This window comes from Zootoca vivipara, chromosome Z, assembly GCF_963506605.1.
Source record: "Zootoca vivipara chromosome Z, rZooViv1.1, whole genome shotgun sequence".
In the NCBI taxonomy this organism is placed as follows: Eukaryota; Metazoa; Chordata; class Lepidosauria; order Squamata; family Lacertidae; genus Zootoca; species Zootoca vivipara.
Genome location: NC_083294.1, coordinates 17,826,337 through 17,946,059, shown reverse-complemented (window position 1 = coordinate 17,946,059; position 119,723 = coordinate 17,826,337). Strand labels below are relative to the sequence as shown.

Sequence of the window (119,723 nt, the reverse complement as noted above, 5' to 3'; positions counted from 1 at the left end):
CTGCTGACCATAGTTTTGGAGGGTTTTTTGGGGGGGTGCAAAAGTTGCTTTGGGGGGATGCCCCAAAGCTGCTGCGCTTTTGGGGGGGGGAAGAGAACAGAAATAAATGATGAATAATACATTCGCTGGAACTAACACGCAGCACCGACATAGTCTGCCAAAGCGCCAAAAACACAGCACAGAAAGGGTTAAAAAAACAAATCTCTGGCTACCAGCAGCAACAACAAAAGATCTGGGTTTTAACAGCGGAGTCAAGCTGTAGCCTGAGGAGGAGCGGGAGAACCAATGGGGGGGGAAACAACAACAGCGTGAATGGGCCAATGGGGCGCGTGCCAGTAGTGAGGGCTCTGCGTGTCACGTCTGACACGCATGCCATAGGTTCGCCATCACTGGCATAAAATTAAGCGTGGTAGGGAGAAAAGGTTTTAAATCTGTTTTCAGTCTATTGTTATTTTAACTTTTCAATAGTATGAAATTATTGTTCCTTTTTCTGTGATGATTTTATTGCTTTTGGAAACTGCTTTGGAGTGTGTATGTGTGTTATTTACGATCAAGTGGTGCATAGATTTTGTGAAATCAAATAAATAAACAATAAAGGAAAAGTCTTACTTCTAGAGGCAGTAATGTTTCTGAATACCAGTTCATAGAAACCACGGGGGAGGGGGAGTTCTCTTGTGCTTCATTCCTGCTTGTGTTTTTCCCTTTGGGGCATCCAGTTGGCCACTGTGAGACCAGGATGCTGGGCTAGATGCGTTATTGGCCTGATCCAGCAGGGCTCTTCTTAGGTACGTTACTCTTTTGCTTACCACTGTCTTTTCTGGTAAAATGAATGAAATGAAACTGCTGAAGGGGCAATTGTGCAAAAGTCAAAGCTTTAGATCAAGCAGTGACATATAATGGGAAGGGACCACAGGGGCACTTGCCCCAGGTGCAAAATTGTTAGGGGCACAAAATTTCAACACCTGGTGCTGCGTCAATACAGCTGCATGATTTCCATTGCTGGTCTCCGCTGAAAATGTCTTCTCCATGCAAATCAAGAAGTGATCTCTTCAGACCACGGAATGACTTCGTATCTCTGCAGCTACAACCTCCTGGGTAACATGGATGCCATTAGCAGTGCCGTCTTAAGCGCCCCTGGCGCCGTGGTGCGCCGGATCCTTCCGGCGCCCTCCCGCCCCGTTTCCCAGCGCGGTGGGTGGGTGGGCAGGCACAGTGCGGGTGCGTGGGCGCAGCTGCGCGGCTGACCGGCCGGCCAGCGGGTGGGCGCAGCTCGCGGCGCCCTCCTGGCGGGCCGGCGCCGTGGTGCCCTGCGCCACCCAGCCTGCACGTTGAATGTGTGTGCGTACTCCACCTGTTTCCCTCCCTCCCACCTACCCCATCCCTCCATGCAGCCCTGGACACTGGCAACCCACACTACACCACTGGAATCAAGTCTGATGGTTACCTACAGCTGACTGTGGCCCTTGCTTGCTGGCCAGCCCCACAGATCCCCTAGGAAGAGTATGGTTGTAAGGGAACAAGACAAAAGGCCAGTGGTTCTGAGGGGTCATTTTTCTTCCCAGCCAGTAAAGGAAATCATCCAAGCATTGAAGAAGCCAAAGACCTTTGGCACCTGGGTGTTTTATGGTGACCCATTTAATAAAGACACAAAAGCACAGCTCTGAAAGAGTGGTGAGGAGGCTGCCAACGTGTGCAATAACAGCAGCTTTGCACTGGCAGGAGTGCCGGGAGAGGGTTAGAATTTATATTGCAGGGGGGATTCAGGAAGCCATGTTCATAGCGAAGTGTGGTTCCACTGTTGTAATCTCTTTACAGCCAACTCCGGCTCTCTCACAGAGATGCAAAATCCTGCATTTTCTTTTGCCTGTGGTGGGGCCTGGCAAGGCCTCTGACATGCTGAGGGAGACCTCTGACTCACTGAGCATTGCCCCCTCCCACCACAAAAGAGCTGCATCAGCGCGGAGCTCATCTTCCTCCTGCCCATACGTGCATGCGCACGCGCGTGCAAACACACACAGCTGTAATTGCTTTTTGCTTCTGAATCGGGGGATGCGCTCATCGTCAAAGGCAGCTGCTGCCAAGGGCTTCATTAGCCAGTCTCCATAGTAACCAATCTACAGCTCAACTCAAGGAGACCCCCAGCTCTCCTTGCCTGGCTAGAAGTCAGATACCCAGCTCAATGTCCCCATTCAGAGGAGCAGATATTCCACAACTCGCAAGCACTGTGCTTAGTCAAAAGATCACACACTCTCCAGCTCCAGATTAACAGGACTGCAGGGACAGGAGCAGCACACCCTGATTTCACGATCTCCTCCTCATCAGCATGCTGTGGAAAGGTGGGGGTTTCCCCCTCCCTGCAGCTTTACACTTATGGGGTTTGACCAATTCCATCTCTCCACTACTATTTTCCCAAACGAAGTTCAACATTTCACTGGTTTGTGATTAGCAATGCCATGGGGGTAGGGATCGGTGATTAAAGCAGCATGGTTCATGGTATTTTATTTCCAGCCATTGAGACATTCTGGTGGGAAAGGGAACTGGCTCTGGACTAGAATACCCCTCCTAGCTAAGCTTTCCTTTCTGCCAGAGGGTCCCACCCAGGGCCTCACCCCAGCCCAATGTAAGGATCCAGTGACATCAATGGTAATGGACTGGTTGAAATCCATGGGTGTACCCAGTGCGGGGCAGGGGGGCAGCTGCCCCCCCGAAGCAGGGCCGGCGAAGCAGTCGTTGAGAGCCTGCAGCACCTCCAACTCCTTCTCGTTGCGCCTGCTCAGGTCATCGTTCAGCGACGACTCCAGGCTCTCAGTTGACGAGCCAAGCTGGCCCCATGACCAGACTGTGGGTGGAAGCCACTCGATACCAGTGAGCCGCTGCCACCTGTGGAGCGCGCAGCTGCCGTCGAGTAGCGCCCGCCGGCGAAGCCGGGCTCCTTGCAGTACGAGGGGCCGCTATAAAGTGTGCCCATGCCATAGCTCATCATGGTGGTGAAGGGGAGGACGCCGCTGCCGTCGGAGCAACACACCAGAGAGGCCGCTGTGGCAGAAGGGAGCGCCGTGGTTTTTATATACCGCACGCGGGCGGCCGCCGAGTATCCCAGGGCCGCCCCTTCTGCAAGCAGGGAAGGAGGGATGGAGAGAGGGAGGGAGGAAAAAAGAGATGGGGTGGTAGAGAAGGAGATGAAATGGCTTCTTCCCCCCTCCCCCCTTTCACACAAAAACCTATGCCCACATCCCACCCCCTCCTGCCAAAGGGAAACTCTGCAGAGCTTTTCAGTACGTACCGGGGCTCAAAGTCGTGCCCCACCTTACTAACCTGAGACACTTATAGAGAAGGGTTCCTCGTTTGAAAAGAGGTTCCGGGGCTCAAATTATGTGTCTTACACCTAACGTGAGATATATTGTTTTGGGGGGTGGGGCGGTATTGTTTAAGAGGTTCCGGAGCTTACGTCTTTCCTCACCTCGGCTCCATAGCCCCCCCCCCACGTTCCCACTTTATGGCCCCTCCCCTCCCATCTTGGCCCCGCCCTTGCCCCCCCCCCAGTTTTGATCCTGGGTACGCCCCTGTTGAAATCCATTTTAAATCTGTCAAATAGGAGACAGAGCAAGCTTGTTTTCGCCTGATCTGGAGGGTAGGACCAAACCAATGGCTTCGCATTTCAAGAAAGGAGATTCTGAATAAACATCAGGATGAACTTTGTAATGGTAAGAACTGTTCAACAGTGGTATGGACTCCCTTGGAACGTTGTGGATTCTTGCTCCTTATAAGTTTTCAAGTAGAGTTTTTAAGCTGTTGATTATCATCTGAGGCCCTTTATCATGTGCCTCCTCTGTTATGGTACATATTTTTGTGTTTTTATATTGTAAGCCATCCTGTGGTCCTCAGATAGAATCATAGAGTTGGAAGAGACCACAAGGGCCATCCAGTCCAACTCCCTGCCAAGCAGGAAACTTAGGTAAAGGTAAACATAAAGGCCCCCTGACCATCAGGTCCAGTCATGTCCAACTCTGGGGTTGCGGCGCTCATCTCGCTCTATAGGCCGAGGGAGCCGGCGTTTGTCCGCAGACAGCTTCCGGGTCATGTGGCCAGCATGACAAAGCTGCTTCTGGCGAACCAGAGCAGCGCACGGAAACGCCGTTTACCTTCCCGCCGGAGCGGTCCCTATTTATCTACTTGCACTTTGATGTGCTTTCGAACTGCTAGGTTGGCAGGAGCTGGGACCGAGCAACGGGAGCTCACCCCGTTGCAGGGATTCGAACCGCCGACCTTCTGATCAGCAAGCCCTAGACTCTGTGGTTTAACCCACAGTGCCACCTGGGTCCTGCAGGAAACTTAGATCAACTTAAAGGATCACATGATTATCAGGCTTGAGGGCCAATGCTCAGCAGTGGTGGTAGCAGTGACCACAGCAGAATTCCCAGGCACACCTCCTGACTTGGCCTATCCTGGAGCAATGTTCCACTTTTGTATGTTTAGAGCTCATCCAGGCAATGTCAAAGAAAGCCCAAAGCATTATAACCCCTGCATTCGGTCCAGGGGAAGGAAGCAGTTGGCAGACATGAGCACCTTCATGATCACTAGCAATTCCCAAAAGCACACTAAGCAAAGCCTGTTACCCCATCAGCACTTTCAAGGAAGAGCTGCACACATGCACCAGGTGCAGTTTAGTTGGGGAAAGGCTCCTTTCAAGAAGGGATGGAGGGGGGAAATGAAAAAATGTTAATTTCACTTGAGTGGGCAGAAATTATTCCCCCCCCCACAGTAGAGGTGCAGCTGCAGACTCTTGTAACTCTTGTCTTTACTGTGTTGCTGTGCAGATAAGCACATAGAGCTGGGTATGTAAAGGGCTCAAGTTATAGCATTTCCCTATAGGAGAATTTGTTGGAAACATTTAGAAAACTTTGCGGAGAGAAGCGTTCACCTGAAAGAAGTTGGACAACTTAAAAGATGTCTGGACTCAGAGAACTCTGAAAGTTGCAGGACTTTGAAAGCAGCTAGACTTAGCACATACCTTGTGGACTTTGGCACAACAAGGACTTTGAAAGCAAAGAACTCTCTCTGGGCTCAGAGAGTGGACAACTTTTAACTAATGTAATTACTGTGAGTGCATAGTGTGTTGTAGCATTTACTTGACAATCTCTGCTACACAGTTGTTTCTTGCCACCGCCAGAAGAGAAGCAAGGAGAAGTGGATGCTGCAGCTCCAGAATCCAGCGAGATCATGCAAGAGCCCCTCAAGATTGTAGTGATGCATCTTGACAATCTCCCACAGTTCTCACAATCTCATAGGGCTCTTGCAAGTTCTCTCCAGAACCTGGACGCCGCAGCTGTATGACCCCAGTAAGTGAGGATTTTGCAAAGGGGTAGGGATGCAGTGTGTGCATAGGGCAGGGCAGCACATTCTCATTTCACCTCAGGGGGTGAAATGGTAAGGGCAACCCCTGGAGAAACCCCTTCCACAGCATCCAGGGTCCTGCTGTGCCTAGAGGCAGTTGTGAGTAGTGATGTGAGGTGAGAATATTCTCTGCTAGAAAATTCTCCGGAGAATATTATCCACAAATTGTAAATTCTGTGTCGGCTACACTGCTGCTTTAAATGTACACACCTCATTAATCAAAAATATTCTAGAGAATATTCTCAATTAATGAGGTGTGTACATTGATATAAAGGAAAGTGAGTTAAGAGGAAAGGGTGGAGGAAGCAATATTAAAACAATCGGAAGTATTTTTAAAATTTCTTTTTAATATCTAAAGTTCTCTTTTTACTTTTGGATGTATGTTTTTCCCCCATATATATATGTTATGTATTAATTTGAGTATAAATTTGGAGATAATTATTTTTTCTTTATTGTTTCTTTGGAATGAATGCTGGTTTTGTCTTTTTCTTTTTCTTTTTTGCCCTCTTCTTTTGTTTCCTTTTCTCATTTATATTCTGTTACTTTATTTGTATTCGTTCTATTTTAAAGAATTGAAATAAAAAAATATTTTAAAATAATGAGGTGTGTACATTTAAAGACTATTCTCAAGAACTAAACATCACTAGTTGTGGGTCTCAATCTGGGCTCTCTCTGTCTTGGCACTTAAGAGACTGTTCCCCACGGAGGGATAAACTAAAGAAGGAACTACCTAATGCACAGTTGTGCCCAGCCTGGCTCCACAGTGGTTTCAGTAGGCACTGCTCTTCCTTTGCTGTCTCTGCTGTCTCCACACACTCTCCACCTTCCCTGGACTTGCACCTGAGCAAATGGCTGTGTTTGGTAAGACTCGAATCACACCAGTTTCCTTACCCCAGCAGTCAGAATCCCACCTTACTCCACAGCTGGAAGCAAAGGGAACTAGATTTTGTTCTCAAGGCTCTGGTACCCCCTCGTGGCCAAAGTGGAATATGAAATATCCCCATTTTAAAAAAAGCAAGAGAGTTGCGACGTTTTAACATTGATATTGCAGTGCTTCAAGAATGAGTTTCAAGAGCAGAAGAGTGACAACTGAAGGAACAAAAAGGAGGCTACACATTTTTCTGGAAAGGTCTACCTGAACAAGAATGTTAAATACATGGAGTAGGCCATCAGATATATGAAAAATTTATATCTGATAAACAAAAAGGTTTTGCAATAGAAACCTCTCGATTTGAATCAGAGTTAGTAAACTCTAAAAGAAAAACCCTTACAAATGTATACCAACTCCTCCTTGACTGGAGATCACTGCGGCCATGGTCAAGTGGTCACAAGACTTTGGGCATTCAATAACTATGTCCCAATGGGAAAATTTATGGGGAAATAATTGGAAATTTACATATTGTTCTGCCTTAAGAGAGAATTTTCTGAAAATGCAGCACCAATAGTACTTAACACCTTGGAAACTCTCGAAGATGTACAAAGGTGTCCCAAGCAATTGTTGGAGATGCAGAGACAAATCAGGTACTCTCTATCACATGTGGTGGCTAAGTAAGAAAATCCAGGTATTTTGGGAGAGCATCCATTCAAAATTACAAAAAAGAAGAAGATCTCTTATAACAGAAAACCAGAAGCTTATCTGCTGGGAATTACAGATTTGGATATCCCGCAAAAAACAAAGGTTATATTCTACAGTTCTTATTGCTGCAAAATGGAAGAGTGATGATATCCCCTCTATTCATGAATGGATTCAAAAATTGACAGAATATGCAGAGACCAACTAAGTTTGTCCTTGGTATGAGCTTTCATGTGCATGCACACTTCTTCTTCACACTTAGTTCGTCTCTAAGGTGCTACTGGAAGGAATTTTTTTAAAATTTTGTTTAAACTACGGCAGACCAACATAGCTACCTACCTGTAACTAGAATATGCAGTTAGATAGTTTATCAGAAAAAATAAAGAATAAACCAAAACAGGAATTTTTCTCAAAATGGGAGTTCTTCAAAGTATATTTGAAAAATACAGTAGTTTAAATTCTGTTGCAGCATTCAAGTAATTTCAGTAATAGCTTTAAGAAAGACATTAGATTTAAGATAAGGATTAGTCAAATTAGGATAAAAGTGTGTGTTGGCAACAAGCAATATATAATTAAAGTAAGGAACAGATGGAAGGTCGGGTCTATAGTTCAAAGACCAATTTTTGCTTTATTGTTTTGTAAATAATATTGTGTTCATTTTCATTTGTATTTCTGTTTTTCTTCTTCTTTTCTTTCTTCTTGGTGTATCAACAACAAAAAAATCAAATAATAATAAAAAATACATGGAGTAGGCTTTGCTATCAAAAACGATATTGTGAAGCTCTTGTCAGAAGTCCCTACCAGCATTAATGAGTGACTTTCAACCCTTTGAATAAAACTCGCCAAAAACCAACAGGCTACTATTCGAAGTGCTTATGCACTAAGAAAGAATGCCAATGAAGACATTAAAGAATTTTTTTTTTACTCTCAGCTGGATACCATCCTATCAGAGATGCCTGAGGATAAAATTATCCACCTGGGTGATTTTAATGCGAGAGTTGGGCGATATTTCAATCTGTGGCCTCGGACCATTGGGAAAGAAGGAACTGGCAACAGCAACCAGAACGGAATCTTACCTTTGACTAAATATGCAGCACACAATGTTGTTATTACCAACACACTCTTTCAGCAACAAAAATAAATGTAAATAAATGTAAAGTATCATGGAGGCACTCTCGGTCGAACCACTAGCACCTCTTAGACTATGTAATTGTCCAAACTGAAGATCACTGTGATGTGCTCCTTACCAGAGCTATGACGAGTGCCAACGACTTCTGGACAGATCACCAATTAATATGCTCCATGATGGCTATCAAGATTATACCTCAACGCAGGCTTCAAGGAATGAAACTAAGGGGCAAAATGAACACTCAAGCCCTTCAAGATCCTACTAAGTGGGATTGCTTCCAAATGACTCTTAAGGACCATCTGCTTTTGGAGTTCCCTGATAACATCAAGAAATACTAGACCAAGCTTAAAACATCCATTATTGCAGCCTGTGAACAAACTATTGGATACCAAACCAAGAAACACCAGGACTGGTTTGATAAGAATGACAATGAGATTGAACACATTATTGACAAGAAAAGGGAGGCCTTTCATATCTGGCAAAGAGATAGAAACCGTGCCACTGAGAAAAAAATCCTATGGCAATGCTAAGGCTGAGGTTCAAAGAAGAAGCAGAGAACTAAAGAACAGCTGGTGGATAAGAAAAGCTCAAGAGATCCAGCACTTAGCCAACACTCATGATCACAGAGTTTCTTTAAAGCCACAAATACCATCTATGAGCCAATAAATCATGGCATATGCCCCTATGCTCAGCAGACAGCACCACACTTCTAAAAGATAAAGAACCTATTGCATTGCACTGGAAAAGAACATTACCAGAATCTCCTTAACTGCAGCTCCCCCGTAGTTGCTGAGGTGCACTTACAAATTCCACAAAAACAAATTAGAGATCAGCTTGGCATCTCCAAATCTGGGAGAGTTGTGTACAGCTATTAACCAAATGAGAAAACAACAAAGCCAGAGGACCTGATGGGATACCTGCTGAAGTCTTCAAAGTGGGAAGAACTGAACTTACACAACTTCGCACTTCGCAAGCTCATCGAAAAAATGTGGGAGAGAGGAGATCCCAGCAGATTTTAGGGAAACGAAAATTAGCAATCTCTTTTTAAAAAGGTGATAGAACGGATTGCGGAAACTACTGAGGCATCTCTTTATTAGCTGCGGCCAGCAAAATTATTGCAAGGATCTTAGCAAACCGTCGCCTAACAATATCTGAGGCTACCCTTCCTGAATCCCAAAATGGTTTTCGGCCTTCTAGGGGGACAGTGGACATTATTTTCACTGCTCAACAACTTCAAGAAAAATGCAGAGAGCAAAACCAACCCCTATATATGGTGTTTGTTGACCAAAGGCCTTCGACACTGTAAATCGTAATGCTTTGTGGACTGTCCTTCTGAAAATTGGCTGTCCAGATAAATGTGTAAACATCATTTGGCTCCTCCATGATAATATGGCAGCAACAACCACAGATAACAATGGCTCTCAAAGTGAATCATTCACAGTGGAATCAGGTGTTAAACAAGAGTTGTGCTATTGCCCCAACTCTATTATTTTCATTGCCATGATCCTACACTTTGACGAAGGGAAACTGCCCACCGGAGTAGAAATCATACGGTATATTGAACAGATGGAAAGCTCTTTAATCTGATTGGCTGAAAGCAAAGAGTAAAGTTACTGTAACATCTGTTATAGAGCTTCAGTATGCTTGTGGCAACGTAGTGTGTGCACACTCAGAGGATGACCTCCAAACCATCTTAAATATCTTCACAGCTTATGAAAAGCTTGGCTCATCACTTAACATTCAAAAAACCAAAGTGCTACACCAACAAGCACAACACGACCCCTCTGCAGTGCCACAAATCCAACTCAATGATGTAATGTTGGAAAGTGTCGATCACTTCTCCTACCTGGGCACTTATCTTTCCACAAGGGCCAACATTGATGCCCAAATCCAGCACTGTCAGAGCTCTACAAGTGCAGCTTTCTCCCTATTGAAGTGCAGTGTTTAAGGACCAGGACATTCACAGGGAAAACAAAACGCTTGTTTACAAAGCTATTGTACTACCAACCTTACTGTATCCTTGTGAAATTTGGACCATTTATAAACGCCATCTCAAACTCCTTGAAAGATTCCATCAATGGTGTCTGTGAAAATTTTTACACATTAGTGGTACCTCGAGTTACAAACGCCTCAGGTTACAAATGCTTCAGGTTACAAACTCCACTAACCTGGAAGAGTTGAGAATGGAAATCGTGTGCTGGTGGCGCGGCAGCAGCAAGAGGTCCCATTAACAAAAGCATGCCACTTGTTAAAAAGTTTCAGGTTAAGAACGGACATCTGGAACGAATTAAGTTCATAACTAGAGGCACCACGGTAGTTGGGAAGACATGTGAACTAATGACAGTGTACTGGAAGAAGCAGAGATTACCAGTGTTGAAGCAATGATTCTTCAGTATCAACTTCATTGGACTTGTTAGGTTGTTTGGATGCCTGATGACCGTCTTCCAAAGCAACTACTCTATTCTTAAATATGAAAAGTGTAATGCTGGTGGTCAACAAAGACTCCCAAGGCAAATCTTTAAAAAATGTAGTATAAAGACCAGGGGTCCCCAAACTAAGGCCCAGGGGCTGGATGCGGCCCAATCACCTTCTAAATCCGGCCCATGGGTGGTCCTGAAATCCGAATTTTTTACATGAGTAGAATGTGTCCTTTTATTTAAAATGCATCTCTGGGTTATTTGTGGGGCATAGGAATTTGTTCATATTTTTCTTCAAAATATAGTCCGGCCCCCCACAAGGTCTGAGGGACAGTGGACCGGCCCCCTGCTGAAAAAGTTTGCTGACCCCTGATAAAGACCCTCAAGGCAAATCTAAAAAAAATGTAGTATAAACAGACAACTGGGAAACACTGGCCTGCGAGCGCTCCAATTGGAGAACAGCCTTTACCAAAGGTATCATGGACTGTGAAGATGCTCAAACTCAGGATGAAAGGGAGAAACTTGCTAAGAGGAAGGCACATTTGGCAAACCCTCACTATGATCAACTCCCACCCAGAAACCGATGTCCCCAATGTGGAAGGACGCGTCAATCCAGAAGTGGCCTAGTCACTTACGGACTCACTCTTAAGACAGTGTTCATGGAATCTTACTTGGTTATGAGTGATCACCAAAGAAGATGGCAACTAGCAACAAAATTTACACATGCTAACCTTTATGCAAGGTCAGGATGTTTCCTGGACCTTCGAGACACATTTGGAGATCAGACTTGTACCAAGATCAGTAGAGTTCATTGTGGAAGGTATCCGGTTGTACCTATGCAATAGTCTACACAGCAAGGACGTCCAACTCCCAATAGACTGTGATCTACTCACGGTATAGGTAAACTGGCAGTGATCAACCCAGTGTCGTTGGATGGTCCAAAGTTGTTCAGCTTTTTTTAGAGTTGTTGAGCTTTTTTGGGAAATGTGAAGTTGTTGAGCCTATTTTTCAGGAAGCCACAGTGGGTTTTTCTTTCCCCTTTTGGGGAGGGGGGGGGAGGAGATCACTGAGGGGCCAAATCTACCAGGATCTACCAGGAACACCCCGTCATCTATCAGTATATCACAATATACCAGTTGGACATGCTTGGTCTACAGCAATGAGCCACAGGACAAGTAGAGATTGAAACACACATCTATTAATACCTGCAGATAGCCAATTTCATCCCACCTCTCCACTTTCTTCCTGGGGCACCAGCGAGGCTAGGGTTGGGAGTTCTCCAGGGAAATGCTTAGAACTCCCCCTTATTCTCCCCCGAGCCTACATATCGGTAGTCAAACCTCTTTTTCACTTTAGGTTGAATGTCATAGTCCAACCTGCCCTCTTTCCTGTGTATGCAAGTTTTAATCTGTAGTATTATTTCTGGTCAACTGTTCCAACTCCCTGTTCTGTTATTTGGGACCTATCTATTTACAAAAAAGCCCATGATGCAGCCTTCATGGAATTATATGACTTCAGGACACAAGGGCAGGATGGCCAGGATGAATCATTTGCCTAGTCAGGAACCTCATACTAAGAAAGCTAGTGTGTAAGGAGAAGGGTTCGAGCCTCCTCCCTAAAAATGACTGCTACTTTTCAGTGTGCAAGGATTCTTCCTTCCTCTATGCTATTTTCTGAGTGTATAAAGTTCCTTTCAAGCAATTGACAAAAGAAAAGCTTCCACCTCTAAACAAGGGTAGTACTGTGTATAAGACACCCCAATGTATAAGATGGCCTCTATTTTTTTGAACCCCAAATTAAGAAATCACTATTTTAAACATCCATGCCAAAACCCAACCCGAGCCTGGACTTCCCGCACCAGAACTAGAACCTGAGCCGCCCGCGCCAGAGCCCGGACCCCTGTACATTCACCATCCATGTATAAGGACGACCCCCAATTTCTGACAAACATTTTTTAGGAAGAAACATTGTCTTATACTCTGAAAAATACAGTAATCTTGTTTTGCTGAGCTTAATTTTTCCAACATTGTCCAAGTCTGCTTGGAAAGGCTCCTGTGAAATCCAAGCTCAGAGATTTCACAGAACACATGCAGCAACTGCCTTATACTGAATCATGTTGGTCACATCCATCTCAGTATTGCCTACACTGACTGGCAGCAGCTCTCCAGAGTTTCAAGCAGGGAGTCTTTTCTAGCTGTATCTGGGCATTGAACCAGGATTCCTCTGCATGCATAGGTGCATTCACACTGGTTTTGTTTTGCTTCCTCCATATCCAATCCGTAGGTTTATTTGGCCTAGGGTGTTCAGTTGCATCTTAGGGAGAGTGCAAAGCTAAGTATTTCTCTGCTAGTTGAAAATGAGGCAACATTAACACAAAGACACACTTCTCCCTTCTCCCACAGGGCCAAAGGTACGTGATATCAGCCACTTAATGCCAGGATTTATCCTTCTTCACTACCCTTCCTGAACACTTGCGTTTACATGCTCCTGAAGATATATGTAATGGCCTTGATTCAGTTACCCTTAGCCACTTTTTTCATTCTGTTCCTAACCACCAAATCAGCTTCTATTGGTTACACCAAATCTGCCCTTAGGGCAGGCACAAACCAACCCTGTCCGCAGAGGTGTAACAGCACTTGGGTCTCACCCCCCACCCGGTCATGCTGCCCTCAAGAAACAACTAGCACAGACAGCCACATGCAAGATGTGTTTTATTCTCTGCGAAGGAACCCTGACCAAAACCAGACCCAGCCTCAGAAGGGCTTCAGACAGAAAGAAAAAGCTGGGGGTGACCAATTCTTATGTTCTTAATGCCAGGTGATAAGCTCCTTCAGATGGGACGAGGAAGGTTACTTTCAGGGTCTCTCTATTCCACAACGACAAAAAACAGAATGCCAGAATGGCCAGCTCATTCGTTATCTCAGTGTAGAGGTAACTGTATGAGGAGAAACAAACGTTCTGGGGCTGACACTGTGGGGCCAGTCAGGAAGAGGCCTCTGCACTCAATCCGAACATCAAAAACACGAATTATCTTTTCATTTCTTCAATAAACACATTCTGATATAACTGTGAACACCTTTTCATGTATTTAGATGTATAATTTCCTGTTTCTATAGAAACACTTGAAAGAACACAAACACCTAAGTCTTCAAACCCTCTTCCACTAACATGGGGTGTGTGCGTGTGTGTGTGGAATAATAATAATAATAATAATCACACAGTATGTAAGCCAGAACTGCAAACAAAAAAGTGGGTGACACAAACACCCCAAAATGCAAAGAGTGAACACCCAACACACTACTTCTGCTCTCTCCTGGTAAACAATTTGCCCTTTTTGTTCTTCTGGAGACTCAGGGCCAAAAAGAGTCCAAAATGACCATACAAGCAAGGAGGTTTACTCCCTCCCCCTTCTTCTTCTTCTTCCTCCTCCTCATCCTATGTGCGATTCAGCGTCTGGAAGATTCGGGAAATTTGTAACATGACTGGCCCAGTTTCTGGATCATTCATCCACTGAGTGCTGTTTAAAGGGTTTTCAAGCATGTCTTCAAAGGCTGCCAGAGAAAGGTAGAGATGTTCAATTTATAAGATACATTATAAACTTCATTTTATGCATTTCCCCATCTCAGTTACCAACCTGGACTGAGTCCAGTTAAGCAGCCCAAAACAAGCATCAACTGGAGAGACTGAAAATTCCTTTACAAAAAGTAACTGGCCCAGTAGGCCGAACTACTTCTGCAGTTTAATTGCTGCAGATTCCATTTTATTGCCGTCTTTAGATCCTTATCTGAAACGCAATACCATTTTTTGTAAGCCTCCTGAGATACTGCAGGATTTGGGGTTGCTTAACACAAAGATTCATACTAATCCAGCCCACACAGATTTCCCATGGCACAAGAGCACTCACCAAGTAGCGTTTTAGGATTTGTGAGTCCCAACTGTACCACTGGGTTTTCTAGGATGGCTTGGAAGAGGGGGCTGGCAGGATCTATCCCCTTGTCTAAGTCTTCTGGGGTAGGCTTCCGGTCTCCCAACAGCCACTCACACTACAGAGGAAGTCAGAAGGAAATACGTTAAGGCAGCAAATCCTTTTACTTCCCTTTCCCTGTAAACATGATTCACGCATGGCTCTGCTTTTTAATGCTTAGTTTGGAAATCTTAGTACAGTTTCTGTACAAAAACAAGGGTTACAATTCAGACACAGACAACATTTCTTAAGAGATTAACTGAAAGCAGCAGGAGAAGTTCACCCAGGAAGGAGACAATTTCTCCTGCTACACAGACCTGCATTTCAAGCATTTTCTAGAGAATCTGGTGCCAGATGAAGCAGAAGACCCACCCAGCCCAGCTTTCTGTCCTCACAGTGGCCAACCAGATGTCCTAAGGAAAAGCCCCCAGTGCAACAGCCTCACTCCTCGCTTGTAATACCTAGCAACTGCCGTTATTCAGAGGCTGAATGCCTCCACCAGTAGAGGCAGAACACTCTCCACCATTAACTTGTCTAATCCTCTTTTAAAATCAACCAAGTTCCAGGACAGCCACCCCTCCCACTCTGGATCTCACCTGCACTTTTATAGAGCATCCATCTTCTAACAACAGCCCTCCCCCTCCCAAGTGACCATTCATATATGATCAAGTTACATTTGTTTTCTGATGAAGGAAACAAGAGCACAGCAGACAAACACAAGCTCCAAGGAAGCCAATGGAGACTTCACACAGAAGCAGGCTACCTGCTCTAGCCCCTCTCCTCCACTCCCACTCCAGCCCAGCCCAGTATAAAGCTTGGCATTTGCCACCCACTGCAAAGTACAACTTCCAGGTGCTATCCCGCTTAACACTAGCTCCTCACATATGGCTTCCAACTCTCAAGCCCAAAGGAGTCCTAACAGGATGAGCTGAAATAAGCTGCAGCTTTATAAAAATCTCCACTAAGCAGGAATTACTGTATCTGATGGCAAGGATCAAGCCTTCAGGCATTGTGCCAATTCAATTGCACTGGGGTGGCCCAGGGTTTTTAAAGAGGGAGATTTACATGCATCTCCACCACATTCTCAAATGCAAGGATCCATTCTTGGTGCATGTAGGAAAAAGCTATGCCATCCGCTAAACGTTTCCCTCCAGAAGGGACCTTGAAAGAATTCACCCACATCATGAGGCTCATCACCCAAAGGCATCCACAAGGTGCATGTGATAGTTTGGGAGGCAAAAGAGAATAGGCAGAGCCCCCAGGCATGATGGGAGAGGTACTCACTGCTGCATTCTGCTGGTTGTTGTTCACTCGGAGGGCATCCACCACCTCTCTCTCATCAAAGCCCATCTCCATCAAGGCAATGACAGCCTGAAAGCAGAACCACATTGCTTATGTCAGGGACAAGGGCAAAGCCTCTCCAAACATACAAGGGCCAGGAGGTGATGGCCAGGTGATGGCAGAACAGGAGGAGAGAGGCCAAGTTTCTAGGAGCAAGGAGATTGTAAAACACAAGCCTGTCTGTAAAAGGGTATGCATTGATTTTGCTGAGCCCCACCTGTCACCACTTTCTGTGAAAGCAAAGAGATGCAAAAAATATATCACGGGCCAGATTGGGCCCTTTTGGTGTCAGTGCTGGAAAATTTGAAGTGGGTGTTTTGACAGCAGCAGCAGCAGTAGAGATGCCTGCAACAGCCCAGGGGACAAGGTGGGAAGCTGAACTATTTCTAAATGGTTACCATCCTACCCGAAGCATTTTTATCATATTTGCTTTTGGGGGAAAACAGATGGCAACAGTTTTTAGATTAAAAAAGCAGTTACCACAAAAATCCAATTCCCCCATTGTATAGAATCAAACGTCCCTTTTGGGAATTTGACACAATGTGGACTGAGAATTTATGGACCATTTCCAGTGGCATCAGCAGACTCTCAGGCCCAAATGCAAAAGAACACATGTGCACATACAGAAAGCATACCCGCGGATCAGGCCGGAACTCTCTTTTCCTGCGGATCTTCTTGAATATTTCTGTCAGCTCATCTTTTGGCTCTTCTCTCCCCACTTCTTGGTTGGGCCCCTCGAGCATCTGGGCAGGGGGGGCTGCCACTCCTTCCACTGAGGCATTTTCCAGAGAGAACTGACCTGGCAGGGGGGCATCAACGGTGGGGTCATCCGAGTGTTCAATCAGCCACTCCATGGCCTGAGTCACAGACATGCTGGGTGAAAAAGTTGACATGTAAGGAAGCAGCACCAACATTGAGGCAGAAACAAACTGGGGTGGGGGGTGGGGTTTGCCCTTTGCCGCTTCTCAGTGTACTTTGGCTCCTGCCACTTTTGCCAGCGGCCCTGCAAACCACAGTGACTACCAGCCACACTTTTGTACTTCAGTGGAACGGACTCCCTTGCAAAGTGGCGAGCTCTCCTTCACTGGAGGTTTTTAATCAGAGGTTGGGTGGCCACCTGTCAGGGATGCTTTTAGCTGAGCTTCCTGCGCTACAGGGGGTTGGGCTGAATGACCCACAGGGTCCCTTCCAACTCTACAGTTCTATTATTCTATGAGACAAGAAAGCCTGGGAGAGAAAGAGCATTATGCGTGTGCACCAGAAGCAAGCTGGAGGAAATGAAGGATAGCTGAAAGTCTGTGGAACTGCCTGGAACCTGGGTGTTTGCTGGGGACCTTTAGCAAGCCGTAGAGGGGCAGGAACTATGGCAAGTGCTCACAGAACTCAACGCCAACGCCAACTGGATAATTCAACCTGGAAACTCCAGCATTCACTATTCACCACCAGTTCCCTCAAGACCAGGAGAAAGCTACAACTTCTGTATATTCTGTGTATTCACAAAACTGAAGAGACTTGCTCCTGTCACTTGAAAACAGGCAGCCAACCATCTCTTCACGCTCACTTGCAGTTCTGTCTTCCAGCAGCAACCCTCCGCCATTCCCCTGGCTCATGAAAATGCCAATGAAACTGTTCTCTGGAGCAGCAACCTATAATATGCTTGGGGAATATGTTGGAAAGGGAACAGGGAGAGAAATCACATAGTGGCTCTCCCTGGAATTTTTTTTTTAAAATAAGCATACCTATACATAGCATTCCCAACTAGCAATGCAATCATGGGAGAAGGAGCCTCTCTAATTCAGATTCATTTATTGGTATCAAGTCATCAGACCACCACAAAGCAAACGCTTAATAAAGTGAACAGGTCATCCTCAGAAGCGAAGCACAAGTTCAATATAAAGGGTTATAGCTCCTGTTGTCATGTTGATTAATTTCAATGAGTCTGCTGTGGATATGGACAAGCTGGAAGGTGTGCAGAGGAGGGCAACCAAAATAATCAAAGGTCTGGAAACCAAGTCTTGAGGGAATTGAGTATGTTTAGCCTGGAGAAGAGGACAATGAGAGGAGATATGATAGCTATCTTCAAATATCTCAAAGGCTGTCCCATGGAAGATGGGGCAAGCTTGCTTTCTCCTGCTTTGGAGAGTAGGTTCCGAACAAATGGATTCAAGTTACAGGTAGGTAGCAGTGTTGGTCTGTCCTAGTCAAAACAAAATAAAAAATATCCTTCCAGTAGCACATTAGAGACCAACTAAGTTTGTTCTTGGTATGAGCTTTCGTGTGCATGCACACTTCTTCAGATACCTGAAGTGTATCTTAGTTGGTCTCTAAGGTGCTACTGGAAGGATTTTTTAAATAATGGATTCAAGTTACAAGAAAGGGTATTCCAACTAAACACCGGGATGAACTTTTCTGATAGTAAGAACTGTTCAACAGTGGAATTGACTCCTTTGGAAGGTGGTGGACTCTCCTTCCTTGGAGGTTTTTAAGCAGAGGTTGGATGGTCATCTACCATCAGTGCTTTAGTTGAGATTCCTGCATTGCAGGGGGTTGGACTAGATGGCCCTCAGGGTTGCTTCCAGCTCTACGATTCTATGAGTCTACAGTCTTCTGGGGGGGGGGGAGAACCCCATCCCAAGGGGAGGCTCAATTGCCAGGGACACCTACTGGTTCAAGCGAAGGGCTTTGACCGCTCTGCTTTCTGGGAAGCCCATTTCTGTCAGTTGGCGCAAGGCAATCTCATCCACTCGGTCGTCCTCATCTTCATCCAACATGGCTAGGGACAAGAATGACAAGGTCAGTTCACACCTCAGGTCTACCAGTGCTGGGGAAAAGCAGATCTATGTGTCCTTGGGGCATCTTTCTCTATGAACGAAAGCAGGGGGGCACCTGCTCCCCACCACGCTTAAACATCCCCAGACCTTCCCAATCTCCAAAATAGTGCTTGCAGTCCATGGCAGGAGCCATGTCAGCCCCGCTGTATGACCAGTGAACCAAACACACCTCAGGATATAAATCCTAGGAAGAAGGTCAGAAAACTCCCCCTCGTACCATTTGCTTTCTTAAAGAGCTCAACTGCATCTGGGTTCAAAGCTAGCAGCTTCTGGGCAACTTCTATGAGAGAGACCAAGATCTTCCGAAGCTCCGTCTGGAACTGAAAGAGGGAAGGCAGTCAAGGCATTTTGTAGGTCACTTGTCAGGCATGCACCTTCTGCCCTTGTTCCTGTGCCAGGAGCGAGGGAGGGCTAAGAGCACTGAGGAGAACGAAGGGGGTGGGGAAGGTTTGGGGGATTTCTTAAACACCATTTTTCACCATAAGGTTTATAGGTGGGTTGCAATAAAATAACAATACAATGTTCAAATCAGAGGAACACTGTAGGGCTCAAGTGTCAAAGGCCCGGGGAAAGAGATGCATCTTAAGAACAGAATCATATTACGCTAATACTAGAAAAGCACCATCCATTAAATCCTGCAAAAAGTCAATCAGATCACAACATCTTATTAACCTGATTGCTTTCCAACACACACAAGTTATTAGCTCCATCAAGAAAAGAAGATTGACAAATCACTGGCCTGGTTTGCTAGTGACATTCAACCATAGTTAAAAATAAATGATGGCTTAACATAGGGGTAGAGAATACCTTTTGGTCTGAGATTCAAAAGCAGCCAACCTTCCACGCATGACACTGACAGACATAGCTAGAATCCAGTGCTGTCTGGACTGAGTACCTTTTCTGCTGCCCTGACTCCGGCAAGATGGGAACCAGACTCAGCTTTGTTTATGCCCTGATGTGTCAATAGCAGGAGCAGTATAGGGGCCCAGTGAGGATTCATTAGTACAGAAGCATGCAACTAATTTGCAGTGAACCATCACTTATTTTTAATTATGGCTAAACATAACCATAATTTGTAAACTGGGCCCCTGAAGGGCAGGAGGGAACCGCTGTCCCTAGGTGTTCATAGTCAACAGAGTAAAGGTAAAGGACCCCTGGACAGTTAAGTACAGTCTAAATCGACTATGGTGTGTGGTGCTCATCTCTTTTTTAAAATAAATTTTTAAATTAGTTTTTCCATAACAAACATCATATAAAATAAACATAGATACAATATCACAATGTGGGATTTTTCCCATCCTGTGACTTCCCTCTACCCTCTCCATGGTTTCATTATTTGTGGTTATTTCAAGCATGTCCAAGTCATATTTTCCATCTTTATATATCTAATTCTTATCTATCATCATAATACTGCAAATGTTTTTCGAATTCTGATATATCAACTTGTACACAATGCATATATGCAATAAAAATTTCCCATTCATTGTTAAATTTGGTATTATCCTGATTTCTGAGTCTTCCTGTTAATTTTGCCATCTCTGTATATTCCATCAACTTAATTTGCAAATCTTTTTTCGTGAGAATTTTTTTCTCTTTCCAGCATTTGGCTATCAATATTCGGGCAGCCTTTATTGCATACATAAATAGAATTTTATACTTTTTGGGTATTTCCCTTGCTGTTATTCTTAATAAAAAGGCTTCTGGCTTTTTAACAAAAGTTATTTTAAGCATTTTTTCAATTCATTATATACCATTTCCCAAAAATTCTTCATAACTTTGCATTGCTACCACACATGATAAAATGTACCATCTACCTCTTTACATTTCCAACATTTCTTTTCTTCTGATTTGTACATTTGCGATAATTTTACTGGCATTAAATACAACCTATACATCATTTTCATATAATTTTCTTTTAACAATGTACAAGCCGTAAATTTCAAATAATTTCCCCACAATTTTTCCCAATCTGACATTTGGATATTATGTCTCATGTCTTTGGCCCACTTTATCATTACACATTTGACGTCTTTATCCTTAGTTTCCCATTCCAACAAGCAATATATTATTGACAATTCTCTATTATCACATTCATTTTTATCACTGATATTCTTCCTATCAATGACATATTTATTCTTCTCCAAATATCTAAATTCCTCTTTATCTCCTTCCATGTTTTTTCATAGTTATCTTTATTTATATTTATATTTATAGTTGTTAGCCAAATTCCTAAATAATTCACTCTTTTATGAATATTTATACCTGTCTTCCCTTCTATCTTCATTTTATCTTGTCCTGAGAGACATTTTTAACTATAAGTTTCGTTTTTGCTTTATTTAATTTAAAACCTCATACCAGGCCTCCCCCCCTCCAATACAGTAGTACCTCTGGTTACAAACTTAATTCGTTCCGGAGGTCCGCTCTTAACCTGAGGTACCACTTTAGCTAAAGCGGCCTCCCGCTGCCACGCAATTTCTGTTCTCATCCTGAGGTATACCTTTCATTCTATTAGCTAAAATATTTGCAAACAATTTAGTCAGAATTTAATAATGAAATTGGTCTATAATTTTTCATTTCTTGAAGATCTGTCCCTTGCTTTGGAATTAAGGTAATAAGGGCCTCTTTCAGTGTCTTTGATTTTCCCCCGTCCCTTAAAATTCCATTCATTACTTTTTGTAATGGTTAAATTAAATAATTTCGTAGCTTTTTATAATATTTTGCCGTTAGCCCATCTGGGCCCGGTGATTTACCTATCTTTGCTTGTTTAATAACATCCAAAATCTCTGTTGTGGTAATTGGTGCATTTAATATATTTAATTTTACATTTGGAATTATTGGCAATTTCTTTTGCCTAATATATTTCTCAAGTTCCACTTTCTTTTCCAGTCCAGTTTGGTATAGATCTGTAAAATATTTAACAAAAGCTTTCCTAATCTCTTTCAGGTTACTGTTTTCCCTTCTATTTTAATTTTATTAATTAAATTGTTGGCTTTCCTTTTATTTATTTGCCATGCTAGAAGCTTTCCTGGTTCATTTGCATATTCAAAAAAATTCTGCCTCATTGTTTTGATCTTCCACTCTATTTCTTGGTTAATCGCCATTGAATACTGAATTTGTAATATTTTAATTGCTTGTTTTCTAATTTATTTCCCTGGTTTTTCAGTAGCATTTTTCTTCTGTTCTCTAATTTTCTTTAGATATGCATTTTGACTTTAAAAAACCCTCTAACGACTGCTTTAGTGGCTTCCCAAACTATTGTTGTTTTTGTACCTTCATCAGAATTTAACTCAAAATAATCTTTTACAACTTTTTCAGCCTTTACAATTATTTCTGGGTTATCTAGGCGATCTTCATTTAATCTCCATCTAAATGATGTATTTTATGCCCCTTTATCTCTATGATTATAGAGGGAGCCGGTGTTCATCCACAGACAGCTTTCCGGGTCATGTGACAAGACTAAACCTCTCCCGGCATACGAAACACTGTGACGAGTGCCAGAGTGCACGGAAATGGCGTATACCTTCCCACCACAGTGGTACCTACTGATCTAATTGTGCTGGTATGCCTTCAAACTGCTAAGTTGGCAGGAGCTGGGACAGAGCAACAGGATCTCACCCCATCATGCTGCCAACCTTACGATCAGCAAGCCCAAGTGGCTCAGTGGTATAGACCAGGGACGGCCAACAGGTTGATCGTGATCGACTGGGCGCTCCTGGGGAGGCTGCAGTCGATCACTGGCTCCTTTTCCATTGCTTTGGAATGCTGCTCCGTGGAACGAAGAGCAGAGTTTCTGCCTTGAGATGTTTCTTTTTTTAAAAATGCTTTAAAAGTTAGACCCTAACCCCTTTAAAATGTGGCATTTTCCCTCCCTAAAAAAAGCTCAACAACTTTGACCTGAACCCCTAAAAAACGGCAGATTTTAAACTTAAAAGTAGATCACAGTGTCTCGGGAGTTGGCCACCCCTGGTATAGACCACAGCACCACCTGCATCCCTAGCCAGCAGAATAGTGACTACTAGAGATCGCTGAGCAGAGCTGATGGGCCCCAGACTGTAGCAGCCCAGAAGAGAAGCAGAGTACTCACATCCCTCATACTGTGGTGAGCCACACTGCGGTCCACACTGTGGGACGGGAGGCTGGTGGTTGCCTTCAGAATTGCCTCCTTGTCAGGTGCCTTCTGTTCCTGTTTCCGCTAAAAGAAAAGTGAAATATGCTGTCTGCATAGTGCAACAATCTCCTTCAAAGAAGCAGGCATCAATGAAACAAGAACCAGCTCCTCCAGAAAGAAAATGCCCATTCCTCTTATAATGAGGGTTTCATTTCTTGAGGAGCCTTTCTAGTTCCTTTAGGGAACCACCCTCCCACTCTCTGCCAATGGTGTCCACCAGGTTGGGGGGGGGGGGACGCAACAGCCTCCCTTTTCCAACCACTCTACATTCTGCGCATTTTCTTGGCCAGCTAGTCATGCCTCTTGCCTTGCAGTTCTTTCCATCTCCTCTACAAAAATGTTGGAGAAAAAATATCCCCTGGCCCTTTAAAAAAAATGCCTTATGAGATGTGTGCAGTGATAACTGCTCTCTTGGGGACATGCAGACACCCTGCTTATCAATTGAGGATAGGAAGGCTGCCAGCAAGCAGCTAAAAATAGAACCTAGGAGATCTTGAATGATCAGCACACACCGCCCAAAATAGGCTACAGGGACACAGAGCTCAAAGGCAGCTGGGGTGGGCGGGGGGGGGGGAGAGCAGCTGCTTCCCACCTGCTGCCCAGATCTGCCTTTGCCTCCCAACATGCACACACTCAGACAGACACACAGCCCTAATACCTAAACCTCACCCTGGGAGATCTGCTCCACACTGGCTTTGGATAGCTCCCATGCTGGCTGTTTTTTCACAGAGAGACTCACAGGGTAAACACAGGCAGACTGTGCCTTAAAGGATGTAAAGAAAGAAGCAGAAATACTCCTCCTCCGAGTTATACTAAAGCTAACAAGATGCACTCTCTCCTGAAATCCAAGCCAGATGAGCCACAGGTATCTTTCTACAACTTGTCAAGCCAAAGACCAGAAGCAGCTACCCCACAAGGCCCCTGGACTCACTTTTTCCTCTGCAGAAATGTCCACCATTTTTGGAGGGGCAGGTGGAGCTCTTTTCTTGACCAGCACTAAAACATCTGGAGAGAGAGAGAAGAATTGTCTGGAGTCAGAGGACAAGCCTTCCTTGCACATTTCCTGCAAAGGGGGTATGGGAAGATAAAGTCTTCTGTGTTATGTCCTCACCAGTAGAAGATGAGTCCACAGGGAGAAATAAAATACAGGCAGCCCCTATTTACATGGGTGTTTTGAGGCATAGCACACGTCAGTGAAATCATGTATAATTGAAACCCATTGAAAAAGCCTGAAAACACCCTGTTCCCCCTTTTAGTGATGTTTCAGTGATTTCTTCATGATGTTTCCAGGTCACTTCTGGCTTCGGCATGATATGACTTTAATACTATTTCTAAGGACAGCACATGGCAGTACATAATATAGTCACATTCCCCTCAGCGTCCTGAGTGCTTAAGAAGCTGAAAGTTGTCCTCCAGACAGCAATTCAGGTGGGCACAACCAGTTAAATACTTCTGCCCATTGCTTAAGACTAATTGCAGTCTGGGTATCTGGATACTTCCTGGGGTGTTATCACTTACCTTGGTCTTGAATATTTTCCTCCAGGACCGTTTTTGTGTCGGTCAGCACCTTTTCTGAAGCTGCATGTATCAATTTATGGTGTGTTATACATTTTGGATCCTCCAGGCTGCCGGGTGCACACTGAGGCGGGAAAGTAAAAAGAAGCAGAAGCTGAATCAAACTACTAAACTGGCGGTGGGGGTGGGGTGTATGCCCACGCAAGCCTTTTCCACCCAGGCCAAACGCTTCCAAGGTACATCGCAGCAGCAAAAAAACAAAATGAAACAAAACCCAGACCCTATGTTCTGCAAACTGCAAAATCACAAACTGTCAGAAAAACCCTGGGAGAGAAGGAAGTGAACGCAAGGTATGGAAGGCTGGAACTCCGCAGCTGAGCACCAGCTTCGCCTGCAGAAGGCCTTGCGGAGGCGGGGACACAGCAGCACCCCTAACTCCCAGCCCCAGAGGGCCAAGGGTCGGATCCGGCAGCTTCTCGAGGAAACAACTACGACTGCAAGCGGGGAGGAAGGCTTTTCTACCAGCCGCCACTTCAACGCTGGCCCTGCAAGGCCTCACCCAACCCCACGCTCCCCGCTGATGAACCCAGCAGGCTCCGGGCAGCTCCGAGCACATGAGGGCCCCTGGCCAGGCCCATCATTCAGCGCCCCCTCCTCTCCCATGTCTGCTCCCCTCCGCTCACGCGCTTGAGGCAGCGCTCTTTGAGTCGCTCCACGGCCGCGTCCTCGGGCACCTCCTCCAGCCACTCGGTGCCATCCAGGGCGCAGACGCGGACCCGCAGCACCTTCGCCGCGAAGATCTTGTCCTCCTGCACGAACATCGCCGCATCGCCGCCGGGAAGCCGCCCAGGGAGAACGCAAGGATGCGAGCGAACGGCCGGCCAGGAAAGGAGACCGGAAGTGGGCGGGGAGAAGGGAGAGGAGGGGGCAGGAAGCCCGTCGCCTGTGGGATACCGGGAGCTGCAGTCGCAGCAGCCGCTGCCGCGGAACTTCTAGACGCTCTTCCATAGAGATAGGAACGTGGTAGAGTGGATCATTGCCTGGTTGACAGGGGCAACCTCAGGGGCCGTTTCCAACCCGCCCACCCCGGTAGCTTCGCCCCGAGTGGACTCCCGCGGAACTCCATGGGGAAAGAGCAAACTTTCCGGCTCTTGGCTCCTTTCAGGCGCAGTTTTCAAACATGAGATAACAGCTCTCATATTATGCAGATGACCAAAAAATAGCTTTAGCATATGTAATGAGACAGGAATCCAATATCTCTATTCAGTTACTAAACTGAAAACTATGGAGAGACCTGGTCTGAATAGAGATATTGGATTCTTGTCTCATTACATATGCTAAAGCTATTTTTTGGTCATCTGCATGCTATCCCTTGCTTTTTCCTGTAGGACTAATTGCAGTCGTTAACAGTCACCAACAGGTTTATCATACCCATTGAGTCAATCACCTATAACCTACCTATAGCCATTCATGTACACATGTATGAACAATTACATATATGTGTGTGTGTGTGTGTGTAAAACCTTAAAATTTACAACACACCCTTCTGAGTAACACCCCTCCCCACCCTCTGACTATACATAAGGGTCTGGTGACTTCTGTTTCAGTGTATCTGAAGAAGTGTGCATGCACACGAAAGCTTACCCAGAACAAACTTGTTGTTGTTGTTTAGTCGTTTAGTCGTGTCCGACTCTTCGTGACCCCATGGACCATAGCACGCCAGGCACTCCTGTCTTGCACTGCCTCTCGCAGTTTGGTCAAACTCATGTTCGTAGCTTCGAGAACACTGTCCAACCATCTTGTCCTCTGACGTCCCCTTCTCCTAGTGCCCTCAATCTTTCCCAACATCAAGGTCTTTTCCAAGGATTCTTCTCTTCTCATGAGGTGGCCAAAGTATTGGAGCCTCAGCTTCACGATCTGTCCTTCCAGGGAGCACTCAGGGCTGATTTCCTTAAGAATGGATAGGTTTGAACAAACTTAGTTGGTCTCTAAGGTGCTACTGGACGATTTTTTAATTTTACATGGTGGGACTCAGAGGTTGAAAAGTTGCTTGCAGCTTAAAGTGGAGGGAAGAGACCTACAACCTCGCAGTGTAGGCCAAGGTTTCTGTTCCCACATTGCAGGTGTGGGATCGGACGGTGAAAACAGCTTACACAGCATTGCAGTGTAGTTCAGAGAGAAAGAAGGGGGCTGTACCTAGACAAACCCATACAGTTCCCTGAGAAAGGCTTTGCTGGTTTTACATTACAGCAGATAATTCAAGTCTTAGTAGTTTGTTAAGGGTTTCCGCTGCCTGCAATAGCATCCCTGCATCAGAGACATCTGAGAAAGTGGCATGGAATGGGTGCTGTCTCCCCCACTTTTACTATTACATTATATTCAGTGGTATTTTTCTAGAAAAAGAGGTGCCAGAAGTCACTATGTATGCTTCCCTTGTTTTCTTATAATGGCAATAGCATCCAACTGAGAGGTGGCAGAACTGAGTTCCAGGGAGTTCTGGTTGAAAAAAAGCCCCGATTATATTATGTATTTTATGTTTTATATGTAAAATGCCCAGTGGTCTCTTGATTTTATTATTAGTAGTAGCAGCAGTAGTAATAAATTGTACAGGGTAGAGATGGGGGCATAGCTGTCAAGTTCTCCCTTTTTTAAAGGGAAATTCCCTTATGCTGAATATGCTTCCTCGCGAGAAAAGGGAAAACTTGACAGCTATGGGTGGGAGCTGGGTGAAGTTGGTTTTGCAACCACATCCCCTAAAGCTCAAGGTATTTTTCTGCCTCTGGTGTGTGTGTGTGTGTATGACACAGAACACCAGCCACTCCCCAAAATACAGAATTCCCATTTTCTGCTCCAGAGTTTTGCATGTGCCCTGCACATATCTACCCAGCTTCATTCCAGAGTAAGCCCAGTGAGGTTGACTCCCAGGCAGTGTTCGAAATTAGCCAGGCTCCAGTCGCATTTTGCACCTGTATTTTGACCACTTGCGACCAAGTGAAGATGCCTGGGTGCCAGGATGACTCTCAATATCTCCACCATCAGGGATCATTGGACCTGGATTATTTTCACACACTAATATCCCATCCTGTAGAATTCTTTCAGTTATATTTCATCTGTGTAATTGGAATGATTTTCTGGAACCAAATTGCTTTTTCTTTGCTGCCTGAGCAGAAGCAGTCACCATTAAGAAAAAGAGGTTGGAATAGGCCAATATATAAAGGAACTGTCCCTGAATGAAGTGAATTTTCATCTTTAAGTTCTCAAAGCTTTTAACCTAGCTCAAGGTTGTCATTGAAACTAGCCAGATGTTTAACTGAGAATCAATCAAAGTCAGTCCACCATTTGAAAAATAAGACTTTAGTCTGAGCCATCTTGCCCAAAAATGGCAACTAGACATTCCGTTTTGGTGACTACAACCTTGGTTTAAGCAGTCATTTGACACCTAGCTGTGAGTTTCTAATACTGCTCCCTGGTGTGTCCAAGGTTGGGTCCCACTTGTGTCATAGTCTCAATTCTTGCCCAGAAACAGAAAACATTTCAAAGACGTTTTTTCACAATAGGTTTTGACAATTTGATTTAAAAGGCACAGCAAGGCAAAGGCAAATCCATCCTTTGTGATGGATTAGTGATGCTCTAGAAATGACAAAGCCCCACAAGAGGGCAGAGGAGGGCTGGAAGCACCTGGCAGAGAAGATTGAATCATCTCCACCACATAGAATCACAGAACTTTATAGTGTTGGAAGGGACCCCAAGGGTCATGTAGTCCAACTCCTTGCAATGAGGGGGTCTTGGGGGTAGCAGCTGCTTAGAACATCTGCTGTGATTGATGGATTCCCATTAGCAACGATACTTAACTAAAAAGTGCAACACACACGTATTTTATTGCATTTTACCTATTTACTTCAAATTTAAAAAAATGAATTTCATTCAAACTTTACTTCCCTTGCAATGCAAGGTACAGGGTGGGCACAAACAAAGAGACACACAACTCCAAGGCAGAAAGAAAATAAGAAGCCAGGTGAATACACTTTGGACTCCCCTGACATCAATTCTGACTACCAGCCCCTGACCAGGACCTCCCCTCTTCCCCAGCCAAATAAAACTCCTTTCCCAGACTGATGAAAGCAAAGGGAAATTAGCAGCCGTGGGAGAAACCCAGACACTTCTACTTTGATTCCTGGCACCCTGCTTTGGAGGTCTGAATTGAAATCTTTGTTTCCAGATTGAGAAGCGCCAGCTCAAGGCAGCACCTGGGGCCTGACTCCCAAGGGGGCCTCATCTTGGGATTCTTACGGCCTCCCCTTTCCCCACAGGAAGTTTCCGGGCAGCAGGAGGGGGTAACAAATTATGCTGCAGATGGTTTGAAAAGGGGCTCCAGTTCTACCACTTTCCTTCATTGGAAACTGTTGGATGGGTCATGCATGTGGTGTTGCTGTTTTCACCTGAGCTGCAATGTGGCTGCTAAACAGTGTTGTGTGACCTCAACATTGCAACACTTCTTTCCCCATACTGTTTCTAGGGTGAGGGTTTTTTTCCTCAATTCTTGCCCAGAAACAGTCTAGCCACCCTTGCACTGAGCTCTGAATGATCTTGAGGATTGTGATAATTGACTCTTTTTTGTCCTTTCCAAAGATTCATTATATCCTATTGCTATGCCGCTTATTCCCTGATGGTTTCCTTAATAGGGTGGCTAGCGTCACTTGATTTCCAGTCTTTTACAGACCTGCTCACTTTGCTTAACTGTGTGCCCTAACTGGGTAAAGTTGGGTTTAAATGCTTACAGTCTATGTATGCAAAATACCTGAAGAAAGCATTACTGTCCTAGTACAGAAGTTGTATAAACAGATGGTTTGCCTCTGGAAGGAACATAGAATAATAGAATCACAGACCTGTAGGGCTAGAAGAGATCCTGATGGCTATTTAGTCCAGTGTTCCCCAATCTTTTTCTGACCGTGGGCCCCTTCTGACCTGGTTTCCTTCCTGTGGCTTGGCTAAAGGGGGCAGGGGGGAGCGGCTGCCCCCCCAATAAATAAAAAATCAATACAAATCTGAGGTTCTGCCCCCCCCTAACAAAAACCTGTCCCCCTAACAAAAATCCTGGCTACGCCCATGCCTCCTTCCATCGTACTGGTGGAATGTTAGCTATTTAAATGTTTTGTTTGTAAATAGAACATGTTATATTTATATTTTTTATAATTTATACAAAATACAATTACATAAAATGATAGAAACAAAATGAAACATTGTTGAAGGAGAAAAACGTAGAATCATCTTTCTAGTGCAACCCCTTGCAATGTAGGAAACTCTGCTATAGTATCCATGACAGATGGCCATCCAAGCTCTGCTTAGAAACCACCAAGGAAGTTGAGTCCAGAACCTCCTGAGGGAGATCCATCTTCCATGTATTAAAATAGTAAACAACACTTACAGTAAATGACCCTAGTAATTTGACACAGTGGAAACTACAGATACAGTCCAAAAGGCACACAGGCAGTTCTTTATATATGTGAGAATTTTAAAAAGAAAGTGGTCCTCACTGACCTGGTCACCCAGAGAAGCCCTGACTGCCTAGATAAAACACTGTAGCCCCACACACCCTTACCTGGGAGTAAGGCCTATTGAACTCAGTCCGGCTTTCTTTTGAGTAGACTTATTTACTAGATGTAAGTCAGAAGCACCAGACAACCCCACTCAGCTAGGCACTGGGGTGGATTTCACCGGGTGCCTTGCAGAGCCAGGCCATAGCTGCCAAGTTTTCCCTTTTCTCGCGAGGAAGCCTATTCAGCATAAGGGAAAATCCCTTTTAAAAAGGGATAACTTGGCAGCTATGTGCCAGGCCGATGGGCCCTGCATCCCATGGCAACATCTGAAGGCCCTGATCCACTAGGTGCTGGGGTGGATTGCACCCTGCACCTTGCAGAGTCAGGCCCAAGCTGTCACCAGGTCCAGCACTGGAGGCACCAACAAGCAGCTCCGGCTTGCCCAGCCCTATCAATTGCTATCAAAAGCACAACTTCAGGCAATACCAATGAGACGGAAACATGGAAGGTGCCTAAAGAAGCCAGGGTGGCTATCTAAAGAACTTTTAACTGAGTTAAGATTTAAAAGGGATATGTGCAAAAAATGGAAAAGGGGGGAAATCACCAGAGAGGAATTCAAACATATAGCCAGCACGTATAGAGACAAAGTCAGAAAAGCTAAAGCACAGAATGAACTCAGGCTCGCCAGAGAGGTTAAAAGCAACAAAAAGAGCTTTTATGGGTATGTCCGTAGCAAAAGGAAGAACAAGGAAACAGTGGGGTCACTTAGAGGAGAAGATGGTGAAATGCGAACAGGGGACATAGAAAGGGCAGAACTCCTCAATGCCTTCTTTGCCTCAGTCTTCTCCAAAAAAGAAAACAATGCCCGACCTGAAGAATATGGAGCAGATGATTCAGCAGGGGAAACACAGCCCAGAATAAGTAAGGAGGTAGTACAAGAATACTTGGCTAGTTTAGATGTATTCAAGTCTCCAGGGCCAGATGAACTACATCCAAGAGTATTAAAAGAACTGGCAGAGGTGATTTCAGAACCACTGGCAATAATCTTTGAAAATTCCTGGAGAACAGGCAAAGTTCCAGCAGACTGGAGGAGGGCAAATGTTGTCCCTATTTTCAAAAAGAGGAAAAGAGAGGACCCAAACAATTACCGCCCAGTCAGCCTGACATCAATACCAGGAAAGATTCTAGAGCAGATCATTAAGCAAATGGTCTGTCAGCATGGGTTTCTGAAAAATAATTCATGTCAGACTAATCTGATCTCATTTTTTGACAGAATTACAAGCCTGGTAAGGGAACGCTGTGGATGTAGGCTATCTTGATTTCAGCAAGGCCTTTGACATGGTGCCCCATGATATTCTTGTAAAGAAGCTGGTAAAATGCGGGCTAGACAATGCTACCATTCAGTGGATTTGTAACTGGCTGACTGACCGAACCCAAAGGGTGCTCATCAATGGTTCCTCCTCATCCTGGAGAGTACTGACTAGTGGGGTGCCACAGGGTTCTGTCTTGGGCCCAGTCTTATTCAACATCTTTATCAATGACTTGGATGATGGGCTTGAGGGCATCCTGAGCAAGTTTGCAAATGACAACAAATTGGCAGGGGTGGCTAATACCCCAGAGGACAGGATCACTCTTCAAAATGACCTTAACAGATTAGACAACTGGGCCAAACCAAACAAGATGAATTTTAACAAGGAGAAATGTAAAGTACTTGTTGTTGTTTAGTCGTGTCTGACTCTTTGTGACCCTCCTAGATCCTTTTCACATGTACTGCTCTCAAGCCAGGTGTCTCCCATCCTGTATTTGTGCCTTTCATTTTTTTGCCCAAGTGTAAAGTACTACACTTGGGCAAAAAAATGAAAGGCACAAATACAGGATGGGAGACACCTGGCTTGAGAGCAGTACATGTGAAAAGAATCTAGGAGTCTTGGTAGACCACAAACTTGACATGAGTCAGCAGTGTGATGCAGCAGCTCAAAAAGCCAATGCAAATCTGGGCTGCATCCATAGGAGTATAGCATCTAGATCAAGGGAAGTAATAGTACCACTGTATTCTGCTCTGGTCAGACCTCACCTGGAGTACTGTGTCCAGTTCTGGGCACCACAGTTCAAGAAGGATACTGACAAGCTGGAACGTGTCCAGAAGAGGGCAACCAAAATGGTCAAAGGCCTGGAAACGATGCCTTATGAAGAACGGCTTAGGGAGCTGGGTATGTTTAGCCTGGAGAAGAGAAGGTTAAGGGGTGATATGATAGCCATGTTCAAATATATAAAAGGATGTCATATAGAGGAGGATGAAAGATTGTTTTCTGCTGCTCCAGAGAAGCGGACACGGAGCAATGGGTTCAAACTACAAGAAACAAGATTCCACCTAAACATTAGGAAGAACTTCCTGACAGTAAGAGCTGTTCGGCAGTGGAATTTGATACCAAGGAGTGTGGTGGAGTCTCCTTCTTTGGAGGTCTTTAAGCAGAGGCTTGACAGGCATATGTCAAGAATGCTTTGATGGCGTTTCCTGCTTGGCAGGGGGTTGGACTGGATGGCCCTTGTGGTCTCTTCCAACTCTATGATTCTATGATTGCTGCCTCACCACCGCACTCACCTGACCTGGGGACTCTGGTTCGCAGGCTCTACTGGTCAAAATGGGAGGCTCAGCCAGAAACAAACCAGGACTGCTCCAAGAAAACCATGTGGCAAAAAGGAGCATTAGGACCTGGTTGGCCACCCCCTTACCCACTTGTGATTAGCCAAGCAGATAGCCAGTCAATCAGGATTGTTTTAAAAAATGATTTCCCTTTACTTCTCACTTCCCTCTGTGGCCCCCTAGCCTCATGCTGTGCCCCACCCCCCATATTCGCGATTTTCACCTATAGCCCCCTTGGAATATCCTGGGGGCTCCAAGTATGGTCCCAAGTTGGGAAACACTGATTTAGTCTAACCCCCTGCAATGCAGGAATCGTGGCTAAAGCATCCTTGACAGGTAGCCACCCAATCTCTGATTAAAAACTTCCAGTGAACGAGAGACCACCACCTTCCTAGAGAGTCTGTTTCCACTGGGATAACTTAGTTTGTAGAGCAGGCATCCCCAAACTGCGGCCCTCCAGATGTTTTGGCCTACAACTCCCATGATCCCTAGCTAACAGGACCAGTGGTCAGGGATGATGGGGATTGTAGTCCAAAACATCTGGAGGGCCGAAGTTTGGGGATGCCTGTTGTAGAGCATGAGACTCTTAGAATCTGAGGGTGATGGGTTTGAGCCCCACATCGGGCAAAAGATCCTTGCATTGCAGGGTGTTGTACTAGACGACCCTCGTGGTTCCCACCCCTGAACAGAATTCCATACCCAGTCTGCATTTGTAAGAATCATTCATTTAGTATGGAAGCACCTGTACTTTGGAACTCCCTGTCTCTTAATTTCAAACAGGTGCCTTCACAGTATTCCTTTTGGTGACTGCTAAAAGCATTCCTATTTTGATAAGCCTGTCCAAATGCTTAGAAAGCTGATGTGAATTTTAATCTGCTTTTCTATTTTAACTTTTGTATATTTTAAAGTATTGTTGTATTTTTTCCTGGATTTTAATGTTTTATCTTTTTGGTAACTGCTTTTTGTTTTGTTTAAAGCAATCAAGTGGCATAAAATTAAATAAATAGATAAATGCTGTGGGCTCAGTCCCTCTGAGCTGGACTGGGAAGGGACCTGCAACAAAAAGGGTGCAGTGTATCCTCATCCCCTGAGAAGCGCTCAGCTCTTGCACAGCACCCCAGGCTCTTATGGCCTTCCCCCATGTTGCTAGCACATTGTGTAAGGATCTCAAACAGGAATTTCAGCCCATCCTCAATGCCTCCTTTTTTCCATTGCATGTCTTGCGGCTCACTTCGGCATGTGGATACTTTCCTCTTCAACCTGGTGCTCTATTCCTCTTGGCCTTCAACCACCTGAGCTGGCTATTAGAGGGGAATGTATTTTGCACTGCCTCTTCTCCCTCTTTATGGAACAGAATCTCAGAGTCCCTGCATGGATGGACTAACTCTCAAAGTATTTTAAAACAGCTTAATAGACTGTGCTGATCCTGCCCAGATCCCATTTTCAGCAACCGAACCCCACAAAGGACAGATCTTGCTTTCCCCAATGCCACGAGGAGGCAGGGAGCTTTCTGAGGTGGCTTGCATTTCACTTAAGAACCTAGAAAGAGACTGTGCATTATGGCATGTTTTATTGGGGGGGGGGCTCTTCCCCATTTTGCTGTAGCACAAAGCCATAAAGATGAAGGCCGACAGAACCCGTCTGAACTGGCATCGCAGGCTCGTAAATGAGTCTCATATTTATAGCGCTACGGCAGAGAGGAAATGACTATTGAGCAACTGATTTAGCCATTCAAATTCTTTGTAGTGCTTTAGATTAATAAAATGAATTTAATAACGAATCAAGATGCTTTATATGACATGGGAATCACAGCTCCTGTACTTCCATTGCTGAAAAATGGGAAGTGGGAAGAGAAAGAGGTGATATAAGCTATGGTCAAAATGACAAAAAAAAAAAAAAGCCCTACCAGTTCCAGTTATATATAGTGCTCTATGGGCTTTCTTTCTTTTTTTTAACCCAATAAACATAATTAAGTCTTCTGCCCATTTGAGATGATTTGGTGGGAACCTATGTAATTTTTTGGTTAAAAACCACCTCATCCTTAGCAGCTTAAACAAGCAATTAAATGCAAAATAAATTCTACTGTCAGTGCACTTAAAATCAGATCAAGGATCATTTGCTACTACCAATGAATCAGTTATTCATTTCCAGCCTGCAAACAGTCTACTCCGTTCCTCTCCTCTCCACCACTATATTTCTAAATGCTGCAGCAAACAGTTAACCCTTGCATAGCAGCAAGTAGCTTAAAATGTTCTCAGTGCAGTTAGGAGTCATAGAATCAGAACTACATGGGTATAGTGTTGAAAGTGATTCAAAGAGCCATCTAGTCCAACCCCCTGCAATGCAGGAATCACAGCTAAATCAGCCGGACTGCTGGGGTTCCTCTAGCTGAGCATGTGCCCTTGCTACTCTGTGACTGTGGCTTCTAGTCTGAGAAGCTAGCCTGGTCTTATGGTGTAAAAGGTAAAGGTACCCCTGACTGTAAGGTCCAGCCGTGGATGCGCTCATCTCACTCTATAGGCCGAGGGAGCCGGCGTTTGTCCACAGACAGCTTCCGGGTCATGTGGCCAGCATGACTAAGCCGCTTCTGGCGAACCAGAGCAGTGCACGGAAATGCCGTTTACCTTCCCGCCAGAGCAGTACCTATTTATCTACTTGCACTTGGACATGCTTTCGAACTGCTAGGTTGGCAGAAGCTGGGACCGAGCAACGGGAGCTCACCCCGTCGCGGGGATTCGAACCGCTGACCTTCTGATTGGCGAGCCCTAGGCTCTGTGGTTTAACCCACAGCGACACCCGCGTCCCTGGTCTTATGGTGTAGGTGTCCCTAAAAACAAAGGGAGAAAGGAAGGGAGAACTGAGTGAGGTGCAATGGGTGATTCTTGCAGAGAAGACCTTTTCATTGGTGAACCCCTCCCTCCAGTTATGGAAAGTTCTTCCCCAGGGAGAAACCTGAGAACTCCAAGGAAGAAATATGCCTAACAATTGCTACAGTTTGATACAATTTCCTTCATAAGTCATCTGCCTATGCTTAATTTATTCATGGGCATCATTTTAATGCAGCATCATACATATTCATGCCATTATTGATGGCTGTGCTAGAAAATGCTTGCACCATTTCAGAGAATTGTAAGGCCAGCTCCCAAGAAATAGTATTCTGGGCCTTCCCGGGGCTTTACTGACACTACAGACAATATTATTATTAACAATATTATTAACCCATCACATGAGCAGAGATGCTAGCTAAAGCCACAGTGGCTTAGCATTAGCATGCATTTGCTGCAAGCTCAGGGATGAAATAGGATGCTTCATGAAGTTGACAGGGAGATCTGTTTTGGAGTCAGTCCCTCTAGGTCTCACATGTAGCCACAACTTGATTTGTATTCTCAACTGCTGCAAATGGGTCTAACCGTGGCTTGTTCAACATACAGCCACCACCCGCCAAGGAGGGTGCCCAGGCAGCAGCAGAAGCAGCAAAGAATACATGAAATGACATGGCACTGGTAGCATTTCCCTCTTTTTACATGGTGAAATGAATGCTGTTGGGATAGAGCACACAGCTTCTATTAAATCAGAAAAACTCTCCAACACAGGGCACACTTTCTTCCAGACATCACAGCTGAGCACAATTTATGAAGCTACTTTGCCTCCACAGGATAGGCCCTGCCTGCCACTTCACTATGAAACACAGTCATCAGTCTAAAATCTCTTATACCTTTTATGTAAAGATGAAAATCTCTTATACAGTACCTTATATGTAGAGGAAAAGGTGCTGGTACTTACCATTTTGTTACAGTAAGTGCCAGACTTTTAACCAATGCTTTTCTTCTAGGAAAAAAGGTCCTGGTACTGCATACCCTTGAGTACCCCCAGAAAAAAGCACTGTCTATTCCTACAAAGGTCTTCCATCTGAGTTTACCGGTACAGTGTAACATAAAAGATGTCTCTTGCTTCCCTGTCAACTACCACACATAGAAAGGTGGCCAATACAGGGTCAGTCCATTGACCCGTCTTGCCCACCTGCATGGACTGGCAGTTCTCCAGGGCTTCAGGCAGGATTTCAGCCCTACCTGGAGGAGATGCTACCTTCCGCAGACCACACTCTATTACTAACCAAAGCAGAGATACTTCCTGTCACCCTCCGCAGGGCCTTCCTTAAGCCCCCACATTCACAGGGGCGAACAAGGCAAAGGAGGGAAACTCAGCAACAGCAGGAGCATGGCTGGTGCTCTGATGACCCCCCATGGAAGCTGGGAAGCTGCTTCACAGAGCAGCGCAGTCATCAGCAGTCGCCAGGCAGGGGCATGTTTTGCAGTGCAAAAGGCAGGCGGCCTCAACTCTTCCAGGCTGCCCAAAGGGCCGGTCATCCATTCACCCGTTTGTTTGGCTGCGTGGGGGTGAGAGGGGCGGTGAATGGGGTGGGGCAGGCAGAAGCCGGGCCAGCCCCAACGAATCCGCCCAGCCTACTTCGCAGGGGCTGTTGTGGGGATTATAACTACGGGGAGGAGGGCAGCGAGTCCACGTGCAGCGCCCTGAACTCCCTCAAGGGGCTGAAGCACCATCGCCGTCGGGGCCTCCCCGCCTCCAGGCATTACAGTATCGGGATCCTCCCGCCTCACACTCTCAGGAGAGGGAGGGAGGGACGGGCGTCGGCGGCACCACGACTAAGCTGACTCTCGTCCGCTCTGTCTTCTTGCCTTCCTTCCTTAGAACCAGCGGCTAGGAAAGGGCCGCGCGGGCCGATGGCATCATCGCAGGGCGCCAATCCGCCGCGGCCTCCGAGGCGGAAGTGCGAGCCGAGAAGCGGTTACCTAGCAACGGAGAGGAAAGTCCGAGGCCTGCTGGGCCTTTGGAGTACATTTATGACATGCGTTACACTGGCTTTCATATTGCTTTAAAGTTTAAACCAATCGTGGTTCTTCTCCCCCCCCCCCCGATAAAGAAAGGAATACTTAGGAACTTTGATTTGTTTAAGATGCTGAGGATGGTTAGGAGGTTCTACAGCTACAATTCACGGTTCCTTGCGAAAAGGGATTGATTGCTTAAACCACTCTGCAATTTTCAGCTCTGGGAGGGAGGAATTGGGGGCGATATCATAACTCCCGAACTACAGTCCCCAGGAATCTTTGTTTGGGAGGGAGCCATGGCTCTTTAAAGTGGTCTCATAACGCTTTCAGTGTATAGTGTGAATGTGGCCTTGATTTGTTTTTTCCTGCCTGGTAAGGAAAAGTTGGAAGAGTGGAAGGCAGGATGGGGTCTCTGGGCCTCCAGTGGTTGTGGGAGACTGACCACTCCCCTCGCCCCTTCCCCCTAGCCACACTAGCCAGTGCTCATGGCGGCTACAAAGGTCAGCCACATCTGGAGGCTCGCAGGTGCTCCTCACTCTTGTCATAAAGTCCACCTCCCTTTTTTTCAGGGGGCCCCAACTGAGTCCATCAACAACAATTCCCACACTGGGCAAATTCATTAACTGTAGTAAAAGAAGGAATTTTCTTTAGGATTGGGAAGTCAACCATTTGGTTATGCTGTTCACTGTTGCACTGTGTTTTTATTTCAATTCCCTGCATAAATTTTACCCAACACCTTCAGCCCTTCATTAGTACGGTTCATTAGTACCACCTCTAGAGAGCTGCTTCCCAAACGACGACTTTTTTTATTACTTCCTGCATTCTACCAAATATGTCAGCAAACTTTAAATACCTCTCCTTCTCTCCCCTAGGATCTAGTTTATGGACTTTTCCATGAAGAAGAGGACCAGAAGTGAAGCAGAAGCCCTGCCTCTATTCCAGAACAGTTTTTACAATTAACAGAATATATGTATAGCCCAAGCTTACAGCACACAACTGATTCTGATTAAACATTAAGGAAGAACTTTCTGATGGTAAGAGCTCTTTGACAATGGAAAGGATTTCCTAGGAAGGGGGTAGACTCCCCTTCATTGGCAGTTTCTAAACAGAGGTTGGATGGCCATTTGTCAGGGGTGCTTTAGCTGTGATTCCTGCATTGCAGGGGGTTGCATTAGGCCAGGCATCCCCAAACTTGGCCCTCCTGATGTTTTGGGGCTACAACTCCCATCACCCCTAGCTAACAGGACCAGTGGTCAGGGATGATGGGAATTGTAGTCCCAAAACATCTGGAGGACTGAGTTTTGTGGTGCCTGCATTGGGTGATCCTTGAGGTCCCTTCCAACTCCACAGCTATGATTCTGTGAAAATGATGTGGGGAAGCATTAAGTCGTCACACTTGAGTGCCACCATTCTGTACACTGCTGTTGCAATTGCTGCAGATGAGATGGCAGGGTGAGAAGATGTGACCCCCAGTGTTAGGAAACCAAGAGGTTGAGTTTCCCTGTGACCCAGGGCTGGGGAATATCTATGGCAGCTCTACAAATGTTGATAGGCTCTTAGCTCCCCTCAGACCCTGCAGCCAGTATGCCGTTGGCAAGGGGTAATTTCTATCTGGAAATTTAACACTCTGTAAAAAGTATTATGTCAGATTTTCAGGAATATGATTTAAGGGACCCACACATTTTATATTTCACAGTTCTCCCAGGCAAATCCAGCAGTAAAGGAAATAAGATAAAGCTCCATGGCTTTGAGGAAGAGCTGCACTAGGCAGTGTTTCTAAGGTAGGAGCACTTATTTATTTAAGATAGTTCTCTCCGCTTCAACAGCAGCGAAAGGTACATCGAAAAATGCAGGTGAGTTAATTAAATAATAATAATAATAATAATAATAACCAAGATTGAGATTTCCCAGTCTACACATTTGGCATTAAACAGGATGAGTAACCAGCTCTATGATTCTACCAAACCAGCAGTTGTAGCTGCAATTGTTCAGCACCAATTGGGGGACAGTTCCACAGTCCCAAAAGAAAAAAAACGCAACCAAATATTAACACAGTTGGTTTTTTTAAAAAAATGCAAAAGTTGCCAATTGGGGTGTGGCGGCCAAAACAGCACCCACTTTCTCACGCTTGTTCTCATGCAGTTTTTCCAGCTTTGCATTTGCTCTGGTGCTGCCTCCTTCTGGAAAGGCTCCTCCACTCTAGGAACTGTGTCATGAAGCAGCAAATAATTCATTCCCATTTCTTATTCCTGCAACCGACCACCATCCATCCCCTACTGACAATACTGCAAGCCAAAGGCCTCATTTGGGAAATGGTATTGATAAGTAATCAGTGTGAAGTATGGGAGCATCTGGGCTTTGGCTTGCCTAAAACACTGATGCCTGCAAGAAAAGGGAAAGTCTGATTATAACAACTCATTTAGAATAAATCAGTTTGGAAATGGCTTCTATAACACAGTAGGAAGTTTTATGATTCTACATTACAATGGTTTAGGGGGCCCCTCCTATCCATAGGAAAGAAATTAAATGGCTGTGGTTTGGGAGCAATTGCTTTATATATATTTTAGATAACTAGCGGAAAATGCAACTTTGCAGCATTTTAATGGTCAATTTGCCTAGGTAAACAGGCAGTAAACTGACAGTTACTGCAGCTATCATGCTTGATGGTGAACACTGGCCTCAGAAACGGGCTGCAAAAGAAAAGCTCAAACCAGCCATGGATTCTTTAGGTGGCACTTTTACGTGGCTATAGTCTCTTGCACTAACACCTGTGATGAAAACATCCTTTCTTACTATGTTTTGATACAAAAGGGTACCTTAGCTCCAATTTAGGTCCTTAGTTGATGTAAGAGCTAACTGCTGCCCCCCCCCCCATACAGCTCATCTTTGCCCTGCTCTGTGATAATCATAGCTGGCATACATCAAATTGATAAGACTCCATATCAGTGATATCATCAGGACTGGATGCATGGGGCAGAACTCCAGGATTCAGAATATGAGCCACACACACACACACACCCCATCCCCAAATGCAGCAGGGATAGCATGCCATGTTTTGAAATAAGTATAGCAACACACACTGGGCTCCAGAGACCAAAGTTCTCAAATGGCCTGCACTAATATCCAGGGGCTCTCTCTAAGTTTCAGAAGGGGGCCTGGTCCAGGCCTTACTTGGAGAATCCAGGAACCGAATGCAGGGCCTTTTGCAAACAAAACAGATGCTCTACCTCTAAGCTTTTCCGGGGGTTGAGAACTGGCTGGCTGGCAGAGTTGTCACTCTTTGACTTATTACTTTACCATTTTTAAGTGGCAATGACAGAGACTAAACTCTGGGCCTTTTATAGGAAAAGCAGCTGCTCAAGTTAGGTCTGTCAGGGCCCCTTACTTGGCCCACAAAACCATGTTCCCCTGCCAGTAGTGCCCACCTGTCCTACCCCTAACATGTGTGGGCCAAGGGAAGATGTGGATTCCTGTCAAAAGTGGGGTTTGCTGGCATAAGCACTCAACTTTTCTTCAAGAAGCTTGATTTCAAGCCAGTTCCCCAGGTTGGAGATGGGACTGGCACACAGCACAGCCACCATCTGCCTGTGCCATGTGCCCCTTACCTGGCCTGCCCCACCTCCCACACCATACCGCCCCCTACCCTGAACCACTGTGATTGGGACCTCTCCTGCTCTCTCCAGCTCCTCTTTTCTGAGGCACATCCCATAAAAAGTTCAGATTTAGAAACATACAAGTTAAAAAGAGTTAATAACAATTTAAAACATTTTTGACAAATGGGGCAATAACAGAACCGAAACCAGCTAAATAATACCCCAACCTAAAGGTCTGTTCAGCCACCTCAGCTTTCAAAGCTGCAGTCAGTCAGCCCGGCCCTCCTAGGCAAGGTGGAAAAGACCTGCAAGGCAGGGAGCAGGTCCCCCAAGACTCACAACAGAGATGGTGTCTGAAAAGCTCAGCAGTCTCAGCTACACCAACACAACTGCTCTGTAGAATGGATCCCCCTTTATCCGAGCAAAATACTATTTCTTCATCCACTTGCCTTGCACTTTCACCGGTCTTAAAAGCAAAGAGCTCCAAAACAGGAATGTCATGGCCACCCCCAGAAGTGGTGAGGAATAACCCTTTTTTGAAGATTTAATTGTGCCCCAATTCTTACATATGAACACAACTCATTTCTCTGTCAATAAACAGCACATAACACAATTCAGAGGGCTTATACTCACAGGCACCGTACTGCAGTAAAATGTAGGGGACAGCGCCAGATTTATAGGAAACAAGGATCATTCTACGCCCCACCCTACCTCAGCCCCTTCTTACCCCCATTGCACTCCAGAAATTGTGGATAAGAGAGCAGGGCAGCAGAAACAAGAGGCAGATGGTTTTATTTACTTTATTATTTTGTAAATGTGAATTTTACAAAGCATTTCATCATTAATGATCACATTTTTCCATGGATTTTTCATTATATGAAAAGCGCTACAACCATACTTTGAACTCTTGGAAGGGGGCTTGTGAAGAAGAGACATATTGAAGCCCCTCCCCCACGTTACCCCCCCACCCCCGCCCAGCCACCTGACACTGTTCTGAATCTATAGTGTTAGCCATGGCTGTAACAGTCTCAAGCTGAGGGATGGCACATAAATAACAAAGAGAATAAACGAAACTTTGCGTGGCTGAAACAACTCCAAAGCACTTCAAAATCTCCCCTATTAGCGCTGGGATTTTAAACTTTTCATTTATTTTTAACAGTCATGAGTTACAGTACTACTGGGTACTCTTGATAAAGACTCCAAGAGCAACCCTTTTGCTCTCTCTTAAGACTTTTCTCTCAGGCAGCTGAAAAGGATCTGCACTCAATCTGAATCAAGTGCAATCCAAAGGTTCAAGTTAAAACATATTTATACATTTTCTTGCTTAGCCTATGACTTTATCATTTTTGAGTCTTAAAAATAGTATTGCAAGGTTGGGCTCCCTCCCCTCCACCTCAGACGTAAAAGTGCAAAAAGGACATTTGGAAGAAACAGAAGATTGTAAGTTCTTCAGCAAGGACAACACATGGGATCCCTCTTTCCCTCCTCTCATGCCAGCTTTGGCAGAGGCGCAGATTGCCTTGCTCCAAGGTGGGCACCCAGTGAATTGACCACAACCCTCTATGGGCAGCCACAGCAACATTGTAACAGTGACACTGAAAGTGCTTTGCACCCCTGGCCCTTTAAGACTGGTTAGGGATCCCTTAATGGCCACAGGAGAGAAGGTCAAAATGCACAGCACATATCACAGGCTGCATCATTTGGACAGCTGTGGAAACTCTGCGGCTCAGGGAAGCCAACATCACATCTTCTCAGGCAAAGATGATTACATGTAAAGCAGCCCGTCTCCCCATGGCACCTTTTCCATGGAGAGAGCCATGCCCAAATGTCTGTGCCCTTTTTAGAATTCCCCCTTCTCCTGCCCTGTTGGAGGAGGGTGGCACCAATTTGCTTTTCCTCTTTGCATTTAATGCTGCAAGGAAGAAGATGCAGGAAAGAGAAGTCACCAAGAGGTCCCAATTCCTCAGTGATGAGAAGTACCAGGAAAGGTTGCCACACCAGGTGAGAAAACTGTCACAACCTTTTATCCACCCTGGCAAATCAGCATCCTACAAAAAAAGCTAAACTTTCTGGCCAGGATGCTTTCCAGCCCTTAATTAAAATGAGAAAGAAGAATTTCTTCAATTAAGCAAAACAAATTTCCAAACTGGATTCCCAGGACAGGTAAGAAAAATGGGGAACAGCCAAACATCTCTGGCAACTTGAGGGTTGAATTAGTGGCCATTTCAGTTGGAGCAAGAAGAGAATAACTGTCAGGGAAGTCTCAAAGCAGACAAAAGGACAGGACTTATGGCTTAACATGGTCTCACCTTTGCAATGAGATCAGATTTCTGGAATCTTTTTTTTTTCCAAGTCTTGTTTTTGGCTCCAAATTTTGGTTTAGAGTAAAAATAAACCCTGGAATTGCACAATTCTGAGCAAGGGTTAGGTAAAGAAACCTTGGAGAAGCCAGGCTAATCTACAAAGCAACTGCAATCTGGGGGTGTTTCCATTGCAGAAAAGGAGGGGGTGGGAATGTTGGTTCGATTCCTATACTATGATGTGGCAACCATTAAGTTCACTCGGTTTTCTCTCTCTTTAAAAAGGTGCTTGATATAACTTTTAATATATATTTATATATATATATAATATACACATGTAATATTGCTAACAGTCAAGCATTAAGAATAGAGGTGCAGACATACCATAAATACTTCTGCTTCCTTTTTTTTTAAAGATCTAGAGGGATGCCGTTTCCATTTCACATTATGCATCATCACAGTCAGAAAGCAACTCCCAGACACTCTCGTGACATTTCTAGCATTATTGTAAACAAAGAGGGGGAAATCGGGGCAGGGGGCATTCCTTCTGATCTGGCATTTCCCCCCCTCTCTGTCCCCTCCGCATGGAAAACAAGTGATCCAAAAAGGGCTAAGGCACTCAGGAAATCCCGATCATTCTGGGCTTCATTCTCACTTTACATTCTTTTATTTTGCGACATTCTTCCTTCCCACCAGGGAGGAGACAATCACGATCCACAGATACATCTTGGAAATCTGCCCTTAAGCCTCCACATGCGGATCTAGTTTAGTGCAAATGCTCATCCTCATCAAGAAGACAAGGAAGGCCCCCCTCCCCAAAAACAAACCATTCACATTTTTTCAAGTTTACCTAAAGCGCTCTCTCTCTCTCTCTTTTACTAGAAAGTAAAAATAAACAAAGAAACCCCAAATAAAAATGTACATGAAATTGTGCTCGGTATAAAAATATATCTTAACTGTGCAATGCGACACTCTCTTCGGATTCTTTTCTAAGCCATTCAAGTATTTCCTTTATGTTCTGGTCATTTCATCATGGGGCCAGGGGCGGGTGGAAGAGCTCCTGGATGCACTTTGTACCACCATTATTTTGGGTAGGGTATCCAATTGGAAAAGGAAATGACCCAAGATAAGAAAGGCAGTAATCCTTTCAGTTTGATGCCATCATTTTTCATGGACCCAATCCCCTTTACCATTGACTCAGGGGAAGATACAGAAGGGGGGCACTGCCTAGAGAGCTGCCCCTACTCACTGGACCTTCTAGGGCAGAGCATTACTCGACTGCTCACTCTGATAACAAAGTTCTCATTCACCCGCAAATGCAGAATTAGGCCCTTGAAGGCGTAGAGTCAACTGCCAGGGCTTCATGCCAGATCCCAGATGAAGCCTTGCATTGCCTTCCCTTCCCTATGGCACACAGGGCAAGGGTACCAAGGACCTGTGGGAGTACCAGGCCAACTACTAGTTGCTTGAAACTGCATGAGGGGAGAGGACTGCTCCTGTACTCAGGCAGTGCTTGTGAGTTTCTTGTAAAAGGCATCTGGTTGAGCACTGTGAGGTTAGGATGGACTATATAGGCCACTGGCCTGATTGAGCAGCAGCTATAGAGGCATCCCAGACCAGAAAAAGCCTGAAGACAGTTGGCTCAGCCTCCTGGTGCTTCTCCTTCCCCTCCTCAAGGCCTCATCCATCCACTTCATCAGTGCTCAGCTGGTTTTAATCCTTTTGTGGGGTGGCACTGGTACAGATCAGGGACCACAGTTTTTTATTCAGGGACCAAAATGAAGTTTCAAATATTGGCCAAAGGCAAGGACTCCCTCCAAAGCCTCCATGGTCACATGGCAAAGGGAGGAACCACCAGGAATAGAGCAAACCCTGCAACACCTCATGCCATTGGCTCCAGCACAGAGCCGCACCTGGAGCTCAGAAAGTACCCATTGCAGAGCTCTCAGAAGCTCCCACTCTCCTGAGCTTTCTGCACCTGAAAAGCCCCCCAAACTCAGTCTGTCTCCCCTCCCCCCTCAAGAGCCTGCTCTTTGTGGTCCCTTCCCAGAAACCCACAGAGGGATCCTGCCTAGAAAAGCAGAGACAAACCCTTACAACAAGGAGGGGTTTGGGCTAACAAAAGAGGAGAGATCCCTAAGAAGCACACCCTTCATGGTGAAGCATCTCCTCTCACATACCAGGTGGGGGCCTTCCAGTAACTCTTGTGTTTCGATCAAGGTGACTGAATCTTGGGATAAACCATTCTAGAACAGCTAAGGGAAGGGCAGCCAAGGACCCATTTTGGAGTTGGAAAAGGGGCAGATCCCAGAGCAAAAGCACCTTTCCATTATAGAACTGTGGAGAGGAAAGGTACCTCCAAGGGTAATCTAGGCAACCCCCTGCAATGGCCATCCAACCAGAGACTAGAGAAGGGGCCTCTTTGCCCTTCCATTTATGAAATAGCCCAGTCGGGCCACAGTAGCTTCCCCCTACTCTCTCCTCTGCCACGCCTGTCCGACATATATTAGGGGGAGGTGCGGGGAGGTGCTGAGTGCAGCAAAAATGAGACTGCTCTCCCCCTGCCACACATACCCAAAAAGCAAGCTAGGCTGCCTGCCTGATTCCCCAGCCCAGATCCCACCCCAACTTACTCTGTCTCTTGCACACATGCTGGTTCTCCTTTGGCCAAAGTTTGCTCTGCACCCAACACCTTTCAGATGTGAAAGTTGAGCTGCACCTCTCTAAGAAGCACCCTACCAGACAAAGCAGCTCAAGCCATCAGAACTGAAAAACTTGTTCTGCCTATATTACGTGAGCTTTCTCAAAAAAAGAAGAGTGGTATCAAATAGGAAAACACAGATCCTAAAAAGGAACAACGGAGTTTGGGGTGGGGTGGGGTAGGGTTGGACAGCCAGCATAGACAATCATTCTGGCCAACTGTGCCATAAAGCTCTCAAGTCAGTGTCCCCCTTCTCACCTCTCCCTCTGATCTCTTTTCTCTTCCCTGTCTGCTCCTTCAGAAATGCCTTCAGAAATGCCATGAACAGCAATTGCAGCCGCACTCTGCTCCAGTAGAGCCTTACCATATTCCACCTCCATCAATGCACCACTCAATGCTAACAATAACTCCCCTTCCCGGTCTCATGAGATGCATCAGGTTAGAGTGAGGCCTGAGTATTAGCCCCTTGGGAGGCACCTCTGCCCACCCCAAGCACTTTTTGCCTTTCGCTGTCTCTGCCAGCAAAATTTCAGTATTAAACAAAATGCAGCAGCTCAAAGATGCCCCTGTATCTAAGAGCAGGCCAAATAGTATCATGGGAGTCATTCTGGAATGTTTTGTGTAGCCACACACCCACACAAACATGATACTTCTCAGGATGAAATCTATGACACCCACAAATGGTGTCATGTACCCAACCTGATGCAAATCATTTCAGAAGCAGAAGGGTGTTGCTGTGCCAGAAGGAGCCCTGCGCTCACCTTCCAAAACAGAACAAAGAAACTCTGGGGGAAGCCCTTGCCTGAGGGGGACACAAAGGAAAGGGTGGTATCCTGGAACCACGACCAGGCAGGGGGCCACCATCAAGGGAAGAAAAGGGGCAATTAAGGCTTTCCATCTGGCAAATATCCTGAGCACTGGCCACCGGTGGAGTTTCCAGGCAAAAATGTCCCTTCGTCCCAACAGTGCCTGCACAGGATATATTCTTAGTGGATTGTGCCTGAAAAAAATCCTCCCTGTCCATAAGTCAAACAAAAGGTCCAAGCAATGGAACTGTGCAGCAACCAAACCAAAACCTCACCCTACAGAAGCCAACCCCAGCAAGGCCTCCTCCTCGTCATCCATCAGCTCCTTGCCCCCTCCCCTCATACTTCCCCACTCTGCACATGCCCCACCCCAAGGAGGAGGAAGAGGAAGAGGAGGGCTAAGGATGGTGGTGGAGGAGGAGGAGGATGAATGGGGGAGAGGAATATCGCTTAGCTCTTTTGAAATAAAATCCTACTGCCTTCTAGACAAACCTCGGGATTTTTGATTTTAAAGGAACCTGGGGTTTGTTTCATTTCCAATTTCCGTAAGTAGTTTGCCTTAGGCCTAGAGTTGCTTACAGTATAACGAATGTGATATTTCCTTCATCCATCTTAAAACACAAGCAGAATAAAAATCACATTTTTCTCAGGCAACAGTAGCAGTTCAGTAGGTAAATGGTTTGATCACATTTCTCTTTTTTCTGTATTAATAATGCATGCAAGCAGCTTTAGTATTAGAGATCCCTCGTTGGTCAAGCCCAGCATGATCCTGACTCTTTCACAAAGTCCCTCCTCCTCCTCCGTAGGGGCCTTCCGGTCGTCTTGCCGGAGTCTCCGGCCGGCTAGTGGACCCAGGTGGGCCCTGTTCGAAAGGCGGTGTGGTGCTGTGGCTCTCCAAAGCCATTGCTTCCGGGCCAGCAGACTCCTGGATGACAGAACTGGCCCCTTCCCCCTGCTCATTCGGCTCAAACAGCTGGCTGGATCTGTTGCTCTGATCCACAGTGACCGTGTTAGTTCTCAGTGCCACAATGGTTCCAGAATCCCCCCTCCGCTCCGCATAGATCCGCTGTTCAAACATCTGAGCAGCGGAAGGCTGGAATTCAGGGTCCAGGGAGATACTGCTGGTAGTGGAGCCCATGACAGAGCGATACATCTCCATACCCTCCGGCAACATGGATTTGATCTTTGGCAGCCACCGCTTCCGCACCCGGCGGGCATTAGTGCACATGTCGGCTGCAATGACGTTCATCTCACTCTCCTTGAAACTTGGGGCAAAATTCTGGCAATACACTGCAAAGACAAGGGAGTGTTTTAGCTGCAACAGAGGCAGAGTTTTAACATTTTTTTCCCGGCATCAGGAACAATGGCCATAAAATTACAGATAGCATAAAGGCGCCTTTACAAGATTTGTAACATCCAGCACAGATAAGGAAACAGTGCCGGAAGGTCCCATAGAAGTAGACTGTGAATTATTCACTATTTTAAGAAAGGAAGATTGAATGCTTCCAGATTTGCATTCAACAGCTTGAATCGCACCTCACCCAGCTGGTAAGAAACTGGCAAGCAAGCACAGAGAAGACCAAACCCAGCCTTTGCAGATGACAAACAACTTGTACTTATTGAGATACTGTCTGGCATTGCTCAGTTCAAGGCCTCCCTCTCCTCATCCCCCTCTCAGAGCAGATTCTCCCAGTCATGCAGCTGCCGGAGTCACCAACCCTAACCATACCCTGCTTTTTAGGCCTTGATTTCCCAAGTCCAGACCTTGAGAGAGCTTCCGAGGCCTTCAAGAGCTGCACAGAAGGACATAATCCCGTAGTGGTAGAAGTTTCATTTGGCAGAATTTCCCCTTCTTTTTAAAGAAGCCCAGGCAGGCTCCTCACCTTCCGAAGCAAAACTGCACACACTCTTTAGAGCAGTCCCTCTGCTTTGGCTCTGCATGCATCTGGTCTCATTTGTCCTTATCAGATTTATACTGCTGCATTTTAATTTGCTATTTAATTCTTGCAAGTTGCCTTGAGAATACAGTTGAAGTGCAAATTTCTCCCTCCCAGCACAACCCCCAAGTGATTTTCCGATTGGCCCCTTCTGGCTCATGACCTCTCAGCAGTTTTTTTTCAGCCAACATGGCTTGGCCTGGTTCTTCCAGTGTCCAAATTCCCTCACACTCCTCTCTGCCTGCCCTTTCAACCAGGGACATCATTCTAAGGAGGGTCCCCTTTTTGGGGCTTCTTTCCACATTGCTGTCATGAGACAATAAGCATTTCATGAAACAGGAGAAGCTCAACCAATTGGGGCTGCCACAAAATAGATTAGTAGAGAGAAAATCTGCTGTGGCCACAGATCAGTGATACAGGAAAGGATAATCCTGTCATGAAAACATGGGGAGGATGTGTGTGGCTGAGTTGTCATGATTGCTTTCCAGGGAAGAAAGGGGCACAGATGCCTAAGTCCCCCAACTGAACCCTCAGCCAGTTTCGAGATTCTAAAACCCATGGCACATATAAGCCCACCCACCACTGCACAGTGTTGCTCCTGTTCATTTACATTCAGTGGTTAACCCATGGCTGGTACCCAGCAATTGTCTGGCTGTGGGGTTCAAGATGGAAAAAAGAGGCACTCTGCCCAATAGAAGGAAGAAACCTAGTTTCATAAATCTACCAGCAAACCATGACTCAAAGATCTTCCCTCTCATGCACTGACTTAAAAACAAACTTTGTCAGCACTCACAAAAGGCAGTAAACATTCCCCCCTCTCTTCTCCCGCAACCGTATACTGTCTACAACATTACTGACTCACATTGAATAGAACTTCCCTGTAGAAAGGACTTTATGATCTGAAAACAGAGATAATGTATGTACCTTTGTAACCCAATAAAATATTTAATAAAAACAGTTTTTCAAAAGGCAGTAAACAGGGTTCTCATGCCAAAACACAGGATTTTAAAGCTTTGGTGTCTTTTTAGAAGGAGCATTTGAATCCAGACGCCTTGGAATAAGAGAGTAGCTCAGTCGGTAGAGCAAGAGTCTCTTAATCTATAATTGTAGATTATAGTATTGTAAAGGACCCATAGGTCTTCTAGTCCAACCTCCTGCAATGCAGGTGTCACAACTAAAGGAAGATGTAAAATAAGCCGAATAGCTCCCCATCTACCCTCAGAGGCTCCTTCTCCTCTTCCTCTCCACACTTACGTTTCACAGCATTAAGGACCCGGCTGTCCAGTGGCTTCCTGCTAGGATCACTTGTGGAAGACCGGATCCCAGTTCCGCAGCTGTTGGCCAGTGTGTTCCTGTCCCGGGAAGGAGTGGGAAGCAGAATTTCAAGAGCACATTCAAAGAAAACCCACAGCTGGGATCCAAAGCATGGGAAAGAGCCCATTTCAGGCAGCAGGCCTTGAGGGAGCTTCCATGGAGAAAGGGGGGGGGAGAAGAGAGGAAGAAACAGAAGCCCAAAGAGCTACCCCACCCCCCGCCAACCCCACCCCAAAAAAAACCCATACAGGAGATAATACAAATCAATCAGTTGTGGCTTGTTGAGGCTCACTCTGCAAATCAGCAGAAATTAAGGAATCTTCACCATAGCCAGAGAACAAATTTTTTAAAAAGGTATTTCATGGTATTATAAATACTGAACACAATTCCAAATTACTTACCCCAAAAGTTTCAGCTTTTCATGAAAAAAAAAGCACAACAGAGACGTCAACCTACATGTCTGTTTCTTTGACTAACCAAATCTACAGACCTACAGAGACATGCAGTTTCAAGAACTTCTGAAAAGCTATTTCTTTGTAGATGGTGCAAATACTAGTTGCTAAAAAGAGGCAAGAGAATTTTCACTTGCCAGTAGACACTTCAGCCCATTTAAAGGAATTCTTAAACATACATATTTATGCTCACACCAATTATTTGAAGAATCGTCTGCATCTCATTCTGCAATTCTAGGACAAGGGACAAAATCTGTTACCATGTGTCCAAATGTATTGACATGCATTGTCCAATTTAGGCTCTGTGATGTCTTATTACACCTACGAGCATTTGTGTACACTCCACCTCCTTCAAAGAACAGCAAAATGAAAATGGTCTGTCTGCCCTCGACCTGCGGATCCATATGCTGATGCTCTCAGATCTCCCCGCTCCCAGATCTCCCAGCATGGTTGTTAATCTTAATCTGGTTTCCGTTTGTGTTGCAGTGTAGTGTCCCCAGGGCAGGGTTTAGCCATTTGTGCTAATTGGTAAAGACAGACATGAAGGGTTCTAACCAGAGTAGGCCTACTGAAATGAACAAACTTAAGTTAGTCATGTCTGCTAACTTCAGTGGGTCTACTTTAAACAGGACTAGCACTGGACACAATCCCACGTCCTCACATTTTTGTTTTCTACTAGGAAACACCTGACCTCCATTGACAGACAAATTAAAAACACTTTTAATTCCCATTAAGCAAAATGCAATGGGTAATTTCCCTTCCTTCCATCACTTAAAGCTCCTGCTCCCTGCAAACTTGGCTCCATGGCAGCAGCTCAGAAGCCAGCTGGGTCAGGAGGAGCTAGGAGGACGGGTCCTTCCTTTGTGTCCTACCTGTCAAAGAACGTGGCCAGCAGGCGCCGCAGGAGAACTTTGTGCTTCACACCTGCACACAGGTGGCAATTCATCAGCTGCCCCCGAGTGATGTAAACACCAGAGCCTGGGTGGAGAGAGAGAGAATCATAAAATTGTAGAGTTGAAAGGGACCCCAAGGGTCATCATGTCCAACCTTCAGCAATGCAGGAGAGAGCAAGTAAGAGGTCCCGAAGTCACACCCCAGCTCTGCTCTGCAAGGTGTACAACAGGACACAAACACGCATGCAGTTAATATTGACTCAGATCATCTTGAAGCAGCAAAGATTTTGACATACCCCAGAGAAATGACCTGTGCAGCAGGAAAAGGAGTTCTCTGTGACCTGACCGTGGCAACCCAAGGGAGGGTCCTGAGATCCCTCAGGATCACTACCCCCAGCAAAAGATCCAGCCTTTTCACTCTTTACTGGAACAGCCAGCAATAAAGGCGCATTCTCTTCCTGCCAGGTGAGGGCGAACTGGCCTTCCCACCTCTACCCCCTGCCCACCTCTACCCCCTGCTCTCTCAGGGAGGCAACCTTCCTTCTTCCCCCACTGAAGGCCTGACAAGGGGAAAATGCTCTGGATTAGCTCTTTGGGGTCTCTTATCTAAAACTCCCTTCACAACACCTAAATACTAAGAAGTTGCTCAGGGAAGGTAGACACCAAGGTGGCTAGTCCATTTCATAAACAAAGCTTAGAAAAATGTAAGACCACATCACAGCTTTCACAGATACAATGAAAGGTAAATTAAATAAGAATCCAAGGAAGTTATATTAGTTCCCGGAAGTAAGGAGGAGGAAAATGAAGAGTGAAAGACAAGAAAGGTGAGGGAGGGACTCTACTTAAATAGTTATCACATTTACAATATTACTATAAATAACAATTTTATAAACAAAATAAATTTAGGTTAGATTAATTTTATAAGCAAAATTTTCTACATTTTGGTTTACTGCAATTTATCTTTTCTAAATTTATTTTATTTTCATTTTTTTATTTAAAAAAAAACCACCAAATCATGCAGAAATTAAAAGATCCCTTGTTAATGAAACAAAGAATTGCAAGAGTTCTACATTTTTTAAGTCATGTTACTGCAACAAGTCCATAAACACAAAGGAAAACCTGCCCCTGTGGTCCTTACCTGCCACGAGTTCAAGTTTTTCTCCAGGATCTCCTTCTGAGTAGAGTTTTGGGTGGCAGCGATACCCAATCTGGCTGATAAGGCTGGCAGGGAGGGCGACCAAGTCCCGCCTGATGAGGACACAAGAGCGGCTCTCCAGGGGCACCGGCTCTGGCTTCTCTTGAGGCCCTTGGGGAGAAGGAGGGAGCAAAGAAAGAGCTGTTCAGGATTGCAAGGGAAAACCCCTTTTGGGGGTGTCCTGAGTGGTTGGGGATGCAGGAACCCCGCTTTCTCTTGGGCCGAGAAGCCTAGCAGAAGCAGCCACTGCAAATGACCCCTGCTCTGCAGAGGCAGCAGTAGGAAATGTGACTAGATCATGACAAGAGGGTTGGGAAGCATGCCCAATGGTTACAGCCAGGCCACTCTCAAAGGCAGAATTTATTGTTCATTTATAAGTAAAAATATTTATAACACCATTTTCTAAGGGACCGATAGGGTGGTGCATGGCACGCAACGGAACACAAAACACTAGCAAAACTTTATGAAACCCGCTTTGAGGATTTTTCTGACATCAAGCGGTATATAAAAGTTATGAAATGAACAAATAAGTAACACTGCACAAAATAAACTTTAAGATGGCTGGCTGATGAATGTTTTAAAGAAGTGCGTAATATGTAGGCCTCTGAATGCCAGTGGCTGGGAACTGCTAGTGGGGAGAGCTGTTGCTGCTGGCAGCAGGTCTTGCCCACAGGTTCCTTCCCACTAAGCTACCTGTTGGGGGGCTGGTCTAGGTGCTCCAGGTGGGCTGTTGTTTCCCTGGCATACGACTCACATCAAGGAATCAGTCTCTGAGTGAACCAGATTGGCTGCACTCTCTCAGGGTTTTAGGTTTTGAGTGAGCTTTGAAGGATGGATTTCAGTTTCTCCCTGGGAAAGGAGTCCTCCTTTGGACAAGATGACCCTGGAGAGTCACCTGCTCCTCAGCACCAAAAGTATCTATACAGACAGGGAAAGTTTTAGCCCTCCAGAAATGACTGGTCAAATCAGCACATTGACATTTTGGACACTCCCAGCCTTTTCAAACACCTGCAAAGTGAGGTCCCCCTACCCCCGAGCTAACATACTTTGGGCACATGAGATGCTGCCAGCCAAGCACCCTGTCAGCTACCCACAAAATTTAGCTGATCAATGGATATAGAACCTAGTTGTGCTCCGACTACAAAATCCTGCTGGCTTGCCTAGAAATGTGTCTCTCCAGTGGCGAGGGGCATCCAGTGTCTCTTGCCCTACAAGCTCTTTCATGACCCCAAGAGTACCACACTGACCGATAGTGGCCTGAACTGAAGAGTCACACTGTCACCCCTTCTTTGCTTTTGGAGCACAGCACCTCAACACAGCTCCAAAGCCAGCACCTCATTCCCAATCCTGCCTGAAGGCATCTTGCCTCCTTCTCCTGGGAAGGAGAGGAGACATCTGCCTGGGCTGGGCTTCCAGGCTACTTAAGCTACAGAAAATGAACCAAGAGAAAGAGCTCAACAATCTTGCTATGCTCAATATGCAACCCTTAAAAACTGTTGGCATCAAGGAAACTGATCCATAGCGTCATGCTGCATTGCCAGTTTCATTAAATGAGGAGGAAACTCTGAACATACAGACACACACACACCCCAAATAAGGCAACAGACACCATCAATAAGCCTGCAGAAATTAAGAGCTTGTTACTTTCCCCAAGGAACCTAAAGGACAACAATGGCACCTTAGGCAGATTCACACAAAGAGATCCAGTCCCTTCCCCCCAGAAAACATCTTCTTGAAAAATGAACTACTCCTTACTAGAAATGCCTTCCCTTTCAGCAAATTCACAGAGCCTGGAAACCTATATCTGGCAGGGGGGAAGGAAAGAAGACACCTCACTCCGAAATGGAAATAAGCTGCATTCAGCACGGTTCCCATTCAAGTTTTAAAAGTCTTAAATCAGTGCGAAGCTTCCTTATTCCAAGTGAGGCCATCAGTCTGCCCAGGTCGGTATTACCAACACAGACAGGCAGTGATGGCTGTGCGGGGTTTCCAGCAGGGGATTTACTCCCAGCCCTATCTGGAGATGCCAAAAGGGGATCAAACGTTGGATCTTCTGCTTGCAAATCAGGCACTCCACCTTCTGAGCTACTTTTCTAAAATGCAGGGAAACAAACACCTGCCTGACTGCAGATGCCTCTCATTTTACGGTAGCATGAGACTGAAAGTGGCGGAGGCTAAAGGGGGCTTTTACCTGCATAGCCGCCTGTGGACTTGATGTGCATCTGCCCATACTGCTCCTCTGCCATGGTGTCATAGGCTTCATCGTCGTCTTCATCCTCCTCGTTGTGGTAAGAGGTTGGGCTGTCGGTGGTGGGGAGGCTGTTGGCCCCAGGGCTCGTCCGTTCTCCCTGGCAGTACTGAGCCAGAGGGATGGTGGGGAGGAGGGTGGCAAGGCTGGGCACCCCGTAGTAGGAGACGCGTGACAATTTGAGCGGGGCGCTGGCAGAGGAGCTGCCCCCGGCCGCCTCCCGCAGGCTGCACTCCAAGGACCGCTTCCCAGGCTCCAAGGTCTCATGCTTGACGCGGGTGAGCAGTGGAAGGGGCACGGAAGGGGACACGGCGTAGGGCAGGGAAGGCGGCTGCAGGGGGTGGCAGGGGCTCTGGGGCCCTGAGCAGGGCTCCTCCGTCATGGCCGTCTGGGAGTCGCAGTGTGGGGAGCTTACTTTGAACATCAGGTCTGTCCCCTTCTCCACAATGTGCTGGATCTGGAGGAAGCCTGCTGTGTACATCACCACCAGCTGCTCGCTGGCGGCCATGGTCAGCTTGCCGGTGTAGCAGAAGGAGAGGATCTGCTGGAAGCAGGCGGGCGGCACGGAGCCCGGCAGCTCGAAGGCGCTCTTGCTGTTGCCACTGAAGAGGTCTCGGAAGTAGAGGCTGCTGGCTGCCAAGACAGCCCGGTGAGCCTTGAAGGCCTGGCCCTTGACCAGGATGGAGACATCGCAGTAGAGACCCAGGAGGCGCTGCTCATTCAGGGAGCCCAGGACGGTGCTCCCAAAGTTGGGGATTTCTATGTGCAGCATCTGCGACATGGCTCAGCAGCTGCCTCACGCTCTCAAGGCCAGGGCATCTGAGGGAGGGCACATCTGTAGGCGGGGCAAGGGGGTGGGTGGGAGGAGAGGAAACAGGCATGTGAAAAAGAGAAAGGGAGAGAGAGGATATCTGGCAGAAACACAAGAATCAGGAAGTACCAGGGAGAGGGATTCTGCCATTGTTTGGAAAACCCCCCTCCTGTGAAGAGCATCCCTAACAAGAGGAGGAAAAAACTCAATATAACAGGGTTCAAAAAACTACACCCCACCCACAGAGCCCTCAGTGTACCACCAGTGAAACACATGCAGTCCAGGGCAAGAGAAACACAGGCAAAGATGGCCACCCATTCCAGCTGGGGTGGGGGTGGGCGTTGAGAACTGCCTCCATTGACTCCACCAACCTGAATCCAGGCTAATGCTGCTGAAAGATTCTTCCCTTTTTCGGGGGTGGGGGTACACATGCCACAAAAGGTATGACCCTCCAAAACAAGGTATTGTGATGGGATTTCTAACACAGGCACTATCAGTGCAGGCAGCGCACGCTCCTGAAAAAGCTGACACAGCTGGAAACTTGGGAGAAAGGAGGGGGAAGAGAGAGAGATGGGTGGACGCTTCAGAAATGCAGCAACTTCTGCGCATAATTATTCCAAGTTTCCCTGCACATTGGAACTGCTGAGGAGCCAAGGAAGGGCTGGGCAGCTGTCTGTCCCCTCCGCCCCCACCATCATTCAAAGTGCTGGGTGCAGGGAATGGAGAAGGACTGGGGGCTGCCATCTACTGCAGCAGCCCAGGATACGGACAGGTCCCCCAGTTCCTGAAACTCTTCTCAACTGTTGGACTCCCAGAGGCATTCCTCTATGGCACCCCCTTTCTATATTTCGGGGGGGGGGGAGAGGAGATGTTGACCTCCATGCAAAGGAGACACCTGCCTGGGCTCTCGCCTTTGCATCAAGAATGCAGCAAATCCCATGGATCTATTTTAGGATCCTCCGGGAACCATCATGTCATGGCAGTGATGCCTCCTCTCTCCCCCCACCCACATGCACCAAAACACAGGCAGCATGCGGAGAAACGCCAACAAATCCTCTTAAACCAGCAAAATCTATGTCTCTCTATAGCTGGTTGAGGGCAGGGAGAGAGAAACTCCCCATGACTTCAATGGCGACTCCCTTCATCTCCTTGGCAAAAAGGAACAATTAAGACCTCTCCTCCCCCCCACACACACAAACACACACACACACAGAGTCCACCCACTCCACACAGGAGGTCCCGATTCTGAGTTACTTCAACAGCACCTAGTTGAACTAGACTCCAAAAGATCTCTCCTCCCTGCAAACTGAGTGCTCCTAAAAAAGTGACCACACAATGGGTTGCTCTGTGTTCTCTCTCTCTCTCTCTCTCTCTCTCTCTCTCTCTCACACACACACACACACACACACACACACTACCTCCAACACCCCCTGCAAAGCTGCCAGCTAGGAGAGCTCCATTCTGCATCTGCATCATATTGCCAAAGCATCCAGCGCAGGGATGTGCCCCCCTCATGTGAACATACCTTAAGTGGTGTGAAATCCACAGCACCTGCTTCTGGAAGGGTCTCCTCAACCCCTCTCTTCAGCATCCAACTCTCCAGTGCAGCAGCAAAGGCTGCTTGGAAGGGGGGGGGACACACAACGAGGAGGCGCCCCCTCCTGCCTCAGTCCTTCCCACCTCAGCCCCTCCCGCCTGTCCTCCTTCCTCCTTGCCTCTGCTGTGAGGAGTTTCAGCTTCAGACTAAGTCAAACCTCCTCAGCAGGAGCAGCAGGAGCAGCGCAAAGCAGCATCTCAATGAACAGGGCCGGATATGCAGCTTAACATTCAGGCCATTCTCTGCAATGAATAGAGCCCTTTGACGAGAGACCTGAAGCAAAGGCCAGTTTCAAACTGAAGCTCGGAAGAAAAGGAGGGGAGAGAGAGAGAGAAAGAAAAAGGGAGGAGAAGAAGGAGAAGGGGGGGGGAGAAGGATCAGTGCCAGAGGAATGCTCAGGGTGTTGGTACAAGACAGACTTTTGATGAGTCACTGCAATGCAAACAAAGATGGCAGAAATACTGTATGGGGTGCTGATGAAATGCTTAGTGGTGCCACAGCAACTGAGACAGGGCTCGGGATTTATGGCACAGTTTTGCATATGAATTAAGCTGCAAACCGCCTCCTCTCCCATCCAGCACATCCAGAGTGTCAAAGCATTTAAAGTATTCCAAACAGTCTGCAGAGCTGGCGCAGCAGAGGCTCTCCATTAACTCCTCAGGGTGGGAAGGAACAAAGGACAGGAGGAACCAGGGCAAAGGCAAAATACTCACCTTTTATTATCCTCCTTCTGCCTGATAAAGTCAATGGCCAGGGTGTCACAAAAGATAAGTTGGGGGGGGTGTACACACATACACACACACCCTTCACAAAACAGGCCTGCCCTGGAGCCTGCCTCAAAACCCTGAGCCTGACCCAGGGGCAATACCAGTGCTGGAGCTAGCTCTGAGCCCACCTTGCAGCATGGTCCCCACCCCATGCCCCTGTGTCATTTTCATTATGTGCTCTGGAATCTGCTTGCAATTGCCCAGCAGCTGCTGGAGGCAGCCTGGTCTATTACCATTGGAATCTCCTTGGGACAGAGACCCGTTTTCCTTCTACAGTGCAAGTTATTAAGACAAAGTGTTTCAGGCCAGTTGCCTTCCACTTTCTACCCCCGGGAGCTTTTATTCCCCACTCCACACACCGCACTCCTCTCTTTGCCTTTCAAGGGAGGGGCACCATTACTTGGACCTGAGCCCCTTCTTATAAGACACTCCCAACCAGAAAGACACATTCTCTGAAAGACTGCAAGTCCTCTAGAGGACTGGACGGTTTAGGTGGAAAAGAAATTCCAGGGAGGGGAGAGGGAAGCATCCTATCATATTCCCTCCCCCCTTCAAAGCCTCTCACAACACTTTTCCAGTGAAACAATTAGAAATTGGTGAGGGGGGCCCTCTGGGAGTCTACATTAAGGTTTCTCTTGGCCTCACTAGTCCAGCTACCACTGATGTCCCCTCCCCCCCGCAACACACACACACACACACACACACACACACACATTTGCGGCAACCTGACCTGACCCTTGAGAACACCTTGGCTAGCAAGGGGCTAAAAGGGAACCTCCTGGCCTGGCTGGCTGAACTTGCAATGATGCATAAACTCCCAAATACAAACACGGCTTCTAATTCCTACAATATAATCTAAATCTGCTGTTTGTTGAAGGTTTTGGCGAAGGGCTGCTTAAAAATTGGTGGGAAGTATTAGCAAACCCTATATTTTATTTACCAACACGTATAAAAGGGACCCAGGTGGCGCTAAGGGACCCAGGTGGCGATGTGGGTTAATCCACAGAGTCTAGGGCTTGCTAATCAGAAGGTCGGCGGTTCGAATCCCTGCAGCGGGGTGAGCTCCCGTTGCTTGGTCCCAGCTCCTGCCAACCTAGCAGTTGGAAAGCACATCAAAGTGCAAGTAGATAAATAGGGACCGCTCCGGCGGGAAGGTAAACGGCGTTTCCGTGCGCTGCTCTGGTTCGTCAGAAGCAGCTTTGTCATGCTGGCCACATGACCCGGAAGCTGTCTGCGGACAAACGCCGGCTCCCTCGGCCTATAGAGCGAGATGAGCGCCGCAACCCGAGTCGGACACGACTGGACCTGATGGTCAGGGGCCCCTTTACCTTTTGCCTTTTATAAAAGGATTTACAGTATATACTGCCCGCTCAGAAATTATAAGGATCATCTTGAGAGTCTCTAGATCAGTGGTTCCCAATTACCAGTAGCTAAGCATTCAGGACCTTGTTTTTCAAAAGCCAATCTATGGATCCCCTACTTTTGAAAATGTTATCTGTGGTAGTTTTTGTTATGTGAATGGTGCTATCGTACCCTCCAACATGCCCCAGCACAAAACAAGTCTTCCAGGCCGCACTCCTGCACAAGTCACATGACCCATACAAGAACATGGCACATAAAAACACATATTTTGGGGCACCGCAATTTTGCATGCTTTTGGACACCATGCTCTCATGCAAGCACGGGCCCCCCAAATATCTCTCTCTCTCTCTCTCTCTCTCTCTCTCTCTCTCACACACACACACACACACACACACATATATTCTTAAGGTGAGCCTCCCCACATAAATACCACTTTTTAAAAATGTAACCCACCTTGCCACAAAGGGTAGGTAACAAATAGAAGAAAAACAAATCAATCATGAATTTGGGACTTGCTTCTTTCAAAGGTCTGTGTTTGCTTATATTACTCAGCAACCACAGAAGCAGGAAATTACTCCTTTTTCCTTTCCTTGAAAGAAAGGGATGCTAAAAATCTTCACAAAAAATGCCATTTCTCTCTCCAGTTAATTCATCAGCGCACAGAAATGCCATTTACCTTCCCGCTGGAGCGGTATCTACTTGCAATTTGACGTGCTTTCGAACTGCTAGGTTGGCAGAAGCTGGGGCCGAGCAACGGGAGCTCACCCAGCGTGGGGATTCGAACTGCCGACCTTCTGGTCGGCAAGCCCTAGGCTCTGTGGTTTAGACCACAACCCCATCTGAATTCTAGTTATTCCTTAAAAAGAGACCTAAAGGGCTCAGAAGGGGGAGAGACCTGGAGCCTGATCTGTCTCCTTATCACAAGTGGAGCAATAGGCACCAGACAGATCCAGCCTCAGTGGTCGTGGCACTAGGAAATTTCAGACTTAGAACTTAATGGCCTTGAGATGGGTGGCTCTTGAGATGGCTTCAGTTGAGAAGCCTCCAGTTCATGTTGCCCTCTCCCACAACTGCCACCTCAGACTTCCGGACAGCTTCTGCACAAAATACAGAGTTGCATCCAACATTACACAGGCTCAGGGCACACCAAGCAAAATTAATTTCCATTATTTTTTGAATAAAAACTTGGTTAGATAGAACACACAGATATACCAACCCTAATTTTTTTAAAAAACCAAACACTCTTTGTGTATTGCAGTTTCACATTTTAAACTCACTTAAATTATAACACTAACATGACTACAGGAATGTGGGGTTTGCTTCAGCTGCCCTGATGCTAAAGCACATTTATCATTTTGCTGGAGAGAAGGATAAAGTTTTTTTTAACTAAAAAACAATTCCTGAGTAAAAAAACAGTTCTGTAGCCATGTACATATCTGGCCAGTTGGCTTCTAACTATATACCTCTGTCAGGCAACTCCTGCGGCCAAGTTGGTGCCAAACATATTGCTCTGCTTTCCTTTGCACCATATCAGTAAGGCCAAGAGAAGGGTCTTGTCTTCTGAGCAGCCCAGGACCTCCATACACACTGCCCAGGCTTGTGCCCTGATCACTTCGATGCTGCAAAACGCAGCAAAAACACAGGAAGCACCAGTTATGAGATATAAGCTCAATCTGATTGATGTAAGGTACGAGTACAATGGGTAGCTTTCGTCAGTGGGAGAGGTCATCATGTGTCACTTGTCAACTACTGCCCACCTAAAGCCAGGCAGTCCTCGGTCAATAAAGTGATGACCTGCCACTGTCCATCTGCTTCAGTGGGTGCTTGGAACTCAGACTATCAATCAAGAAACAGACCAAACTACTATACCAAGTAAAAAAAAAAAAGAATCAAATCCTTTTGCACCTAGCAAGCTGGTATGTCAAGACCATGTGTCCTCGCTTGTCCACTGAACCGCTGCAGGTCAATGACTCATGGAAGACTGTAATCTGAAAAAAATTCAAACACTGACTTGCCACTCTACAGGAGACCAGACTCGCTTCAAATGGCAGACTCCGAGAGAAGAACTACACCATTTTCTGGCAAGGAGGTCATCTGGAAGAACCATGTATTCATGGCGTAGGCTTCACAGTGGGGAACTCCCTTCTGTCTGCGACAGAACCAAATGAGGGCTCAGAACACTTACTTTCCCTCCACCTCTCAACCACTTTCGGTCCAGTTAACATATTGAGTGTCTATGTTCCCACTATGTGCCCTTACATACAAACCAAGGACCAGTTCTACAAGGAACTAGACCAGGCTGTCAAGAGGGTCCAAGACTGTGAAGACCTATTTCTGCTGGGAGGTTTCAATGCAAGAGTAGGGGGCGATCATCACACATGGGACAATGCATAGGCCTCTTTCAGGGGTCAGCAAACCTTTTCAGCAGGGGGCCAGTCCACTGTCCCTCAGAACTTGTGGGGGGTGGGCTATTTTTTTAAGGGGGGGTGAACGAATTCCTATGCTCCACAAATAAACAGAGATGCATTTTAAATGAAAACACACATTCTACTAATGTAAAAACATGCTGATTTCTGGACTGCCCCCAGGCCAGATTTAGAAGGCGATTGGGCCGGATCCGGTCCCCGGGCTTTAGTTTGCCTACCCATGGTCTCATTGGTACTGGCAGCATGAATGAGAACAAAGGCTGCTTGAACTGTGCTTGTATCAAAGCCTCTGTATCACAAACTTGTTCTTCTCTACCAAAATAAAATAGCAAATGTCCTGGAGGTATCACCAGATGAGCGGCACTGAACTGTGTTTGTGTCACACAAAGTTACCACAGTGCTGACTATGACACAGATCACTCCCTGGTGGCAGGCAAGATCCATCTCCAGCCAAAGAGGACCCATAGCACAAAGTGTGGTTTTGAATCAACAGTGCCAGAAAAATCATACTTTGTGAATGCTTCTCTGATTCTGCCGAACAAGTGTTGAAGTAAGGTGGAACCACATCAAAGAGGCAACCTACAACACAGCTATATCCTCCTTTGGCAAAAGAAAGCAACAGTTCCCAGATTGGTTTGAGGTTGGCATAAAGGACATGGAGCCTGTTATCACTGTAAAGCGCAAGGCTCTTCTGAACTACAAGCCCTGCAAAAAGACACCTGTTACACTGAGAAAGGCAAGGATTGATGCCCAGCACACTGCCAGATAATGTGCCAATAACTACTGGCTAAAGCTGTGTCACAGCATTCAACTCATTGCTGATCCTGGCAACACTTGCAAAATGCATGATGGCATGAAGAAAGCCTTTGGACCAACAATCAGGAAAACTGCACCACTAAAAACTTTGTCCAGGAGAGATCATCAGAGACTGCAGCAACCGGATGAAGTGGACAGAGCACTACCAAGAACTGTACTCATGGGAAAACATGCTTGAGGGCATCCTGATCAAGATTGCAGATGACACCAAATTGGGAGGGGTGGCTAATACCCCAGAGGACAGGATCACACTTCAAAATGACCTTAACAAATTAGAGAACTGGGCCAAAGCAAACAAGATGAATTTTAACAGAGAGAAATGTAAAGTACTACACGTGGGCAAAAAAAAAATGAAAGGCACACATACAGGATGGGTGACACCTGGCTTGAGAGCAGTACATGTGAAAAGGATCTAGGAGTCTTGGTAGACCACAAACTTGACATGAGTCAACAGTGCGATGCAGCAGCTAAAAAAGCCAATGCAATTCTGGGCTGCATCAATAGGAGTATAGCATCTAGATCAAGGGAAGTAATAGTACCACTGTATTCTGCTCTGGTCAGACCTCACCTGGAATACTATGTCCAGTTCTGGGCACCACATTTCAAGAAGGATACTGACAAGCTGGAACGTGCCCAGAGGAGGGCAACCAAAATGGTCAAAGGCCTGGAAACGATGCCTTATGAGGAATGGATTCAAACTACAAGAAAGAAGATTCCACCTAAACTTCCTGACAATAAGAGCTGTTCGACAGTGGAATTTGCTGCCAAGGAGTGTGGTGGAGTCTCCTTCTTTGGAGGTCTTTAAGCAGAGGCTTGACAGGCATATGTCAAGAATACTTTGATGGTGTTTCCTGCTTGGCAGGGGGTTGGACTGGATGGCCCTTGTGGTCTCTTCCAACTCTATGATTCTATGTTGCTCCCTCCCTTGACAAGCTGAAGAATACCACCAACTCTCAAGCATGTGGTAAGGCCCCAAGACAGGATGGAATCCTAACAGAAATGCTGAAAGCTGGCTTCAATTCCTCCCTCATGATGCACCTCCATGGCTTCATCTTGCAGTGCTGGGAACAAGGATCTATGCCACAAGACATGCATGACTTCAGCATTGTGACCCTCTACAAAAACAAAGGTGACCACTATGACTGTAACAACATGGAATCTCCCTACTGAGTACTGTGGGGAAAGCCTTCACCTCTGTAGTTCTCAACAGATTACAGTCACTCACCAACATGGTTTGTCTCAAGTCACAACATGGCTTTAGAGCTCATAACTCAACAGTCAACATGATTTTCTCAATGCATCAGCTGCAGGAGAAATGCTGGGAACAGAGACGCCTCTTGTACATCACCTTCATAGACCTGACAAAGGTCTTTGATCTCATCCGCCAAAACAGGCTCTTCACACTGCTCAACAAGATACGGTGCCCACCAAAACTTCACAAAATGATCATGTCTCCGCACCAAGACAAAAGTGCAGCAGGTGCTTATCAGAGAGATGTTTGCAGATGAAGCGACCTTTACAGCAGACTCCAAGGAAGCTCTACAGAGGCTAATCAACCATTTTGCCCAAGCCTGCAGGGAGGTCGGCCTTACCATCAGCCTGACAAAAAACAAAATCCTAGGTCAGGGCATTGCCAGCACCCCATGCATCAGCATTGGTGACCCAACGCTTAAGGTGATAGACAATTTTGTGCTTCTGGGCTCCACCATAACCAGCAACCTCTCCACTGATGCTCAGCTGGACAAGTCTATTGGCAAGGTAGCTCTGGCAATGGCTCACCTCTCCAAAAGGGTATCGGAAAATGTGAAGCTAATGACCAGTACCTGAATGAAGGTCTACCAGGCTTGTGTCTAGAGCATGCTGCTATATGGAAGTGAGTGGAGGGCAACAGCTGTCAGGAGTGATTCTTCAAAGCCTTCCACATGTACTGCATCAGGAAGATTTTGGGTATCACATGGCAGAACAGAGTCTCAAACAATGATATGCTCTCCTAAACTCACATTCCCAGCATGTTCACACTCCTGTCTCAGTGATGTCTACACTGGCTTGGTCATGTCCACAGAGTGGAAGATGGAAGGATCCCCAAGGACATGCTCTACAGGGAGCTGGCTACAGGGGCCAGGCCTGTTGCCAGACCAACTATGTGTTATATAGTAAAGGTAAAGGGACCCCTGACCATTAGCTCCAGTCGTGACCGACTCTGGGGTTGCGCGCTCATCTCGCATTATTGGCCGAGGGAGCCAGCGTATAGCTTCCCGGTTCCTATTTATCTACTTGCATTTTGATGTGCTTTCGAACTGCTAGGTTGGCAGGAGCTGAGACCAAGCAACGGGAGCTTACCCCGTCACAGGGATTCGAACCGCCAACCTTCTGATCAGCAAGCCCTAGGCTCAGTGGTTTAGCCCACAGCGCCACCTGGGTCCCATGTGTTATATAGATGTCTGCAAACAAGACATGATGGCTGGCGACATCAACCCTGCTGTGTGGTAATCCCTTGCAGATGACCACAGTGCCTGTAGACAGTTCGTGTATCCATAGCAGTGACCAGAGGAGGAATGATTGCTGGGAGTGGGCAAAGAGAAGAAACACCATGATACATCTCTAACAGTGATCTCTTAATACCTTCATCTCCCCTAGCTACAATAACACATGTATCTCCTGCATCGATCTCTACAGCCACAGCAGACACTGTAACTCTCCAATGGTTTCACTTTACCCCAAAGGCACATTCCTCCATTGTCTCCTGAGAAAACATAGATTTTAACAAAGACAGGCAGGCAGGCAGTGGAACCTCTACTCACATACAGAATCCATTCCGGAGATCCGTTCGTGAGTCGATCCAGGTTGCTGGTAGAAGCGCTGTTCTGCACATGCGCATTTGGCGGCATCACTGTTCTGTGCATGTGCAGACGGCGGAAGCCGCTTCTGCACGTGAGCAAATCGAGGCAAACCCGGTATTTACTTCTGGGTTTGCCACAGTCACGAGTTGAATTGTTCGCGAGTGGGGTGGAGGTAAGTCAAGGTTCTACTGTAGTATGAACTGAAGGATGCTGTGGTGATTGCAGCTCAGGGACTTTTAAACTGCAAGGAGCAGCAGGAGCAGCCCACCACATTGTGTATATGCCCTACCTTTAATTTTCAGGTAGGAGGGGAAATCCACAGAACCCCGCAGGTGGCACCTGTGTGCAAAAAGCCATTTTTTTCAGACCATCTTTCAGCACTTTTGAGCTGAAAGGGGGAAAGCCACACTGCTGGCTGTGAAGATGCACCACTTAGCACAGTGATGGCGAACCTATGACACGCGTGTCAGACATGACACGCAGAGCCCTCACTGCTGGCACGACAGCTTGTCTCCGCTAGAGCTTGTCTCCGCTGTTAAAACCCGGATCCTTTCTTGTTGTTGCTGCTGGTAGCCAGAGAGATTGGTTTTTAACCCTTTCTGTGCTGTTTTTTCTGCCGTTTTGGAAGACTATGATTGGGTGTAACAGAGTTCATTTTTTAACCCGTCTGTGCTGTGTTTTTGGCGCTTTGGCAGACTATGTTGGTGCTGCGTGTTAGTTCCATCGAAGGTATTATTCGTCATTTATTTCTGTTCTCTTTCCTCCCCAAAAAGCGCAGCAGCTTTGGGGCATCCCCCCCAAAAGCAAAGCAACTTTTGCACACACACCCCCCAAAAAACCCTCCAAAACTTTGGTCAGCAGCTCCCCCCAAAAAGCTCAACAACTCTGGGCACTTTGTAATAAATAAGGGGTTTTTGGTTTGGTTTGGTTAAATAATTAGTTTTTGGTTTATTAAATACAGTTATATATTACAATTATACATTTTTGTTATTTAAACTATAAATATCACAAAATTATGGTTTTTTTCTCGAAGTGCCACACCACCTGAGTTATGCTCGGTTTTTTGACAAATTTTGACACACCAAGCTCAAAAGGTTGCCCATCACTGACTTAGCACAATGCAGGATCCAGACCTGGGAGCCTGGCTTCCAACCACCTCCTGGGGAAACTATTGTGGCTGCGCCTAAAAGGTACATAACATTCTCTGGATGGGGTCCTATGCACTGCAATCCTGCACTCTGTTAAGAAGTTCTAGTTCTATTGAAATCAATGAGGTTTACAGGCACTGAAGGGCTGCTCTCCAAAAAGCTGACAAGTGGCCACTTTTCATCCACGGCAAGGAGTCACAGCTGAGTGGCACAGCAGCAGCTCTGTAGGCAGAAGACCTTGGTTTAAATCCCCCAAGGCAGGCACCTCCAGTTAAAAGGACCAGAGGGAGGAGTTGCTGGATGAGACCTTGAAAAGTTACTGACAGCCAGAGTAGACAACACTGGCTCCAACAGAGGACAAGGCTTTCAAAGGCTACTAGCTATTGTGCAAAGCGTCAAGTGGGCAATTTTATTGTTATTTATTAATTAAATTTGCATACTGCCCTTCATCTGAACATCAAAGGGTGGTTCAGCTAGGGTGCTGTTGCACACAGGTCCTACTTGTGGGCTTCCCACTATTCATCTGGTTCCCTCTGTAAGAACAGAATGCCTCTGGGAAGGTCTAGCTACAGGGCTCTTATGACTCTACATATAGAGAACTCTACAGAGACTCTATAGTCTCTCCCCACCCCACCGTCACTGCCATTAGCCCCAGACAGGTTTCGGAAAGATGTTATCAAGGAAAACATTAGAGGAAGAAGCCAGATCCAGATAGCTCAGTGACAGAGCACCTGCTTTGTATGCAGAAGGTCCCAGGTTGAAGCCCTACTGGCAGCATCTCCAGGTAAGGGCTGGGACTGCCTCATGTCTGAAACTGTGGAGAGCCACTGGTGCCAGTCAGTGCAGACAACACTGTGCTAGAGGGACTAACATTCCAACCTGGTATAAGGTGGCTTCCTAAGTAACCTGCTACCAACAGAGCAAGTTGCCAAAACATACAACAGCTCCTTCTCAAAAAGCAGCACACTGATTACAGCTTCCACAAGGAGAAAAGCAACGAAGGGCAGTGTTGCCTTCTAACCACCTTTCCCAACTAATATGCCTCCCAAACCAATATGCATTCAGAAGAAGGGATGGGGGTGGTCACAGTGCTGATACTGCCTAGGCAAGCCTTGGCATTTCAAGATTTCGGGTGAAGATGAAAAGAATGGGAAGTGGCATGCCGTACCAAAGGTCCCAGTTCAAAAAAAGGAACCCTGAAGAAGGAAGAGGCTGGATGCCCAAAGTCTACAGGCAACTACAACAAGGACAAGAGCAGCAGATGTGGAGCAGAACCAACGAGGCAGCATTTGCTGAGAAGCCCCCAGGCTCGCCAGCTGGCCTCAAACCTCCTCCCCAATGCACCAGGCCAGCAAAGCAGAAAGCAGAAGAGGAATATACCAATACCTCTTTGCATTTGCACCCTCTCTTTCCTCTAGCAGGCGGTTTCTTGCTTCAGCTCATTGCCTAGTATGGTGGGATGGGATGGACAGCCCTGAACTTTAGGTGGTTGTTTTCTCTCTCCCTTCAGCAAGTTACACTGTGAGTCAGCAGAAACCGACATGAGAGCACCAGGAATGCTGCCTAGTTCTGATGCAATGGGGACCGGGTTCCCCCCCTTTTTTACTGCAAGGGAAAGGGAAAAGGAAAAGGCAGAAGGCAGCTCACTTCTCCATCTGGCTGGCTGGCTGGCTGGCTGGCAGGCAGGCAAGTAGCTGGGGGACTCACTTTTGCAGGGGCTGCAGATGTGCTTCTCCGTCCTTCCCTCCTTGCCTCCCATGACACTGGACAGGAACCTGAGCATAGTGTCCCCTATTTCGAGTAGCAGCCAAAGGCTACAAGGCAGCCTTGGGCCAGATTCAGGTGGGATTCCCCCAGTCTCCCCCCTCCTGACCTTCACAGCACCACCCCCTTCAAAATTAAGGGTGGAGGCTAATTGGATGCCCCCCCCAGCCTCTGGACTCCCTCAGCAGCTCCTGGGCCTGCATGCAGCTGCCCCATGCAGTGAGCCACAGAACTGCAAAGACTGAGCCACTCACTCTGCCCCCCACACAATCTGGCTACTGGACCTTCATAGGCAGGAAGGGGTTGAAAAGGCTTGCTGTTTCAGCTGGACCTTGCTTCAGCCTTTGGTCCTACTGCAGCTGCTGCCCTCTGTTTGCTGCCCATGACCTCAACCCTGAAACTCTTTTCCTAGGCTGGTTTTCTGTGAGTCTAGGTTTTTGAAACAAGACATCGCTAGTCCCTATTGAAATATGCAAAAAGATTAATGACTGTGGGCTTCTCGTTCCCCAGTGTATGGGGTGTTAGGAGAGGGGTAATACCTCTGGTGGGGGACACATCGTGCTCCTTTTGGGGTAGTCTGTCCACCTTGGGGTCCCCACCCTACATTCAGCTCTCACCTGTGGCTCCTAGAAGCTGTCAGCATGCAACAGCAGCCACACCCCAGGAAACAGCTTCAACTGGCTAGCTAAACCAGGTGAGGGTAGCCAATGGTTCTCAAAACCTAAGTGAGTTAGGTACGTCGCCTGCATGTGAAGACAGGCTCCAGCAAATTGAGCAGAAGAAACTATTAGTGGGTCCAATGGTCAAGAAGGCGGTTTCTGCACATGCTGTAGAAGGAAGTAAGGGGCAGATGGAGCTCATCAACCTGTGAAGGAAACCAACTAGGAAAACTCTGATCCTAAACCTCTGCTGCCTTATTTGGGAGAAGAAAAGGCTAAGGAGTAAACCCTACACAAATCCAGAGTGGAGTCCCTAAGACGCTTGGAAGATGCCTTGAGTGTCTCCTGACAACTCCTGCAGGCAAGCTGATGCCAAACATATTGCTCTGCTTTTCTTTGAACCACATTAGCAAGGCTGGGGGGGGGGGGGTCTTGCCATATGGACAGCCTGGACCTCCATATACACTGATTACTCCCCTGCAAAGTCACTTCGGTGCTGCTAATGCAATGGTTTAACTTCACCCCTGAAGGCGCACTCTACTGTCTCTGGAGACAGATGGGTGCCAACAATAAGCTCGCTCACATACACACCCCACCAAAAATAAATAAATCAGTGGTCCTTCAGGTGCTTTGAGGTGGAGGCAGCCTGATGACTCCCTTCTTTGTTTGGTTCTGAAATTTCACATCAGCATGAAAAAAGACTCGGGGTAGTATGTTGCTGTAAGAGCTGAAACACATTCCCCATTCAGACCTTCCCAATCTGCCAGCCATGAAGCTGAAGAATAAGTGAAACTGTATTCAGATGCTCATCAAAGTCAGGAAAATGATATGCAAATAGTATTTATCACATGCAACTACAATGCTGAGATTGGCATATTTTCCATTTGCATTCATGAGCCATGTCTGTTCTTCAGGGAGACTGTGACACACGCACACATACATACACACCCACACACCAAACCCGCAGCCATCAAAGTACTCTGCCTGCTTCTGTAGCCAGCGAGGCCAGGCTCTACCCAGGAACAAGCCCTGCCTTCTGGGGGTGGGGGGCACATGTGTGCTGCTGTTCCACAGGGAAGAATCTGGGATTTCCCTTCACAATGCCACCTGTGGGACAAATATCAACAGGAGGAGGAGGAGGGCCCTACTTGGGAAGACGGTGCAACAAAAGCTGGACAGAGATGGCCCAAGCCAGTTTGAGGCCCTGGAACACAAAACAAAGCATGAAACAACACCGCCAAAATGGGGAAAATGTAACAATTAACAATTTGCCCCAAAGACATGGTAGCCCCAAAGAATAACCAGCCTTGGCTGAGGGGCTCCGACAAAAGCACATTTGAGAATCAAACAGAAACAGGCAAAGGAGAGACTAGACTTCAAAGAGCAAGATTTGAGCAACACAGTCAAAAAGCAGTGTAGGTCTCACTACCTCCAAGGCAAGCAGTGGGTCTCACTGCCTTGGGTCTCACTGGGGGCCACCATTCTGCATGCTGATGGGAAGGCACAAAGCAGGGATGCTACAATGGGCATTTCACTTGCACCAACAGAAAGCAAATTGGGTGCTTATCTCAACACAAATCTGGGGAAGAGCAACCATATGCCCACAAGGCTACCTCCCTTGCCATGAATCTTTACCTCTCTCAAAGGGAGCTAGAGCAAGAACCTCCACACAGGATCTTGTCCGGGGAAGAGGAGGTTGGATAGCAGATTTCTCCATACAGTACTCCCTCCTACACAGCAGGGCAGGGTGGGGGTCTCTAGTGCATGGGTAGGGAAACTAAGGCCCAAGGGCTGGATCCGGCCCAATCGCCTTCTAAATCTGGCCCGCGGACGGTCCAGGAATCAGCATGTTTTTACATGAGTAGAATGTGTCCTTTTATTTAAAATGCATCTCTGGGTTATTTATGGGGCCTGCCTGGTGTTTTTACATGAGTAGAATGTGTGCTTTTATTTAAAATGCATCTCTGGGTTATTTGTGGGGCATAAGAATTCGTTCAGTTTCCCCAAAAAATATAGTCCAGCCCCCACAAGGTCTGAGGGACAGCGGACTGGCCCCCTGCTGAAAAAGTTTGCTGACCCCTGCTCTAGTGCTTCCACATTTTCTAAAGAAAACTTTCATAAATAACTACTTTGTAAATCAATAAATGCAAGTGCCTGGCTCTGCCCCTTATCTGGGGGTGGGAGGAGCAGTAGGAGCAGCCCAACAGCAGAAGCATCTTATCGGTGCTCAACATAGGAGTATGGGACAGGAAAGTGCAGAAGGCCTCAAAAAGCATTTACTGTCACTTCCTCTGCTTGCTTCAGCAAGTACTTATTAGTGGGATGTGATAATCAAATATGGATTTGGACAACACCATAATTTAATGAGTATATAAAAATACAGGTATTTACTTTGGCATGAATTGATTTGAAAGGGCCAACTTGAAAGATTTGGGGAGGGGGGTGGAGAGCGAAAGAAACTCAGCTGTTTTTCCTTAAAATTCAGCTGGGTCCTCCCTGGAGGAAACAGCAAGGTGGGATCCTGTCACTGCCAGTGTGCTGGCTCTGTAGAGTTCATCCTATCCAAGCTCTCCACCATCTCCAGTCCTACAAAGCCTCTTGGAAGGGCAGCACGGGTGGCGTTGTGGTCTAAACCACTGAGCCTCTTGGGCTTGCCAATCAGAAGGTCGGTGGTTCGAATCCCCACGACAGGGTGAGTTCCCGTTGCTCTGTCCCAGCTCCTGCCAACCTAGCAGTTCAAAAGCACACCAGTGCAAGTAGATAACTAGGTACTGCTGCAGTGAGAAGATAAACAGTGTTTCCATGCGCTCTGGTTTCCGTCACGGTGTTCCATTGCACCAGAAGCGGTTTAGTCATGCTGGCCACATGACCCGGAAAGCCGACTGTGGACAAACGCCGGCTCCCTCGGCCTGAAAGCGAGATGAATGTCGCAACCCCATAATCGCCTTTGACTGGACTTAACTGTCCAGGGGTCCTTTACCTTTACTCTTGCCTCTGATTCATCAACTGACTCACAATGGCCACCTGTCAGGGATGCTTTAGCTGAGATTCCTGCATTGCAAGGGGTTGGACTAGATGACCCTTGAGTTCCTTCCATTCCTACAATCCTGTTATTCTGTGATCTCCCAAGGGCTGAATCCATTTCATCTAGGTAGTTTCTAGCCATCCCTTCCTCTTGCCACAAAGGAAGCCCTGGGGTGGACAGGGCCCCCTTGAGCCATCAGAGGCAGTGGTTAAGGCCCCCCTGGCTGCACCCTTCAAAGAGGCAGAGAAAGAGTTTACAAGTTTAATATTCATAGCTTGGTTTATTTGCATATCGTGCCATAAATAGTAGACGATGAGGTGAAATACAAAGTGTTCCACTTGCATTTCTAATTGTGCTTAAAATCAGATGTAATCCTTTCTCTCTTGGAGATTTACATTTGCTGTATTGCCATTCAGGTCTGGTATTGCAAAAACTGTCCGGGAAACAACAATAAGGTTGGAACCCACCCTACACCCAGGAGAGGAACTGAGGTTCAGGACAGGTGGAAGGGAGAAGGGCCCCTCCCCAGAGGTTGCTCTGTTCTATGGGTTGGAATAGATGACTAGATGAGTGGGACTAGATGGCCCTTTGGGTCCCTTCCAACCCTACAATTCTATGCTGTCCTTGGGGTCCCACCTCCCTGTGCAATTTGGGTCCCGAAGGCAGCTAGCAAGCACAACATTTCAGATAAAATCACATTAAAATAATAAACTACACAGAAGGCAGCAGGAAAAACCAAATGTGTGTTATTTAAAGCTGGGTCCCCACCCACACACTCAATGTGGTACCTGTGGGCAGCCCCACAGCACCCACCCACCTCCCCTGGCCTTCCAATTTGTTATTTTACTTTTAAAATTGAGATATTTTGACTTTCTCTCTGCCTGTGTTTTTTTCCAGGGGGTTCTAAGCATTGCTACTTTCCCACTCTTTGCTGAAGGCCAAGGGAGAGAACAAGTCACAGATGACAGCCACCCCTGGGGAGGCCAAGGAAGACACAGCTGGTGGTTGAGAAGGACTCAGCAGGCTGGATGAGGGAAGGGAGGGGGCAGAAGTTCCCAGGTTCAGCCCCAAATACCACCTCTAGGTGGGGCTGGGAAGGCCCTTGTTTCTACTTCAAGTCTTAGAGAGCTGCCACTACAGTGTGGGAACTCCCAACTCTCACAGGGCTGATGGGAGTGACCAAAGGCTTGACTCAGCCTCCTCCTCCTCTTGCAACCTCTTTCAGAAGTCTCCTTAAGACTTGGATGCTCATTGCAATATCTATCCCCCTGCCCCAAGAATCATTAGCCTTCTGGCTAAGCTGGTTAAGACTCTCCCTGGGAGTAATTAGTTCCCTTTCACATGTAAGGATGGTTAAGTATTATAGGGCTGGCTGGAGGAGACCTCCCAGTGCAGCGTGGAACAGCAGCTGCTCACATTTTTGCCTGTTCACAGAGTTCTGGTTTGAAAAGGGGGACATTTTGCAGGAGACCACCACCTCTGTCCATCACCGGCCCCCACATGGCAGCCACTTCTTCCTTAGGAAATTCCCCACCCCCAGCAAGTGAACTCCATCTTCCTCTTTTCCCTCTTATTTCCCTTGGGGAAATGGAGCGACTGTAGGTTTATAAAACATCTTCACAACAAAAATGTTAATGAAGCTGTGTGCAATTAAGACAAAATATAAAAGATTACAAACTCAGCAAAATAAAGGCAATAGATTGACTTATACAATTATACCATAACTATTCCATCAAATGACTGGGTCCTATTTCAAGGAATACTTCCTTAAGCAAAAGTGACTAAATATCAAGACACTTGCATGATTCCAGAAGGCTGGAGCCACAACACTAAAAGCCCAGTTTCTAGTGCAAACTAAACATACTCCTCACACATGGCACCCTCAGCAGGGCCACAACCTAAGGAGCCCAGTAGCCAGGCAGAGGTGTAGGGGACCAGCCTGATTAATGCCTTTTAATGTGCCCCTTTAACTCACGTGCTCCTTTAACTGATGTGCATTGATTAAGCCCATTCACACATCCAAAGAAGGAACAGGTGGGGTAGGATGATGGGCAATGCCTCTCCGCAGCTATGGTAGCTTAGAGAAAAATATAACACCCCCCCATACACACACACTTTCTTCCGTTAATCCTGCCAGCACCCAGAGAGAAATGAAAGCAAACTGTTCAGAATTCGCCATTTGTTGCCTTGCAGTTTTGCACCATTCAGATGTTCTTTGGCTTTGTGCCCAGACCTAATTTTAAACCCATTTACTAGAAATCCCACAAATTAAAGGAAATGTGGATAATGTTGTAAGAATCCTCTGGGCCAAATAAAAGCTAAACGTTGCCTGCCTTCCTGGTGCATCGGAGTAAGACCCTGAACCACAAAAGCCAGATTTCCCCAAAGCTCTTTTGCAACAGTGAGAGGATCTTGTTTTGTTAAATGTTGCTCTGATTCATGACAGAAGTACAAGGAAGGAGGGCAGGCGAGACAAGGCAGCAGCCACCCAGGCTGGGAGAGCCTGTAAGCCAAAGGCTGGAAGGAGCAACTAGGAAGAGGCTGAACCAGGGAGGCAAGCAGGTGGAAGAAAGCAAGAGGATGCAGCAGAGGGTGGGGAGAGAGAGGGAGAGGGGCAACACACACACACACACACACACACACACACACAGGACCACCCTCCACCCACCACAAAAGAAGCTGTAATGCCCATGTTCCATTTTCCTTCCAATGGAAGGGGCACTTAGAACTCCCAGCTGGTGAGGGCCAGCTCTGCCCCACACCATGGCATACAGACAAGTCCCCAGCCCTGCGTTCGCAGAACACATAGTGCTTTACACCTTAAGCTGCTTCCACCCTTGCACCTCCACCCCAGTGCCACATTTCTTCATAGAATCATAGAACTGGAAGAGCCCCCAAGGGTCATCTGGTTCAACCCCCAGCAACAAAAGTATCATAAAGAAAGCATCCCTGACAGCTGGCCATCCAACCTCTTATCAGAGCAAAACCTGAAGTTCCCCAAGGAGGGAACTCTGGAGGAGGTTGCTTTGGACAAGGCAAGGTGGGAAAGGGACAGTCCAAACTCAAGACCTGGGACTATGGCACCGAGGACTGCACCTGCTGCCCTTCCCCAGAAGCGGGTGGCTAAGGGTATACCTCCCATAATGATGGAAACTTGATTGGCAGTTATCAACCCAGACACAAAGAGACCTTTCTAAAAAGTAGGGGGAGCTCTTCTCTACTCCCACAACCACGAGGTGCTGCTGCTCCTGCTGCACACCAGACACCTCAACGTACAACCTTCTTGTGTCCACACAGCCCAAGGATTCCACATCCACACTGCCTTCCTGAACCCTTTGAAATCTTGCAGGAGGAAGAAGTGCAAGACCCCACCCCCACCCCCCTTAGATGATCACCCCACGACAAAGAACTCATTAGGGGTTGATTCACTCCTCAAGTATGTCAACAAATTCAGAGGTTTTCTGGAACAAGAAGCCTTGGGGAGCAGCCCTCTGTGTGACCCTGTCCACCTTGCCTTATAGGGGGTCCCATATGTGGAGTGGAAGAATGGAGAGGAAACGGAGGCAGCCTCGGCTCTTCTGTAAACTATAAGCAAAGCAACGGAGCTGCAGCCCAGCAAGCAAACTAACTTGTGGCTTCACTCCAGGTCCACAAGCAGACATAGGGCAAAAACCTCCTAAAAGCTTGCTACACACAAAGGTGTCTACAGTGCAGATATTTTCCTAGCCTCCCTGGTGCAAAATACCACCATCCTCGGATCTGGGCACTCATTCATTTTGCAGCACCTACGACTCCACCTACGACTTACGATCAACTATCGTCCTGACATTATACTGTATTTCATGTATGCTTCCTTTAAAAAAGAAAGAAAGAAAGAAAGAAAATAAATATGCAGAAGCTGGAAGCGTTTCCAAGGTTTGCAAATAAGCCCAGCATTTTGGGAAGCTTCCCTGGATCAATATGCTTTTCTCTGCTTGCCTGTGAAAATATTCAAATGCTCAGCCTATGAAGCCAAGTCCTTTTCCTATACTTTGCCTTCCTTCTCAGGCAGAAGAGGAGCGGCTGCATAAACCACCAGGTGACCTGAACCTGGACCTGACTCAGAGACCAATTCTGCAGCTGTTTTGTCCATCTGCTGAGGGATAGGAAACAGCTTCCTCAGCCATTCTCCCCTTTCTCAACTACTGCCCCCCACCAGTGCCTATGGGGGGGGAAACTCCTATGTGTGGAGCAGCTGGGGATGAAGACCCAGAGAAGAGGACAGAACAAAACTGAGTGGGCCCATTAGTCCTCTGCAGCACTCCAGGAACCAGTAAAATGCTCCCCACTTGTGCAAGTGTCAAAGCAAGGGCAAAAGGGCCCAGGCACATTCATCAGCAAACATCCCCTTCCTTAGCTCAGTTTCCTGGACAAAGAGCATTAGGCAAGCTCTTGGAGCAGTGGTGTCCAAACTTTTTTCAAAGAGGGCCAGATTTGATGAAGGGTCGTGGGGGCCTACCAAAGGGCTGACCAAAGTTGTTGTTGACCTTTCTTAGGATTGAAGTTTTTGACCTTTTGGGGTTTTTGGTTTTTTTTTAGGACTGAAGTTGTTGAGATTTTTTAAGGGTTGGAGTTGTTGAGCTTCTTTTAGGATTGAGATTGTTAAGGTTTTTTTAAGGATTGTTACCCCAGGGAATAAACTGCCACAGGGGCCAGATTAAACCAACCAGCGGGCCGGATTAGGCCCCCGAAATGGACTTTGGACATGCCTGAGGATCAGCATACCAGTAACCACTAGCCCCGCTCCCGGCAATTGGTATTCAGAGGCATCCTGCCATGATGGTCCAGTTGCTGGAAATCACAAGTATGGAGAGTTGCTTCTGTGGAGCTCAGGTCCTGTTCATGAATTGGGATTTCCTCCTGCCTTTCCATTTGCAGCTACCAGATTAGGATGGATTGCTGGGCAATGGGGAGGAGGCATCTAGCTCATCAGGGAAAATAGCAAAACAGTGCTTTACACAAGTCCAGGGTTGCATCAATGGAGTAAATGCACTGACCCCACAGAGCCCTTCCCAGCTGAAAGAATGAGAATCACAAGAGAGAATTTCAGCCAGGTCTTGTCAGTGAGAGCGCTCTGAAAAATGCACATTCTGCACAGCTGAAGTTACAACCTTCAAAATTGGGAAATACAGGGAATTTTGCAGTCAAGCTCAAATAAGACTGTGCTCTCCCTTGCTGTTTTCTCCTCCTCCTCTTTTTATTTTATTTTTAACCACAAAGTTCTTCTCTCAGTGTTTGCTCACTTCTTAAAAAACAAACAGTTGTCGAAACAGCTTTCAAGCTCACTCGCCACATTAGTTAAATAGCAAGCATGGCACTGCTCAGCATCATGTCCCTCTTGGCATGGGTGATTCCCCACAAAGAACACCATCCAAAGAGAGCCAGGAGATGCCTAAGAACCAGAGTCCCTTGCGCCAAGTGGCATCCTTGGGCAGCAGTTGAGTTCCCTGCCCCTATTAATCCCCAAACCTCCCTGCATGCCCCTCAGAATGACTAAGCAGCAGAACAGCAAACTGTCCAAAAGGGCAAGTTGAACCACTCTTGCTGGCTCTAACTTGATGATTTATGGCCCCTATTAATGTTCTAGCTTCTTAATTGGGTCTCCGAGAACCATTATATTCTCTGCAGAAACAGACTTAACTGAGAAACCCTTAACAAAACATTTTGCCATCAGCTGCATTACATAAATGGCTGCTACACCAAAAAACAAGATAATATTAAATTAAAACTAAAACAGCACCAATCCACCCCTCCCACTACAATGGACCAAAGGGCCTGTGCTATCATGCAACTAAGGCGGGACACACTTGCCTCTTTCACAACTAAGGAAAAATGAAAGACTGCTCACCTATAACCAGTAATATTCAAGGGGTCATCTGCACATCCCCCACCTGCAAAGCTACATTCAAACATCCAGGGTTTTCATGGGGGAAACTGGTGCCCTGTAATATTTAATTACTTTCATGTCAGCATAGATGTCTAATGGCTCAGAAGTTACTGCATCCATAAAATATACAGTCTCATTTTTTCTTGCTCCAAAAACCTGATAGGATTAATATAGTTAGCATGAGATATTAGTCATAAAGTCAGATGTAAGTGGTGGTAAAATTAGCTGCCGAAATGGTCTGCTTATGGAAATCATTTCTTCTGTGCATTGTGCCCTGCTCCTTTTACATTTTAGAAAGGGGGAAGAATAAAGGGAATGGACTGGAAATTAGAATAGTTGGTTTCTGCATTTGAGGCTTTTCTACAAATGGGTTTGTTTCATCTTTTTCCGGCAAGAGGGAGAAAGGCAATAAGTGCTTTTAAGCTCTGCTATATATTGAATAGCCTGGAGTACAATTGGGGTGTGTTTTTATAGCAGTTAGGATTTGTGTAGATTTATTTGCTCCAAAGAATAGCGGGTGCAGCAGGGGGTGGGGGTAGCAATCTTCAGGTGGCATGTCCACACTACAACCTGAAGTAACTCTCTGCAGCATCCATCCCAGTGGAACCCCCTGACCCCAAAGCAAACAGAGGTGGAAACTGTGACCAAAGCACCAAGATGAAGAGGAGGAGGTAAGGAGGTAACTTTGGTACTTAGCACCAGCAGTGGCAGGACCCAGAGCCTCACGCCCTTTAGAACAATCTGTTCCACAGCAAGACATCAGACTCTGGGCTAGATGGTCTTTGGTTTGATCCAGCTGCAGGGCTCTTCTTCATTTAGGAGCATTGGAAGCTGCCTTCTTCCGAGTCAGATTCATTGGTCCATCTAGCTCAGTAGTGTTAACAATGACTGGCAGGAACAACTTTCCAGGTTTTCAGGCAGAGAACATTCCCACCTAGATATATTGGCTGTTGAACCTAGGGCTTTTGCATGCCAATCTATTAATTCACAATTTGATTTATTTATTTTGAAGGGGAGACAGCAAGAGCAAACGAGGGGGGGTACCCCACAGATCCATCCTGCAGCTAGGCAGAAGTCGGACACTTATTTTATGCAAGAATAGCCTGAGCCAAGCGTCATTATAATTCATTTTCAGAACACCTTTTATTATATTCACTCACAAATTAAACGAAGTTGGAATAATCATGCCTCTGCTTTGAATTTACATAACCAATTGAGATTCTTGGCTGTTACTCTCATGCTGAGAGAGGAAGAAAAAAATATTTAAATTGTATCACTGTAGATGTGAAAAGGATTAACTCTTCCCTAGTTTAGGGATCAAAGATGCATTTATTGCAAGGGCAGTAAACTAACTCTGCCAATTCTGCAGGGCTGCCTCCCCCATTGAATCACAGACCGAAAGTTGGAAGGGACCAGTAAGGCCATCTATCTGGAAAGAGGCAAGAATGACCTGGGCCACTGAGGGGGAGGCAGATTGCAGCCCCTTCAGGAAGCCCCACAGTCCAAGTAGAGTATTACCTGGAGGGAGCAGGGCAGGGGGGTCAGAGAGACAAGTGACCACAGCCCTGGGAGCAGGAGGGAGAAGCAAAGGGCTTGTCAAGAACCCTGACAAAGCCTGAACAATCAGTTGTCATTTCTCCAGAGTGCCAGGAAAAGTCTGGAAAGTTTAGTCAAAACATTCTCCACAGTAATTTGCACTATAAAAGAAAACATTTATGTAAGGAGAAAACTGAGCGAGAAAAATATCCCTTCTTGTGACTGTGTTTGAATTAAAACCTCTCGCTACTCTAATTCACGATGCCACACAAACATCTTATAAGGAATAGGATATCTTCAGAGCCATTTGTTTAGCAGATTCCATTCTATGGGCACATGGGGGAAAGGAGAGGGAGAAGGGGGAGCACTAATTAGTGCATTAATAAGAACAAGTATTGTGGGAGGAAAAAGGATCGTGTTGGTGATGGCCCAGGCTTTCATTCAAGTTCAGAAATATCAGAGGAAGTCATGGGGAGACAAGTCTGCCATTTATGACAGTTTCCATCTTTCTCTCACAAAACAGAGACCTATTTTGGACACCATTCCCAGGAGGCCCCTTGAGCCCCCTACATCTGACACACATAGTCCACTGCCCCCGTTTTGTCTGAAATGGCCCTCAGCCAGCCTTGGCATTTCTCTGAGCTGTGCTATTGTAGGATCTGGGAAAACAAAGCTTGAAGCAAAAGAAGCGTCAGCATCGGCCTTGGGCCTCCTACACTGGGGAAGCTGTCATGCTGACTTGATGCATGTGCCACTGTTTTAAATGCACAATATATATGCACAATATATACACACAGAAGCAAAAAAAAAGGTTTAGACTGTTTTTATATATGCAACTTTTCAACTGTTTCCTAAAAGCTTTTGCTATGTTGCACATCTCTTCATGATGCATTTTCCACCTGGCCTGGGAGGGTGGGGTCCCAACTGACTCCTGCTGCTAAAGCTGAGGCTGCTGAACAGACTCTTGGGCCGTGGTGTTGTTGTTGTTGTTTTGGGGGGCTTGTTGTAGGGTGTATGTGCATTATTCCAGCTCACATGGAATGCCAAACTCAGAAAAGACAATTTCCTGCAGGGTCATTGTGCCATTCTGTTGGAGAAAACAGCAAAAAGTCTTGTTGCATCATCTGCTGGCATGTCAGACAAACGAGGCTTGCTGATTCCACCACAGATTTTGGAGTCCCCTGTGTCTACGGTAGTGGCCCCTTCCCCAAATTATGTATGGGACTTTGTGAGATAGTAATATCTGCTTCAAGAGATGTTTGAGCAATAACCACTAAATGGCTGCACAGTTGTCATGGGATCTTCACCAATGCAAAGAACAGATGGATCAGTTTGTTTCCTTCACTATTTGAGAAAGAGGGGATTTATAAAATCAGGAGAAGCAAAGGCTGTGGCCAAATTCACTGGCATTCTTGGATTGCTGTTTCAGATGTTGTCATTCTACATCCATAAAACAGTTTTGGGAATGTCTCCCTGCACGTGGCTGGCAGTTGGAGACACAAATTTTGGGGGTAAGTGGGATAACAATTTAAATGCTGTTCATAAAAATAAAGGAACTCAAACATCCAAGCAAGTTATTCAAAGGCAATCCCAAGAGTCCAAGATGTCAATCAGCTCTGGAAGGCAATACATTTCAGGCAAAAATGCAACTTCCAAAGACAAACCAGCAGTGTGTGGAGGGGGGAATCTTCTTTCTTGCTGGCAGCTTATGCCTCCCCCTTGCAGCTCCCAATTGCTCACTCTGGGAGTTGTTGGACCTGTTGCTTAGACAGAGGCACTTGGTGTGTCTTCCCACTGGCCCTGCAGAAGGGAGAGCTGCTAATGAGATTGGGGCAAAGTGTAAGGCAGAGAGGAAAGGAGCAGGCCTGAGAGCCAGTACTGCCACCTGTAAGAGCAGGACTGAGTGGGAGGTGGCAGGCAGGTGTCCCTTGAGGACCAACAGGACTCAGGGCTTGTTGCCTTGAAGTCCCCCACTCCCCAAATGTGTGTGTCTGTGTTCCCATTTCAGGATAACTGGCTCAGCAGGGAGTTGGTGCAGAATAAAAATTGTGCAGTTAAGATGAGAAGGGGAGTAAGAGAAGATTGTCCAAGATGCTTGAGCAGCTTCAGAAGACAGAAATGCAGGCAGCATTAACATTTTAATTGTTATGCATCTTTTTAATCTTCCTTCACACTAATGATTTTACAGCCTTCAAAAAAAAACAACAACAGGAAAACTGCTGAGAACAAAAGAACTCCTCCAACATTTAACAGAATTTAAGTCCATAATGAGAACTGAAACAAGCCTAGTAATCTATGGTGCAATAAAAACAGAAAACATTTCTGCAAGCATCAGGAAATTCAAATTTAGGGTTGCAACCTTAACTCTGCCCTCTTGCAGAGATGCATTAAAACCGGGCATCAAAGTGCTTCCAGATATGAAGATTCTGTAAAAGGCAACACTTCAGAAGATCAAGTATGCTGTAAGTGGAGGACTATGTCCAAGTGGGGGTGGGGTAGGGCCCAGGATCAATTCCCATTCAACTATGGAGCTCACTGGGTGATTTCAAGGCCAGTCATTGCCTCTCAGGCTGGCCTACCCCTACAAGCTTGCTGGGAAGGAAAATATGGGGAGAAACCCTGCACTCTTTGTAGACATGCAAACATGGCAGGTAGGCAGAGGAATTCACTGATAACAAGGGGTTGAAGCAGCTGCCAGGCAGATGACTCCTCTGTCCGCCTAGGGATATTTGGGAAGGCATCATATTGGGGGCACTGCTGGTGAACAGGTGGGCAGGAGGATAAAAATATCCTCCAATCCCCAGCTTTTCCCCCCTTGCTTTTCTTTCTTTCTTTCTTTCTTTCGTAACCAGGTACAGGGCTACCGTTAAAGCATGTCATGATCCTGGGTGTCAACCAGGCAGACCGTGAAGCAAAACAGTGGCTGAATCTTTGCAAAGCTCACAAAGCAGATTCCCCGCTATGATCCCTGGAAGAGTTTCATGTTATTTTGGTGCGGCAGGTTTTGAGAACACAAAACCAGGCCCAAAGAGCCTTGAGTGATTTCACTGGCTACTGTGAGTCCCAGAAACCACACCACTCTCTCCTATCCCCGCCAACACAAAAGGGTTTGTGTTCTTTTTCAGTCCTTTTCACAGGCACCAAGCAAGAAGTAATCCAGCCTTCTTTCTTAAGAAAGCATAAAGAGGGGATCCCAGTATCTCTGTGCCCAGAGCAAATAGACTATGCCTGTGAGTATGTGCAGAGTGCTAAATGCAGCCACTGCAAAGCTTCCATTCTGCAGGTTGCAGCTCCCATCCCTTGCCCTGAAAAAGTCCATTTAGACTTTCCTTGGAGCAAACTGTCCCTGAAATCCCTGGAGATCTGGCCTCTGCCCCAGTGTTAGAAACTCAGATATATAAACTAGGCGCCAAACAACTCCTTAAACCAGGGTTAAAGGTAAAGGACCCCTGACCATTAGGTCCAGTCGTGACCGACTCTGGGGTTGCGCGCTCATCTCGCATTACTGGCCGAGGGAGCCGGCGTATAGTTTCCAGATCATGTGGCCAGCATGACAAAGCCGTTTCTGGCAAACCAGAGCAGCACATGGAAACGCCGTTTACCTTCCCGCTATAGCAGTTCCTATTTATCTACTTGCATTTTGATGTGCTTTCGAACTGCTAGGTTGGCAGGAGCTGGGACCAAGCAACAGGAGCTCACCCCACCACAGGGATTCGAACCGCTGACCTTCTGATCAGCAAGCCCTAGGCTCAGTGGTTTAACCCACAGAGCCACCTGGGTCCCTTAAACCAGGGTTACAGACACCAAAACAGAATGTCTAGTTGCCATGTTGGGGCCAGACGGCTTGAAACTTGTATTTTCAATACGACTTTTGTTCCTGAAATACATTCTGATTGTGCAGATAAAATATCACTGATAGAATTCTACAGGATTAGTTGTTAATGTGTGAAAACAGGCAAGATTGAAGGATCCCCAGCCATGCACCTCCAGATGGTGGGGATGTAAGCCACCTGGAGCCTGGGCATCTTCACTTGGTCACCTGGCACCTGGTGAATTTTGAACACTGCTCTGCCCTCCTCGATGACTCTCTTCAGGAGGCAGAGGAGGAGGAGGAAGATGAAGAGGAGGAGGAGGAGCCTGCCTCTCTTCTCAATTCATGGGGCTCTTGACAGGTGGGACAGGATGAAATTTTTAGAAGATTTCATTCTGTGACCCAAGAGCAGAGTAAATTAATTATTACCGGTATTATTATTATTAAATAAATAAATAAATAAATAATAGCAAGACTAATAATACTGGAAGAGTATTATTTATGCATTATATTGAAAAGCTTCAAACCCTTTGGATGAAGCAGAAAATATGCATGAATAAATAAAGGCAGGCTGACCTAGAAAAGGCACTGCTCAGATTTCTCCCTCCTTCAGAAATTTCTCTTCCATGGCAGACTTAAATGGCTGAAGCAAATGTGTGCATTGAAAAAGTGGGGGGGGGGCTTGATAAGGATCTGTGAGCTTCCAGGACTTATGGGTTGAGACCAGGGAGATAAGAAACACAAGAGTAATTGCTTCACTGTTTGGAGATGGACCTTTCAGGCTCCCCCTGAATGCCAAAGGCAGCTGCTCCTAGCCCTGTAGCAACTTGGATCACAGCTGTACTAAGCCTCAGGATCATGTTTTATATGGGCAGCTCTTACTTCCATCCCACTTTGCAGGTAGTGAGCCATGTTCAAGAGGTGAAAGGTCACTTGTTTGTGGCCTTGGCAAGGAAGGCCTGGTCCCAACTTTGGGCCAAATCACAGGTCCAAACAAACATCAGGGAACAACAGTTCCAAGAGTGGAGGCAGTTTCCTCCCTGACAAGCAAGCTGGGTCATGGAACAAAACATTACACATGATTTACCGTATTTACTCAAATGTAGTGCACACTTTTTTTGGCCAAACTATATCTTGAAAATTAGGGTCCACATTAGGTTTGATGGCGCATTTACATTCACCACAAATACTTTTTTGGTTTTAAGGTTTTGAAAATGGAAGTACATTGTGCATTAGATTTGCATAAATACAGTACAGTAATCACTATGAAGAATCTTCCCAAGATATGTATTTTTGTGACTTCCCTTTGAAAAATTAAACAAGAAGAAGAAGAAGAAGAAGAAGAAGAAGAAGAAGAAGAAGAAGAAGAAGAAGAAGAAGAAGAAGAAGAAGAAGAAGAAGAAGAAGAAGAAGAAGAAGAAGAAGAAGAAGATAGCCTTGGCTAATGAATCACAGTACCCAGCAAATGAGCACTGGCAAGTGACACAGTGAAATATGCCTGCAGCAAGGGAGAAACATATTTTGCAAATGATCTCACTGGAAAGAAAAACCTGGGCTGGCCTTGGATTTGCTACAAAAAAATTGGCACAGAGATTATCAAAAGCCTTGTCACTGGGATGTAATGGCAGGTCAGATGGGGAAGGAAAGGACCCTGGGAGGTTTGTGCTCTCTTGTTAGCTGGCTGAACAATCACTCTCCTGATTACTAATCATGTTTTAATTTTCACATTTGAAATTGCTACATTCAAGTCCTGTTAGCCAAGCCCCACTAAAACAGGAGATAAACCGGGCTGTCAAGATCGAACCCCACAGAAAGAAGAGTCAACTCACAACAAGGAAAATGTTAAGCCAGCAATTTGCACAAGACGCTCTTAGCTGGCCTCAGAGTTTAAGAGAGGAATTAGCAAAAATGTACAATTCTCTCTGCAGCCATCTGCTGTTGCATAGAACTTAAACAAGGCAAGGGAGGAAGTAATAACAAGAGGTACAAGCCACTGGTTGGAGGGAAGAGCACAGCTCTTCATTTCCTTCACTGCCTCCCATCGCTGCCTCCTTTTACTCCCCATATTTGGTGGTGTCTGTCAGCACCAAGTGCTGCTTAGGGCTGCCCTTGATGACTGCAGTCACAACAGGAGCAGACCTGAGCCACTAGATCTTGACTGAGTGTAGCACCAGAACGTGAATGATGCTCCTTCTAGCACCTCCACATTTCTACCACTAGATAAGTCGGGTGAATCATACAGTGGTACCTCGGGTTACAAACGCTTCAGGTTACAGACTCTGGTAACCCGGAAGTAGTACATTGGGTAAGAACTTTGCTTCAGGATGAGAAGACAAATCGTGCAGTGGCGGCGCGGCAGCAGCAGGAGGCTCCATTAGCTAAAGTGGTACCTCAGGTTAAGAACAGTTTCAGGTTAAGAGCAGACCTCCAGAACGAATTAAGGATCACGTCTGCTACTGGGCCCCATTAAGGCCTCCAAAATCAACCTGGAGAGGACTGCTATTTAAGGTTAGGGTAGGAGAGTCAGGGCACACAGCAGGGGTTCTGAAGCTACACCCAACCATTGTGGAGGCTGAGCACCTGCTAAAAATGGTGCAGGTCTTTGCTCTTTAACTTCATCTGGATTCTGATGACTGTGGGTTAAGGAACAAATGAGTGAACAAATGCACCAGGGTGGGATCTCTTCCAGTAGCACCACCAGCACCACCCTTGCCCTGTTGCACAAGTATCATTTTCATTACATCTGAAACTGTGAGCAATACCCCAAAGCTACCCCGCCAACCTTTTTTTTAAAAGAAAAAACAATTTTATTGGTTTCTAAACAAATACAAAAACCATTAAATGCTTTTCCAGCAGTACAACTTCATTTTCCCCAGAGACTACACAACAGCTGGAGCCTAACCCTTTAGAAGCAAAGCCCACAGAATGAAGAAGCATATTTGGATGGCAAGCTTGGACACAAATCTAAAGCCAAAAGCCCAGGAAAACATCACATCCAAACAGCCCCCAGTGAAGAAATAACTACCTTCTCTTTCCTTCAGAGCTAGGAGCAAATATTTCTATATGACTATGTTGAAAGTAATAAAAGTGAGAGTTGTCATGCTTAGGAAAACTCTCCTCACTCTACACTTTACAAACATTACTACAATTTGGCACAATTTCTGCTTTAAAAGCCTTTAAAGTGAAATTTGAAGTGTACCTTTATTTGAAGCTTTGCGTAACACTTCATGACCCTAATGGAGACCTAAGTCCATAAAAACTATAAACTTGTGCCAGAAAACTCCACGTTGTTCCTGAAACCAACAATTCAGGGCTCAGGAGTGTCTCCTCTGTACAGGTTGAGGCCAGGTATGTTTGTTAAGGACTTTTGGAAATTGGTAAAATCACCCTATAAACACAAACTGTGAATGCTGCGGAAATCACAAGAGTCAGGGCCCAGAAACTGCATGACAGGAAAATATTTCGCTCAGGCAGCAGAATACTAATTCATAGGAGCAGCTTTGACAGGAAGAGAACAGCCATAAATTCCACTCTGTTTACCAAATTCAACTTCAACTGCTCTTTAATATTTCAGTTAGCAAAAGGTAAGAGCGTGTACCAGCTCATCAATTCCTCATGTCACAAGACCAACCCTGGGCATGCAGCCAGGGCATCAATCCGCACAGCCCTGCAAAATGCCTCCCAAAGAAGAGGAAACACACAAGTCAGTCTCCCAATTAACGGAGCAGCATGTAATGGATCCACGTCATTTTTAAGTGCTTCTGTACTTTGCTGCCGCAGCACAGACACTCACGTACTGGAGTTCAGTGCCCCCCCTCCTCTTCACAGAAGCTGAACCATTTGGAGGAGTCCTGGGGCACCAAATGCATTTTTAACCACAGCATGTTCAGGAACACACCAGCACTGGGAAAGGCACTTATCTGGTTTGGAATCCCAGAACACACACACACATACATCTGCTGTGGTCAGGAATTATGTTCTTGAACTGGGACAATACACAACACTATCAAATTCTAACAGCTCTCCTCCTGCCCTTCCTAAACAAACTTCTACTTATGTGCCTCGCCATCTTCTCAGACGATGCACCACTGCTCCAAAACTAAAATCAGATACTCATTAAAACAAAACAGTCGCAAGAAATTCTGAGAAGTCATTTTCCCATGAGGCATCTACACTGACCATAGGGGAACAGAATCACACCTGCTGGCCAGTCTGGCCCCCCACAGGCAAATTTTGTGGAAGCCACTTCCATCCAAGGGTGTAAAGAGAATTGGAGAGAAAGACTAAGAAATGAAAAAAACAACATATTTCTACTCTAATTGTCAAATTATTTTCAATAAAGAAACCAATCTTTTAAAACTGTGCAACATAGGCAAATTCTTCCAGAACACCAAGGTTACTTTTCTTGAAAAGCACCAGTGTCTGTCTACCAGTTGCCCCATCTCTCTAGTCCACCTCCAACAACACACTAGTTTCTTACACTGAGAATCCTTCTATCTGCACATCTTTGGAACCAAGACAGACCCCTCCGCAAAGTCCTCAAATGTCTTGCAGAAGCAAAGTCCCAAAGGCTCCTGTGCCCTTGAGGGTGCATTTGCCAGGTGTGTCCTGGCAACACCTGTCAAAATCCTCCTCCTTCTCTAAAAGCATTTAAAGTGCAAGGTCCATCAAAATGCTGAGGTAAGAAATATCCAAGCAGCTCACCTCAGTGGAGGAGGGGGAAGTGTGTGTGTGAAAGAGAGAGAGAGAGAGAGAGAGAGAGAGAGAGAGAGAGAGAGAGAGAGAGAGAGAGAGAGAGCCTTCTTCTTCCCCAAAAGCAAATACACAAGTTCCTCTGGCTCTTTCTAGCCTTTGGAAACTTACACCATCCTGCCCTGCAAAGTGACAGCCAATAAGTCATTTTGCTCGCTGACCATCTCTTGCATCCATTACCCAGCTGCTCTGTTAATTTGATTAACACACTGAGCTAATTGTATTCAAAGCAGAATCTACCAGACATAACCCTCCAAAGAATTCTTACGGGGGGGGGGGCAGGTGAAGAGAAGCAGAAGAATACTCTTGAACCAATGAGGACCATTTCTCTCACCCCAGAAAGGGATGCAACAGGTATGGAGGGCTGCTCCTTCTGCCTGCGTCCCCCTTCTTCCAGCAGAGAAGGATTGAGGGATGGTCTTCAAGAGGAACACTTACCAGCTGTGGGCTGTCTGGGGCCGCCTGTCTTTTCAGGGGCCCTGAGACAGGGGGTGCCGCTCCCCGTCCCAAATCTTGACACTGAACTGGCAAGGAGGTGCTCAGCTGGCAGAGCAGGCAGGTGCAGAGGCGTCAGGGAAAGGAGTCCTAAATTGCCCCCCCAATCCCCCTACAAAAAGAGAATGGAATTTGCGGTGCCTCTCTTCAAAGAGCAGGTGTGAAGGGGCGCAAAAGCAGGGGCGAGATAGGAGGCGACTGTCGGGGAAGGGGGAAGCAGGTGCCGCTGCGCTCCAACTCCCAGCAGCCCCCGCGGCCAGGGGAGAGGGGGCGGGAGAAGCAGCACCTGGACAACCAGCAACCAGGTGTCCCCACCCCGCACCCCAGGCTACGCCCTCTCTGTAAAGGGGCAGGAAAGCCCCCAACCTCCAAGGTTTCCCACGCGAGCAGCAGCCTGGCTCCCAGCAGATACAGTCGTCCTGGACCACTTTGCGAAAAGGACAACCCGTGCTCGAGTTTGGGTCCCCCCCCCCTTCCAGATTTCCCTTCATATGGGGGAATGCGAAGAGGAAATCAGCAGTGTCGCTGAGGAGACTCCAAAAGACAGTATTTCTACTATCCTGTTCTGTTCTAGGGGGTGGGGAAGACTCGGGTGACATAAGAGGGAGAAGGGAACGCAGGGCAGTGCAGGGGAGGTTGGCAGCTGACGCCCTCTCCCCACTCGGTGCGCGAGAGCAAGCGGGGTTGAGGGGGGGAGAGACCCCCTTTCCCCCTCCCTCCTGGGGAAAGGTAAGACTGGAGTCGGACGGCTTACCTGTGGGGCCGGCGGCGGGGCCCTCCTCCCCCTCCTCCTCCCTTCTTCCCCGGCGGCAGCTCCTCCCGGCTGGAAGCAGGAAGTGATCGTGGAGGAGGAGGGTGGGAGGCAAGCGCGCGCGGGGGGGGAGCCTAGCCCTCTACCCACTTAGCCCCACAACACTAACGGGGGGTGGGAAGCAGCGCTCTCTCTCTCACACTCACTCACTCACTCACACACACACACCAGTGTTAGTTACTGGGGGTGAGGGGGGGCTCGCGAGGGGAAAGGGAGCCTCCCCGACCCGGTCATAGAAGAGAAATGGGTTTCAAAACTGCCTGAACAGAGAGGGGTGAGGGGGATATCCTGGCTAGAAAGACCTCAAGGAGTTACTAACCTAAGATGAAGAAGAATATTCACCCATAATATGCACTACTCAGAGTAGAGCCACTGAGTGTGATGGATGTGCCTCAACTTAGATGTATTGCTTTCAATGGTAATATTTATTATATTATTATTTATTTATACCCCACCCATCTGGCTGGGTTTCCCCAGCCACTCTGGGCAGCTTCCAACCGAATATTAAAAACAATACAGCATCAAACATTAAAAACTTCCCTAAACAGGGCCGCCTTCAGTTGTCTTTTAAAAGTAAAATAGCTGCTTATTGCCTTGACATCTGATAGGAGGGCATTCCACAGGGCAGGCGCCACTACCAAGAAGGCCCTCTGTCTGGTTCCCTGTAACCTCACTTCTCGCAGTGAGGGAACTGCCAGAAGGCCCTCAGTGCTAGACCTCAGTGTCCAGGCTGGACGATGGGGGTGGAGACACTTTGGGGGGGGGTATAAAATTATAGTTTGCAGAAAACTCCCTCAAGCAGATCCCAGATGAATTAAGAGCCACATTTCCATGCAGGGTACAACTTTTAAAACCAAACTTAACAGTCGCTTTATCTTCATCATCTTAAAACCTTATGACCCTCTAGAAATTAATAATGTGAGTTATTTAATCCACTCTCTCTGCCTAACTTACCTCACAGGGTTATTGTGAGGATAAAATGGAGGGGGGGGGGAGTGTATAGGCACCATTGAGCATCTTTATTAATTAATTAAATTATTTATATACTGATGTGTCATGGAAATATATGGATTTACAACAATATAAAACCATACAGTAAAATAATAATAATAATAAAAGCAGAAGAATTTCCTTGTAGAAAAGAAGGTGGTATAGAAAAGCAATAAATAAATAACTACCATCACCACTCCGTCAAAGAGAAGTGCTTACTTGGCATAAAAAAGATAGCAAGATTTGCACCTTGAGGAGGGGGGTGGATCCCATGACCACCACCCATCTTTTGCTTCCAAATCAGAGGAGGAGGAAGCAGCAATTGTAAGCCCCCCCCCAAAAAAAAGTGTTTTGCCCTTTTTCTGCTTCTGGGTAGTCCCCTGCCCCATCCCAGCAGCCTCCAGGGGTGGTCACTTGGGCATAGGGCCAGAAATGAGAAAAGTAGACATGCACACGGTAATTTACTGTATTTTTCTGTGTACAGTGGTACCTCGGGTTACAAACACTTTGGGTTACAGACTCTGCTAACTTGGAAGTAGTACCTCGGGTTAAGAACAGAAATTGTGTGGCGGCAGCAGGAGGCCCCATTAGCTAAAGTGGTACCTCAGGTTAAGAACAGTTTCAGGTTAAGAACGGACCTCCGGAACTAATTAAGTTAATAACCAGAGGTACCACTATATAAGACTAGGTTTTTGTTTTTTTTACAAAAAAAAAACAGGTTTAAAATTGGGACCGTTTTATACACAGGTAGTGCTAAGAGGTGTTTTCTTAATTTGGAGTCCCCAAAAATGGGGCGTCTTATGCACAGAAAAATACGGTACATGGCTTGATACAAATTCAGAAATAATTACGTTACGATCAGATAAATGTTGGTAATGTGGTAATGTTGGTAATAAAGCAGACTATATACACATTTTTTGAATTATTCTCAAATAAAAATACTCCAAAAATCTGTTCAGGCTAATAATATATCTGATATGTTAGGATATCATAAACCCTTAGAACCTAAAATATTTCTGATTGGTTATCTAAAATATGTTATTTCAGAAAGTGATGAAGAAATAGTGTTTAACCTTTTAACTACTGCTAAGAACATAATAGCTAAAAATGGGGAGGGCCACTCCTACTATGTCTGAGTGGACTGAAAAAACTTGGTTCATATGACTGAGCTAATTTATTAAAAAAAAGGGGGGGGATACATGCAAACCAGCCTAACAGGTTCATAGGGAAATAGCCATTTTTTGTAATGTTTTAGAACAGTAAGTTCAAGCATCATGTACATCTTATGCTGCTTTTAGCCTTCCATTACAGGATTTATTTATGCTCCTTATCTTTGGTTTATTTTATTAATTAAATTAAATTAAAAAGAAGATGTAGAATCAAAATGACTGAGATGTAAATAGAAAGGCAATGAACTGTGTGGCCCACTAACTCAGCCTGGTGCTGCTAACGATGGAAGAGCTACAGTTCTAATGACAATGAAATGTGGGGCATGAATCTAGAGCTGGTTTTGCTTCAAGAGCTGTACAAATCAGCCCCTCTGAAAGGTCTTCCTCAGGAAAGGATGCCTCCAAGCACCTCTTCCCTCAATTTCCACAGTGTAGACATTTCTGCATTTCAAGCTACTTGCCATGCCATTAAAAAATAATGTGATGCTTCAAAAATTGCTAAAGGATGAGGAATTTCATTAACACCCAGCATTTAGAGAAACAGCGTGGAGTCACAATAATATACTGCAAAAATTATATTTTTAAAAGATTTTGTATTTACATGTAGAGAGAGCATGCCCTAGATTCACATTGACATGGTACTTAAATGTATGGCACTTTCCATGTGCAGGGGGGCCATTTTAATTATAAACACAGCAACATTTGGGTCCTGGTGGATCCAGGCCAGATCTCCAGATGCAGTTGGATTCCTATTTGGTCCTCCAATGATAAGATTGTTTGCTGCCTTGTCCTGGAGCTTCTTCAGATTCTTAAGTTCTTTATATGTACTTAAAGGTAAAGGGACCCCTGACCATTAGGTCCAGTCGTGACCGACTCTGGGGTTGCGCGCTCATCTCGCATTATTGGCCGAGGGAGCCGGCGTATAGCTTCCAGGTCATGTGGCCAGCATGACAAAGCCGCTTCTGGCAAACCAGAGCAGCACATGGAAACGCCGTTTACCTTCCCACTGTAGCGGTTCCTATTTATCTACTTGCATTTTTACGTGCTTTCGAACTGCTAGGTTGGCAGGAGCTGGGACCAAGCAACGGGAGCTCACCCCGTCACAGGGATACGAACCGCAGACCTTCTGATCAGCAAGCCCTAGGCTCAGTGGTTTAACCCACAGCGCCACCTGGCCTCCAATCTGTAATCAAGCACCCTGACACATCCCAAAACATTTGATGCAATGGGTGCCAAAAAATGAAGAAAACAACACTTGAGGTGGACTCCCAGTCAACAGCAGGAGTCATACATGGAGTGCAAATATAGCATTCAAAAAATGGGGAAGGAGAAAAGGCGCCATTACTGGGTGGGGAGGGGCAAAGTAGACAATTAAGAAGTAGGCCTCGGCCATTGAAGCCAACTGGAGCCAAAGACTGCTGTGCTATGCTCTCTTCTCAGTAGAAAGACAGTCCTCTGAGGACAGCTCTCAGCTCTGCATGGTCACAGGAAGATAGAGTCACAGACCATCTACACACACACAGCATATGGCCTTATTACAAGGTTATCATATTACTTTAAAACACCAGAATGTTAACCAGAGCATCAGCCCTCAACTACAAAAAGCGAAGCCAAAAACTCTCTCTCTCCTCCTCCTTGTAGATTTCCCCTATAGCAATCAATATACATTGGACTTTGCAATGCCAATTGGGTTTGTTCTTTTTAACAGAATGTTTGATTGTATCTCAGAGTGACATCATTGCTGGTGCAGGGATTGATTCCTCGCCCCCACCTGAATATTCACACACCATTTCAGCCAGAAGCAGCATTAATATTCCAAGGAGGAAGGGATGAAATGTACACTCTAGTTTAATGAATGACTGTAAATATATATCTGATTGATGGCATGACAGGAAATATTTCAGAATGCATCCATATTTCAAGTCTGATGCTATTATTACAAACAAAAGGGGGGAAGCAGAGGTAGGCAGGTAGTCTATGTCACAAAAAGAACAAACAAAATTAAGGAAGGAAGAAAAGGAAAAGGCGGAAATCTAATTGAGGGAGGGAGCCAAAGCTTTTGCATTCCTTATTGGCTCAGGTATAGATATTGGTACTAATACTGAAAGAGCAAATCCTTCCCCTCCCCCCACCTCATTAACTTGCACCCAAAGTATGATGCCCAACTTCAACAAGCTACTTTAGGTATCTGGGTTTTCCAGCTCTTGCCCCAAAGTTTGATAATGGTCTTTCATCCTGCTGAAAGAAGTGTGCTTCCAAGAATGGTGTTAGAATGCCCCCCAAGCAAATCTAGTCCACCCCCCCTTGGCATCCCTGATGAATGGCCATGTAACCTCTGCTAAAGAAATTTTCAACAAAAAACAGTCCACCACCTTCCACTTTCACTTTTTTCACTATCAAACAGCTCCTGTCATTAGAAAGAACATCTCAAAATCCTTCAAATAATTGATGCTGTCTGTCTATTATCTGGCCTTGGGGCAAAAGCAGCAGTGGCCCTTCCAGTGTAGCCTTCACCCGAGGTCTGGTACTCAAAGGTAGACTATGCCACAACATGGAGGTTCCCCACCCCAAACCCAAAACTACAACTAATGGCAAAAATCCATGTAGGATAGGTCTACTTCGAGGTGGGTTAGGGCTGATGGGAGTTGTAGTCTAAAATTATCAGAGGGCACTGGGTTGTAGATTAACCCAATACAGTCAAAGTGAAGGGAGCACAGTCTCTCAGCCTAGGCTTTTACTGTCAGGGCATGTCAGTCTTCCCTAGTAAGCATACCACCTAACCCCACCTAGCTGTTTAAAGCCATATCTCCCTGGCTAGAGGGAGAGGGAGGGCCTGGGGGCATCCTGGCTTATGCTAAATCACCCCCACTGCCCAGGAGAGGGCAGGCAAAATGTTTGGCTGGGCATAATCCACAGGTCCTGAGGCCAAACAACAGCAATAAGGGAGCCAGGAACGAAGAGGCACTCTAAACTGGGCAAAGAGCAGCCCCAGCCACCCAGCACAGAGCCTGGCACTGCTCCAGGAGAGCTGAACAACGGCCGCCTCCACCGCCAACAGAGTCTGCTCCTACTGCTGCTACTGCTGCATCTCCAGCCTCACTGCAGCAAACGCTGTACAAACATTCTGAGCTGGTGCCAGCCCCCTCCTTGCCCCCACAGATCATGTGCTGCCAGCAGAACAGGAGAGCCTCAAGGTCATCAAAACATCAACACCAAACTGGAAAAGGGCCCAGAGTGCAGCACCAGAAAACTTAGAAGCCGCCTTGGAAGGCGGGATATAAATAGATGCAATGAATAAAGCAAATCATCTTTTTGCCTGCTGGCCTCTGGAATAAAGCCCAGAAGAGTCACCTCGCACAGACCTATCAACTCTGTGCAATGAAAAATTATCATAATTTATTATTTATATGCCACCTCTTACGCGCTGCATTGTGGAACATCTTTAGTAAAAGGTTAATAATAATAATAATAATAATAATAATAATAATAATAATTTATTTCTTCCCCGCCTATCTGGCTGGGTTTCCCCAGCCACTCTGGGCAGCTTCCAACAGAAGGTTAAAAATACATTAAAACATCAGTCGTTAAAAACTTCCCTAAACAGGGCTGCCTTCAGATGTCTTCTAAATGTCATATAGTTGTTTATTTCTTTGACATCTGATGGGAGGGCATTCCACAGGGCGGGCACCACTACCGAGAAGCCCCTCTGCCTGGTTCCCTATAACTTCGCTTCTTGCAGTGAAGGAACCACCAGAAGGCCCTCAGTGCTGGACCTCAGTGTCCAGGTTGGACGATGGGTGTGGAGACGCTCCTTCAGGTATACTGGACCGAGGCTGTTTAGGGCTTTAAAGATCAGCACCAACACTTTGAATTGTGCTCGGAAAGGAACTGGGAGCCAATGCAGATCTCTCAGACCGGCATTATATGGTCTTGGTGGCCACTCCCAGTCACCAGTCTAGCTGCTGCATTATGGATTAATTGCAGTTTCCGAGTCACCTTCAAGGGTAGCCCCACATAGAGCAGTAGTCCAAGCGGGAGATAACTAGACCATGCACTGGTGAGGCAGTCTGTGAGCAGGTAGAGTGTCACCCTGCGTACCAGATGGAGCTGGTAGACCGCTGCCCTGGACACAGAATTGACCTGTGCCTCCATGGACAGCTGTGAGTCCAAAATTACTCCCAGACTGCACATCTGCTCCTTCAGGACCAGGGAGTCCCCCACACCCACCCACACCCTGTCCCCCAAAACAGTACTTCTGTCTTGTCAGAATTCAACCTCAACCCGTTAGCCGCCATCCATTCTCCAGCCGCCTCCAGACACTCACAGAGGACCTTCACTGCCTCCACTGATTCCAATTTGAAAGAGAGGTAGAGCTGGGTATCATCCGCATACTGATGAACACCCAGTCCAAACCCCGATGATCTCTCCCAGCGGCTTCATGTACATGTTAAAAAGCATGGGGGAGAGGACAGAACCCTGAGGCACCCCACAAGTGAGACTCCAGGGGTCTGAACACTCATCCCCCACCACCACTTTCTGGACATGGCCCAGGAGGAAGGAGCGGAACCACTGTGTAACAGTGCCCCCAGCTCTGCTAGACGGTCCAGAAGGATGTTATGGTTGATGGTATCAAAGGCCGCTGAGACATCCAGCAGAACTAGGAAATAGCTTTCACCTTTGTCCCTAGCCCGCCGGAGATCATCAACCAGTGCGACCAAGGCAGTTTCAGTCCCATGATGAGGCCTGAATCCCGACTAGATAGGATCCAAATGGTCTGCATCCTCCAGGCATGCTTGAAGTTGTTCAGCAACCACCCACTCAATCACCTTGCCCAAGAATGGAAGATTTGAGACTGGGCAATAGTTGGCCATATTGGCCGAGTCTAAATATGTTTTTTTAAGAAGCGGTTTAATGACCGCCTCTTTCAGTGGGTCTGCAAAGGCTCCCTCACAGACGGAAGCATTCACCACCCCACAGAGCCCATTGCCCAGCCCTTCCCGTCTTGCTTTTATTAGCCAGGATGGAGTAAACCCTTCACAAATCTGAAGTGGAGTCCCTAAGGTGGCCAGATGGTGCCTTGTATGCCTCCTTTAGGCAACTCCTGCTTGGCATGGGAGGAGGAGGGAGAATACCTCCTTCCCAGATCCAAGTTCAGCAGCCAACCAATGCTGTGAGAGGAACTGACCCCAAAGGGAATTTTCCTTAGCCTATAACAATGTGGGGATCCTGTGGCCACACCCTTCTAAGCAGGATGAGTTTATAGCACAGGTTTTGCTCTCCAGTGCTGAGTTTATCCTTAACGCTTCAAGACTCATTTTGTATATTTGATGTGTTTAATGTTTACTGCCAGCTGCCCAGAGAATGTTTGGGGGTTGGGTAGCCTAAAAATATACTCTAAATATATATATATGTATTTCAGCTGTTGCATCTGTGTAGCTAATCTGGCTACTGCAGAAATTGAGGGAGAACTAGTCACAGGTTGGAAAGAATAAGGCTAAGCCATTAAAAAGGCAAATTCCGAAGGAGGAGGCCTAAATTGAACAAGGGAGAGAAAGTGGGGGTACAGGAGAGATGAGGAACATCTGTAGCCCTGCAGGTGTTACTGGACTCCAACTCCCAGGAGTCTGCTGGGCTGCCAATGGTCAGAGATGATGAGGATAGGAGTTGGAATCCAATGGCTTTGAGAGTCCTGCCCCTTCTCCAGCTCAAAAGGAAACAGGCAGGGAGGAGGGTAGGATAATGTCTCCTAGAGCATAATCCAGATTGCCCTCCTAGCTATTAACAGGGCCTTACTTGTTTAAAGTAAACCAATTGGTTAGGAATTTGTGCAGACACACAAAAACCCAAAACCAAACACTCATCCATGTGGCCCCTTTTATCTGGCCTCTCTCAAGATTTCAGGGAACACATTTCTAGGAAAAGAAAATCAGTGCTCAGTTTCTTTCTGACCCCACCTGGCCTTAATTTGTTTCTTCTTGGACATCACAGCATAGTATGGCATTTGCATAACTTGAATTATGGTGCTGCAGCTACAGCATAGAAAGGGCAAAGCAGCAGGGTGGGGGTGAAGGGCATGGATGTGTCACAGGACGGGGACTGGGGCCAAGGAAAGGCCTCAGGAGATGGCTGGAGTCCAGTCTCTGTGTTAGACACTTTAATGAGCCGCTCCTTATTACAAAGTGTTCTGATTCACAACAACAGAAATAACCTCTTAATAAAAGGGATTCCAGAAAACTGTGCTGGAGGGAAACCAGCATCCAAAGTGCAAAAGTTTACTCTCCTCCCTCAGCCATGACCTCAAGACCCCCAGCAGCTATATTCCCTATAACAGGCATCCCACACCACAGAAAAGTGGTGTTACAATGGTCCTGGGCCTGCAAGATCTACCGATACAAACAACATCCCCCTCCTCCTAAAAAAAAATAAAAATCCTTATTTGTAGCCTGGATTAAAACTGCCACGTAACTATATATCAAAGTAGACCCCAGACACGGAAGAAAACAAAGAGAAATTAATTCAAAGCAATATGATTTGTGGCTATTATTGAACAATAATTTTGCCATAGGTTGTTTTCTGTGCAGAATCTTTTGCTCTGGTGCGAAAGAAAAGAGAGAGAGAGAGAGAGAGAGAGAGAGAGAGAGAGAGAAAGCAAAGTCACAGGGTTAGCACACGAAGAAATGAAAGGAGATCTTTATTCTCCTTCCCACTCACACCCTGTCCAAGAACTACAGAAACTCTTTGACCAAGCAAAAGACAGAAGCAAAACACTTCAGAACAGACAAAAGGAAGGACTTCTTCACATGACACACAGTTAAACTCTGGAACTCGCTCCCACAGTAGGCAGTGACAGCCACCAAGCGCAGGTGCTGAAAGAGATGGAAAAGGCCCAGGATTCCGGGAACTGAAACCCAGTGACAAATCACATCCCAGGAGGTGGAACATCTCTCTCTCACTTTCCCTTTCCAAAATAAAATGGGCTCCATGTTCTTGGCCCACCCAGATGCCCCAGGGAGCTGGCAAACCAGTATTTGGAATCTGCCATCCCTGCCTGGCATCCTGCTGCACATAAATGACTTTCAGTCAGCAACACTGGCAGACCCACCACTAGGAAAAGCCTGCCCATTTGAAACTATGACTGGAAGCAAAGACTAGCCCAAAGTATGACCAAAGTCCAATGCATGGGCAGCAGGAAGTTGAGCTGGAAATGAAACTCCTCACCACCACCCCAAAAAAAACAACAACTCACAAGGCAGAGATTCCTTCCACAACTCTCTCCTCCAAGAGAAGCCCATGTTCCCAGAGGCTCTTCCCCCTTTTTGCTGCTTAAATGGAATACCAAGCAAAATCTCTCTTCCTTCTCCTTCTCCTTCTCCCTCTCCAGAGCTGCAGAAGTTTCTTCTGGTCTTTTCCAGGACTCTGAGTCAGTGGATCACTCTGCAAATGCAAAACTAGTTCCTGCTGCAGAATTGAGGCACACACAGCCCAACACTGGCACACACACACACTTTAGAGTGCTTCCCATACTTTATACCAAGAACCCTGTGAGGTAGCTAAGTACTACACCCGTGTTGTAGAGGGGCCGAGGCTAGCCTAAGGCTGCTTGGCAACCCATGGCAGAGACAAGAGCTGAACCTGGGAGACCCTTGTTGGCATCTCCACCGTTCAGCTACCTTGGCTACACTAGCCCTGTCCATCTCCAGCTTTAATCTGGAAATCATTGTAACACTGAAAGGAACTGGGGGTGGCTAATGTGAGAGGAAATCTCAGAATGAGGGGCAAGAATGCATCAATCCACATGCTCTTAGCTTTGTGGAATTCTCTTCCTCTGGAAGGGAAGCAGGACCCAACACCATTCAGTTTCCAATGTTTGTCAAAAATATTTTTCCCACCAAGCTTTCCCAAATTGGTCACTTATATTTTTGTGCCTTTTAATTCTTGTTGGCTTCACAGTTTTCATTGTTTTGAGATTTGTATTATGTTTCATTTTCTAATTTTGTACACCAGTGATTATAAATTCTGAAATAAAATAGATAAATGATAGTGCTGAAACAAACATTTCCTCAGAGTTCTGTATTTTGCATCCCTCAGCCAAGATACAGGGATGGGAGTACACAACTGTCTGTGTACAGGTTATGTTTTTTCAATAGTCTGAGCAAAAGAACAGCCCACAACTCTGCAGTGGAATGGCAACAGGCCGTTGAGGGGGCCGCCCCAAGAATGGCACTGGGGGCAGCAAGCACACAACACATCCCTCCCTCCAAGAGCAAACTCAGGAAAGACTGGAGAAAGAACAGCCACTGAGCAACAGGAAGAAAGAGCCCCCAAAAGTTTGCAGAAGTACATCAAATACTTTTAAAGAAAGAATGAGGATTCAGCATACTTAGTGGCCACCTAATTTTGAGTGCTAGTTGGAAAAGAAAACAAGGGGAGGATGGAACGGAGTACCCTGGAGGTTATCTTGGCTGGTCCCTGTTAAGAGGCTGGAATGGATTGCAACAATTTGTTGCAGGGCCACTTGTATACCATTAGATTCCAAAAGAGATGGCTTTTGGATGGCTCTAAAAGAGATTAGACAAATTCATTAAGCAGAATGCTACTAGCCATGATGGCTATACTCTGCCTCCACAGTTGGGGGCAGCAACACTTCCAAATACCGTTTTCTGGAAACCACAGGAGGGGAGAGGGCTCTTGTGCTTGAATCCTGCTTGTGGGCTTCCCAATGAGGCATCTGGCTGGCCACTGTGAGGACAGGACGCTGGACTAGATGGGCCATTGGCCACATATGGCAGGTGCTTATGTTAAAAAATGAAGCAGATAAAAATGGATTTGTTTTCCACATATTACCAACCAAAGGCAATGAAGAATTAGAAATGAATTTCCAAGTCAACTTCCAATCCTTACTTCTAAGGGAGTACCCATTAATTTATAAACCTCAGCAGCAGGACTAAGTGAGGGAGAAGAGGACGCATTCACACATACAAGACCTAACCCAAGTTAGAGTCCAACATGCCTCCTTGACCGACATGCACTGGTTTTTATTTATTCACATATCCACAAAGACCATGAAGCACCAGCCCAGCCCCCCCACCAGCAGCATGGTGACATGGATGCCATAGATGAGCAGTTCGTTGAAGAGGCTAAAGTCCACACGCCTCCTTCCCAGCAACAGCAGGATGATGGAGAGTTTGTACTGGAAACGGAGAAAGACCCGGATGCTGAGGTACTGGAGGCAAAACAAGACAGACAGCACCACCCACAGGATGGAGGTAAACAGGCTGCAGCTGAAGTACAGCAAGAAACGGATGAAGCCGTACATCCACCGGGACTTCAGGTAGATGTCAAAGTTGTTGTACTTGGTGCGCACCAAGTGGGTGGTCCTGACCGGCCCACAGGCAGAGTGCAGGCATGTTGTGTGGGGGCCATGGAAAGAGCGAACCCGCCGCGGGATGGGGATGACAGGCATCAGGCACCACCCCACCTTCTACAGAGCCAGAGAGCAGGGATTGCATGGGAGGACCCAGGCAGCATCCGTGAAGGTGGAGATGGAGGGGAAGACCGGCGACCCAGGAGCACAAGCACTTGCTGGGATGGAGGCTGCCTGCAGGAAGGAACAGAAGGAGAGTCAGGTTGAGAAAAAACCTGAGAGGGCGGGGAGGGCTGGAAGACTGGCTCCAAAACCAGGGCCCATCTGCACCCATGCTGGCCAAAGGCTGCTTCCCAGACAGCAGCCAAAAGCAGTCACCCAGAGCCACCTGTCACACAGTGGAAACTATAGCTTGCTCCCACAAGAGGCCAACCTGGATGAATTATAAAGAGAAGACAAAGTCATGAAGGAGGAAAAGGGTATCAATGGCTACTGTTCACAATGGCAATGTTCTCCCTTTGCTGTCAGAGGCAGTATGCCTCTGAGTACCAGTTGCTGGGAATTGCAAGTGGGGAGAGTGCTGTTGCATTCAGGTTCTGCTTGCAGGTTTCTCTTTGGGGCATCTGGTTGGCTACTATGAGAATATGATGCTGGGTTAGATGGACCACCTCTGGTCTGATTGTGCAGGCCGCTGTTATATGTAAAGTCAAGCCTGGCCTGGCCCATGAATGCTCCAAAACATTTCCAGATTGTAAACTGGTCAACTCACTCTAAGATTTTCCTAGCCATTCGCCAAGCCTGGAAAATTACCAATGGAACAAGTGCAAGAGAACAACTATTGGAGGGAAGTCTATGGAGATCTTAATACATTAGGAAGAGGACCACAGGTGAACAGCTTATGCAAAATTCTCACACCATATAAGTAGGTTAAAAACTGACGGATGGTGAATCCCAAACCATTGGCTGAGCTGCTGGAAAGTAAAATAAAATAAAATTCAGCAACTAGACTAGAATGTCATCAATAAAATGCCAAAAAACAATTTAGCTTTGGTAAAGAAGTAGGTTGGTTTGGATGACGAAAAGCCTGGTCAAGAACCCAGATGTTTTCTTCCATAATAGGAGAATTTTAAAAGGCCATTTTACATATGGCATGTTGTCACAGGCACAAGGAAAAGCCCACATACAATACACCATCATGTATGTAAAATGTACATTCATTTGCATCTGAAAGGACCCTTTCAGAGGCTACCTATAACATTTCCCCTGCATCTGTCATGTTTTAAACACACAGTACTTCAAGCTACGAGGCTTCTTATGAGAGGGGTTTTTTTAAGCCCATGGCTTCACTGCTACACCAGAGGATGTTTGAGGGCTTGATTTTCTGATCAATCAATCCTGCCTAACACCCCTGCAATGAATCCCACCCACTAGAAGATCTCCAGAGAGCTGATGAGAGCACAGGGGATTCATCAGACACGTTTATTACTCATTATCTACACTGCAGCAATGAGTCCAGACCACAGTCAACTTGCCATACACAGTTCCATTCTGACAACAGTACCCCCAAGGAAAGTACCTGAAAAACATTAACTATGAGACAAATTTGCCCAGACAAACACACAATGTGTTGCTAAACTCTATGATGCAACAGCAATTTGTATTCTTAAACTACTTTGCCTCCACAGCATAGCCCCTACCAGCCACTTACAATATGGAACACAGTCATCAATTTAAAATCTCTGCTTATACCTTATATGTGGAGATGAACAAGATGTGGATTTGGGGAGCTTATCATCATCATGCTCGATGACCTCTCATGAAGGTCACTAACCCTCTTTTGCCACTTGCGCACTACAGCTTCAGATCAAGAATCCAGCTCAGATTTCCCACTCATGCAAGCTGTGATTTATTCCGCACAAGTAAATCACCGGAAGCAAATATGACCCCTACTCAAGAGGCATGTCTGCAAATAAACAATGAATGCACAAATGAGTGAATCTTGTCTGCATCTTATTTCTCACTAGGCAACTTTTCTGCCATGATGTAGCAATCTCTTTTACTCAGATGTAGGTTTGTTGATAAGCAGTGCTTTTCACCTAGAGAAAAATTGCTGGTACTCACTATGAAATTGTTACAGTAAACTTTTAACCAATGCTTTTCTTCTAGGGGAAAAAGGTGCCGGTACTGCATACCCCTGAGTACCCCCAGAAAAAAAGCACCGTCTATTCCTACAAAGGTCTTCCATCTGAATTTACCAGTACAGTATAACATAAAAGATGTCTCTTGCTTCCCTGTCAACTATCACACATAGAAAGGTGGCCAATAAAGGGTCAGACCATTGACCCGTCTTGCCCACCTGCATCGACTGGCAGCAGTTCTCCAGGGCTTCAGGCAGGATTCCAGCCCTACATGGAGGAGATGCTACCTTCCGCAGACCACGCTCTACACTAACCAAAGCAGAGATCCTTCCTGCCACCCTCTGCAGGGCCTTCCTTAAGCCCCACTTTCACAGGGGTGAACAAGGCAAAGGAGGGACTCTCAACAGCAGGAGCATGGCTGGTGCTCTGGTGACCCCATGGAAGCTGGGAAGCTGCCCCACAGAGCAGCGCAGTCATCAGCAGTCGCCAGGCAGGAGCATGTTTTGCAGTGCAAAAGGCAGGCGGCCTCAACTCTTCCAGGCTGCCCAAAGGGCCGGTCATCCATTCACCCGTTTGTTTGGCTGCGTGGGGGTGAGAGGGGCGGTGAATAGGGTGGGGCAGGCAGAAGCCGGGCCAGCCCCAACGAATCCGCCCAGCCTACTTCGCAGGGCTGCTGTGGGGATTATAACTACGGGGAGGAGGGCAGCGAGTCCACGTGCAGCGCCCTGAACTCCCTCAAGGGGCTGAAGCACCATCGCCGTCGGGACTTCCAGAAGCCCTTTGCCCTTCCCAACCCTTCCAGGCATTATCGGGGCTCTCTCGCCTCACACTCACCCGCGGGGCATTCCGTGGACTCACCGGGGGCCAGCGGAGGCGGAGGAGACTATCCATGGCTAGGGAGGGACTGGAGGGAGGGAAGGAGGGACGGACGGCGGCGGCACCACGACTGATCTGTCTCTCTTGTCCCCTCAGCTTTTCTGCCTTCCTTCCTTTGGCCCAGCGGCGAGGAAAGAGCCGCGCGGGCCGATGGCATCATCGCAAGGCGCCAATCCGCCGCGGCCTCCAAGGCGGAAGTGCGAACCGGGAAGCCGTTACCTAGCAACTGAGAGGAAAGTCCGAGGCCTGCTGGGCCCTTGGGGTACATTTAATGACATGCATCAAAGTGGCGTCATATTGCTTTAAGGCAATCGTGGCTCTGCACCTCCTTCCCAAATAATAAAAGAATACTGGGAAATGTAGTTTGTGTAAGGTACTGGAGATGGGTACGAGGCTCTACTGTTACAATTCCCGGAGTTACTTGCGAAAAAGGATTGATTGCTAAACCACTCTGCAAACTGCGGCTCACAGATGCCAGGGTTCTTGGAGCGGGGGGCGGGGGGGGAGAGAGCCAGGGCTCTTTAAAGTGGTCTCATAGCGCTTTCGGTTCATAGTGTGAACATACAATTGATTTACTTTCTCCTGCCTGGAAAGGGAAAGCTGGAAAAATGAAAGGCAGGATGGGGTCTCTAGCCCTCAAGCGGTTGTGCTGTTGGGAGCCACAGGGGTAAGCAATATCTGGAGTGGCACAGGTGCTTCTCACCCTTGAAAGCTCTCCTTTTTTCGATTTTTACCACTAATCCCATCGACAACAACTCCCACATTGGGAAAATTCACTGCCCTGTTGATTGTTTAACTGTAGTAAAAGAAGCCCTTTTCTTTAGGATTGGGAAATCAACCATTATTTTGTTACGCTGTTAACTGCGGCATTGGATTTTTATTTCAATCTCCCACATATATTTTACCCCACACCTTCAGCCTGCAAAGGCAGCTAACACAAATGAATAAAAACAATATGGGATAAAATCAGCTGTTGATGATATGTGGCTTCCCACACTACCCGGGATATTTTGCTTGTCTTGCAAATTTCCTGGGAACCACCCTAAGCCTGGCAAAATCACTTGAGGAAGGTACAGAGCAGGGCACTCAGGAGATAGGGGGTGCTCTGGCATAGGCATGTGTGTCCTGGCAAGCGTGCCAAGGGCTATCAGGCATCCCCAAACTTCAGCCCTCCATATGTTTTGGACTACAATTCCCATCTTCCCTGACCACTGGTCCTGTTAGCTAGGGATCATGGGAGTTGTAGGCCAAAACATCTGGAGGGCCGCAGTTTGGGGATGCCTGGGCTAGATTTTTTGGCCCCCAGGCCTGAGATTCCCCACCCCTGCTAGAGAAGTTAGTTTACCATTGAGTTTAATACATATGTATTAATATGGAGCTGTACATATATACATAATGAAATAATTGAGACCAGGGCTGGCCCATGCCCCGTCTAATAATAAATTGTCATGGTGGGCAAACACCCACTTCTGGAGCCAGTCATCTGTACATAGCTGCCAAGTTATCCCTTTTTTAAAGGGATTTTCCCTTATGCTGAATAGGCTTCCTCGCGAGAAAAGGGAAAACTTGGCAGCTATGCATCTGTATCAATGAAATTTTCTTTCCCTGCCATGAATGGATAACACACAACAACAACAACTGCTGCATTCTCACGGCATGAAATCACCACCAGGGAGGTTTTGGCCTGCATTCATGTTTGTAAAAAAAATGAAATGAAGGCTGTGATTAGCCTAAATAGTTACCTGCAATTGCTTTCATATGTTCAATGAACCTCTTCAAGCAGTACCCACCACACTGCAAAAAAAGAATTGTAGATTATATATGGAATTACCTTTACTGAAGCTAATGCTGAATTTATATAAGCAGAGGTGCTGTGCTTTTTGCTACCTGTGACAAGGGAGCTGCGGTGCCCCCAGGGGTCCTTGTGGCTCTACTAATTTTAGTAGTGACAAAACTCACCTTCTTGTTGATTGTATGTGTAAGCATTGACAAGGAGGAAGAGGTGAGGCTCACTGCAATAAGTATAACCCATCAGTCCAAATCAGTCACTGGCAAGGGACAGGGTGTTTGATGGTCACCTGGGAAGACAAACACACACATTTGTTTGTCACTTGTTGCCATATAAATGCTAACTTGTACTTCTTTTTCAAACTTTTAATAAATTGTATGCATTCCTAAAGATTTATAGCAACACTGAAGAGCTCCAAATATTATTTTCAATATATTTGTCACTTTGTCACTAGAACAACACCAAGGTGGCAAAAACCTGGTCTTCAAAATAAATTATAAATATATGCATCTTAAAAGCGTTTATTTTGGTCATTAATAGTTGATAGGGGACCCTCCTGTGCAGATTTAAAAGTTAAATTATGCAAAATCAAAATTAAACCTTATAATAGTTTATCAAACATGCATTAAACTGTCATGTTCAAATAAATCCTCTCAATTAAATCACTTCAGATTGTGATTGCATTTACTAATTTAATCAACAGTAAGAATAAACTGGATCACCAGGAGTGATGAATTACAAGAGGGTTAAACACTAAGAGGCAGAAGGGAAAGAGCAGGTGGGAACAACTTGCAGTGAGAAACGCTGGACAGCATAATGTGCAAACCTTTCCAAAAGGTGGCAGCTTAGCAGCAACAAAATCCAGCTGGAACAAAATTCCCAGCTAGAATATTCATAAGAGCAGCATTGCTTAGCAAAGCAACCACAGAATAGCAGGAAAGGGACTTCTGGACACCTGAGCCCAAGCTAGGGTGAGCCCAAGCTAGGAGCCCAAGCTAGGAGAGGAAAGAGTGAACTTCTGATAACTTAAGATTTTGTCACCAGTTATGCCAACTCTACATCTTCAAAACAGGAGCTCTAAATTTAATTAGGAGAGTAGTACTTGAGAAGGGAGCATTTAACCCTTCCATCACTGCCATGGGCCTCAGGAAAAGACAAACATCTCATGCACACCTATTTGCCACTTGGATGGGGAGTTTAGAGACGATGAATCCCCAGGGACAACCATCAGTCTCAATTATGTTTATGTGGTTTCCCGCTCCCATTATTCTCACAACAGCCCTGTGAAGTAGGCTAGGCCAGGAGACGATCAGTCCTGCTCCAGTTGGTACAACGTGTGGGGAGGCACCAAGCCAAATTACAAAACAACTGTCTAACCTGTAAAAAAACAGAATAAGGCACAAGCAATCTCAGTCCGAAATATGATCCTGGAGCAGCAGCAGAAGACAGCAGTCCAGACACAGAGGGGATCTATTCTGAGCAAAGTCCAACAAAAGGCCCTCTTCCACCTACAGGGAGCTAGAAACTAATGGTGTTCTAGCAACTGGGGTGCTCAAAATAAGGACTAATATAACCTGGCCTTCCACACCCACACCTGCTCGCAGCAGCTGGTGTTCTGAGAGCCCTTACTGTTCAGGACCCCTTTATTCCTGAATAGCATATGACTCGGGACCCTCAGCTATGCACTTCATTGGACCTTGGGTTTTAGTTGCCTATGCTCCCTTATGGGACAAAGCAAAACTATTTTCAAAACGGTTTTTAAAGTCAGTGGCAGACCTACATTTTTGGGATCCTGAAGCTTGAACTGTAATGGGAGGGGCCCTTTGCAACCAGTAACAAGGTCTGGGTAACCACTGTTATCTTCTTTATTGGGGTTGTTCTACGACAGATCACTTTTTAAAAAGAAAAAGTACTATATGTCCATTAAGAAAAAAATGCTGTGATTTACTGGATTATGTCACATGTCAAAGTCACCTGATGTGAATAAAAAATTCCTAGTCTTATTGTTCTTAGGCATTTGACTCAAATTGGGTCTACTAGACCCAATTTTTTAAAGGAATGTGGACTAAGGGATTAGGGGCCCGGAAGCTTAAGCTTCATTAGTTTCGTAGTATATCTTCCCCTGTTTAAAGTAAGGCCCATTCTTTGTGCCAATCCCCATAAAATCTTCCCTGGAGTTCTTTCGGAGGAATTCTTTATTGGGAGTGCTTCTGATGTTTGGCCATTAGGCGGAGCCCTTAGCAAGAAGATAGCTCCCTCCAATAGGGTTGATAAAAGGAAAAGAATTAAATTTGCTCCTAAAAGGTGGGGATGGGATCTACCCTCGCATTGTTTTTAAATGGAGTGAGGTCATTCTTACAACTTGTAATTACTCAAGCGATGAACACCTCAAAGTGCAGAGAAAGAGGAAACAAAAATGATCAAGAAGCTAGGGAGCAATACCCTAATGGGTCTTTTTATTTTAAAAAAAATATATGCTTAAGTGGGGACAAAATCGAAGTGTATGAATGACAAGGACAGAGAAGTTTTTCTCCTCTCATAACACTGAAAGTCTGTGGATATCCAATGAAGCTTAATGTTGGAAAATTTAGGACGGGGGGGGGGGAGTCATTCACGCAGCACATAATTAAACTGTGGAACTTGCTCCCACGGGAGTCAGTGATGACCATGAGCCTTGATGGCTTTAAAAGAGGATTAGACAAATTCATAGAGGAAAAAGAGCTGTCAATGGCTACTAATGACAATGGCTATGATCTGCCTCCACTGTACTGTTTCTGAATTTTCAGTTGCTGGAAGCCATTGAGGGGTGCACACTTGTGCTCAGGTCCTGCTGGTGGGTTTCCAACTGAGGGCATATGAGTAACCTATGTGAGAAGTGGATATTCAGCTAGATGAGCTATTTGCCTGATCCCGTAGGGCTCTTACTGTGTTCTTATGTGTGACTTGGTTGGCGGAAGACTTCTTCCTGGTGATTGTGCCATGTGGTGATTGGAGCCTTCCCTGTGTGGCCTTGTTGGTGGTACACAATGTCCTTCCTCTCTGTTAGGTGGCACCAGTGTGGCCAGGGACCCTGAGGAAATTGCTATTGTTTATTCCCCTCTCTTTCTACATTTGCCTGATGAGATGGAGATCATGAAAGCATAAGACACAGTGATGGATTTGTGAGACACTTTTGTAGTCTTTGCACAACTATTCCTGTGCTTTCTGCTTTGCTCCTGAGAGCACTAAGGACTGTGAAGATGCCACAACGAGGCAAGAGAGGCACCAGTGCCATAACACACCCTTATCCCAACAGTTGCCCAGCTCAAAATGAGAAATAACAATTCTCTTTTAATAGAATTTCTTCAGAAAGTAAGATCAATTACCAGCTATAATAATGCTCCCAATGTTTTTAATCAAAGCTTTTAATTAAAACTACAAGAGTGACTGCTTCAGCAACCAAACCCCTCACCTTCCCCAGGGGACTATGTGACTCTTTGGGGTAATTTACACAGGCCAGCTCAGTTAAAGGAGTTATAATACTAGAAAACAGGTTAAAACTCGCATCAAATTTCCAAGCATCTGGACAGACTTATCTAAACAGGAATGTTTTTAGCAGATGACAAAAAGAGTACAGCAAAAGCACCTGCTTTGGCAAGGGGTTCCAAAGTGTATGTGCAGCTACACTAAACGATGGGAGAAGGAAAGGGGTTGTGCCAGGGGCTTGAAGGGTCCTTTTCTGCACTAGTACAGGAAGCCTCCAAGAAGTGTGTTTTTAAAGCTTTACAGACAGAGGCACATATCTGAGCTCAGTCCGGATGTGGACTCCCATTTTAAAGGGAAAGGACCTCTCCAAATAAAAGGATGGCTGTGATTCTGAGAATCAGTCCCTGTCCATATTGCAGGTGTTTCCCCACCAGACATTAAGAAATCAGAAAAAATAAAACTGGATTTCCAAGGAGAGACATCTGCCAAGTGGCCTTGGTGCCTCCGTGCCCCTCTTTTAGTCTTGTTTGGCATACAATATGCCCGCAGGGCAGGGGGGGGGCCACCCTCCCTTTCTTAAGAAGATCAGGCGTCTTTATGTAACCCATTTTTCCTTAACACTAAGTTAAGTCCTTTGTCAGGATTACAGGCTTCAGAAACATCTGTGTGGGCTTGGGGACCACATATATGTCCAGAGAATGGCAGGAAAGAATAGCAAATATTAACCTTCTAAGTGAGACATTTTTAAAAACAACAACAACATCCAAGCTAGAAGATCCAAATGTATTATTGGGATGTAGCTAGTAATGGTTAGAGCATTGGACTAAGACCTGGAAGAAACCAAGGTTCAAATCCCCCCCACACACACACACAGCCACAAAGCTCACTGCCTCTCAGCCTAACCTACTTCACAGGGTTGTCATAGGAATTAAATGTGGAGAAAAGTAGAACCATGTATGCCACCTTGTGCTTCTCAGAGGAAAAGGTGAGGTCATAGGGTCATAGAACTGTAGGGTTGGAATAAGATGGAATGATCTTTAAAGGTTTGCTTATTAATATCCTGCAGAAATGCTCAAAACACATTGCCTCCATCAGAGTGATATAAGAAACTGAAGTTCCATGAAATAAATGCATGTACATAAGTGCATTAATACCCACCCACAAGTACAGAAACATAAACCCACATGTGAGTTCACAAACAAAAAAGTGGCCTTTAAGTCAATGTGCTAGCTGTCAAATGGGCTAACCACTGGAGGCGCTATGCCAAGTGCCCTAAACCATTGGTTTTCAGCCAGTAAGCCATGGCATCATCACCTTGCCGACAAAGGTCCGTATAGTTAAAGCTATGGTTTTCCCAGTAGTGATGTATGGAAGTGAGAGCTGGACCATAAAGAAGGCTGAAGAATTGATGCTTTTGAATTATGGTGCTGGAAGAGACTCTTGAGAGTCCCATGGACTGCAAGAAGATCAAACCTATCCATTCTGAAGGAAATCAGCCCTGAATGCTCCCTGGAAGGACAGATAGTGAAGCTGAGGCTCCAATACTTTGGCCACCTCATGAGAAGAGAAGAATCCTTGGAAAAGACCCTGATGTTGGGAAAGATGGAGGGCACTAGGAGAAGGGGACGACAGAGGACAAGATGGTTGGACAGTGTTCTCGAAGCTACGAACATGAGTTTGACCAAACTGCGGGAGGCAGTGCAAGACAGGAGTGCCTGGCGTGCTATGGTCCATGGGGTCACGAAGAGTCGGACACGACTAAACGACTAAACAACAACAAGCCATGGCACCCTGGGATGACTTGAGGAGCATTAGGGGGGGGTTGTCCTTTCATTAACTTGCAGCCAATATCTTACCAAAATAAAACAGCAGCAAAGTTCCTTATTTTTACACAGAGGTATTGAGAAATGCAAGAAAATAGCAAAGGAGCTTGATGGTGTGTGTGCCTTGATGTATGTGTGCTCTGGAAGGAAGGATTTACAAATAACCCTGAAAGTGAGGAGTGTCTTCTGTGTTTCTCTCTCCTTCTACCATCAACACTCCACACACACACCCCTCTTCTTCTCTTCCTCTCCCCACAGGCAACCCAACTCTTTCCTAACAGTCACCCAGCTTTATGGGGACAGGGAGAATGTGTGTGTCCTGTGTTGTGTGTTTCTTGCTTTCCTTCACCACAGAAACAAAACATTTCTGCTTCTGATCTTCATCTTGTTTTGCCCTCTCTATCCCCACCCCACCATGTGCACGTTAATTTTGGGGAAGGTAGGCTGGGGCTGCCATGTGGAATTTGTCAGCTCAGCCTTGCAGAGCATGGTGTTGCGTGGGTTCCCATCAGCACATGCACTCCCACTTGCACTAGCACCAAAAATTATGCTGAAAGGGGGCAAGGCAGAATGGGGAAATCCCCACTTAGCTCATCCTGTAACAGAACGCCAGTGTAAGCGGCTTTCACAAAAGAACCGCAGAAAGAATGTGGTTGGTCAAGGGAGTTGTGGACTCAAAAAGGTTGTAAACCACTGCCCCAAACTGATCATATCTGTTGATAATTAGAAGTGCATGCCTTCAAAAAATAATCAATATACAAACCTTGCTCTGTGTTTTGTGAATGTAAATGTCAAAATTATGAATGAAATAGTATATTTATGAATGGAGCTCATCAACCAAAAGTCACAATATTGTACATAGGGTGAACTGTGGCGGCTCAGGCAATGGTGTTTGACCCATCTTTAACCCTCCATCATGTTCCTGACCTGCTGGCATGTAGCCAGGATCTTCCTTGGGAAATGTCAAATTCCAGACAGGTTGCACAGTTCTTAGAAGTTCTTTATACTTTTAGCAAGTTTCATCTCTCCCCAGTGAGTTGTGGTAGAATGTGGGTGCATTTTGGGACCATGGCCTTTGGCATGACAGCTCTCCCACTGGATACCATCTGGATTCCATCCCTCCTATTTGCACTGGGCTTGTGTCCCGGTCCCTCTCTTCCCACAGCCTTCACTGAAAAGTGTTTCCCTGGCAATCCTCCTGCCTCTTACAAGCTAAGGAAACAAGGGCCACCTTCTATGAACGCTTGCTCCCTTAGCAATGTCAGTGTGGCCAATTCAATGATAGTGCAGGGGAAAGAATGGTCCCCTTGCTTCCTGAAGCATCCCTGTCACTTCATAGCAATCGATTGCAGGCAACAGGTGTGGCTATATTGGAGATAGTAAAGAGGATGGAAACAGAGCCTGCCCCCTTGCTTTGGATGCCAGATCTGAGGAGCCCCACTCAGTACTGGTGTGACTGGGCAGACACAGGACAGAGATAGAGCCCAGAACTTCCCTTTGGGTTTGAACCCCTGTGCAATGAACATAATCAGTCGGCAAATTGGCCTGGTGCCGGTTAAATCGTCAGACCCCAGTGGACTTTGCAAAACGGGGAAGCTGTCGCCCCTTCATGGTTGCCAGATTTTTTTGGGGGGGAAATAAGGCGGGGAGCTTTGAGGGATCCCCACACACCACAGAAGACGCAGGAGCCTGTTAAAGGGATTGCTAGATGGTCAGAGAAAAGACAGAGTCAATGCAACCAATAATACCAGAGCAATAGCAGCCAGTAGACTTTGATCCATTTATTACAGTTGCAACTTGGTCCTTACAGAATAATCTGCAGAGAACCCTGAACAAAAGCGTGTTTGACATTTTATACTTTTTGTTTTTGGGAGGGCCTCCTGGCAGAGTTACCACCCAAATCATCACAGAACATCAGGCAAATATAATGGGAGTGGGAGGTGGGTGCATCAAGCCGCTATCAGTGGTGGCAGCCAGCAAAGATGCACATCGCACTGTGGCTTCTGTTGCTTTCCTGCTGACTGAGAAAAGATGCTCTGCCTCAGTGCCAGGGAAAGGTAGTGCCATGGTGCCTTGCAGTGAGGGCAATCAGCTGTCCTGTTTCCTCTCAGCATGAGGGGAAGGAAGATCAGTGTCGTTATCGGCTGAGATCATCATGAGTTATTGGTGGTGCCTTGAAATTGGCTGCCCTGCTATCCTTTGCGTGAGGAGCCATATATTGCTGCATATTGCCGGGTCAAAATCGTCAGCGCAGTGTGATTTCAAAACGGATTTTGGCAAAATATATTGAAAAATCACACAGCACTAAATCAGACAATAAAATTTGTGATATTACCCCCGGGTGTGTTCCATGGACCCCAAGGGGTCCTCGGGCCCCTTATTGGGAACCACTGGTCTAAAGTATAGACCAGAGCTTTCCAAACTTTCCACATTGGTTTTTAGACATGCATCATTTTGCAACACAGTAATTCAGTTTTTTGAATTACAGTAATTTGCAACACAGTAATTCAGTTTTTTGAATTACAGAAAACTGTAATTCACAGTGTAAAACACAGTGTACAACTGTACAACTACAAAACACAGGTGGTGCTGTGGGTTAAACCACTGAGCCTAGGGCTTGCTGATCAGAAGGTTGGCAGTTCGAATCCCTGCAACGGGGTGAGCTCCTGTTGCTCGGTCCCAGCTCCTGCCCACCTAGCAGTTCGAAAGCACATCAAAGTGCAAGTAGATAAATAGGGACCGCTCCGGTGGGAAGGTAAACGGCATTTCCGTGCACTGCTCTGGTTTGCCAGAAGCAGCTTTGTCATGCTGGCCACAGGACCCGGAAGCTGTCTGCCTCGGCCTATAGAGCGAGATGAGCGCCGCAACCCCAGAGTCGGACACTACTGGACCTGATGGTCAAGGGCCCCTTTACCTTTAATTCAGTTTTACTAGCAAACTGGAGGTTAAACTAACCCCTTTCGAGCCCTGGGTGGAACGTGGGGAGTGTTTACACAACACACCTACGCATTGCAGCCAAAACACTAATGTCTCGTGACACACAGTTTGGAAAGCTCTGGCATAGACTATTATAGTTTGAATGGATATCAGCGTGGCTACAGTGCAAGGTGGTGATAGGTTTTGTGTGTGATGTATATGCAGGGGTGAATTTAGCTATATGCATCTCAATATATGTGTGTGCATGTAGTGATATTTGCACAAGGTGATTTTTTTAAAAAACGAGGATGTTTGAGTCCCCTCATTCATCCACCTCAGAACACAGGTCAGCAGTGGTGGTGGTGTTTTGCACCCATACAAATTTTATGCAGATCTCTGCCCCTTATTTTTCACCCTATTTTTGGCACCCTATGTGAGAATGAGAGGGAGCACCATTCTCTCTCCAACCTCCTCCTGCTTGGATTAAGCTGTGTGTGTAGACAGCCTCTGTCGCCTGCTCCTGCCTGTTTCCCCACCCAAGGAATCCATATAGACTCCCAAGCCCAACCTCGGAGATTCCGCTTCAGAGGAGGCCATTAGCGTAATGATGGGAGGTCACAAAGTTCAGTCCAAAATGTCAATTTTCATTTGGCAAAATGGCCCTGTGTGAGGAGCGGGCAAGCTTCCATCCTCCCTCTGGAAGGATCCTTCTGGCTCCTTCAGTCATTGCTCCCGGTGGGCCCTGCCTTGCCCAGCTGATTTGAGGTGCCAATAGCTTTGGGAGCCAATGCAATTATCAATAAGGGTCACAATTGTTTGCTTCCTAGATGGCCTTTCCCTCCTGAACGGCCATTATGGGGCTGTGGGTCTTTATGAGTTTATTGACAAGCCACACACCTCATTCATTTCACACCAGAATAATGTTGGTCGGCCATCCTCCATGCCCGCATCTGCCTCAGCACCAGAGGCCTGCTGTAGGTACTCTGCACATGATCCATAGCCATGATCCCACAGTCATGCCAGCTTCCCCTAGGGCTGGTATGGATATGAATGGAGCCCCACTGCAGGCTGCCCAACTCTGGTTTCGGGCTTGTCCTTGCAATGCTTAGTGATCAGATTGCTTGGCCTTGATTATCTTTTCCCAAAGAGTGAGTATTGATTCCTTTTATTCTGATTTACGGCCTATTCCTGCCCCAAGAATTGAGGGAGGAGGCTCTGCAGGAGAGACCCAAGCAGTTGTGATTATTTGGCTGTGCAGAGTCACAAGCTGCTGCCAAAGGGGTGTTTAATTAAGTGGTTTAATTAGACTCTGGCAGTTTTAATTACCTTTTGTGATTATGGAATCTACTAAGGACACCACACATTCTGCAAGGGAATTACCAGTATATGGGAGCAAGAGGAGGCACCACACAAACAGCCCAGTGAAATGGGAATCCTTTCGCTCTGGACCAGAAAGCAGGAGAAGGGTCACCAGTGCATGGGGAGAATGCGGGTTTTATGTGGGGTGAAGGGAAGCACTGAATTTGCCACAGCCCTGTAAAGGGCAGGGGAGTGGATGACACACTGGGCCATGTGCTTCATGGGCAAGTAGTAGGAGAAGCCACGACCTGCCTTACTGCTAAGATTGGGGTGGGGGTCAGGAACTGACAAGTGAGTCTAAGGAAATCTCATCTATATTAAGGACCATTACGGTAAATGGGCAAGCCAATGCAAAGTGGAACTGAGCAGGAAGAGCAAACATGTTTTCTCTGCATTATGGAGTCATATAATTTCTGGCATCATGATGCCAGCTCATGGGGCCTTATGGCCATGCCTAGGAATGGAAAGCGGGTGTGGTTGTGTTTATGTCAAAGGAGAGGGTGTCAGCCTCGCCAGCCAAATAAAGGGGGAGCGGGAGAGAGATGAATAACCTTGGCTCACGATCTAGGGCTCCCCAGAAAGTAAGGCCAAATGACTGTTCAGGCACCTTAAGAGGGAAACCTTTGGTGCTTGGTCTTAGCACTACTTTCGGAGGGGCTCAGATTTAGATCTCGCCACCATTTTTACACAGACGCCCTCTGACACATGCAACAAACAGCACACAATCCCAGTGACCAAACAAATGTAAATCTAGATTTTGACACCCAAATGAGTGAAAGTGCCAATAATCGATCCAGCTTGCACAACACAGATCATCTGTTAAAAGCCTCCTTGTAAATCTCTGCATGAATTCACACTGTGGCAAAGTTAGCTCATGTGTGTTGCAGCAACAAAGGGACCTCCAGCTGACAATTGTTTTGACAGGACATACCATATTTTTCCGTCTATAAGACGCCCCCATGTATAAGAAGCCCCCTATTTTGGGGCACTCTGATTTAAGAAAATGGGGGGAGATGCCCCCCCCGGTGTATAAGACGCTCCCCCAAATTTAGGGCATTATTTTTTAGGAGGAAAACCTAGTCTTATACAGTACACAGAAAAATAAGGTAAATATAAAAAGCACTGCTACTAACAGTAATTCCACATTTTAAGGAACATAGTCATGGTTTCCTTTTGGGACAACTTGGGGCTAGCTTCAGACTTGTTAAGCAAACTATGAAAGGGTAGAAATGAGTCATAGAATCATAGAATTGTAGAGTTGGTAGGGAACCCAAGTGAATCTAGTCCAACCCCCTGCAATGCAGGAATCTCAACTAAAGCATCCATAACCTCTGTTCATAAACCTACACCGAAGGAGCACCTGCAACCTCCCAAGGGAGTCTGTTCTACCATTGAACAGCTCTTACTGTCAACCAGAGTGCTCTCTGTTGTTGCATCCATGAAATCTGTCTCAGGCTAAGCTCTGGGTGTCTCACCTACCCCTGCCCATGGCTACTTGATGTCAGCCCACATATATTCCGGTAGTAAAAGGAGGCATCATTATTATTATTATTATTATTATTATTATTATTATTATTATTATTGGTTTTCTTGTATTTGAGGGAATCCTGCAGCAAACCAGATAGAGAATCATTAAGGGCAACGCCCCCCCCCCAAGTGATTTGACACTTTCCCCATGTCAGGAGGTCAGAAGAAGGGCCTGTAAATGAGCCATTGGGAGCTGCTCCTCTCTCTCCACCACTTTGTAATTATGTAAATATGTATATATGACAGCCCTGCCATTAATCCTTCTCACCCAGAAGAGGCAGTGGAATGAGATTTTGTAAATATTATGTGCATTAATCTGGCTAGCTATCATGGATTAATGGGCACAGGTGGTGGTGATGGTGATGATGATGATGGGATGCTCCTCAGAACAGCCTTCTCCCAGACCCCTTTCTTGCAAAAGGTCTCCAAAGGCTGGGCGCCATCCACAGGGGGGGGGGATTCCAGACTCTCGCTATTTTGGGGAGATTCAGTCACATCCAGCAAATTCAGGCTACGCAATTATAGCCAATTGGGAGGCTCCACTATAAGGCCTTTTGCTCCACAAGGAATTGGGCTGCCCCTCCCTGGTGGTCTGGGAAGGGACAAAATCATGATGGAAGGGAAGAAGAAAGTATATGGTGTGGGGAGAGGTAGTTCCCCCCCCCCCCTTTTATAACACTAATACTCAACAGGGTTGTCCAATGAAGCTGAATGTCAGACAGAAATGTTGGACAGAAATGCTAGACAGAAAATATAATAATAATAATAATAATAATAATAATAATAATAATACAGTAATAATAATAATAATAATAATAATAATAATAATAATAATAATAATAGAGGACTTCTTCACCCAATGCATTGTTGAACTCCCTCCCACAGGAGGCAGTGATGGTCACCAACCTAGATGGCTTTAAAAGAGGACGACAAATTCATGGAGAGAGGGTTATAAATGAGAAATAAAGCTGCTCCACTCATGTTCTGCTTGCTCATGAGTTTCCCTTTGTGGGCACCTGGTTGGGCACTGCTGGGCCTGGTGGGCTCCCTTTGGCTTGATCCAGCAGTGGCCTCCTTATGGACCTGAGCTATACAAGGTGATAATAGCTGGAACTGGCATGGGTGGTGGAGACCACAGAGAAGTAGATCTTTGATGTGACTGATCCTGTCTTCTGACCATGTCATGGCTGCCTGTCCTAATTGCACAGATGGGAGATGGTTGCACAGTCAACATGGAGTATGCAGATGTTGGATTTGAGAGCTTGAGCAGATTTTAGCAATGGGAAACTTGCCTTCTTGTCCTGCAGGTGTTCTGAAAATTAACCCCCTTCCAATTTTCCATTTTCCCATCCTCCAAATCCCATCTATTGTATGTAGGATTGCAGAGCAATTAAGGGTTTGTTAGCACACATAGTTTTGGCAGGAAAGGAGCTAGTGGTTTCAATTCAGTCAGGGAATCCGATTCCACTGGGTAATCCTGCCAGCCACTGTTTTGGTAACGAGTTCCTGGGGTCAAGGTTGGACAAAGCTGGAAATGCTGCTTTGTTTTGTTTTTTTTACCCTTTTTCCGCTGTAATGATTGCAAGTTAATTATTTTAAAGGTCATGATAGAAAATATGCAAAGTGATCACCTGTTTCTAGACTGCATCAATCTTGGAAATGTGCCAACATCTGAGCTGTTCACACTCCATCCTTTCATTTATACTACAGGGGCAAAAGGACAGGGGTGGGTTGAGTTGGGTCAGCTCTAATGTTTTTGCTGGGACATTTTAAGTGCTGAAACACGAGAGCATGAGAAGAACCTGCAGGATCAGGCTAAAAAGGGCCCATCCTGCCTGGCACCCTCTTCTTACCATGGCCAAATGCCCCTAAAAGCCTAGGAATCAGTATAGACTGCCTCTGGGCATGGAGGTTCCATATGAACATAAGAAGAACCTACTGGATCAGGTCAATGGCCCACCAAGTGCAGCATTCTGTTCTCATGATGGCCAATCAGATGCCAATTACCGGAAGCCCCCAAGCAGGACCTGAGCACAAGAGCACCCTCCCCTCCTGCAGTTCCCAGTAACTGGCATTCAGAAGCATCGCTGCCTCTGACAATGGAGGGAGAACATAGGAACCTGGTCCCTCAACCAAGAAGAAGGTACAAATTCCAAGGCTTCTCCCATCTTACTTATTTAGTGTCTTTGGAGAGGATGCTGAGCTAAGGACCAGCTTCCAAGAACCACATGCACGCACGCACGCACGCATGCACGCACACGCACGCACGCACACACATTTACACACACCACAAGCCTCCCCATCGGGAAGGCAACAATAAAGTTTTTGATAATTGATCATTGGCTGCTTATTTTGACTCTTGGGTGTTGCTTTTACCTGGGATGGAAAAAAAAGATGTGAAAATGTTCTCTTTTATTGAATTATAAGTTACCTATGCCACAAAAACACATCCTTGCCACGGTTTTGGTAATAAGTTGGTTTTATTCCGTTCAGAGGCAGGCGATTAATTAGCTAATATTATTTAATGGGCTGGCAGCCTTATAGCAGTGACTTTTCTATTTCAGCCTTGTTTCCCGCCCCCAGAAGCCCAGCTTTCGCCCCTGCCCATTGTGTCCAAAATGATGCCTGCCAAATGTTAGCTACAGATCTTTTGTTAATACTGCCTGTTAAATATTCATGCTGGGATATCTTTTAAAAATGAATGCTGGAGGAAACTGAGAAAGGAGGCAGGTCCTCAAGTTACCTGGGGCCACATGGCTGTGTCAGCCTCTGGGAGGCATCAGACAAACACTCACCCAACAGCCACCCAAGAGTGCGTTTTAGTGGCATAAAGAGACAAATGCCTGCAAGACAAAGTGTGTGGGTGTCTTCTGATGATCCCAGTAACCACCAATGCATGCTTGCATTGACCAGACATGTTCCTTAGGGCAATGCTGGACTTAACCCACAGAGTATGGCTGGG

General features: G+C 46.3%; 3 protein-coding genes across 10 annotated transcripts; all 3 read right to left on the bottom strand.

Annotated features, from left to right (window-relative positions):
* Nucleotides 1-13,207: 13,207 nt before the first annotated feature.
* On the bottom strand, nt 13,208-25,245 carry UBAC1 (UBA domain containing 1). Of its 2 annotated transcripts, none has more exons than XM_035113191.2 (10): nt 25,067-25,245; nt 24,336-24,456; nt 23,749-23,822; nt 22,734-22,841; nt 18,867-18,969; nt 18,483-18,591; nt 16,454-16,691; nt 15,762-15,848; nt 14,418-14,556; nt 13,208-14,064 (listed from the first exon to the last, which is right to left on the bottom strand). In XM_035113191.2, exons 1-10 carry the CDS (start codon nt 25,151-25,153, stop codon nt 13,949-13,951), a joined length of 1,182 nt encoding a protein of 393 aa, XP_034969082.1. In that variant the 5' UTR covers nt 25,154-25,245; the 3' UTR covers nt 13,208-13,948. The 2 variants fall into 2 exon arrangements, with proteins under 2 accessions (XP_034969082.1, XP_034969081.1); XM_035113190.2 differs by having other exon boundaries at nt 25,016-25,244.
* Nucleotides 25,246-41,926: 16,681 nt separating this feature from the next.
* Nucleotides 41,927-103,996, bottom strand: NACC2 (NACC family member 2). 6 transcript variants are annotated; one of them, XM_035113185.2, is made up of 6 exons: nt 103,865-103,996; nt 54,743-55,634; nt 52,495-52,662; nt 51,336-51,441; nt 49,952-50,049; nt 41,927-48,050 (listed from the first exon to the last, which is right to left on the bottom strand). In XM_035113185.2, exons 2-6 carry the CDS (start codon nt 55,578-55,580, stop codon nt 47,539-47,541), a joined length of 1,722 nt encoding a protein of 573 aa, XP_034969076.1. In that variant the 5' UTR covers nt 55,581-55,634; nt 103,865-103,996; the 3' UTR covers nt 41,927-47,538. The 6 variants fall into 6 exon arrangements, with proteins under 6 accessions (XP_034969076.1, XP_034969074.1, XP_034969077.1 ...); XM_035113183.2 differs by having other exon boundaries at nt 103,841-103,973; XM_035113186.2 differs by lacking the exon at nt 103,865-103,996 and adding an exon at nt 89,289-89,426.
* On the bottom strand, nt 91,046-103,995 carry TMEM250 (transmembrane protein 250). 2 transcript variants are annotated; one of them, XM_035113189.2, is made up of 2 exons: nt 103,865-103,995; nt 91,046-101,102 (listed from the first exon to the last, which is right to left on the bottom strand). In XM_035113189.2, the coding sequence occupies exon 2, from the start codon at nt 100,965-100,967 to the stop codon at nt 100,548-100,550; it is 420 nt and encodes a 139-aa protein (XP_034969080.1). In that variant the 5' UTR covers nt 100,968-101,102; nt 103,865-103,995; the 3' UTR covers nt 91,046-100,547. The 2 variants fall into 2 exon arrangements, with proteins under 2 accessions (XP_034969080.1, XP_034969079.1); XM_035113188.2 differs by having other exon boundaries at nt 103,841-103,973.
* Nucleotides 103,997-119,723: the final 15,727 nt, after the last annotated feature.

Bases quoted from the DNA above. Each gene is read 5' to 3' on its own strand.
- UBAC1 (XM_035113190.2), bottom strand. From the start codon at position 25,153: ATGTTCGTGCAGGAGGACAAGATCTTCGCGGCGAAGGTGCTGCGGGTC. The intron at 23,823-24,335 runs GTAAGTGATAAC...CTCTCTCTCCAG, and splicing joins GGAAAATATTCAAGACCAAG to ATGTTTTAGTGCTGGTCAAG. The intron at 18,970-22,733 runs GTGAGTACTCTG...TCCCTCTTTCAG, and splicing joins CTCACCACAGTATGAGGGAT to TTCCAGACGGAGCTTCGGAA.
- TMEM250 (XM_035113189.2), bottom strand. From the start codon at position 100,967: ATGCCTGTCATCCCCATCCCGCGGCGGGTTCGCTCTTTCCATGGCCCC.
- NACC2 (XM_035113185.2), bottom strand. From the start codon at position 55,580: ATGTCGCAGATGCTGCACATAGAAATCCCCAACTTTGGGAGCACCGTC. The intron at 52,663-54,742 runs GTAAAAGCCCCC...CTTCTCCCCAAG, and splicing joins GTCCACAGGCGGCTATGCAG to GGCCTCAAGAGAAGCCAGAG. The intron at 50,050-51,335 runs GTAGGACACAAA...TTCCCGGGACAG, and splicing joins CTGGCCACGTTCTTTGACAG to GAACACACTGGCCAACAGCT.